This window comes from Lissotriton helveticus, chromosome 9 (assembly GCF_964261635.1).
Source record: "Lissotriton helveticus chromosome 9, aLisHel1.1, whole genome shotgun sequence".
Taxonomy (NCBI): Eukaryota; Metazoa; Chordata; class Amphibia; order Caudata; family Salamandridae; genus Lissotriton; species Lissotriton helveticus.
Window position 1 is genome coordinate 603,950,107 of NC_136070.1, and position 144,179 is coordinate 604,094,285.

At 45.7% G+C, this 144,179-nt stretch overlaps 1 protein-coding gene across 1 annotated transcript; it reads left to right on the forward strand.

Moving 5' to 3' along the window:
* Positions 1–67,353: 67,353 nt before the first annotated feature.
* On the forward strand, positions 67,354–105,080 carry C9H19orf33 (chromosome 9 C19orf33 homolog). Its single transcript, XM_078660629.1, has 4 exons — positions 67,354–67,658; positions 79,684–79,928; positions 86,712–86,780; positions 104,275–105,080. The coding sequence occupies exons 1-4, from the start codon at positions 67,637–67,639 to the stop codon at positions 104,398–104,400; spliced, it is 462 nt and encodes a 153-aa protein (XP_078516755.1). The 5' UTR covers positions 67,354–67,636; the 3' UTR covers positions 104,401–105,080.
* Positions 105,081–144,179: the final 39,099 nt, after the last annotated feature.

Sequence of the window (144,179 nt, forward strand, 5' to 3'; positions counted from 1 at the left end):
TTACCACCAAGTATTATTTGGTGGTAAATAATGAATTCCTAAGGGCCTGTGGCACTGTTTTCAGTGCCACCTACATCTGGATTTACAGAATCAGTAAATTTACCGATTCGGTATTTTACCAAATCGGTAAATATACCGAATCTGTAACTTTACCGATTCTGTAAAGTTAGGCCCTCTACATCTCAAACTCCAAATACCGGTCGGTAACGGCCGAAATCGGCCGTTACCGACCGGTATTTGGCGACCTACATCAGGCCCTTTGTCTTCTCAGAATAAGGGCCAAGTCCAAATACGCAAACTATTGTCAGAGGCTGGTTCAAATTAAGCAGAGCTTTTTTGGTATATATCAGCTAATGCTTTCTACCAAGAAGTGACTTATTGGCAGGACACCATCACCTGTATCATGAAAAGGTACACAAGTAAATGATCATTGTGCATGTTATGTGCACCTATGTTTGCACCAATCCACATCATACATTGTGATTTTGCCAATTATGTTTCTGATTTTCTAATGATGCATTTGTTTTTCCTAGGCTTGCACCCTTATGCTCTTATTCATATCACATTCTGGCAGTGGTCCTGTTCAATAATTACCCTATCAAAATCCATGTTGCACGTGCACACTCCTAAGTTCACTCCATACACAGACATTAATGTATCTTTTATTTTATGTTATGGAGGTTTATATAGCGCGTACTAGACCCGGAGGTATCAGAGCGCTTTACATGAGGACCAGTTGCATTACAGACTGACTTGCAAAGGTCAAAAACATTGTTCACGTCCATTTTAACCTCGAATAGCACTGGTGAACTTTAAGTGTGTGTGACTGTGTGCTTTGAAAAAGCAGATGCCTCATATTGAAAGTGCACATATCTGAAAATGGGGTTTTAATGGAGCTGCACAAACTCTCGCCAAGGTCAGTTTTGTACTTTTGTTAATTTGGCCTCAGAAGGTCCACTTGCACACTTTTCGTTAGTGAATGTGCTATGTCCATGGCAATGTTACTTTTCCACAAGTGCAATACCATTAACTGACTTTGCCCACTCACATAGCCAAATAAGACATGCGTTTGAAATAAATGTTGCAAAGGAAATTGTGAGCAGTTTGTCAATGGGCATAGTAGCTTAATACCTTTGACCATGTGGAAAATAACTACTCAGGACATAACACATATTCAATAAAAAAAAAAAGTGAACCTTCCCACACAATGTTGCAAAAGTGCAACCCGTGAATTTGAAGTAGGACCATCCGGCCACAGTACTACCAATATGTGAGAAGGGAAATACGTGAAGTCACATGTAAGGACTACCATGCACTTGTCCAATAGGCTATAGAGTACAGCGCCGTTTGAGTCCGCTTTTCTCTGCACCTCCTGCATCCCTATTTCCAGCACAACTACGGCCATTATGACGTGCCAGGAGTTTTCTTCTTGCATATGAGGGTCATGCCCTGCATTGTTGTCACTGGATTTCCCTGCCTGGAACTGTCTCCTCACTCAAAAAGGGCTGGATGATCATCAAAATAGCATGGCGGTGGATGTACCACTGGGTCATAGGTTTCCACCTACAGAACAGTCGAGTCTCCACCAGTGAAAGCCATGCTTTTCTCTCATCTTCAAAACTTAGCAGGAAATCACAATACTTGAAGACGCAATTTCTATCTTTTTGGTGGGTTCTCTCCATTTGCCAGCTTCTAAGTAACTCCCTGAAGCATGAGGACAGATTCCTGTTAGGTTAGCATCCAAAACTCATCCATGCTTCCCCAGCAGTCATGAGGGAACAGTTGACCAACAACACATACCAACAGAGGGGTCTAGAGATTGAGTCTTCCCTCACCCTCCAATGCAAACACTCAACCTCACAAACAAGGAAGGACTAAAGAAGTCCTAGCCCTCTGGGGGCTGCTACATGGGAAACAAATGGAGGAAAGGAGAAAACTAAAACATTACTGGGCAACTCATTGAGTTGTTAAGGCTGCCCTCACCCCCCAATGGTGGTATGCTTCATCATTGGGCAGCTACAACACCATGGCACAGACCAACGCTTATGGTGGAGGGAAATTCATGTTCCTCTCCAAAATCAATTCTTTCTTTAAAGGGATCCCTCATATGGAAAGAAAAGTGATTAAAACTGTCTAAGTTGGTACCCCCGTTATCTTTATTAATGGGCCCACTTGGCAGGATTAAAACGAAAGAGGGTATATCAGAGTATCTATGTCTCTTTTACTCAATTTGTATCAACATGTTTCAGCCAGTTCAATTGCCCCTGTGGGTCACACGGCCTTCTTCAGGATACAGATCCCTTACATTCAAGTTCTTCTTAATTACTTATTAAATGGAAGAAAACATATGGGAATACTCGCCCTCTGTAGACACACTCAGAGGCAAACCAGAGTTTCAATGTTAATTGTCCAAACACGCCAGCAGAGTAAGGATGTCGCTCTGTAGTCAAACTTTCATCAAGGTGCGGCACAGCCACAATCAGCCTCTCTGCGTCCTCCGATGGTGTAAAAATCATCAGAAGACCACTTAGACAGTTTTAATCACTTTTCCTTCAATATGAGGGATCCCTTTAGAGAAATAATCTGTTTTGGAGAGGAAAAATTTCACTCCACCATGAGCATTGGTTTGCACCATGGTGATGTAGTGGCCGAATGATTAACCATGCCACCAATAGTGGGTGAGGGCAATATTAACAACTCAAGTTGCCCAGTAATGTTTTATTTTCTCCTTTCCTCCTTCTGTTTCCCCTATAGCAGCCCCCAGAGGGCTGGGACTTCTTTAGTCCTTCCTTGTTTGTGAGGTTCAGGAACGAATATGACACGGTACAACCCGTACTAAGCAAACGTGTGGCATTACAAAGTCGGTGTTACTACGCGTTGTCATTTACCTCGACTTACCATTACATCGTATACTTTTACGACGAATATGTCTTTACCATGCATGCCATTACAACACAAAGGCATGCCTGGTAAAGATATACTCTTGGTAAAAGTATCTAAGGTAGGTTACACTACTCTGCCCGCTACCCTAAACCCTAATTTAGTATCCCTGCATGACCCTCCCCCAGTCCTCTCTCTACACTAAAACACTACTCTGCACGACCCCCTGACACTACCCTAAACCCTAAAACACTACCTTCTGCATGACCCTCCCCCAACCCACAGTCCTCTCCCTACCCTAAAACATTACCCTGCATGACCCCGACACTACCCTAAATCCTAAAACACTTACCCTAAACAACCCGACCCCAACTTCCAGTCCTCTTCCTACACTAAAACCCTAAAACACTACCCGTGCACGACCCTCCCCGACCCCCAATCTTCTCCCTACCCTAAAACACTACCCTGCATGACACCTTAAACCCTAAAACACTACCCCCTGCACGACCCCACAACACTACCCTAAACCCTAAAACACTACTCCCTGCAAGGCCCTCCCCTGACCACCAGTCCTGTCTCTACACTAACATACTATCCTGCACGACCCCTCGACATTACCCTAAACCCTGAATTACTACCCCCTGCATGACCTTTCCCTGACCCCAGTCCTCTTCCCACACTAAAACACTACACTGCATGACCCCCCTCGACCCTACCCTAAAACAGTACCCAGCACTACACACACACCCCACCCCACCCCCTTTTACCCTAAAAAAGTAAAACCTCTCCCCAGGCCCAATCCCCCTTACCTCTCTCCTCGTGGTTCCTTTCTCTCCTCCTGGTTCCTGCTGCATGTCGGGTCTGAGGGGCGGTGTCCTTGTGAGGATACGGAAGAACCTCTGTTTCCTCACAACGAGGTGGATCACCTACATTTTTGTACATCACATGTGCTTTTAACACACATGCCTTTACAACAAAAAGTCGTTGTAAAGGCATGCATGCTAAAAGCACATGCGATGTAAAAAAATGCGTAGTAATGACTACGCGTTGTTACATCGCATGCGTGGTAATGCTTCCAATGTAATGGTATCCGAGGAAACAGCCTCAATGTAATGGCTGTTTTCCTCAGGAACAGTTGACTAATCTGGTCTTTAGGAAACTGATCTGTTCAGATAATCCTATGACTGAGAATCGGTTCCCCAATCACAGCAAAGAGTAACGCTGGATGGTAGGATTCCTACTTTGGGAGCTGGTTATCAGCAGTGCTACCTACTACCTGAATGAGTGTCCCCTAAATATCGAAAACAGAGTATCAATGGGCCACAGTATCGAGGACAGAATATCGAAAATAAAATATCATCAGGTTAGTACATTTAAGATTTCCATATCAAACTCAACATATTTGTACTTACGCAGGTACATATACCTTCAAGGTACGTAGATGTTGAGTTAGGAATAGCAATTCTATTCTTCCTAATCTGCAATCACCTTACGATATTTTGTCCCTTGAAATCTTGTCCTCGATATTCTAGTAACACAGAGGCTTATTTACAAGCCCATTGTGCGACCCTTACGTCACTTTTCCCATGACGCAAAAGTGGTGCAAGGTGCATGCAAATCTGCCCCACAATATTTTTGGTGTTGATATTCAGTTGCACAACCCTACCTACAGTCCTTCTCCGCACCCCTATGAAAAATGTTCCTTTTATGTGAATATTGGTACAACTTCCAGTGAATTTATGGCTGAATGCAAATGTTTGTAAAATTCTCAGCCAGACCATAATAATCTCACACTTAGGGGCTGATTACGATGTAGGGCAGATCGCCACCGCCAGCATGGTGGTGGCGATCTGCCCTACATTTCCCTCCGCCCGCCACCCATTTCCCCCGCCATATTAGTATGGCGGGGGGACCCCGTCAGACGGTAAGACCGTCCGCCAGTTTTCCGCGGATTTTCTGCCGAAAAGGGGCTAGATATGGTGGCGGTGTCTGCTAGATACCGCCATCCATATTAGCATGGGTGCGGGAAGCAGCCTGACCATGGCAGCGATGCCGCCACGTAAATGCATGCATATTCTGCTGTTAGGGGCCAGTTGCAGGCCCCCAGGTTATTGGGGGGTGGAGGGTGCACATGGGGGGTACCTATGGTATCCCGCTACATTGTCATGGACAAGGTGGCAGGCACCGCGCGGTGCCTGTCACCTTGTGCATGACAATGCACACAGTGTATTCCGAGAATTGTGGCGGGCGGTGCTGTGAGCACCGCCAGCCACAATGTTGGGAATAGAGGATGCCACTGCCACAGTGGCGGTGGCATCCTAATTGCAGGTGTGGGACCGCCGCACCACTGGCGGCCGGTCCCAGCACCGGGCCCATCCTAATCGGCCCCTTAATACGTAATAATTCAACTTGACATATAAGCATTTCAACTATATGCCTGGGGCTCTTAAGTGGCTAAAATAAAAATAGGAATGGAAACTAAGCTGAGTTCTTTGTGCGTCAGCAGGGCATAAAGGCTTCAGCACAGCCCTTGAAATGCAATTCGAAATTGATCTGCCTCTTTTTAAAGTGGAAGGGCTGTTAGTCAGAATCAACCTTTGCTCCTGAATTTTCAAGCGTATCTACAACAAAAGATATGTATTCAGTATTTCCATGGGTAAGGCTGGAGCTTTTTTCCTTCGTGTGTTAAAAGTTAGGTTTCAGCCATATTTCAGGGCAAAGAATTCGAGTTTTGCTGCACCTTTTAAGGCAATGACATTGAACGTTAATGAAGCTTTTATTGGAAAGCAAAAGGCAAAATTACATTGTGGCGAAATTTCGAATTAAAATGGAGCAACACTTAAGTAAAGAGGAACCTTTTCTGAAATGCAGCACATAATAAATACAGTCGAGTGCACAAGGCTGTTTTGTAAAGTCCTCTAAAATAAAAGAAAATTGCAGATGTTGCAGAGAAAACAGAGCTGAAACTCAAAGGTATGTGCTGGTCTCTTGACCACTGTTGGGACGAAAGTGTCCATTGCATGGTAAACAGGATTGTTCCCCAGCCCTGAGTGCACAACTGCATATGAAACTGGTATTGTGACTTATTTTGGCTATGACGTCATGCTGATCTAGTGAGTGCACCGAGGCCTCGGCCTGTCTTTGAAAATAAGAGGTCCAGGATCTGTCTTGTAACCTGGCTGGAGGGGCACACCACATGTGCCCTCACCATGAGGAGTGACTACTGAGAATGTCCTTGGTTCATCATATAGAGTGGTGGTGGCAGCAACCTGTGGTTTGAATCTATAGTGTGATTAGACCCTTTTCATGTGTCAGTGTGAGTGCAGTCTTAGCAAAGGAATGCAAACTAGCTCTTCCAGGGCAATACCATTTGGTAGATGGGAGTGGTGTGGGACTGCAGTTTCTGTTGTCCAAGGTGAGGAATATTCTAAGCAGGCCTGTCTTTTGTCTGTCTCTGATTACTGTTTCAGGAAATAAAATGACAGCCAGGTGCAGAAAACTCACACTTCATTGTGCCTTCTTTTGGATACTCCTGCTTGGAGCCAGCCCACTGCTTGCTGCTATGAGAACCGTCTCCTTGCAGAAAGCCTGTCACAGGATAGCTGCCTGAAAATAACTTTTGAAAGGGAATCAACCAAAAATGTTTCTGAAGCCTTAGATAGTGGCCCCCATCCCTCTGTGAAAAAGCGTATAAAAGTGGGATCCAGGTAAAATAAGAGTCGCGCACAATGGTGGACATTTAGCCCCGGTGCACATCTACAGCACGCATAAAAATCCCTGGCCATAGGGGCTAAAAAAATTGTAGCAGAGTTAACCCAGGGAAATGGAGAAGTGGCAGCAGTGTGAGATCGGTAGTCTGGAGTACTGGAGATGGCTTAACAGACAGCAGGCCATTGTCACCTGGTGCTCTATGATGGCAGCTCTATAGTCTCAAGATGGCCTGAGTTGCTTGAAAAGTCCAAGACAGGTCTGGAGGTGGTCTCACTGAAGCGTGACGTAGCCTTAGCCAGCCTGATGCAGAGGCAGAAGGTGGGAGCAAGGTGTGATTGCGTCTACATCTTAGAGCACGTGGAGATCGGTGAAGCAGAGAAAAGATGGAACCAGAGACAGGGGGCTAGTTGTTGGAGGGAGCAGCTGCCTCAGCCAAGGAGAAGGCATGAAGTACTAGTCAAGGCCTCTGGGAGGATGCCATGGACCACATTGCATGGGAGGATGTCGTCCCCGTTCTCCTACTGCAGAGACAGATGTGATCTTCACAGAAGGGAGAGAGAGTGCCCCTGCACAAAAGCCTGTCCTGAAGAAGGTGCTTATATGTAAGTGTCCTCTTACTTGGGTGCCCCTGAGGAAAGAATCATACACTCAGAGCAGTGCTTCTGGAATGGAGTAGTTAGCAGCAGAGAGCCTGTGCACAAACTCCAAGGAACCCGTGGGGCAGTGAGATGCTTGAGGGGCCTGTAGATTTTTATGAGCTGGGGTGCAGGTAGACGGCCTGCACAAGAGGAGCACGTGTCGGGGACTGCAGAAGCAGAGGGAACAAAACAGACTGAGAAAGCGTGCCAGGCCCTGTCACAGGTATTTTGTTTCACGAAAATCGGGGCCTTGGTGGGGCCTCGACAGGGGTAGAGAGGGCCTCCCTGAGGGTATACCCTCCCGATGAATAACTAGTTTAACGAAAATATATCACTCCTGGAACCTGCCAAGGTCCCTAAGTGGCAAAGAGAGAAAACAGTTAAAATAGGGAGAAACAAACAGTGATAATGGAGGGGGTATTCTGAAGTGAGCAGAACACCTGAAAGAGTCCTCACCTACTGATTCAGTAATGTCCCTGAGTTGAAGGGTGAGGAGGGTATGGGAGTGTAACGTTAAGCTAAAAATACTCTCCCACTCCTAAAGTATCCTTTACTATTACAGTGGGAGAGAAGGTTAAAAATGACTATGGTAGGGTGGGAGGATAGGATGGTCCTATGACCCTAACTGAACACCAATATGTTTCAGCCATAATGCTGGCCTATTTATGGTCCCGGGCTTTCGTCAGGCTGGGATGCGAAGAGGTCACTTCCCCAGAGATGTGAGTGTAGAGTGGTCATGCAATTAACATGTAACACACTAGCACAGATATTATTATATTTTATGGGACAAGTCTAATACCTGCCACTGTTCAGCAAACAACTTATCACAAGATGGACAAACTAGGGAGAATGTGTATCTCTGGGAGAGGAAGAATAACTCTATACAGGGGCACAACTAGGCCCAAACTTCCACAATTGGGCAGGACAACCATTTCCAGAAATGGGGTCGGAGCTATCCTCATAGCCAGTTGGACAAGCTAATATAATGAACATGTTTTGTAGATTTTACACTGTTCCTAGGCTACTCACAGTGATCTTTGGAAAGCAGATAGACTGCAGTGACAACTAACTGAAAAACAACTTTCACAGATTTTAATCCAAAGCACATAGGACAGGCTTTCGCAAAGTTATTTAAAGACGACACCCTTTTTGCCCAGTCACTGATTACTTTTCTGGTAGGACAATTTGCATGTGAAATATTTATCAGTGCAAGTCCAGAAAAATGCTCCTGACCCATTGTTGACTCAAGGCACAATTTTAGGTTACCCAATGGGATGTTCCAGAATATTCATGGGTGAAGTTACCATTATTAACATGTCTCAAAATATTATTTTTAGTGTCAGTGCTGAATGTGAGCCGTTTGTTGCAGGTGGAGCACACTTGCACTCATTCCTGGGGGTCTAGCACTTAATTTTCTTCATCAGACTTTGTGGGAAAAGAGTAAGAGAAAGATGGAAAATTGCGGCAAATGGAGAAAGCAAACACGAAAAAGACCCCATAAGAGTGAGATAAAGGGGCAGGAAGCACCTGGTGGTGGATGAAAGTGGAACATGGTAAAATAATGTGCAGGCAGTCCAAGTATTCGTCCCTCCCGACATTTGAAATTGCCAGGCACGGGTTCCTGAGCAAAACTTTAGGCACCAACATTTATTGTTCTACAAATTAATGACTGCTTTATGGATTTCCATTTGTTAAGTTGGGGTGTTTGACTGGTAAATCACAGGCTGGGTCCAAACTGGGGTGGTATGGTGAGCACAAAACGATAGGCCTTATTTATGAAGGCCTTGCACCACCAGCGCGTCACTTTTAAAATGGCGAAAAGTGACGTACCGGTGGCACAAGGCCTTCATAAATAAGGACCTCTTGATTTAACGCATATAGGTGACTGGGGGCGAATGTTTGACAATGTTCAGCATTCCGCCCATCATCTTTATATGTTGGTAAATCATAGGTTCAATTCCCAAAATATAATTCCTTCTTCCTGAGATTAAATGTGTGCCAATGAGTTGGCAATTATGCTGCCTTTATCTGTACTGCCACAAATCAGTGCTAAACTAACTAAAAATCCAATAGTTATATTTAGTATTACACACTGAGCATTTCTCATATATGTAGCACACTGAGCCACAGCTATGCAGGAATGCAGCAGGCTGTTATTGAAGAGCTGGGGAAAAAAAGTTGCTGTATAGGAGAAGTGTGGCTCACCGGTTAGAGGAGGCAGACCCTGATGCAGAGGTCAGACCCGGGACCAGGGTTCAATTCCCGACGCGGCAGGGTCTTGAGCTCTTAATGTCCACGGACTCGATAATTCTCGCCTCGGTGCCTACTTGAATCGTGGGTTCACACTCTGCAACTCTGGGAAATGGCTTGCTTAATCTCCACTATGGCCCCACCGCGATGGGATGCCTGGTCTTCACCTTGGGGATGCCCAGTAGGGGTAATCTCGCAGGGAAAGGCCAGGACGGGTTCCCAAAGCAAGCGCCTTGAGACCTTACGGTGATAAGGCGCTATACAAGAGCGTATGATTATGATATTTTTTTTATGGGGAGTATAATGGGCAAAGGTTACAGCCTCGATGGTAGAGCTCTAGCTCAACTACAAATATAAAAGATATTATATAAGTCTGAGCTGAGATGAACAGAAACAAAGGCAAAGGAAAGGTACAAGTCCCTGTAGAGATGATTAGAAACAAAAGTAAGGGAGAGGTTAAGTAATAGGCCTGCCAGTACTCCTAGGTTACTTTCGTCGATGAATGTAGATATTTGTCTTAAAGCCGATCTCGTTGTCCTTTTGCCTAGAAACAGTTGATTGTTGGCTGAAATTTAGAAGGAGTCAGGGCTGGACTGGCCATAGCGGGCAATCCCCCGGTGCGCCACACGGGTGGGGGCCGGTTTGGACCCCTGGGGGCCGTTTTTGTTACAGGGATGCTTTTGCAGCATAGCTGCAAAATCGGCCCTGTACCAAAATCGGCCGAAAGCCGGCCCCGGCAAAGAGCTCAGCGGCCCCTCCAACCCCCCCCCAGGGGGGCCGGCTGAGTACTTTGCCGGGGCCGGTTGTGGTTCCCAGTCCGGCCCTGGAAGGAGTCCTTTGTTTGAATGCCCCTTTGTTTAACTGAGTTCTTTAGGGGAAAGGCCTTTATCCAAGGTGTTGATAGCTCTGGCTGGATTAGCTGCAGAGCTATTAATGAGGATATTTTTACATATATGAGTAGGACATGGGTCTGCCGGTGATCGTGCTGGCCTGCAAGCTTATTCAATTTTGGAAAAGGGGGGTGGTGATGGACAGAGTTTCTGAATGATGCAGAATACTCTTACCAAGTCAAGAGATCATGGTTTTAATCCATCACCGTTTTTAGCTCAATGCACCATCCCAGCTCAGAACCTGGCTATATGCAAATTAGTCTGTTCCTGTCCCAGTGCATGATGGGAACAGGGCAAACCAAACTACCAAGCCAATTCTTATACTGGGAAGGAAACAAGCTTCCGGGGACCGGTTTCTGGCATCACAGCCTTCTTCGGCCCGGCTTGCTTGAATCCTGATGGTGCAATGAGCAAGGGACTCACGTCTGAAGATACCCTCCCACACATAGTGTGGATAAAACCGATTTTGGAAAAGGGGGGGTGGTGATGGACAGAGTTTCTGAATGATGCAGAATACTCTTACCAAGTCAAGAGATCATGGTTTTAATCCCTCACCGTTTTTTAGCTCAATGCACCATCCCAGCTCAGAACCTGGCTATATGCAAATTAGTCTGTTCCTGTCCCAGTGCATGATGGGAACAGGGCAAACCAAACTACCAAGCCAATTCTTATAATGGGAAGGAAACAAGCTTCCGGGGACCGGTTTCTGGCATCACAGCCTTCTTCGGCCCGGCTTGCTTGAATCCTGATGGTGCAATGAGCAAGGGACTCACGTCTGAGCATACCCTCCCACACATAGTGTGGATAAAACCGATTTCGGAAAAGGGGGTGGTGATGGACAGAGTTTCTGAATGATGCAGAATACTCTTACCAAGTCAAGAGATCATGGTTTTAATCCATCACCGTTTTATAGCTTATTCAACCTTGATGAAGTCCTGTCTGTTCAGCTCAGGAGGTTAAAGGTGATTAACTTTGGCTGTTTTCATGATTTGTTTGATTTGTTTTTGAGTGAACTGCTTGCACTGCTGGAATTGTGACAGAGCAATGATTGAGCAATAGAGAGGGAAGCAAGGGTCTAAAATCGTTTGGAGGGTTGGAAGTAATGCAGGTGTGCCAGGCACACAGTAAAGGCAAGTGGTGAAGCTTTCAACTTTACTGCCAAGGGTAAGATGCCCTCATGTTTCGCCACTTCAGATACTGTGGTTGAGGTCCCTTGTTCCTGTGAACTCTTCTAGCCGGTTTGTTGTTTTTATTTATTTATTTATTTGAACGTTTTATAGAGCGCGAACAAGATCCTTGCGGATATCAGAGTGCTTTCCAGTATTCAGAGTTGCATAATACAAATTATCCCGGTATTAAAGGAGGGGTAACCTGAGCAAGGGACAATAGAACGAGTGCAAAGTACAAAACGTGGGGAAGGGAAACATGGGATAACATTAAAAACCAAGATCAGGATCAGTAGTAGAGAGCTTCACGTGAGTATCTCGGTTTCTTAAATCCCATGGCAGGGTATAGTGCTTAGGGAGAGCTCAAGTCAGTTTTCCCTGCTATCTACTCTTACGTTGTTCTTCAGAAAAAAAGAAAATGGAACATTCATGCTGCTCACCATTTAAACGGTACAAAAGGGGGTGGTGGTGATGGACGGAGCATCTGAACCAATCAAACACTCACACCCAGTCAACAAATCTGGGTTTAATCCATCACCGTTCTTTAGCCCACTCTGCCACCCCAGTGTAGACATGGCCATATGCTAATCAGTCTGACCCTGTGCCTCCTAGGAACAGTCCAGCCCGAACTGCCAAGCCATGCCTTCCCTGGACCGGAAACAAGCTTCCTAGGACCAAGGGACTCACGTATGAGCATACCCTGCCAACTTATGGCAAACAAAGCAGTACAAAAGGGGGTGGTGATGGACGGAGCATCTGAACCAATCAAACACTCACACCTAGTCAACAGATCTGGGTTTAATCCATCACCGTTCTTTAGCCCACTCTGCCACCCCAGTTCAGACATGACCATATGCTCACCATTTAAAGGCTGAGCATTGTCTATTACTGTAGATGTGTGGTGTGTAGGTGTTATGTTTGCTGTATCTTTAAGAGTCTCCTGGTTGATTACATCATTAATAGAATGATGACATTCCAATTGCTGAGAATTCAGTTGCTGTTACTATTGCTTGTTGATGGTTGTACATTAAAGCTACTCTACAACTTCTACAGATTGGAGTGCTTTTATCACTGGCGACGAGGGTCAAGGCCTGATTGGGGATAGGCACCTACAACCATCAATTCCCCTACACCTGGATTGCCCACTTGGACTTATTTTTGGCGAATTTGGATTGATCTGGACAGTTTGAGTCTACTTGTTCCGGATGTACCACTGTACATGGACACTGTACAGTCTTCTTATTGGATTGAATCATTTTACATCATTGGATTTCTATGTTTTTCTGAAGCCTGTACTCTCAACCTTTTAACTATTTTATTTTCTGAGTGTTGCTCTGCTTTCTCCTCATCGTGTTTCCTTGTGGGAGACCTCTGTCATTTGGCGATCTAAGAACACACACTACACTTGTGTGTAAGACTTCGGGAAAATCGTACATATTTAAACATTATCTATTTGGATTTGTGGGGCTGGCACACCGTGGTGTGCAACGTTCACTTACTTTGTTTGCTTTTGAATTTTCCTCACGTGGAGCATCGCGAGCAGTCTGGCAATCTCCACGCTCGGGCTCCGAGTTCGGTGCTGGTGTCTCCATTCTTCTCTGCGAGGAACCTTTCGTCCACACGCAGCGTCATTGCGTAGCCCACACGCAACGTCCAGTGTCATCACGCTGGCGGCCATTTTTCTGATTGCCATTACAACAGCTTCAACGCCGATGCGCACGGCTGTGCATCGGTAAATCTTCATTATTACTTCTGTTTTGGTACGATTTTCAGCGCCGATGCGCACGGCAGCGCTTTGAGTATTTCAACATTTGTTTACAAGCGGTACATTGGAAGAATTAATTACTTAATTACTTCATTACTTTCACGCTGATGCGCACGGCTGCGCATCAATTATTCACATTAACGCCGATGCACACGGCTGTGCATCAATTATTATTCTAATCTGATCATCACTTCCACGCTGATGTGCACAGCTGCACATCAACTTACTTTTAAGGTTTGGACCACTCATGCTACGCTGATGTGCACAGCTACACATTACTTAATTCATATTTTGTAATTCAAACATTAGTATCTTATGCTTTTGTGCACAGTTACTTTGAAAATTGAGTATTTCATAGATATTTACCACAGCTTATTAGCTTTCTTTTTATTATTCTGAGGTTATTGCATTTTCAAAGATACTCGTCATTTTAGTGTTTATTTTCTTATTCTTTACTTCATTATGGCTACAACATCTAGCATGTCACAACCACCACCTTTTCTTTCAGAGGAAGGTGAATCCATCCTTCCTTGGAAGAGATGGAGGAACTTGTTTGACCCATATTTGGTTGCAATTGGAGGAGAGAAATTTTCGGCTTTTAGAAAACAAGCCATTTTGTTACACAATTTGGGAGTTGAAGGCAGGCACACTTATGATAGTTTGGACAGTATACCTGTTGGTGGAGCTGATGGTGAACCTGCGGATGTTTTTGAAATGTCTATGACTTTGTTAGAACAATATTTTGGTCCAAGAATTAATGTTGTGTTGGAACGACATAGATTCTTTACTCATGTCCAAGGTTCTCGTGAACGTGTTGGGACATATGTTGCTGCTTTGAAAACTCTTTCTCGTACATGTGATTTTGGAGATTTATCTGAATCTCTTGTCAGAGATCAACTTGTTCGATGCACGAACAGTTCTAGGGTTCAAGAGAAGTTATTGTCTAAGAACCCCACTTTGAAAGAAGCTGTAGATATTGTAGAGGGCATGGAGAATACCTCTACATGGGTCAAGGAAATAAGAAAAAATAAAGAAGATGAAAGTCATACTGTTAGTGATAATAAAAAGAAAGCTCTTGACTCTGTACACATGTTAGAAGAAGAGGAATCTGCTGGTGAGTGTCATGAAGAAGTTGCTAAAGTCAGTGTTGGTTCTAAAAACAAACCGTTTCAAAAGACTCCAGTGTCTCAGAAAAACACCTTTGAAAGTCGTCCTTCTTCTTCTAAAGAATCTGCTTTGTCTAAAGAACGTGATTTCGTCAACAGCGTCCTTTTGGCAACCAGAAAATACGTTGTTTTAGATGTGGAAGCTTTTCCCACACTTCTAACTTTCCTAATTGTTTTGCAAAAGACAGTATTCGTAATAACTGTGGGATCAAAGGACATTATGCACGCGTGTGTAGGTCTGGTAAGAAGAGGGACACCAATGAACCTATTTCTGACATTGTACGTACAGTCGTGGTTTCTAATGTTAAAGATGAAATGGTTGACACAGAACATATTTTTATGCCATTCTGTGATATAAGAATTGACAAATTTGAATTTAAGCTCATGGCAGACTCAGGGTCTCCTTTTACCTTAATTGGAAACAAGATTTGGGATGAAGTTGTAGGTTTAGAAAATGTTCAACTTTTACCTGCTGACATTTCTCCTCTGAGCTATAATAAGTCAAAAATAGAGATTTTGGGATACACTGTAGCCAACATCTCTTTCAGGGGTAAGAGTATTAGTGGCAAGGTTTATGTTGCTGTCAGAGGTGACAACCTACTTGGATGGCGACATCAGCATGATTTAGGTATTATTCTTAATCCTGGAGCCGAAGATCCCAAGAACCAAGTCATGTTGATGAAAGATTTTCTTTCTAGTTTTCTTCCCACTCAGGTAGATTTTGTGAGTGGGTCTGACAAATATTTTGCTGATTATCCCAAAGTTTTTTCTGACACCTTGAGGTGTTTAAAGGGATTTGAACACAGAATCATTCTTAAGAAATCTGCCAAACCATGTGTACACAAAGTCAGGAAAGTACCTAACATGATGCTTGAGCCACTGAAGCATGAGATTGAGAGATTGTTGAATCTAAAGGTGATTGAAGAGATTGAATCCTCTGAATGGCTAAGTCCAGTGGTTTTAGCACCCAAGGATGGTGGGAAATCGATCAGAATGTGTGTGGATCTGCGTGGTTTGAATGAATGGATCTGGGTGGATCGACAACCATTGCCCAACATAGCGGAGAGCATTAGTATTTTGAAAGGAGCAAAGATTTTCAGTGTACTTGATCTCTCCTCAGCCCACCACCAAATCGTGTTACATAAAGATTCAAGGCATCTGACATCTTTTGTTACACCTTTGGGTGCTTACCAATTTCTAAGAATGCCATTTGGTTTAGCTTCGGCTGCTGCGTGTTTTCAAAGAGTAATGAAGTTAGTTCTTGGCAGTCTTTCCAACGTGATGTTTTTTCAAGACGATATCTTGGTTCATGGGGTGGATGAGGGTGAGCATGACAAAGTATTGAGATCAGTTTTAAACAAGTTAAATGATAGTGGACATACTGTCAAGAGAGAAAAATGCCGTATTGGTTTAAAGTCTGTCACGTATTTGGGACATGTTATTTCTGGGAGCGGAATTCAGCCCAAATTGGAATTGGCGGAGAGCATTGTGAACGCACCAACACCTGTGGATAAAGACCAAGTCAAGTCATTCTTAGGAATGGCGGAATTTTATTCCAAGTTTGTTAAGGGTTTTGCCAGTCTTGTTGAGCCCATAAGATCCCTTTTAAAGAAGGGTGTACATTTTTGTGGTCTGTTGACTGTGAGAAGGCTTTCGAATTGGTAAAAATGGAAATTGGTAAAATGCCTACTCTAGGTCATTTTGACGCCAAACTTAAGACTATTTTGACAACTGATGCCAGTCTTAAAGGTTTGGGTGCTGTACTTTCCCAAGTTGTGAATGGAGAAGAAGTTGTTATGGCTTTCGCTTCAAGAGCCTTAAAGGAAGCTGAGTTTAATTATTCGTGTATTGAGAGAGAGGCGTTGGCAGTATTTTGGTCCGTACTTCACTTTAAATTTTACTTGTGGGGGATACCGTTCATTGTTAAATCTGATCATCGTCCCTTGGTTCAAATTTTCTCTTGTCATCAGAGTGATCATATGACACCTAGATTAAAAAGATGGAGTGAAGGTTTGCAGGAGTTTAACTTCATAGTGCAGTATATTCCAGGACAGAATAATAAGCCTGCTGATTGTTTATCACGCCTTCCTATTGAAAGAGATTGTGTTGCTGATTGTGTCACTACATGTATAAATTGGGTATTGGAGTCTAGCATATCCAAGGAGGAATGGTTACAGTGTGTTGAAAGTGACGTCATTTTTCGTTTGTTAAAGAATGTCATCAGGAACGGGTGGCCAAATTATGATACTCTTGAGTGTGATTTGAAGCCTTATTGGACAGTGAAGGGTGATTTGTCTTTTTTCAAGGATCATTTGATGAGAGGTGACAGAATTGTGCCCCTAAGTGATTTAAGAGAAAGAGTTGTTAATCTTGCTCATGAAGGGCATTTGGGTAGGAATCTCACGAAGGCTCGGATTAGAGAAAGATACTGGTGGCCTGGTATGGATCGAATGGTGGAATCTGTAGTCAAGGATTGCCATTTATGTGCTGTCAATGACAAATCACGCATCACTAGTCAGGCTCCTCTTTCACCCTTTGAGGTTCCTGCTACTTTCTCGACCAAGTTGGGGTTGGATATTGTAGGTCCGTTTGAGCTTATGCCCTCACATGAGAGATTTGTTGTGTTGTTGGTGGATTATACTTCTAAATGGGTGATTTCCAAATGCATGAGTGTTGTTAATTCTAGGACTGTGATTGAATTTTTGAAAGAAGTGTTTGTGTCAGAAGGTGTGCCTAAGTTTTTGCTCACTGATAATGGGGTACAATTCACCTCCAGTGAGATGAGTAGTTTTTTGAGTAGCTCTTTACTCTCCTCAAGCGAATGGTCTCACGGAGAGGATGAATAGAGTTGTGAAGAGCTGTGCGCAGAGGGCCTTAGAGTCCAAAGTCTCTTTTACCAGTGTTTTTGAGGGAGACGTGGTGGGCACATCGCACGACTCCCAATGCTGTCATGCAGAGATCTCCTTTTGAAGCTTTGAGGGGGAGATTAGCTAGTTCTAAGCTCAACCCTACATGGCTTCCAGAGAGAGTTGGTGGTGACAGTGTTGAAAAGGAAGTGAGAAGGAGAGAAGTTTTGACAAATTATCAGCAGAAATATAAACAACGTTATGATGCTAAGATGGTTGTCAAATTTAGGAAATGGAATGTGGGTGACAGTGTTCTGGTGAAAAAAACAAAATTTGGTCACAAGGGTGTTTCGAACTTCACTGGTCCTTTCACCATTGTTCCCATTAAGAAAAATGCTGTCACCTTGGATAATGGTTGCACTTGGAATATGTCTAAATTATCCAAGTGCAATGATGTCAGGAATCACTTCAATAGTGGTTCCAGACTCTCCAGTAATCCTAGTGTTGCTCCTTCTACTAGTTACCAAAGAGATACTCCTAGGAGGTCTTTACAGCTTCCTAGGAAGTCCAGTAATGCGTTAATTTATTTTATTGCTTGTGTTCTTTTCATTGTTAATGTTCTACACTGTTTCTTCAAGCTTTATTTTTATTTCTTTTACTGTGTATAGGGGATGTGTTATGTTTGCTGTATCTTTAAGAGTCTCCTGGTTGATTACATCATTAATAGAATGATGACATTCCAATTGCTGAGAATTCAGTTGCTGTTACTATTGCTTGTTGATGGTTGTACATTAAAGCTACTCTACAACTTCTACAGATTGGAGTGCTTTTATCAGTAGGCACGGGCAATTATTGGAAAGAATATATATTTAGTTCAATGATTATACACTGAGACACAAATATGCATCCGTTTAGTATCAATGCAATGACACATCTAACAGAGTCCACTAAATGTTAGGATTCACGTCTAGTCCCCTTTCTATGGCCATGCACTACCCATCACATGACTTACCTGATTGGGAGATTTAAGCTGTGTACACCCCTTACTTCCTGCTTGGTATCTTTTCTAGTTTTGGTTCCAGGTCCTGGGTGTGTTTTTTCTGCGCTGTTCAGGAGAATTTGGTGCTTGTGGCCTCATAGGCACCTCTTATTCCGTTTCTCCCTGCTTCTAGTCCCTTGCCTTCCGTATTGCTGGTATTCCCTACACCCCCTGTCCTTTTATTCCTCATACGTTTTACTCGGTTTTGGCAATTACTTACATCGGGCCGGAACGTTGTACTTTGGGGGCTCTGGGGCTAGAGTCCCCTCAGAGGAAGCTTTGCTGTTGGAGGACTGCTGCTTCGAAGGAGTGTGGAGTCGCTTTTTGATTTGCCGAAGTAACGCACGGCTGTGCGTGTGTGCCTAGCGGTTCCGACTTCCGTAGTTCGTGCAGCCACTTGACCTCGTTGTGCCGATTTCGGGCGCTTTTGGCATCCGAGGAAATTGAACGGTGCAGAGAAGGTGTCCCGCTCCTCTTGTTCGGGAAGTTGGTCCTGTTACCCTCATATTTTAAGAGGCACGAATCTTTCATTCTAAATAGGTTTTTTTTTATGCCTTTATTAGACTTTTTCCCCCTAGTGCTCACCAGGAGAAGGGTTGGGTTTGTTTTTTGAATCGGATTTCCGGAATTGGAAGTACAGAGAGCAAGGTGAAAGAGGACCACGACCCCCACTGGAACTTCCTTGCATTTCGCTCTGGTAAGATAGTCAATGCTGTCGTGATGGGTATGGCATGGTCATTGGTGAAAGCGGGAGGGGTTTGATGCATGTTAGTATTGGTTAGTAATGTTGTGCCTTATTTCACAGGTGCAGTTACGTGGAGGGTCCAACTGAAGTGGTTCCCTTGTCTCTTTCCTTGTTTTCACTTTTTCGATCTCCCACCCTCTCCCGGTGTTCATCTGCTTTCTCATCGTGTACTGTTCGGTGAGCAGTATATGGGCAGGGGAAGCGGATTGGGCCATACGTCGTTCCTGCAGTGTGGTGGGCATCCTGAAGTGGAATCTAACACTAAACATGTACGGAGTGAACAAACAATAAAAAAAGCCCATATTAATTTAGGGAACATTTAATGTTGCATGAATATGCTATTTACTAGATAGAATAAATATTCCTACAGGATGACTGTGCACTTTGCAGTACCTAAGTCCATGTAGTCACTGTCATTCATTAACTATGATTTCATTTGGAGTCAAAGGCACAATAGGTGCAGATGAGAACTGTGCAAGATTATTGACAATAAATGCATGAAAGGAAATAAATAAAAACTGTGTGATTTTGAATAAAACTGAGAGTGTTATAAAACAACTGCTCTGCTTCTGGATAATGACCAATCATCTGTAACCCATGACATAACTCCATGTGTTAGACTGAGAAAGTTAAGACACTTGTAAAGTTTTGTGATGTCCTTTTTTAATGCACCATATTTTATAGATATGCTTCAGAACTTCTGGGATTCAGAGATTTACTTTTTAGCTTCACACCACAGCAGTCACCTGTCCTTATCTGATCAACAGAAGAAGAGTTTAAGAAGCATACCTGAGAGAAGAGCACTGTCTCTGCCTACATGTGAGTTACCTTGAGTACAGTATTTGATTGGGCAGAAGTTGTGTGCTACCATTCAGAAATAGTTCTTGTCTTACTTCTTGTGGCTCCAAAGAGGAGTTTATTCACCTAATAATGGTATGATGTGGCAGTTTGCATTGGGAGGATTCCCCTACCATGCTGTAATAGTATTAGCTAATAATAATATTGTGCTTTAATAATAATATTAAAGCACGAGGAACTGTCCACTGTGTGTGTTAACTATAGCATGGACCATGATTTTATTAATAGGTAATCCTATTGGTGAATGGAGCTTTTCAATAAGGAGGTTCCCTCATTCAAAATGACAGTGGCAGCCATCATATTGTTGCAAAGGTACCTGTCCCTGTTTATTTCTTCCCCCTTTACATGTGTGCTGTTCAGAATAGGAAGTTTGTTCTGCCCTCTCATTCCAGCACTGCCATGGACACACCAGTTGCTGCAGCCCCATCAGCCGGATGTATGACGTTACAACGCATGCTTTTACCACGCATGCTTTTACATCACGGTTTTTACAACGCATACCATTACAACGCATAGCGCTTTGGGGTGCTGGATAGTGAATAGTTTAATTTACTATTCCAACTCCAGTCCCCGTGGACACTAGGGAAGGTTATTGGATAGTAAATTAACCTATTCCCTATTCTAGAGCGCCCCCCAGCGCAATGCGTTGTAATGGTTTGAGTTGTAAAAGCTGCGATGTAAAAGCATTGCGTGGTAAAAGTTGCGTTGTAAGTGATGTTTCCCCATCAGCCTCATGCTATTCCTTCCTCATGCACCAACCAATGTCTCTGTTCATTCTGTACAACTGCAGCAGCACACACGGTCAGCTTCCTACTGCCATGGGAGCCAGATTCACAGATTTATTGGGCTAGCCTGGACCACATTACTCAATTTAGATAGGTGAGGGAAGAGATAAACAAGCGTAGCCACTTTTGAAATGTAAGTAATTATATCCATTTTATGATTAGACAATGCTGTTAGTTCATTGCCAAAGCCCTGCTCCTGGCCTTGTTGAAGACATAGTGCACACTCTGCTCTTAAACTGCCCCCACTGCACCCTGCCAGTTCTGATCACTAGTGCTGGCTAAAGATCTTTGTAATTGGCTTCTCCCCCAAGAACGGTTTTAAAATTTAGGGTCAATTTAGTTAAAATGCCATTGACCCTGAAAGGGCATTTATGAAATATTCCAGTACTTTAGTGGTGTACAATTAAAGCCTGGTCTTTCCTATGAGTAGATCACATTTTTCCAAATGCCTTCAGTCAGAAATTGCTTCTGCTATGCCAAGGTTGGCATTTTTTATTGGGTGAGCCCCTTATGCCAAAGATGACATGCAATATGCCAGTACCAGAATTTTGCCAAAAATACTCCATCCATAGTCATGGGTACCCCCAACAATTTCCACTGGTATACAAGGGTCTGCATGTTGCAATTGCAAATAACTATAAAACGACTACACTGTCTCTTATGACTAGAATTACCTCAAATGTCAGTTCCAATATTTTGCTATGGATGCACCTCATATGCTGAGAATTACATGCGACATGCCAGGGCCTGCATTGTGCCATTGTGAACAACAGCCATCCATATACCAAAAGTGTACTTGTCCATAAGGCAAGAATATCCTTCTGTATGCAAGACCAGCAGCACACGTGCATGCATAAGACACATACACTTGCACACAAACATGCACTCACACACAGAGAATCATTCTCTCACACTCAGTTTCGCACACTCTCCCACTTGTTCTCACTATATCTCTTGCATTCTTTCGTACATTTGCAATCTGTCACACTCACACACTGCCAGTCACACTCCCATTAGTCAAAACTGTTTGGATTGTGTTAGCTTTCTATGCTGCTTCCCCTGCTATACCAGTCTTGCCTTTGGGTGAAGCAATGTAAAATATTTTCTTTATACACTATTCAAAATCATAACAATTATTATTGTCAATGATTGCTCCAAGCATGATGTGATTGAATAAGTGCACTTCCTTAAAAAAGCTGTACAGTGCTTATATTTAGATTCACATGTGGATCAATCAGTTATAGTACTTAACTAATACACGTTCTGAAATGTATTATCATAGCATCCGTTTGTCCTTATGAAATGCTTGACTTCTTTGGCAAATATGGCTTTTTATCCAATAACACTTTGCATGCTGGGAATTTCAGAACCAATTTACAATGTACATAAACTACACATTCGAGAATGAAGTGTTGTGGTCAGTGGAATGCCAGGACTGGTTTAAGGTGTCCTACAAGACAATGGGTAACTATGTAAAGGGTTTTAAAACAAGTTTGTTTGTGACTTTTCTGGCAACAGTTTTGCAACAATCACATATTCATCAGTGAAGAGTTGAAAGGGCAAATACTGCATTTCATGTTCAGATGTTAGAATTCAAGTTATAACTGGCAAACATTGAAACACTTCTAAAACATTAAAGCTTCCTAAAACATGACTGCCTACCACAATGGCAGCCCTGAGGGGGCTGTAGTGCCAATGTTATAGCATTGCCTGCAATCCCCACCCCTCCTTTGGTCACTCGGTGTAGCAGCAGCAACTGAACAAGACTTAATTGAGAAGATGAACACAAATCCTCAATGCTCAATCAATCAATGAGGGAATTGTAAGCGCGCTACTCACCTGTGAGGGTCTCAATGCGCTGGTGGGGCGGGGCGCTTGGGGTGTTATCAGATCTGGCATCTGTGTTCCAGTGCAGAGCCCAGTCTTTGGTGTGCTTTAAGAGCAACAGCCTATCAGCTGTTGTATTGCTGGGGCTTGAGCCTGAGTGTCCTTCAGAAGCTGGTGCTCGTGCCCACTTTCTCAGGCAGCTCTCCACTGGGGTAACATGCCTCTGCAGAGCCCTACCAGCATGAAGATCAAAAGTGCCCAATTGCTGATCTACATTATGGCTTCAGAAACACTCAAAACAGCAGGTGCCTATGCAGTCCAATGACGGCAAGGTGCAGGATTAAAAAGTACCACTAGAGCCAGTGCTAATTCCTTCACCCACATAGCGCCATTGGCCTGAGATCCCACTCAATTCCCTCACCATCCCACAGCCCCTTCATTCTTAGCATGTTGAGCCTGCTTCTCCCTTCCACAACTGTAGCCTGCTTTTTTTCCTGTACCACATTACCACATTACCACTCAAATCCAGCTCACCCCCACAGCTTAAGACCAATCCTTGTGTGCAGCATAAGATGTGTGCTCATGTAAGTGCAAGGTAACGTTGAAAAGTGTGAGTGTGTGCAGGGTGAGTGGTGCAAGTGTAGGATGAAAGGAGTGCAGATGTGAGTGCAGTGTGAGCTGAATGAGTGCAAGGTGAGCAGCTGGCCCATGTGAGTGCTGGATGAGAGGAATGCATGCAGAGTGAGAGGAGTGAGTGTAGAGTGTGGTGTAACTGCACCGTGAATGGTGTGCCTGTGTGAGGGCTGGGTGGCCATTGGGCTTGTGTGAGTGCAGGGTGAGCAGTGAGAGTAAAGAGTGAGCTGCAGAAGTGACAGGTGAGCACATGGTGAGGGGAGTTAGCGAAGTGTAAGTGCTGTGTCCTTGTGAGTTGTGGCAGACTATTGTGCCTATGTGTAGGCATAGTGAGCTGTGTGAGCGATGGCTGAAAGGAGTGCCTGTGTGATTGCAGATCAAGCAGTGTGCCTGTGTGAGTGCATGGTGAGAAGAGGAAGTACAGGTTGAGTTGTGTAAATCCAGGGTGAGTGATGTGCCAGTTGGAGTGGTGTGAGTGCATGAGTGGTGTGCCCAAGTGAGTGAAGGGTGAGCTGTGGGCGATGGGAGCACCTATGTGAGTGCAGGATGAGTGATGAGCCTGTGTGAGTGTAGGGTGAAAGGAGTGAGTGCAGAGTGATTGATACACCCATTTGTGTTTCAGTGCAGGTGAAAGTGCACAGCAGTAGGAGTGAATGGATGGTGAGTGATATGCTTGTTTGAGATTGAGTGGAGGGAAAGCAGTGAGAGTAACATGTGAGTGGATTTGGATGTGAGTTCCAGGTAAGCAGTGTGCTCATGTGTGTGCAGGATGAGGGGAGAGTAACTGGCATGAGTACTGGGTGGACAAGGTGAGTGCATCGAGAGAGGAGTGAGTGCAGTGTGATTGTTGTGAGGGCAGGGAGAGATTGAAAGTTAAGGATGAGTTGTGAGAAAGAGGGGTCTGAATGCAGGATATATCACCAAACACTCTGAGTAACTCAGCACATTATTGATGGTTGACAAGTGGAGTTTCAGATATAATTTAAATTATTGCTATTGTGGTATCAATCAGGAATAGAGAGTGGAGGATATAAATGATTTGTTGATCTTGCAACAAACTTTCAGCCTCTTGACATGCTTAACTTTACTTTCCATGAAATGCATTCTCCCACTGTGGCGGCAAATTTGCAAAGGTAAGTAATAGGTAGAGTGGAGATGCAGGGGTATGGGAACAGGTGAAAAAAACAAAGCGTTGTTAACCAGTAAATGGTCTTTTAAAGAAGTGGGAAATATGCAGAAGATGCTGAGATAAGATGCCGGGCACTGCTTAGCCAAATCCAGAGCAGCTCAAGAACTGCATGTGTCCTGGGAGCTGCATCAGCCCAGGTTAAGACACATGCCAGGGGTGCTCAAGGAGGTATTTGGGCGGGGCTAAAACCCTTTCAGCCCTATGGGCATTGTGCACTAGACTCTATACGCAAGAGAGCATCGCTCCACACGTGGTTCAGCATTTTTAGCTCCCAAAGGAGGCCCTCTATAAAAGTGAAGGATGGCCAGTCACAGAAACAAAACAGTCTAGCATCAAAGAAAACTAAGGCAGGGAGCTCGTTGGAAGGCTGGGGTTACAAAAGGGGGAGCAAGCAAGGCAAAAGTAGAAGACTATCCTACTCTTCAGTGAGAAACAAGCCAGGCATCACTAATGATTTTCTAATGCAAGTCCTCCAGGAGATCAAAGGAGAGCTGAAAGCTGTTAAGGTTAAGCTGCAGCGTTACCTGAAGAAAATTAGGAGAGATGTTAGTGGTCTAGATGATAAGAGAACACCCTTAGAGGGAAACCTAGGTGCACAAATTGATTATTGCACCAAAGCATGCTCCAGTTGGAAGAGCAATTATTGCTCTGCAGGGGAGGTGTGAGGACTTGGAAAATTGCTCTAGCCGTAATAATATTCACATTAGAGGGATTCCCTGAGAAGCGGAAGAGGAAGACATCAACCAATATGTTGAGAACCTGTTCAATGTCCTACTGGAGAGAGCAAAAGGAGGTCCAACAAAGCTAGATTGAGGCCATAGAGCAGCCCTGAGATTGCCAAACAAAGAACGCTCTCCCGATGGTCTCGTAAGAGTATTATCGTAATTTAGCAAAGATTAGGTTGAGCATTAGCAGTAGACATCTTGTATTTAGAGACTACCTTGTCCATTTACGGAATCCATTTTGTATTTCTTTTGGCCATTTTGTATGCCATGGGCTCTGTCCTACCTTCCTGTCAACTGCTCTTGAAATCTGCCTAGAGACAAGATATGTTTAGTCTCCTCTGCTTTGCACATGCTCAGTTGAGCATACAGCTGTCTCCAACTTGTAACTGTCAAGATGTGCCCACCAGAATTAGCTGACTGTCAGCCCTTCCCACTTTTTGCTAGCACACTCTCTGTATGACCTTATATGTATTTGAAACCAGTACTCTATACCTTGTATCGCCTTCATTTCAGCCCCTGAGTGGGTATAAAAGAACCAAGCTCCTTCTAGTCAGTGTGCTACCTCATACTCTACCGAAGGGTGTTGTGTGAATGTAGTTCCACCTCATGAGGTTTAATAATCTCTGTTTTTTCTATTCCAGTTTCTGTGCCAACTTCTTGCTATTGGTCTAAGGCAGAGGTCTTCAAACTTTTGTCGGCCGAGCCACCCCATCTAAACCTTTTAACACGTCGAGCCCCCCAACGCTACCACCACGTGACAAAAAAGTTCTGGAAGCTGGCACTCTGCATCATTGATGGCATTACCTCCTGCAGAGCCCAGGTCATATAGGGCAAATAATATTAACTAAATGTAGAGTGTTTAGTAAACTGAAGTTTTGGTAGTCCATGTGCTTATTCTAAAGTTCAAATGAAAAGACTCCAAGAAAAAAATTAGCACAAAAAATTACATTGGTGCTTTATTTTTCACATAAAACACAAAATTTAGGATAGATTAGCAAAAACACTCCCAAAACACAGGTGTGGGAGTGCATGTTATTTTCCACAGAGACAATGTGTGGATGGATTCTTGCTTCTGCCATACTTAGGTTGAGCTCCAGTTCCAGTCTTGAGTAGTGCCTTGAAACAGGAGTGCTCACAAAATGTTGTAATATATTTTTTGCAGTTTTATATAGTGCGAACATGACCCAAAGGTATTGGAGCCCTTTACAGGAGCATCTTTTACATTACACAAGCACACATTCATTTTTTGTAAGCACAGGGAAATTAAGTGATTTGCCCAGAATCACAGGATGTTGAGCAGACACCAAGAATTGAACCTGTTTTCCCAGCTCTACAGTTATCAGCTCTGTTGTGCCACATCCTTGCCTCTAAACAAGATATCAGAAAAAGAAGTTCCACATAACATGCTTTCTGACACAATTGAAAAATTTATTTTTTGGTGTACGGCCAGGTGTTGCCATGCTTCCGGTTTTAGACGTCACATGGCTCGAGGAGAGCTCCCGTGGGCAGTCTCCCCTGTGAGCTGTCCCATTTCAATCTCTGCCCTTCTTGCAAGTTCCAACAGCAGCTAGGGCCGTGGGGTCTGATAGCATTGCTAAACACTGATAATCCGTAGTACCCCTTTGTCACACACCTCCATGCAGACATGGCTGAAGAGCATGGGTACATGAGGGAGGTCACAACAGTGAGATATGTTATGGACACAGATTTTATCAGAGAATTGACAGTATCTGAATTGGTGGCGGCAGCCATATCAAATGCCTTAAAAAACATACAGAACCTCCTGTCTGACCAGATTCGACTTGCAAAGGGTCACAGTTCAGACACACCCTGTGGGTGCAGGAGGGTCCCCAAAGTGTGGATCAGAGATAAGAGAAATCCGGAACAAAGGCATACTCTTTTGACAAGATTCAGTTGGAAAGACCAGAGGGATGAGGTAGCTGCTGGGCCCAGTGATTAATTTTGACCAGATAAGGGTGCCGCCCATAAAGGGGCTTCTGACTAAGACCTGATGGATACAAATGCCTTCACATCAGGTGTGCAATGCCCACAGGGCTCAAAGGGCTTTGTCATGTGTGTCAGCACGGTATGAGACAGCTTCCCAGGGCACACACACAGACAGTTTTGGAGCTGCCAGCCGCACCTGAGTATTTCACAGGTCTTTAAAAGACCATTTCGCGTTAACGAGGCTTTGGTTTTTTTCACCCCTTCTTAGAGCCCCTGAATGTCTACTCTTCCTATTGCTGGAAGAATTAGCCCCCCTCCCTAACTGTTGCGCCTCTGACCTCTGACCTATGACTCCAGACACTCTCAGCCTAGCCTAACTTGCGAAGGTGAAGTGGAGGGGTGAAGTGCGCGCCCCCGGAAGGGATGCTGCCCCTCCCAGGGTGGCGCGCCCCACAGTTTGAAGACCTATGTTCTATAGGAATTGCGGTGAGTGTTCCCACACAGCTCCCATGGTTTTTGACACATTCCAAGATTTACAAGGACTTCTAAACATGGTAATGAATAAAAAATATGCTCCCACAGAGAGGCGTAATGATGAGACCTCTTTCTATATGTGCTGAATTCTGCAGCACATATAGAAAAGGGAAAAAGCCTCTCAGTATTGTTTTTGTGCAGGAAGGTGCCCCTTCCTACACAAAAACAATTCTTACATGTGTTGGCATTAGGCTGACAAATTGGCACCAGCGCCACAGAAAAGGATAAAAATGCACCATGCTGGATAAATACTGCACATTCCTGCACTTTCCCAGTGACACAGGGCAGCGCAGCAAGGTGGCTTGCTGCATTGCCCTGCACCACTAATTTCATAAATATGCCCGGAAGTATGAAATTCGGTACAGAGGTCGCCCGAGAAACCTGCTTAATGTATTTTCCATATAGAATTTAAATTCACATGGTGAACATTACCAGCACAGAACATGTGGACCCAGCAGACATGCAGCTGCACACTTCTCGCATGACATTTTATGCTCAAAACAAGTATCCTACCATTGTAAATTGCGAGATCAGTGTAAGCATAGGAAAAACAGAAATTAGATAATATGCACTTGATAACTCAAGTTGCATAAAATTACAGTAGCGTTTATACTAATTTTGCACGGGCTGTTTAGATCTTGCTGTACCCTGCTAAGGCACATGCATGTACTGTTATCACACACTTTGTGAAGAACATGGCCCTATAGTAAGACTGACCCAAGGTCTGACAGAAAGCCATCTACTCAAGCTAAGCAAATAATTTAAAAGTCTCCATTTCAATAAATTCTGTACCCAACATCTACCTGTGCTAATTATTCTGGTCTGCTCCTATCCTTATCCGTCATGGTGCCCCTCATCTTGAGACAGTCTGTTAAAAGTATAAAACCAAAGTTTTACTCTGCTATTAAATTCTGCTCTGCCTTTGTGACTGGGATTTAAAGTCATGATCCAAAGGTGGACCAGAACCTAGATTGGGGCATGGCCTAATCTGAGAGGAGTGGTCTTCGTTGCATGCGGAAACATAAACGGCAAAAGCATTATTCACGGAAAATAAACTCCGAAATATGATACCCAAGTTTCGACCTTACTACAATTCCACCTACACAAATATCAACCGCAACCTACTTCACCAAGAAGCCCTTGCTTCCAAATTCACCAGGATCGAGTTACTGTAATAATTTAACACAGTCGTAAATTGCAATTTACATCTGTTCAATTGAATTTAGCATTTAAAAACAGCCGCACCCGAGAACTGCACAAGTCTTTAAAAGACCATTTCGCGTTAAGGAGGCTTTGTTTTTTTTCACCCCTTCTTAGAGCCCCTGAATGTCTACTCTTCCTATTGCTGGAAGAATTAGCCCCCTGTTGCGCCTCTGGCCTCTGACCTGTGACTCCAGACAATCTCAGCCAAGCCCCCAGTAGCTGGAGCTGTAGCAGCCTGGCTGAGACACCCGGCTCGCGAAGGTGAAGTGGTGGGAGGAAGTGCGCTCCCCCCCAGGGGGGCGCGCCCCACAGTTTGAAGACCTATGGTCTAAGGACTCTGTGTAGAGAAGGGCGAATCCCTTGCACTAGTAGGCCTGGCTGAGGCTTGCTACCACAGTATGTCTTCATGTCTTCATGGAAATGAGGTCATAATGGCTACGGCTAGGCAAGAAGGTCTAATATCCTAAAAGGGATCACAGATCCAGGACATTTTGGATCTTTCATTGGTCACACTCATGAAACTCAACATCTTCAGAATAATCCAAGACCTGTTTCAATCTAAAGGCATAAAGTCCTGGTAGGGTCACCCCTTTAAACTTACCTTCAATTGGGAGGGGCAGCAATGCTTCCTGATCTTTCTTAAAAGAAGCTCAGGCCAAAGAGGGAATCACTGTGGAGGGTGACTCAACCCATGTCATCGAGGTGAGCCAGGGATGACAGAAATATGAGAGAGACAATAGAGGATCTCCTGCCACACAGACAAAACTACCCCCACAAGAAGGAGATCACTGGTAGTAAGAAGGAGTAATGCAGCACCTTTATAAGTTGACAGGGACCTCTAATACTGGCACCCCAACCAATTGTGAGTAGAAAATAGAAAAAGGTTATTGCTGCACTCACATGTAATCTGATGTATTTACGAGTAAGACCCAAAGTCCAATAGGTGAAATTGTTTATAGGTACTCAGAGTGATCACTTCCTAGTCCAATTGAGGTGCTATTATCAAATGAAACAAGAAGCCTTCCTGAACAGGAAGGGCTAACTATGAGCACTCTTTGTGTGAATTGACGCGTATGTAAATTAGCATACAACTAAGAGAACAAGTTCAAGCGATGCTCGTGTTTATTCTTCATTTTGCTTAAATCATTGAATCAGAGTACATCATATTTCATCATATGATTAATGATTAGTTCCAATAGTAGGTATATAGATCCAATCAATCCAGCGAGGTAAATAAGGTCAACATTTCCAAAGCATACGAAGCGTATAACTGTCCCCTATGCATTTTGTGCGAACCGCACTTCTTCAGGGGGAATCTGTAATTAAAAAGTAAAAGGTTCTATCTATCAGGCTGACACAGGATAGCCCAGAAATCAAAAGTTGCACCCAGTGCTGTTAGTCTGAAAGCCATAAATTTCTCAATAAAATGAAACACCATGAAGAAATGAAGACCAAATTGTGACAAAAATAAGCCGGTAGTAAGCATGCTAATATAGCCTATTACTCTGAAGGATATTAATAAGTGTTAACTGAACGTTATAGGTAAAGGATGTGATGGTAGCTGTGCCGAAGGGACACACCCGAGGTGAAAAGGTAAATGTAATCAGCAAATTTAAAAGGGGTGAAGGACCGAACATTTCGTGAAAGTTAACAAACAGTGTCATTTTAGGTGAGGCATGCTTGCGGACTCGGGGTCATAAGAAAACTACGAAGGTGGCATGAAAAACTAGCGCTTACCCGTATGTTAAGAAACAACTCGAAAACGAGTGTAAGATGTGCCGCTGTTCTGTGATCCGGCGTACCCGGAAGACGCTAGATGATGTGCGCATGCACAGGTTAGTGAAGTGGTTAACATAAAAAACGGACAGTAAAGGACAGAAGGAAGTAAACTAAGGACACTAAAATAGGACTACAAAGCGGTGCAAAAGGTCAGGACTAGGTGCGGGAAGATCTAAGTGAAACAATCTAGTAGGGGTTCACAGGAGCTGAACGTGAAGGGTAAAAAGTATTTTAGAGAAAAGGATCCTGTGAAAAATGAAATGTGAAAACACTACGACAGTTGAAGACATTAATATAGAAGATAAAATATATATCAATGAATATATGAAGGAATAAAGAAAAGTAACAGCCGGTAGAAAGACAAACATACAATTAAAGGGAACTAGTATATTAAATAATGAGAGTGAAGGATGAAGAATAAAGCTCCAGACTACGAAGGGAATGAGGGTATGGAAAAGAAAAGAAAAGTGAACATGGATATCAAAGCACTAAAGTGTGGAATATATAAGAGCATATGATAGAAAAATATAAAAAAAATAAATAAATATATAATGGAAATATACTACAATACAAAAGGCCAACTGTAGTAAATAGCCAAGAAGAGAGAGCGTATTATGCAGATACTCAATGTAATTAAACATCGACAGGTTATAAGTAACAACTGAATTCCAATCTTTCATCAAGCCCTTTCGGCTGAAGGGCATTTAGGCGATGTATCCAGTAAAGTTCACGCTGTAGTAGGAATTTGTTGTTGTCCCTGTGTGGTAGTCTTTCTATCACTTCCAAAATTAGAAATCGAATTTGGCTCGGATTGTGGGCACTTTGGTTATAATGGGCTGCAACACATGATTTCAAATTTTTAGTTCGAATGTTGCTGCGATGCTCAGTGAGACTTGTCTTGATTTTTCATTCGGTTTTTCCCACATATGGGAATCCACATGGGCACTTCAAGAGATTAACCACATTGTTGGTATCGCCTGTTGCATTGACGTAGAGTGGTATTGGGGTACCTTGGGTAGGATGAGGTACAGTGTTTCCTTTTATTATACTGTTGCAGTGGCCACAGTTGGGGCATGGCTGAGTGCCTTTGAATTTACTGGAGACTGCATGTGACGATTTCTTCAAGAGTGCTTGAATATTCTTAGAGCGCTGGTATGCAAATATAGGGGGATTATCAAAGATTTTATTGAAATCTGTTTCCATTTGTAATAGTGGCCAGTGTTTACGAATCGTCTCTTTAATTTTGGGGCTGTGTGTTGAGTATTTAGACACGAACACCAGTCGTTCCTCCTGGTCGGTAGATTTGATTTTGAATTTCAGTAATTCATTCCTGTTTTTTTAGCTACTCCCCCCAACCAATTGAGCATGACCCCTCAGTTATGGCTCTATGGAGAAAAATGATGTGAGAGATGAGAAGCCCTGTTTTGGCAAAGCAAGACTTTCCTAGTTGTAATGGAGTGAGGGTTCCGGGGGCCAGGTGAAGGATATCTGAGCTGGAGCCGACAGAGCCAACCTCTCCCTCCTATTACTGATGGGTTTTAGGCCTCATTAACACATTCAGGCTAGATATATGTGAGGATTATTAATCAAGGCGATCTCCCTGCACCAACCGACCTTGAAAAGTCCTGCCTAATGCTGATGATAAACTCCTATGATTGGAGAACCCGCAGCAATCCCTACACAGCAAACCCTGAAACAAAATATCTACAAGAATGCCAGGTTGTGCCAGGGTTTCTGACAAACCTCGAAATATCAGAAGAACTTGTGCTGGGGGAAGGACATACCTGGTGGGGTTCTTGCAAACTAGAACCTCCTTTATATAGTCAACAAAAAGTATAAACTGTCTGAGTCTCCGGCAGGACCTACTGGAAACCCAAAGCAGCCCTGTGTGAAGCACAGCTGCTTTTGTTACTGGAGGCTGAAACTGCAGCACTGTTGCAAAACTGGTCCCCAGTAACAAAACCACCCCCACCACTGCAAAACAGGCCCCTCCCTTACTGCCGTGGAAACGCCCATTGCCCACTACAGCCAGCCGGCCCTGGTATCCGGCTCACCACAAAGCTGCATCTATGTGCCGTAGAGAATTTCACAGCCCTCCTTAGATTTCATACGATGGAAAGCCCATCAAATATTTTGGGTGGATCCACTTGCCACCCTCAAAATGATGAAGACCCTCCCTGAATTTTTGTATGTTTCTAACTGACCCCTTAACTACTATTTAACAACTCAGGGAGACCTGGGAGTATTCCCATGTTTTCAACTACTAATTGATGGAGCAAGGATTCGCACGTAAAGTGCCTTGCTTGTATTCATGAACCTCAAATAACATTAATTCAACTAATCAATATGTCTGTCTTATTAATTTGCCCTTTTTTCGACACTTGGGGGTGTCCGAGAGAAGCTTGCCTATGTTTTTACTAATCCTAATACGCTTGCCACTTAAAATGGCTGCTACTACCAGGGAATTTCTACTGCGCATGCGTCGGTCATACCCATGTGACGTGACGTACTCGCAGTTCTGGAGGGAATCTTCCTGCACTTGCGCATTAGAGCTAAGATGGCTGCTTTGTGTTCTCACATGCCTGAAGCTCGCAGTGCTGCTTTTGCTATGCTGTTCGTTCTGCATTAATCCTAATGCTATAGTTATTATAAAGTAATGGGTATAGAGTAGAAGTTCATGGTATACAGTGTATTCATTTTTTCCTGTGTTCTAAAACTGTTTCTATTTACTTTTCATGTTTTGTAATTCTTGGGCATGAGGGACGGGAATACTCCATTTTGAAAATCCTTTCTGCGCATGACAGCCCACAGCCAGAGGGTGAACTCTGTGTTCTTGAACGCCAGCCAGATAGAAGCACCAGCCAAGATGTGCCTGGGAACTTACGCTTAACACCACTAAGAAGAAGTCAAAAGACTACAATGTATTTATCAATAGACTGTCCATTGTTGCGCACATTGAAGACATCGTGAGAACCTGAAATTCGATGGGCAGGAAGGAAAATTCTAATGAGGGGCTTGAGAAAGCTCAAATCCTAGGTGGTGTGATGAACTGTCCTCTCTTTTGTCCAATCGAAATTGGGGATCCTGACACTTACAACATTTGGGGGGTGGAACACTGACCTGGAAAACAGTAGAACTAGCCTAGGTTTAGCTAGAGTAATTGTCCGACTTGTCCGAATAGGTGACCTGTCACTGACCCAACGCACTCAATAGCTGATCGAGGACAGAGGTGCTGCGGAGCACTCTGTCAGACAGACTCACAGACCCAATCGGGGTTTTGAGAACCTTAAGTGCTGGCGAAGCACTTTGCTGGGGAATTCGATAACCCAATCGGGGTGTTGACTGATAGCTGCAGAGTGGGTGTAGCGCAGGCATTGCAACTGAACTGCGGGTGCTGGTCTCAACTTTGGTGGTCTGGTTCTGACACAAATCTGTTTTTCCTGTCCTGGGTTTTCCTTACTGCACATGCTGGCCTACTAGCAACCATTTCCGTGGGGTTTCTCCTTCTGTCCTTGACTGACCCGTGGCCAGGGTTGGTCTCCACACCGCTCTAGGTAAATATAAATCTGTGAGGTAAACACTTTGCGTTCTTTTCTTACCCTTCCCTGAAATCTTGATAAAAGTTCTAATTGTATACGATCCTTTCTTTACCCTTCCCTTATGACAAAGTACCTAAAGTCGTATAAAGCTTTATTAGCATGTTCCATTTTTTCCCTTACCTTATAGTTGGATATTAAAGTACTGTCTCTGAACAAATAGTTGATCCCTTCTCTTACCCTTCCTTTAGCCGAATTAAGGTGGGTGATCTGAATTATTAGCGTGTTCCATTTCTTACTCTTCCTATAGTTACCTGGTAAACTCAGTTTCGTCATTTACGATTTATGTCCCTTCTTTTTCCCCTACCCTTTCTTTCTAATTAGAACTGTGACATTATTAGCATGTTCCTATTTTCCCCGTCCTTTAGAGACACCATTTAAAGTTTAACTTCTGAAAGTTTCTTATTAGCATGTTTCCTGTCTTTACCTTCCTTTAGATTTCTAAATGGTTGGAATCATTTATCTACTACATGGTTACACGCTTGTCATGATTTTGGTTATTGATAGTTTATTTACTATAAACCTTATGCTTTCTAAACTTGAAGAGAACTAGATAAAGGTTTTCAAAACTTCCAGAGTCTGTGGTTATTATAACGAGTGCAAATGTTAGAAATTGTATTTTAGGCTGCTTATCTTTTCAGCTAGCTACCTGATCCATTGTGATCATAGGCACCTAAAGGACAAGAATTGGTGAGCCTAAGGTGTAGGAATTAGTTAGTATCTGGATTGCTGGTAGTAGAGTGTAGGTTACCCGATTAAATAAATAATGGTGAATTTAATTTATGGGCCCAAGTGTGCATGTTGGTAAAAATTATAGTCGGGTGACCTGAACGCTCTATCAGTAATTTTCTGGTAGCAGGAGCATGGTTAGGGACTAGTTAAGATAGGTAGTTAGGTAAACTGCTGCTAAACTGTGAAAAATTAACATTGCTGCTAAAAGTATCGATCGATCAAATGAATTTTTTTTTAAATGTTCTGAAATGTTTTAAAATATTATTGATGTGCTGCTATATTGATTTATGTATTAACAAAACTCGTCTGTGATTGTTATACAGTTGTCTGGAATCCCCGGGGGCAGAATAGCGAGTGGTAAGTGGAAGCCACGTCACAGTGAGGTCAGTGGCTCGAGGAAAAGTTAGTGCAGGTTGGGCAGAACTGGAAGCACTAATTAGGGTTTTCTGTATGAATGCATGAATAAATGACAGCAAAGAGTTCGCTGGCAAAACTTTTATTGTGATATAATCTAGTAAGGGTCACACGGAAGGAGTAGCAGGTTCGTCTAAGCTTGGTTGTTAGCAAAGGGGTTCGTTGGTGAAACTTTTGACTTAGTATATATCCCAGAGTGGATGAGTCCGGAGGAGTAGCAGGTTCTCTAATGCTTGTGCGAAGAGTAGGCAGAAGGGATCTACTCGCAGTATATGAAAAGTAAACAGAAGGGATCTACTTGCAGTGAAACAAATCTTTTCTTTCTAGACACTCGAGTACAGTGGCGAATGTTTTGCGTTGTAAATTAAACAAAGCACTTGCACTTTAAAAGGTAGAAATTGAGTTTTTTATTACCTTGTGAAGGAGGGAGTCAGTCGCGGAGCTGCGCTGACGTCACTCAGTGCCGCGCTGGTATTGGTCGAGACAGCGAGCGTGTAGCATTGCAAAGGAGGGGTGAGCACAGGAGCGTGAGAACTCGTCTCATGAGAAACGCCGCGCACCCATTGGTTGAAATTGTTTGAAACCGCACATTTGGTTGGTTGCAGAAAAATAAAAGACGCGCTAGTATTGGAAGTGATTTTGTAAACAAAGTAATTTGCGAACAGGTATATGTGGTATCCAACTCATCCAGAGACTCAACCTGATCCAAGATATCAAGGGTTTGTGAGGGATCAGTGGAGAACAGCTAGAAATAACATTATGTACGGAAATAAGAGGAAAATGACATTTGTAGACAGTGTAAAGAATTATTTCAAGAAAGATAAGCCCATCAAAACTAGAGAAGGAGTTATTATTCCACCACCTAACACTCCTGTATCTTTTATGATGTTTGACAGAGGCTACCATGCTTCTGTATGGTTGGAGAATTGGGTGGAATACACTAAAGATGACGGAATTTTAGCATTTCCCTTAGAAGGTACATTTATTGGGAGAATTTTGTTCAACCTGAGAACCCGAATGAATGATTTACATCCCAGACCTGGACTGACGCAATATGAGGCCTTAGAAGAATGGGAAATAGAGGCTTTTGAGCGAGACAGACCCAGAATTGACAAAGGGTTCGCTAAATTTTATCTGAAAGTAAAGAAAGAGACCCGAGAAAAGAGAATGAAAGAATGGAGACAGAACATGATGGTAGAAGGACTGTACCCTGTATTGACAGTAGATGAGCCTACGGGAGGGAAAAGGACAGAGAAAACTAAACATTTAATGACCAGTGGTGATTCAGCCGATGATTATATGGAGGATTTGCTAATGAAGAATCCACCACCTTACAATGAAGGACCAAGATCCCTAAGTACAAGAAACCCATTCCTGAAACCCAATTATGGTGAGGGACCAAGTATGACAAATCCAAGTGCCCCGAGTTATAACCCTCCTTTAATTCCACAAATAGTACATGAAACCTCCATGGATAAGGTACTTCAGGATAGAGAGCGAGAGGCATTAGTCAAACAAAGAACTGAACTAATCCAGAAAATCTCCCAATTGAATACAAGTCCTGAAGCTCTGACAATTCCAGTAACTATTGGCCCAGTTGTTCCTTTGTATGGAGATAAGCAAGCTAGTCCAAAAGCTCCAGTTATAACCACATCTGTAGCGCAGCCGAGAAAAGAGCCATGATAGCAGATGACCATGCAAGTGAATATGAATCTGTGATTTCCCTAATGGACTTACCAATAAGGGAACCAGAAGGGAGTTCACAGAGAAAGAACACTCCTTTTAGTTCAAGAGAAGTTCAGATTGAGTCATCTTCTGGTAATAGAAGTGCCACGGTAGTGACTCCTGAAGAAATAGACCGATGGACCCGAGACCTCTACTGAACCAGTTACCATATCCTCCCTTGCCCCAGTCCTTTGGTCAGACCATTTTTTAGCCAATTTTCAGATTGCACACCTCACAGCGACCGCACGTGATGGTCAGTTGCGTGAGGTTCGCACTTCCAGAGCCTTTCACAAAATCTCCCCAGCCATGCTCACTCAGGCCTTAGAGACTTATCCGTGCGTTCTCACGGGCAAGCTGGATGACAATGTCAACCTCTTTCAGGACTGGCTTACTGCACGTTTCACAGCCCTGGCTCCGCCGCGGCAGGTTAGGCCACCTCCGGTAAAAGCTTCTGGCCCCTGGTTCTCTGCAGCCTTGGCGGGCAAAAGAAGGTATTGCAAGAAGCTCGAACGAGATTGGCGGAAGCAGTACGATTCAACCTCCAAGCAGATTTACAGAGCAGCTGTGAAAGAATATCATAGGGATATTACAGCAGAAAAGAAATCCTATCTAGCTAGAAGGATTGAGGAAGCAGATAGCTCCTGTAAAGAAATATTTAAGATCGTTAAAGAGTTTATTTCTCCCACCTGCTGTATTCCCACGTCTTCCTTTTCGGAACCATGGATAACTGAACTAGCAGAATTTTTTACCAACAAAATTCTCACGATCCAAGCGACCTTGAAGGAAACGGACAATATCTCTGATTCCAACTCCAATCCTGGTGATTCCCCCCTCCCCTGGTCACTCCTTTCCGACTCAGGCACAGCTACTACCGGTCCTATCCTGGACTGCTTTCCAGCTTTGAAGCTCCATATTTCGTTGGACCTCCTGGTTAAACTGAAATCAGGTTCTCCCTTAGATCCTTGCCCCGCTAAATTTCTTGCGACCTTGGCCCCCGTTCTTAATCCTAATATTAACCCCATTATTAATCTGTCTCTTAGCACAGGCGTGGTTCCCACTCCCTGGAAGCAGGCCCTCGTCCTTCCCCTTATTAAAAAGCCTAACATGGACCCGAAACTTCACTCTAATTATAGACCAATCTCATTGTTGCCTGCTTTGGCGAAAATAGCAGAGAAGCATGCACACACCACCCTATCCCACTTTTTAGAGTCTAACTCCTTACTTCATCAGTCACAGTCCGGGTTTAGATCTAACCTGAGTACTGAAACGGCGTTACTCGAGGTTACTGAGGCTGTGAAGGAAACTCTGGATAGGGGTGGAAAGGCCATGCTTATCATGCTCGTTCTGTCGGCGGCCTTTGACACCGTTCCCCATGACCTTCTCCTTACTAGACTTTGGGAGATAGATCTTAGGGGAACGGTGTTCAAATGGTTCCAATCCTTTTTGTCCGACCGAAGACAAACGATCTGGGCCCCCCCTTTCTCCGCCGTGATGCCGCAGCTTGAGGTAGGGGTCCCGCAGGGTTCTATACTCAGCCCCTCGCTCTTTAATATCTTCCTGACAGCCTTAGCTGCGCTAGCGGAGGAGCATGGGGCCCAGATCGTCTCCTATGCGGATGACACCCAGCTCTTGTTCACCTGCGACAAGGGCTGTGACTTCGACGGGGCTGCCATTCGGAGGTGTCTTGAGGCTGTGTTTGGTTGGTTTGGGAAGAGCGGCCTCAAGTGCAACTCGGACAAGTCCGAGATCCTTTTTTTTGGCTGTCCCGCCGACCTGAGATGGAAGGAACGGTGGCCTTCGGCCATGTTCCCGCCAGCCGTTGATTCTGTAACAGCAAAGAATCTGGGCATCCAGGTGGATAACACTCTCTCCTTTAAGGCTCAAGTAGCAGGACTTACGGGGAAGTGTTTTGCCATCTTAAGGATGCTGAGGAAGTTTTTGCCGTTCCTCTCCTTGGAGCACAGAAAGATCACGGTGCAGGCGCTGATAGGATCGCGCTTAGACTACTCTAACATCCTCTATCTAGGCCTCCCCGAGTATCTCCTGACCCGTCTTCAGGTTGTCCAGAATTCGGCAGCCAGGGCCATCTACGGCCTAACCAGAAGAGCTAGGGCCAGCGACCTTCTTAGAGCGTTGCACTGGCTGCCGGTTCGTAAACGCATCACTTTCAAGACCTTAATGATGGCGTTTAAAGCTCTACATAACATCGGAGCAAGGTATCTACAAAAAAGGGTCAACTTCTACTTTCCATCCAGACCGTTGAGGTCAGCTGCCTTGGCCAAGGCAATCGTGCCGGCAGTGCAACGTGCACGATGTGGAGGACGTTCCTTTAACTACCTTGCTCCACGTCTTTGGAACGAGTTACCTCTGACCTTACGCGCTAGCTCTAACCTGCTCGCATTTAGAAAGGAGCTGAAGACTTTTCTCTTTTCCCAATAATTCTTTTTCTTCTGAGCACTTTCCTTCGCCGGTGGTATTCTTTGTTGGTTGCTGGTGCTTGTTCTTGATCTGCAGCGCCGGGACGCTCTCCGGAGCAGCTGTGCGCTATATAAAACCCCCAGTAACATAACATAACATAACATAACATAACATAACATAACTAGAAAAACCAAATCACCAGCCAAAACCATTGGATATGTTTAAACTGAGAATAGAATTGGAGGAACTGATAGCTGGGAATGTGGGTTTAGACAGACTGTACACTCTTAGTGAAGATAAATTGTTATTCATTTGCAAAAGCCTTACCCGTAATACCAGAGTGTATCATGAACAATTAACGGACACCACAGCTAGTATGGGAATAGACATTAGCAGATCTAAAGTGTTGCAAGAACCATACAGAGCAGAATTCTCTGACAAGGATTTAGAAAACATGAATGTGTCAGGAAAAAAGGTGCAGATAAGAGAATTACTAAACCTGTTACAAAAATGGGAGATTTAGAAAAATGGAAAGCCAGGTGGGCTAAGAAAAAGGAAGATAGTAGATCAAAGCAAATGACCTCTGAATATGTTTTAAAAGAAGCAGAAAAGGTGGAAAAACTATATCCTATGCGTGAAGTGCCAGGTGGAGGATATGTACATGTTCCATGGTCCCAACAGGATATTGTGTCCTTTACAAATGACTTCCCAAAATTGCGAGAAAAACCTGTAGAATGGTACAGGCAGGTCGAGAGATTTGTGAAAGTTCAAAAATGCCTCCTGAAAGATCTAGATGGTTTCTTTGACATTGTGGTTCCCGTGGATTTATGGACAGAATGTAAAATTGCTGTTGATTGGCCTAGTGAAGAATACCCTAGAGACCCAAAGACAGGGGCTCCTTCAGGGGACGTTATGAGGAAGTACAATCAGGTGATGTTGTACTTGAAAGGAAAGGTGCCTGCAAAGGAAACTGATTGGACCCGAATAGATAGAACTACCCAGAATCGAGATGAAACTGTACATTGATACTATGAACGACTGTTACAGGTGTTCAAGACGTACAGTGGCCTGGATAATATAGAGATGAAGGACATGACCCACTTCATATATCGATTTGTGTTAGGGTTAAGGCCTGAGATTTCCCAGTGGATCAAAGACAATAAAATCTGCTGGCAAGCTAAACCAATTGACGAAGTCCTTAAATATGCTAAATACTGTGAAGATGAGCTGGAAAATAAACGAAAAGAGCTGAAAGAAAACGTCATGTGGGCACAGGTAAAATTAGCAGAGCACCAAGAACAGCAATTGAGCAAAATGACTAGTAATCAGAATCAGGGCTCCTGGAGTGGGGGAAAGCCGAGGATAAAAATGAGCCGAGAAGAGGCAAGGAAAAAGTTTCCCTGCCACGGGTGCGGAAAGGTGGGACACTGGAGGAACGAGTGTAAGGCTGTGCAGAGTGGTAATGTGCAAATTAATGATTTAAATCCACAGACGCAGAATGAGACACCACGGAAGACCCAGCAGCAGGTAAAACAGAATCAGTTGCCTCGTGCACCTAGGCCAAATTATAGGAGCAAAGCACAACAGGGTGAAGACCCCGAAATCTGGGAAGGAAGGGAGGATAGAAATGCAGCAACTTCACAATTTTTGTTAAATGACACATTCCTCTGTGACGATACCTACTGACGGTGCCTGAGGGGGGAGGACGAGAAGTGCGTGCTTGGCACCTCCTTGCCGGTGGACCAGTCAGGGCCATACATTGTAGGAAAGGTTGAAGGAAATTATGTCACCTTTCTGTTGGACACTGGTGCTACCCGTTCTACTGTGAGAACAGCAGACGTTCCAAACCTACCCCTCTCGGGAGAAGCGATCCAAGTAGTGGGCGTTTCTAATAAGCTAATTAGTACCCCAGTTACAGAACCTATGGAAATTAAAATAGGGAATTTTGAAATGCATAGATTTGTTTTCTGTGATTCCAGTCCTGTGAACCTGCTACGACGAGATTTGTTGTGCAAAATGAACTGCACCATCTTTTGCACTCCAAATGGTGTTGAAATTCAGACCTCAGACGAAGATGGAATTTACAAATTAATGTTAGCAAGACCCGACTCCGAAATTAAAAGCCTGACAATACAAGACTTACCTGAAGAACTCCAACAGACAGTGAAACCAGAGGTATGGGATTTTACTGGAAAAGATGTTGGATTAATGGCAAACGTTGACCCAATTAAAATAGCAATAAAAGAAGATGCAGTCTACCCGAATACTCGACAGTATAAAATGAGTGCAGAAGTGAAAGCAGGAGTTGCTATTGAAATCAAACGATTGCTAGAAGCAGGCATTTTGCAAGAAGTATTGAGCAGTCCTTGTAACTCACCGATAATTGGCATAAAGAAACCAAGTGGTAAGTACAGGGTAGTGCAGGACCTGTGCAAGGTTAATAAAATTGTTGTTCCTTGCTGTCCTGTTGTGCCAAATCCTGCAGTGATTCTATACCAAATACCATGGAATGCTGGATGGTTTACCGTCATTTACTTATGTCATGCATTTTTTTCAATTCCATTGGATCCAGATAGCAAATTTCTTTTCTCATTTGAATTCGACAGTCATGTATACGTTTGGAATCGTGTTCCTCAGGGGTACACGGAGAGTCCTTCAATTTTTAATCAAATCTTGAAAAAATGCCTTGAAACTCTGATATTGCCTGGAAAATCAGTCCTGGTGCAATATATAGACGACCTTTTGGTGGCGTCTAAAAGCTGGAAAGACTGTGTTATCGACACCATTGCCTTACTGAACCATTTAGGTGAAGGAGGACATAAAGTGTCACCAGAAAAACGACAGTTCTGTACCTCTTCAGTGAAATATCTGGGGCACCGGATAGAGAGAGGTGTCAGGAAAGTTACCACAGAAAGAATTAGAATAATCCGTAACATGGAATTGCCCAATACCCAGAAAGAAATCAGAATGTTTCTTGGAGTTGTAGGATACTGTAGGCAGTGGATTGTGGGATTTGCAGTCCTAGCAAGATCATTGATAAAGATGACAAAGAAAGGAGCAAAAGACCCAGTGGAGTGGGATGACGAAAGCATGACTGCTTTTGTAAAATTGTGAGAATGTCTGTGTACTGCTCCTGCATTAGGAATGCCTGACTATTCAAAAGATTTTGCATTGTTTTCTGACACACGAGACAATTGTGCACTTTCAGTCCTGACCCAAATTCATGGCTTGACCAGACGTCCAGTGGCATATTTTTCTTCCACATTGGACCCAGTAGCAGCTGGATTACCCGGATGTCTGAAAGCTGTAGCTGCAACTTGCATGAGTCTTGAACAGAGTGAATCCATTGGTATGGGACATCCAGTAACTGTGTATGTTCCACATTCTGTCGTGATTTTGCTGACCAGAACTAAAACTCAGTATCTCACACCAAGTCGGCTGACTAAGTATGAGAGGATCTTTGTAGGTGCAGGAAACGTGACTATTGCTAGATGTAACATTCTGAATCCAGCTACCTTACTGCCTAATTCATTCCAAGCAGAAGTGAGAGAAGAAGTTGAACATGACTGCATTGATTTGACCGAGTTTAGTACAAAATCACGCCCAGACATAAAGGAAGAGCCTTTGAATAATGAAGATTATGAGCTGTTTGTATGCGGCTCATGCATGAGACATGAGGAAGGAGGCCTAAGCGCCACCTACTCAGTGTGTACTTTGGGAGGTCCAGAGGAAGCATCCTACTTACATGGAGTCAAGTCTGCACAAGTAGCTGAATTGGTTGCATTGACAAAAGCTTGTAAATTTGGGAAGAACTCGAGAATAACCATATACACTGATAGCCAGTATGGTTATGGGGTTGTACATGACTTTGGCCAATTATGGATGCAAAGGGAGTTCCTGACTTCTTCAGGCACCCCTATCATAAATGAAAATTATGTGCAGGATTTACTGGAAGCAATCCAGTTACCAAAAGAATTGGCTGTGGTCAAGTGTGCTGCTCACAAATATGGCGATGACAAAGTGACAGCAGGTAATCGATATGCTGACCAGTTAGCCCAACATTGTGCAAAGTACCGGATAGCGATCAATATAAAGGTTGGGGGAAACGGAAACAGCTGCCAACTTTTGATGCTAGAAGGAATAAACACATGAGAGGAAGTGAGAGACTTACAGGATGCAGCAGAGGCAAAGGAAAAAGAGGGTTGGAGGAAATTTGGTTGTCAGAGAAGGAATGAAGATGGTGTCATTGTTTACCTGGATGGTATGCCTGTGTTGCCAGACTATCTGCTTGCTCCTATGGCTAGGTTGATACATGGAGACAGACATATAGGCAGAGACGCAATGATTCACATATTCAGACAGACTTGGTTCAACTCGAAATTCAGAAACATAGCAGAGGCACTCTGCCAAAGGTGTCTGATTTGTCAGCAATTTAACCCAGGAAAGAAAACTGTAGTGTTACCAGGAAGGATTGGAAAGGCAGAAGGCCCTTTTATTACACTACAACTTGACTTTATTCAGTTGCCCCCTTGTCGAGGAATGAAATACCTACTTGTAATTGTCTGCCTATTTTCAAAGTGGGTAGAAGCTTACCCCACATGCAGGAATGATAGCCTCACTGTAGCCAAGTTGTTACTTAGGGAACTTATACCGCGGTACGGTTTTCCAGTCACAATTGAAACAGACAGAGGAAAGCATTTCCATAACGAAGTGATAAAACAGATTTGTGAAGCATTTAAAATCACGCAAAAACTGCACTGTGAATATCGCCCAGAGGCTTCTGGAGTGGTAGAACAGCTGAATGGCACTATCAAATCAAGATTGGGAAAAATGTGTGAATTCACCCAAATGGAATGGCCAGATGCTTTGCCCCTTGTTTTGTTGGGACTTAGAAGTATTCCAGACCGGAACACGGGCTTGAGCCCCCATGAGATACTTATGGGAAGAGCAATGTGGCAAGCATGGGTGCCAGGATACAAACTGATAAGCATATCTGATGATTTGGTACTAGAATACTGCAAAGAACTGGCTGACCAAGTGTGTTCCATCTCTCACCAGGTTGGGGAAGACGCTGTCGCCAGACCAACGACTCCAGCACATGACCTGGATCCAGGTGATTGGGTCGTAATAAAGAAACATACTCGGAAAAATTTCCTTCTTCGAGGTGGGGAAAGCCACGACAAGTAATCCTGGTTACCACCACAGCTGTGAAGTGTGCAGGAGTACCTCGCTAGATCCATGCCAGCCATACGCATGAAAGTGACTGAACCTGAAGAAACTGAGGCTGAAGGTTGTGCAGCTGAGGGGTCCCAAGATATCAGTCCTGAAGTAGCTGAAGAGGAACAACCGAGCTCCAGTCAAGATGATTGGGTCCCAATAATCGACCTGACTGTAGATCCTATACGAACAAGAAGACAAACCTATTTAGATAAACAGTGGGATAGTGAGGACGAGACAGGTGTAGAGGAAGATACTCAGATCATCGAAATCCAAATCAAATCTGATTCTGAGGAGGACCAGATAGGGAAAGAACAGGTAACTGACACTCCTCCAAGAACTCCTGAGCCAGAAGAGGGACAGATAGAAATTAGGGCGGAGGTTCAAGCGGAAGAAAATCAAGAGTTCGAAGAGCTTGAACAGGACCAGATAGGACTAGACAATTTTGTTCAGGAAGAAGAAAATGATACAGAACAAAGCCAAATTCAGCATACACCTGAACAAGGCCAGTTTAGGGACCAGGCAGAAGAAACTGATGAAAGACCTGGACCTAGTCAGTTAGGGAGAAACACAGAAGACGATCTTGAAACAGATGTGCCACAACTGAACGAAAATAAAAGAGCATTTGAAGAAAGCCAAGACACAGTGCCAGTTAAAAGACTCAGAAAAGTAGACGCAGTACCTAGATTTGTAAAGAGACTGAGACTGCGACTAAAGACAATTGATGAAGAACCTGAGCAGATAAATGAAGTCTCAAGTCAAACTGATCCAGCTGTAATAAAACCAAAACGAAGAAGTGCTCGAATAAAAAGACTTAATAACAAGTATCAGAGTCCTGAGTGGACTTACTTTGTATTGGAAGAGTTCGAAAATCTGGACATAAGTGACGAAAGGGATGAAGAATTGATTACTGATCAGACTGATGAAGAAGCAAAACCAACCTGAAAGTTGCTCTGAGTAAGCAAGCTGTGCAAAGTTACAAAGAGGGGTTGAAGCTCCTTTTGAGTCAAAATGTCTGATTCCTCTGTGAATGGGAGACCGAGACGAGGTTGTTTAAAGACATGCTGCCAAGTATGTTTATGTAGTGTAGCAATAGTACTGATACTTTGGCTAGGACTAACAATCGCTATTCCTTCTTTGATGAGCAAAGACCCAAACCTGTACCCTACTAATCAATTACCGAAAAAGTCAGAAGAATTGCAAACTAGAAATGCACCACAAAGAGTAGATACACTGGAAAAGACACTTAGCCTTAAGCAAACAAAAGTAGATTTAGAAGCACCAGATGAGGAAGGATTACACTATAACAAAATCAAGAACAAAACCCATTTAAATGTATTTGCAAACCTGTTGGTACATTATGTAGAAGCTATGGAAATAGACGACTGTTGTGTCTGTATGAAGCTGCCTACCTTGGTAGCTGAAGGTGTGATGTATCACTATCTGCCACTAACCTATGGAATTTCCTGAGTATTATAACTAGTTTATTCTATAGAAGAGGACCTTTACAGTATTATTATTCAAACTTTGATGTGATCTTTTCTGAACTTCCTGTACGAAGAAACCTAAACCCTGTACATACAACTAGAGATGTAGCTAAATACATGAGTGAATGTTTTCTAACTGTAGGTAAAATAAATATAGATGACGCACACAAAGATAACCTGACCTGTTCTTTACACGAAAAAGAGAAAATGTTTCTGAATATAGTAGAGAAAAGAAGAGAACGTTTCCAAAAGAAAGCAAAGGACAAGAATCAGAAAATGTCGAAATGGGCTGAAAGCATAGGGAGCATCTCAAATGGTGGGGCTAATGCTGTTATGTGGCTGGATTTCGAAAAGAAAGGGAAACTCTGTCTTCAAAGAGAAAGAACTAGTTATTATAACAATATATTCATTGGTTCCAGTGAATGCGAACACAATTACAAGGTAATTGGGGGTTGGGGTTTCAAATATGGGTCAGAACCTGTTTTTCCTGGAATTTATTATATATGTGGAAACAAGGCTTATTTCAAATTGCCCGACCATTGGTACGGAAGCTGTTACTTTGGTATTGTCTTCCCAAAGTTATACCATGTGTGGAAAATCACTGGAAGCACTGAAAGAACTAATGAATTAGTACGTAGTAAAAGAGAAAGTGTTGGTGAAATAGTAGGTGATATTTTTAGTGCATTAATACCTACAGTGGGAGTGGCTCTGAATACACACAGAATTTGCAAATTGTCAACAGTAGTAGATCGGTTATCAACTAACACTGCTGGAGGTTTCCTGATGGTCAATACCGAAATGGTTGTGATCAGATCAATGGTTTTACAAAACCGACTTGCTCTTGATACATTATTGTCAAAAGAGGGCGGAGTCTGCAGAATGTTGAAAGCGCAACATCGTTGCACTTACATACCTGACAAAAGTGTGGAAAAAAAGGGTATGTAAGAAACATTACAAATTTGGAAAAAGAGCTTAAACTACTGGAGGTTGACAGTGCATGGAAGAGACTTACTGATGGTCTCATGACATCACATAGCAAGCACTATTTTTGGAGCCCTCTCCGCTGATCAGATACATGTTTTTAGAAGTACCTATTATCCGACACAGGTTATCGTTAAATACTATTATAATACAACCTAATGAGGACTGAAAGATACTCTATTAACTATATGCCCTGAGGAGGTCATTGGGTGATACCCCCAACACGAAACACATGTTGGCTACGTCTATGTGATGTCATGAACCATCTGTGAATCACCTGTATCAATTGGAAGTGATGACTTCTTGGTAATAAAGAGGAACATTTGGATTCAGACAAATATTGTCTTATGAACTTTTTCTGTTACTAATGACATTAGCTTGCTCAGGATTAAGACTTACCTCTGTACTATTTCCCTGTGGACTAGTGTACGCAGGAAATTTGGAAACAAGGGTGGTCATTTCCCCTTTTTCCTTAGAGCAATTTATGGAATTATATGATGCACTTGTCACTTTGATGGTAATGCGCAGACTCTAACCCAGCCCAATTTTACTGAAGGTTTGACTAAATTATGCTGCAAGAACAGGAAAATAATGTGCATAATACAGCACATTTTGCAATAGTAATACATCATTATTTTGACATTTTTACACCTGATAACAGTACGTGGGAAAATAGTTCACCTTATTAGTAGCAATGTAACACCCAAATAAAGCAATACGCAACTGAAAAATGAAAAGACAGTCTTTGTGAAATAGCCTTCCGATGCGCAAGAACCAGAGTTACCATATTTTTGTAGCTTTTGATCCATTTGAGCTAGAAACACTTAGCTGCAGATTATGCTGTAGATGATGGATAATGTGGAAAATGCGGCAAGTCCATAATTATGCAAAAATCGCCATAGAATAACATAATTCCAGTGGCTCTGCTTAAAGATCACTAGACATCTGAGCTTCATATGAGGCAGGGGTGAAAGACCGACAGACAAGTTGTCTGGGACTGGGAGTAGTCCCCTTAGAAGAGTGGGAGCCTCAGAAATAGATTATTTGCCAGAGAAGTCTGCTGTAACTGTAGTCAAGAGAGCACTTTGTTTTCTCTTCACATATTTAGGATGGGATAGGAAGGAGCATGGTCTACAATGAAGGCTTTCTTTTTACATGTATTGGCCACAGATACGCAATATTTGTAATCTCCCACCTGTCACAAAGGGCTGGCAAACAAGACGGGCCTTGAGCTGCCTTTCACCCTAGTTCTCTTTCTCCTACTTCTCTTCCTCACTCTCTCTCTTCGCAGTCTCTTACTTTCTCTCCTCCGCATTCCAATCTTTTCTTTTTTTTCTCTTAATCTTTTCAAGTCTATCTCCCTTCTCTGTTCTTCACTTTCTTTGTATTTCTCTCCCTCTTCCCTTATTTTTTAGGTCAAGCCTAGCGCAGCGCGCATGCACTGCTCTATGGGAGGCTTCATGTAATCAGTCCAAACTTCCCCGTGGAGGTCAGACTCCCCTCACTCATCTGATTGGCCTTTTCTTGTGTCTTTCTGTAACGAAAGCACGCAAATGGCCAGAGGCGGGTGCATGTCCCACTTCTTCTTCAAATGTTCACTCTCATGGCGTTTTTCTCTCAGGAGCTAGCAGGGCCACGCAGGTAGGCAGCTACATTCCTGTGCCCACCCCCACCATTTGACTTGAGCTGTTGTGTTTTTTATCCTCTTCGTCGCTTTGATGTAATTGAAAGGAGAGACACACTTCTCTGTGACACTTCCAAATCAGTAGATATCTGAGCTCGCAGATCTTTTGCCTCAAGTAAAAGTGCATGCATAGCTCGGTTTCTTACATTTGAGTGGACAGGTTTTTATGTTCTTTTAAAGGTACGTGGAGATTAACTGATTTACCCATATTCAGGGAATGGTGGTTCACACCAGACTCGAACCTAGTTCCTCTGTTGCAAAGTCAGCATTACCACATTGCCTCAGGCTTACAAGAAAATAGAACAATCTGCTGACTGTGCTTGGTTTTGAAAGGCCGGGAGGGCCAGGGCAATGACGGTCATGATTTCCACATAGGCCAGTTTCCCACTGCTCCGGACACACATCCAGGCCTAGCACCTCGGCCACTGTTTTACACTGAGCCTTCCAGTTGGCTATAAGAACTGATTTACCCATTTCACAGGATGGTGACGGACATTCACTCTCTCACTCTCTTATTGACTGACTCTCCGACTCTCTCTCTCTCTCGCTCACTGACTGACTCTATCACTATCTCACTGTCAGACTCTCTCTCTCTCTCTCTCTCACTGACTGACTCAGTTCAAAAGTGCTTTATTCGAGTATTACTCATAAAAGCAGACATACACACATGTAATAAAAAACAATTAAATTTACAAGTCAATTAGACATAAGCACATAGATGATGTTTAAAAAACGATACACATATAAAATATCAGGTGCAAGTTCATTATAAAAAAGTGCCTAGTTGATAATCACAAAAGGCAATTTGTAAAAAAATTCATATCATAAAATTTCATACCGATGATACATTAAATTAGTATGTTACATTAAGAGAGTAAAATAGACACAAGTCTAGCAGTCTCTGGCCAACTAATCAACATCTACAGAGAATAAACAATAGTCTAGCAGTCTCTGAATTTACATTGAATTGTTACAGAGAATAGACATGTATCTAACAATTACTGTCAGCTAAGCGATAAATAGTTATCCTGCCAGAAATCTCTGTCTTATAATCCAGGCCCACCCCAGGTACTTTGCAGTAGCAATTATAATCCAATTAACAGAAGTAGATCTTACAATCCGCAATGCTACCATACTATTTTTTGTACCTAGGTTCCTGCACATGGGAGCCAACCATGCTCGCCTTGGTGCAGAGTACATTGGACAAGAGAACAGAAAATGACCAAGAGTCTCGTTACCGACCCCACAGACTGGACAGATTGGTACACCCCCTGCTTTCCATTTAGATGTTAAGTTACAGAGGGGGAGGGAACCTACCCTCAATTGGAAGAGCAATTTCCTGTCCATGGGGTTTAATATGTAATCCCAATACATTTCATAAATTGGGTACAATTTGATCTCTAAGTAACTAGTGGTCATAGACCCACTGTTTGTGCTAAGCATACTCTTATTAACAACATGTTCCCAGTAGATGTTTTTTAGGGTGGACTTGGAAGGAAATAAAGCCCCAGCTGGATCAATCCATAGAGCATTAAGTCCTAATTCAAACAAAGCAATCTTTAATGATTTAAACCATTTTATTTTGTTATAGCAGTCGGCCTTGACAACATCTTTAAACCCATTCGCGTAGTGAGAGAGCTCTGGCGTGGTCCAAAGCCTGCGCCAGTATAAAATCGGGCGCAGTTTGGCTTTATCAGAGATCGCTCTCCTACCTAATTCGTATCTTAGGGGCAATAGCGGGCTGCTCTGAGGGGCACCTATCAGTGTCCTGTAAAATTTGTTTTCTGAGGTTTGGAGTTCCTGAAGGTTTTCATGCCCCCATAACTCCGCACCATACAAGGCAGACCCTATTGCTTTTGCCTCATAGATTATCAGTGGTGGTTTAATGGGCTTAGTGAGCGATTTCCTTTGCTCCTTAATAATTGTGCCAGCTAATTGCTTATGCCTTAAAGTAGCAATATTAAGATGTAGCTGCCACCTGTTGTCATTAGAGATATGGATCCCTAGATAAGTGAAGGATTTTACAACCTCCAGGGTTCGACCACTCAGGGAAATTTTAGGTTTAAAATTTCTGTGGGGATTGAAGGCCATGAGTTTTGTCTTGGACCCGTTTACCTCCAGTCCATGAACTACACAGAAATCATCAAATATTGCCAATGCTTTTAGCAACCCAGCTGGTGTTTTAGATAAAATTAAGGTATCATCGGCGAACATTAAAATTGGAACTTTTTCACCTGCAAGAGAGGGAGCATCCACTGCCTGAGATTGCATACAAGAAACCACACCATTAATAAAAAGGGTGAACAGAGTAGGGGCCATTGAACAACCCTGCCGAACCCCACGCTCAACTGGGAATTCGGCAGTGTCATTACCGTACCCACCCCAGCGAATTTTGGCGTAATTGCCCTCATGTAAACGCATAATTAAGGACAACAGTTCCTCAGGGACCCCAAGAGTCGCAAGAACTTCCCACAATTTTGCCCTCGGTACCAGGTCGAAGGCAGCCCGCAAATCAACAAATACTGCATACAGGCTGCCTCCGCCTAGCACCACGGTCCTCCACTGAATCAGTTGGAGACGGAAGACTTGGTCCACAGTACTGGTTGCCCTGCGAAAAACCAGCCTGATAGGGGGATAAGATGTTGTTATCCTCAGCCCAATCAAGCAACCTGTTAACGATTACTCGCCCCACTATTTTTTGGATAGTGTCGATCAAACTAATTGGGCGGTAATTACTAGGCTGAGCGCGGTCTCCTTTCTTATATATCGGGATGATAACAGCACCCCGCCATGTTTCTGGAATATCTACACCTCTGGCAATATGGTTTATTAACAGATGAATATATTTACACCATCTAGCAGTGTCGTTTAAAAAAACGTCTGCAGGAACTCCGTCAATGCCGGGGGCACGACCACTATGAACAGTTTTGAGTGCAATCAGTATTTCACACTGCATAAAAATGTCATCTTCTATCAAAGAAGAGGGTGGGCGTACACTATCTATGGACTGGTCACTAGAAGCGTATTGTTCGCGAAAGAATTTTACCCAGGCATCCTGGGGGACATTATTTGTAGTGGCATCTTCAAGCCTGTCATGACCCCATTTGACTATATGCCAGAATAACCTGGAATGATTTTGGTCACAAGCACTCTATAGCAAATTCCAATGGGCTTCATCCCAGTCTTTTTTCGCTTTTGCTATGGAACGTTTATATTGATTCCTAGCTATCCTAGTGGCCTCCTTATTTTTGTTCTTGATTGCATCACCCAAGCGGGCCCTGGCCCCCTTACAGTCCTGATTGTACCATTTAGCAGGCCTATAGACCCCGGGCTTCTTTTTATTTGCCGGTTTTAAGAAATGGCATTTTATTTCTTTGAAAAGATCATTATGGACCTTGGTAACATTATTTTGGGTAGGAGAATGCCCAGCCTCTCCTTCAAGGGTCAGTATAGCCTTATCAGCTGCCATACTTATTTTTTCTAAGACCAGCGGGTCAGTTCTAACACTAGTCCACCTCAGCCTGCGCATATCATTGGTGGGTACAGTCAACGGTGGAAGAGATTCAACACAAGTACTTGAAACAACATCAGACAGCCACCATTTATGGAAAACACATAAAGGATTATGGTCACTCTCGAGCCTTTCCAGCACAACCATATCAGTGACTGTTGGCCATAGGGGCATACTACATATAACGTAGTCAATACGGCTCTTATTTCTCCCATTATTGAATGTCATGGCTGGTACTCTGTCAGACTTTGTCCGACCGTTCAAGGCCCTTAACCCATGTTCGAGGCACATGGCGTTTAGGCCAAGAATATCCTCAGTCCAGCGTGTTATTGGGGTTGTATTAAGAGCGGGAATATCCCATAACATATCTTCCTCCGAGCCCAAATGTACATCACCAATGCCCAGAGGTTCGAAAGTGCGATTTAGGTCGCCAGCTATTAGTGTATTTTTCCCAGATGAGTGAGTTTCTAACAATTTATACAAAGACAAAAGGACCTCAGATTTTCTTACACTACCCCCTCTAGCATATACATTATAAATATCTATGGAGGTAGATGGGTTACCTTTTAGTCGTATGAGCTGGATGTCTTTTTGATAAAGCTCAATGTTTCTCACATCAAGCCTAAGAGACTGGCGCACCCATATAGTGAGTCCGCCCATCGGTCGCCCCTTTGGGCCCTTGGTGGCCGGAAGATAAAAGTTCAAATAGCCCAATGCAAATACAGGGTCACAGGCCCAGGTCTCTTGAAAAACACAAACATCATACAGGCTGACAAAACCAAACCATTCTCCACAATCCATTTTGGAACAAAGCCCAGCAATATTCCAAGATAATAAATTCCCGGTAGCATTTACCATTATTGGATAATTACTGTGAGCTGGCCCTGTTGGCGTTGAATCGACAATACCAATTTCATTTATATTTACTGCAGTTAATCCAGCTCTAGGTACATTAATAACTGTCACATTTTGTAAAAGTGTTGAACAACTAGACACCTCTATAGAACATGCAGCCGTAGGAATTTGCAGCAAGGTGGAGGGGATAGATGGTAGTCAATCGCATGCGTCTAGGTTGGAAAGAGCGGAAAATCTGTTTACCAAACCTAGACCCCACTCACCAGGATCAGGGTTCTTGCTGCCCCTCTTAGTTACAACGTTCCATTTTGTTCTTAGTGTGCTGCAATTAGGGCCTCTGCCTTTCCTAGGATAGAAGAAATCTAGGGTCAATGGGACAATTGGGGTAAATCTTTTCTGAGGTGGGTGAAGATTGGGCAGGATGTTTGGCAAAACCTCAGGGTCAGAGAAGTTAAGCACAACACAGTCCCCCTTGTATTTTTTTACCCTATTCCCAATCCACTCAACCCTTCTTGCATTCACCAGTTCTTCAGCTAATTGCTCTTTGCCCCAGGAAGTTATGGCCATGTTGTTGGTTAGCCATGATAAAGATTTGTTTAACAATGATGAAGTTGATTCAACATCACCTGGGGCTAGTGGGGGTACATTTGCAAGAACAAGGACTAATGGTGAAGCTTCCACAACAAGCTCCGATGATCCTTTCAGGGAGTTAGGTTCCCCGTGAAGTAAAGCAGATGGTACGTCACTGGAGGGCCTATCAGATAAGTTTGTCAATGAAGTCAATGGGGGGTTTGGTGCAACAACAGGAGTCGGTCCGTTAAATTTGCCACATTGGATTTCACTCATCAATGGCTGGACACTTGTTGTAATGACTTCTGGAAGTTTTCTCACTTCCCCCAGAGTTTTTCCTAATAGACCTTCCAGTTTGCTTACCTCAGCAGTTAATTTATCAATTTTACTAATCAGGGGTTTTACCATCCCTTTAATTTTTGTGTCCATCAGGCAACAAAGTTTCTGTAATAGATCATCGGAAAGAGTCACGTAGGTTTCCCCAGTCAAGTCTTCCTCGTCATCATCGGTAGATTTCCTTGGTGGCGTAGCAGCTTTATTTTTGGATGATCTTAAGCCTCCACGCTTTTGAATGGCTTTTTTTTTACCCCCTGAAACCCTTGGAGCGGGGATGGGGGGAACGATGGAGACGATAGAGTCGCTATTTGTAGAAAGCACAGTCAAAGCGTCAATGTCACTATTTTCTTCAGTGTTGGCTACTGTGCCACTGGGCTGAATGCTATTCATGTCCTGGAGGGAGTCCTGTGCCCCACCCAGGAGGCTATTATTTAGCAAAGCGAATGAATCCTCGTTCTCGATATCTACCAGTGGTGATTGTATAGGGGATTCTAATCCCAAAGAAGTCCTTCTATCAGTGTTAATTTTTGTCACAACTTGAACAAGATAGTTCTCCATTGTGTTTGAGACAGAGGTTAGCTTTTTAACAGGCATTGCTCAGCAAAAGTGCACTTGAAACAAAAAGTTAATAAACGCAGGAGAAATGAGATTTGTGTTTACCTGGAGTTCAGTGGGCCTGGTATGCTTTATCCAAGGGAGAGTGTGTAGTAGAAAAGGCAGAATCCCTGGCCCAACCCGACCTTGTCCGACCTCGGACGGCCTCAGACGGCCCGCCCTTTGCCCGGGCTTAGCCCCGGGCGTCCCGCTCGCGTTCCGCGACGCGGGTCACCTCCTCCCTTTATGCGGCTCTCTTTATGCGGCTCTCTGCGCTCTGCCGGCGCGTTCCTCGTCACTTTCACGCGCCGCCGCGATGCCTGCCGGGAGTTGTGGTCCTCCCGGAGCGGCGACGCGGTTTCACTGACTGACTCTCTGACTCTCTCTCACTGACTGAATCGCTGACTCTCTCTCTCACACTGACTGACTTACTGACTGACTCTCTCACCGACTGACTGACTGTCTGACTCTCTCACTGACTGACTCTCTCTCTCTTACTGACTGACTCTCTGACCCTCTCTCTCTCAGTCACTGACTAACTAACTCTCTCCCTCTTACTGACTCTCTCACTCTCTCTCACTGACTGACTCGTTCTCTCTCACTGACTGACTCTCTCTCTCACTGACTGACTCTCTCACTCTGTCTCACTGACTGACTAACTGACTGACTGACTGACTCACTGACTGACTGACTATCACTGACTGACTGACTCTCTCTCCTTCTCTTACTGACTGTCTCTCTCTCTCTCACTGACTGACTTGCTCACTCTCTCACTCACTAACAGACTGGCTATCTCACTCTTTCACTGACTGACTGACACTCTCAGTGACTGACTGACTCTCTCACTGGTGGACTGACTGACTTACTGACTGACAGGCACTCTCGCTGACTGACTGACTCTCTCACTCTCTCTCTCTCCCTGACTGACTGACTGACTCTCTCTTGCTCTCTTTCACTGACTGACTCTCTCGCTCTCTCTCTCACTGACTGACTGACTCTCTCACTGACTGCCTGACTCTCTCACTGACTGACTGACTTACTGACTGACTCTCTCACTCCCACTAACTGACTGACTGACTAAGTGACTGACTCTCCTACACTCTCTCTCACTGACTCTCACTCTCTCTCACTGATTGACTCACTCACTCTCTCACTGACTGACTGACACTCTCTCACTGACTGACTCTCTGACTGACTGACTCTCACTCTCTCTTTGACTGACTGACTGACTGACTCTCTCTGACATACCGACTGACTATCTCACTCTCCCTCTCACTCACTTACTGACTCTCTCTCTCTCTCTCTCTCTCTCACTGACTGACTGACTCTCTCTCTCACTGACTGACATACCGGCTGACTCTCTCCCTCTCCCTCTCATTGACTGACTGATTCTCTCACTGACTCTCTGACTGACTGGCTCCCTCACTCTCTCTCACTGACTAACTGGCTGACTCTCTCACTGACTGACAGACTGACTCTCTCACTGATTGACTCTCTCACTCTTTTACTAAATGACTGACTCTCACTCTCTCACTGACTGACTGACTGACTCTCACTCTCTCTCTCTCACTGACTGGCTGACTCACTCTCTCAATCTCTCTCTCACTGACTATCTCATTGACTGACTGACTCTCTGACTGACTCTCACTCGTTCTCTCTCTGACTGACTGACTCTCTCACTGACTGACTGACTGACTCTCACTGACTGGCTGACTCGCTCACTCTCACTGGCTGACTGGCTGATTCTCTCACTGACTGACTGACTCTCTCACTGCCTGACTGACTCACTGACTGACTGACTTCTCACTGACTCACTGTCTCTCTAACTCTCTCTCACTGACTGACTCTCTCACTGACTGACTGACTTACTGACTCTGTCACTGACTGACTGACTCACTCTCTCACGCTATCTCACTGACTGACTTGCTCACTCTCTCTCTCTCACTGACTGATTGACTCTCTCACTCTCTCATTGACTGACTCTCTCAATCTCTGACTGAATGACTCTCTCACTCTCTCACTCTCTCACTCACTGACTTATTGACTGACTAACTCTCACTGACTCTGACTGACAGACTGACTCTCTCACTCTCTCACTGACTGACTGACTGGCTCTCTCACTGACTGACTTACTGCCTGACTTGCTCTCTCACTGACTGACTTACTGACTGACTTGCTCTCTCACTGACTGACTCTCTCACTCTCTCACTGACTGACTGACTGATTCTATCTCGCTCTCTCTCATGACTGACTCTCTCACTCTCTCTCTCACTGACTGACTGACTCTCTCACTGGCTGACTGACTCTCTCACTGGCTGACTGACTGACTCTCTCACTGGATGACTGACTGACTCACTGACTGACTGACTCACTCACTGACTGACTGACTGACTCTCTCACTCCCACTGACTGACTGACTAAGTGGCTGACTCTCTTACACTCTCTCTCATTGACTGACTGACACTCTCTCTCGCACTGACTGACTGCCTCACTCTCTCTCACTGACTGACACTCTCTCACTGACTCACTGACTGACTCTCTCACTCCCACTAACTGACTGACTGACTAAGTGAATGACTCTCTTACACTCTCTCTCACTGACTGACTAACACTCACTCTCTCACTGACTGACTAACTGACTCTCACTCTCTCTCTTACTGACTGGCTGACTCACTCTCTCAATCTTTCTCTCACTGACTGACTTACTATCTCATTGACTGACTGACTCTCTGACTGACTGACTCTCACTCGCTCTCTCTCTGACTGACTGACTCTCTCACTGACTGACTGACTGACTCTCACTGACTGGCTGACTCTCTCACTCTCACTGGCTGACTGGCTGAATCTCTCACTGACTGACTGACTCTCTCCCTGCCTGACTGACTCACTGACTGACTGACTTCTCACTGACTCACTGTCTCTCTAACTCTCTCTCACTGACTGACTCTCTCACTGACTGACAGACTTACTGACTCTGTCACTGACTGACTGACTCACTCTCTCACTCTATCTCACTGACTGACTTGCTCACTCTCTCTCTCTCACTGACTGATTGACTCTCTCACTCTCACTGACTCACTGACTGACTCTCTCAATCTCTGACTGAATGACTCTCTTACTCTCTCACTCACTGACTTATTGACTGACTAACTCTCACTGACTCTGACTGACAGACTGACTCTCTCACTGACTGACTGACTGACTGACTCTCTCACTGACTGACTGACTCTCTCACTTACTGACTGACTGGCTCTCTCACTGACTGACTGACTCTCTCACTGACTGACTGACTGATTCTCTCTCGCTCTCTCTCATGACTGACTCTCTCACTCTCTCTCTCTCACTGACTGACTGACTCTCTCACTGGCTGACTCTCTCACTGGTTGACTGACTGACTCACTCACTGACTGACTGACTGACTCTCTCACTCCCACTGACTGACTGACAGTGGCTGACTCTCTTACACTCTCTCTCACTGACTGACTGACACTCTCTCTCTCACTGACTGACTGACTGACTCACTCTCTCTCACTGACTGACACTCTCACTGACTGACTGACTGACTGACTCTCTCACTAACTGACTGACTGACTAAGTGACTGACTCTCTTACACTCTCTCTCACTGACTGACTGACACTCACTCTCTCACTGATCGACTGACTGACTCTCACTCTCTCTCTCTCTCACTGACTGGCTGACTCACTCTCTCAATCTCTCTCTCACTGATTGACTGACTATCTCATTTACTGACTGACTCTCTGACTGACTGACTCTCACTTGCTCTCTCTCTGACTGACTCACTCTCTCACTCTATCTCACTGACTGACTTGCTCACTCTCTCTCTCTCACTGACTGATTGACTCTCTCACTCTCACTGACTCACTGAATGACTCTCTCAATCTCTGACTGAATGACTCTCTCACTCTCTCACTCACTGACTTATTGACTGACTAACTCTCACTGACTCTGACTGACAGACTGACTCTCTCACTCTCTCACTGACTGACTGACTGACTCTCTCACTGACTGACTGACTCTCTCACTGACTGACTTACTGACTGACTGGCTCTCTCACTGACTGACTGACTCTCTCACTGACTGACTGACTGATTCTCTCTCGCTCTCTCATGACTGACTCTCTCACTCTCTCTGACTGACTGACTCTCTCACTGGCTGACTGACTGACTCTCTCACTGGTTGACTGACTGACTCATTCACTGACTGACTGACTGACTCTCTCACTCCCACTGACTGACTGACTAAGTGGCTGACTCTCTTACACTCTCTCTCACTGACTGACTGACACTCTCTCTCTCACTGATTGACTGACTCACTCTCTCTCACTGACTGACACTCTCTCACTGACTCACTGACTGACTGACTCTCTCACTCTCACTAACTGACTGACTGACTAAGTGACTGACTCTCTTACACTCTCTCTCACTGACTGACTGACACTCACTCTCTCACTGACTGACTGACTGACTCTCACTCTCTCTCTCACTGACTGGCTGACTCACTCTCTCAATCTCTCTCTCACTGATTGACTGACTATCTCATTTACTGACTGACTCTCTGACTGACTGACTCTCACTTGCTCTCTCTCTCTGACTGACTGACTCTCTCACTGACTGACTGACTGACTCTCACTGACGGGCTGACTCTCTCGCTCTCACTGGCTGACTGGCTGATTCTCTCACTGACTGACTGACTCTCTCACTGCCTGGCTGACTCACTGACTGACTGACTTCTCACTGACTCACTGTCTCTCACTCTAACTCTCTCTCACTGACTGACTCTCTCACTGACTGATTGACTTACTGACTCTGTCACTGACTGACTGACTCACTCTCTCACTCTCTCTCCCTGACTGACTTGCTCACTCTCTCTCTCTCTCTCACTGACTGATTGACTCTCTCACTCTCTCTCACTGACTCACTGACGGACTCTCTCACTCCCACTGACTGACTGACTAAGTGGCTGACTCTCTTACACTCTCTCTCACTGACTGACTGACACTCTCTCTCTCACTGATTGACTGACTCACTCTCTCTCACTGACTGACACTCTCTCACTGACTCACTGACTGACTGACTCTCTCACTCTCACTAACTGACTGACTGACTAAGTGACTGACTCTCTTACACTCTCTCTCACTGACTGACTGACACTCACTCTCTCACTGACTGACTTACTGACTGAGTTGCTCTCTCACTGACTGACTGACTCTCTCACTCTCTCACTGACTGACTGACTGACTGATTCTATCTCGCTCTCTCTCATGACTGACTCTCTCACTCTCTCTCTCACTGACTGACTGACTCTCTCACTGGCTGACTGACTCTCTCACTGGCTGACTGACTGACTCTCTCACTGGTTGACTGACTGACTCACTGACTGACTGACTCACTCACTGACTGACTGACTGACTCTCTCACTCCCACTGACTGACTGACTAAGTGGCTGACTCTCTTACACTCTCTCTCACTGACTGACACTCTCTCTCGCACTGACTGACTGCCTCACTCTCTCTCACTGACTGACACTCTCTCACTGACTCACTGACTGACTGACTCTCTCACTCCCACTAACTGACTGACTGACTAAGTGAATGACTCTCTTACACTCTCTCTCACTGACTGACTAACACTCACTCTCTCACCGACTGACTAACTGACTCTCACTCTCTCTCTTACTGACTGGCTGACTCACTCTCTCAATCTTTCTCTCACTGACTGACTTACTATCTCATTGACTGACTGACTCTCTGACTGACTGACTCTCACTCGCTCTCTCTCTGACTGACTGACTCTCTCACTGACTGAGTGACTGACTCTCACTGACTGGCTGACTCTCTCACTCTCACTGGCTGACTGGCTGAATCTCTCACTGACTGACTGACTCTCTCCCTGCCTGACTGACTCACTGACTGACTGACTTCTCACTGACTCACTGTCTCTCTAACTCTCTCTCACTGACTGACTCTCTCACTGACTGACAGACTTACTGACTCTGTCACTGACTGACTGACTCACTCTCTCACTCTATCTCACTGACTGACTTGCTCACTCTCTCTCTCTCTCACTGACTGATTGACTCTCTCACTCTCACTGACTCACTGACTGACTCTCTCAATCTCTGACTGAATGACTCTCTTACTCTCTCACTCACTGACTTATTGACTGACTAACTCTCACTGACTCTGACTGACAGACTGACTCTCTCACTGACTGACTGACTGACTGACTCTCTCACTGACTGACTGACTCTCTCACTTACTGACTTACTGACTGACTGGCTCCCTCACTGACTGACTGACTCTCTCACTGACTGACTGACTGACTCTCTCGCTCTCTCTCATGACTGACTTTCTCACTCTCTCTCTCTCACTGACTGACTGACTCTCTCACTGGCTGACTGACTGACTCTCTCACTGGTTGACTGACTGACTCACTCACTGACTGACTGACTGACTCTCTCACTCCCACTGACTGACTGACAGTGGCTGACTCTCTTACACTCTCTCTCACTGACTGACTGACACTCTCTCTCTCACTGACTGACTGACTGACTCACTCTCTCTCACTGACTGACACTCTCACTGACTGACTGACTGACTGACTCTCTCACTAACTGACTGACTGACTAAGTGACTGACTCTCTTACACTCTCTCTCACTGACTGACTGACACTCACTCTCTCACTGATCGACTGACTGACTCTCACTCTCTCTCTCTCACTGACTTGCTGACTCACTCTCTCAATCTCTCTCTCACTGATTGACTGACTATCTCATTTACTGACTGACTCTCTGACTGACTGACTCTCACTTGCTCTCTCTCTGACTGACTCACTCTCTCACTCTATCTCACTGACTGACTTGCTCACTCTCTCTCTCTCTCACTGACTGATTGACTCTCTCACTCTCACTGACTCACTGAATGACTCTCTCAATCTCTGACTGAATGACTCTCTCACTCTCTCACTCACTGACTTATTGACTGACTAACTCTCACTGACTCTGACTGACAGACTGACTCTCTCACTCTCTCACTGACTGACTGACTGACTCTCTCACTGACTGACTGACTCTCTCACTGACTGACTTACTGACTGACTGGCTCTCTCACTGACTGACTGACTCTCTCACTGACTGACTGACTGATTCTCTCTCGCTCTCTCATGACTGACTCTCTCACTCTCTCTGACTGACTGACTCTCTCACTGGCTGACTGACTGACTCTCTCACTGGTTGACTGACTGACTCATTCACTGACTGACTGACTGACTCTCTCACTCCCACTGACTGACTGACTAAGTGGCTGACTCTCTTACACTCTCTCTCACTGACTGACTGACACTCTCTCTCTCACTGATTGACTGACTCACTCTCTCTCACTGACTGACACTCTCTCACTGACTCACTGACTGACTGACTCTCTCACTCTCACTAACTGACTGACTGACTAAGTGACTGACTCTCTTACACTCTCTCTCACTGACTGACTGACACTCACTCTCTCACTGACTGACTGACTGACTCTCACTCTCTCTCTCACTGACTGGCTGACTCACTCTCTCAATCTCTCTCTCACTGATTGACTGACTATCTCATTTACTGACTGACTCTCTGACTGACTGACTCTCACTTGCTCTCTCTCTCTGACTGACTGACTCTCTCACTGACTGACTGACTGACTCTCACTGACGGGCTGACTCTCTCGCTCTCACTGGCTGACTGGCTGATTCTCTCACTGACTGACTGACTCTCTCACTGCCTGGCTGACTCACTGACTGACTGACTTCTCACTGACTCACTGTCTCTCACTCTAACTCTCTCTCACTGACTGACTCTCTCACTGACTGATTGACTTACTGACTCTGTCACTGACTGACTGACTCACTCTCTCACTCTCTCTCCCTGACTGACTTGCTCACTCTCTCTCTCTCTCTCTCTCACTGACTGATTGACTCTCTCACTCTCTCTCACTGACTCACTGACTGACTCTCTCAATCTCTGACTGAATGACTCTCTCACTCACTGACTTATTGACTGACTAACTCTGACTGACTCTGACTGACAGACTGACTCTCTCACTCTCTCACTGACTGACTGACTGACTCTTCCACTGACTGACTGACTCTCCCACTGACTGACTTACTGTCTGACTGGCTGTCTCACTGACTGACTGACTCTCACTGACTGACTGACTGACTGATTCTCTCTCGCTCTCTCTCCCGACTGACTCTCTCACTCTCTCTCTCACTGACTGACTGACTCTCTGACTGACTGATTCTCTCAATCTTTCTCACTGACTCTCTCACTCTCTCACTGACTGACTGACTAACTGACTCTCACAGACTCTCTGACTGACTGACTTCCTCACTCTCTCTCACTTACTGACTGATTGACTGACTCTCACTCACTCACTCTCTATCTCACTGACTGACTGACTCTCTCACTGACTGACTCTCTCACTAACTTACTAACTGATTGACTGACTGACTGTCTCTCTCTCTCTCTGACTGACTAATTGACTCACTGACTCACTGACTGACTGACTTCTCACCGACTGACTCTCTCTTTCTAACTCTCTCTCACTGACTGACTCTCTCACTGACTGACTGACTCTCTCTTTCACTGACTCACTGACTCCCTCACTGTCTGACTCACTGACTGACTCTTTAACTGACTGACTGTTTCACTCTCTCTCTCACTGACTACCTTATTCTCTCACTCTCTCTCTCACTGACTGATTGACTGACACTCACTCACTCACTCTCTCTCTCACTGACTGACTGACTCTCTCACTGACTGACTGTCTCTTTCACTGACTCACTGACTCCCTCACTGACTAACTCACTGACCGACTCTCTAACTAACTGACTGACTGATTAACTGACTGACTCTCTCACTCTCTCTCTCACTGACTGACTTATTCTCTCACTCTCTCTCACTAACTGACTGATTGACTGATTCACTCACTCACTCAATCTCTCTCTCTCGTTGACTGACTGACTCTCTCACTGACTGACTGACTCTCTCACTAACTTACTAACTGATTGACTGACTGACTGTCTCACTCTCTGACTGATTGACTCACTGACTGACTTCTCACTGACTGACTCTCTCTCTCTAACTCTCTCTCACCTACTGACTCTCTCGCTGACTGACTGACTCTCTCTTTCACTGACTCCCTCACTGACTGACTCACTGACTGACTCTCTCACTCACTGACTTATTGACTGACTAACTCTCACTGACTCTGACTGACAGACTGACTCTCTCACTCTCTCACTGACTGACTGACTGACTCTCTCACTGACTGACTGACTCTCTCACTGACTGACTTACTGACTGACTGGCTCTCTCACTGACTGACTGACTCTCTCACTGACTGACTGACTGATTCTCTCTCGCTCTCTCATGACTGACTCTCTCACTCTCTCTGACTGACTGACTCTCTCACTGGCTGACTGACTGACTCTCTCACTGGTTGACTGACTGACTCATTCACTGACTGGCTGACTGACTCTCTCACTCCCACTGACTGACTGACTAAGTGGCTGACTCTCTTACACTCTCTCTCACTGACTGACTGACACTCTCTCTCTCACTGATTGACTGACTCACTCTCTCTCACTGACTGACACTCTCTCACTGACTCACTGACTGACTGACTCTCTCACTCTCACTAACTGACTGACTGACTAAGTGACTGACTCTCTTACACTCTCTCTCACTGACTGACTGACACTCACTCTCTCACTGACTGACTGACTGACTCTCACTCTCTCTCTCACTGACTGGCTGACTCACTCTCTCAATCTCTCTCTCACTGATTGACTGACTATCTCATTTACTGACTGACTCTCTGACTGACTGACTCTCACTTGCTCTCTCTCTCTGACTGACTGACTCTCTCACTGACTGACTGACTGACTCTCACTGACGGGCTGACTCTCTCGCTCTCACTGGCTGACTGGCTGATTCTCTCACTGACTGACTGACTCTCTCACTGCCTGGCTGACTCACTGACTGACTGACTTCTCACTGACTCACTGTCTCTCACTCTAACTCTCTCTCACTGACTGACTCTCTCACTGACTGATTGACTTACTGACTCTGTCACTGACTGACTGACTCACTCTCTCACTCTCTCTCCCTGACTGACTTGCTCACTCTCTCTCTCTCTCTCACTGACTGATTGACTCTCTCACTCTCTCTCACTGACTCACTGACTGACTCTCTCAATCTCTGACTGAATGACTCTCTCACTCACTGACTTATTGACTGACTAACTCTGACTGACTCTGACTGACAGACTGACTCTCTCACTCTCTCACTGACTGACTGACTGACTCTTCCACTGACTGACTGACTCTCCCACTGACTGACTTACTGTCTGACTGGCTGTCTCACTGACTGACTGACTCTCACTGACTGACTGACTGATTCTCTCTCGCTCTCTCTCCCGACTGACTCTCTCACTCTCTCTCTCACTGACTGACTGACTGACTGACTCTCTCACTGGCTGACTGACTGACTCTCTCTAACTGGCTGGCTGACTGACTGAATAAGTGACTGACTCTCTTACACTCTCTCTCATTGACTGACACTTTCTCTCTCACTGACTGACTCACTCTCTCTCACTGACTGACACTCTCTCACTGACTGACTGACTCTCTGACTGACTGATTCTCTCAATCTTTCTCACTGACTCTCTCACTCTCTCACTGACTGACTGACTAACTGACTCTCACAGACTCTCTGACTGACTGACTTCCTCACTCTCTCTCACTTACTGACTGATTGACTGACTCTCACTCACTCACTCTCTATCTCACTGACTGACTGACTCTCTCACTGACTGACTCTCTCACTAACTTACTAACTGATTGACTGACTGACTGTCTCTCTCTCTCTCTGACTGACTAATTGACTCACTGACTCACTGACTGACTGACTTCTCACCGACTGACTCTCTCTTTCTAACTCTCTCTCACTGACTGACTCTCTCACTGACTGACTGACTCTCTCTTTCACTGACTCACTGACTCCCTCACTGTCTGACTCACTGACTGACTCTTTAACTGACTGACTGTTTCACTCTCTCTCTCACTGACTACCTTCTCTCACTCTCTCTCTCACTGACTGATTGACTGACACTCACTCACTCACTCTCTCTCTCACTGACTGACTGACTCTCTCACTGACTGACTGTCTCTTTCACTGACTCACTGACTCCCTCACTGACTAACTCACTGACCGACTCTCTAACTAACTGACTGACTGATTAACTGACTGACTCTCTCACTCTCTCTCTCACTGACTGACTTATTCTCTCACTCTCTCTCACTAACTGACTGATTGACTGACTCACTCACTCACTCAATCTCTCTCTCTCGTTGACTGACTGACTCTCTCACTGACTGACTGACTCTCTCACTAACTTACTAACTGATTGACTGACTGACTGTCTCACTCTCTGACTGATTGACTCACTGACTGACTTCTCACTGACTGACTCTCTCTCTCTAACTCTCTCTCACCTACTGACTCTCTCGCTGACTGACTGACTCTCTCTTTCACTGACTCCCTCACTGACTGACTCACTGACTGACTCTCTCACTCTCTCACTAACTGACTGACTGCTTAACTGCCTGACTCTCTCACTCTCTCTCTTACTGACTGACTCTCACTTTCTCAATCTCTCTCTCACTGACTGACTTTCTCACTCTCTCACTGACTGACTGACTCTCTCACTGACTGACTGACTCTCTCACTCTCTTTCTCACTGACTGACTGACTGATTCTCACTCTCTCACTGACCAACTGACTTACTCTCTCAATCTCTCTCACTAACACTGTCTCAATCTCTCACTGACTGGCTGACTCTCAAAAGTGCCTCCTAGGTACTTCTCGGCACGAGGCCCCGCCTCACACTGATATGGCTCTTCCAGTTAGCAGGTATATTGCCTACGCACGAACGATTGAAACAGTGATGAAGGCCGAAGCATCTAAGCATAGCAAGCCCCTGTTGAAAGGGACTCCTGGCCACACTATGCGCCACCAGTATGGACAGGGAACATTCAAGTATTTAAAAGAGTAAGTAATACTAACAAGGATGGAAAGAAGTCCTTTTCGGACCATGGTATATTTGATGTACAAAAATTATGGGACTTGCAAAAGAAACTCTACTAAAGAGAAACGCTTCCCCGTGTAAAAGAAATGCCGTTTTTTAATTTTTAAGCGAATTTATCATATTTCTACATGATGTATTTTGCACGATGTAAATACCAAGCATAATAATGTATCGCATTGTGCAACTTTAGAGCCAAGGCAGGGGAAGGGGGCTCGGCTCTCCCTATTCATTAGTTGGCTCACCCGGCTCAATAATGAAATGTTTGGACCTTGATGCTGAGGAGGAGATGTTCTTCTATAGCAAATAAGGCTTCGATAACCTGAGGGACTTGGCAGCTACGCCTATTGTCTTGTTGTTGCTAATATTTGCACTGTCACCGTGAGCAACACTCCCACGGGAGCGTGTGCAGATGTTCTCGTCATGTGAGGTGCGCGCGAGCCGCGCTCCATGGCGGCCAAATGAAGGCCTTATCTGCGCGCGTCAGCGCCTGTCACTCCCCTGCTGCCTCCCTGGCGAGCCTCGCCCGCCGCGCACCTGGGCAGGGCGGAGGCCTCACGCCCTCAGGCCCTCTCAGCCGCATACCTGGCACTGACAGTACAAGGGCACCGCCCACCCTCGCGGTCACGAGTAAACCCCGCCCTGGGAAGGCTCCGCCGTGGCTATATGAGGGGAACAGGCCACGCCCAGCACGCACCCTCATCCCTCATCCAGGAACGGAGAGTACGGAAACCGCAGGGTTTACAGACTCCCAGCCGCAGCCCACATCTGCAGCCGCCACCGAGGGCCCTACGCCATGGACTTCAATTTAGCAGCAGGTACGATGCATGCAAGATCCGTGAGCAAACCCGCAGGCTGGGTAACGTAAATTGGTGTAAATAAACATCGTTAAGTTTCAACTAGTCAAAATGTAGAGCGGCCTGGAAAGTTTGCATTTTCAGGCACTATTTTTTTTTCAGGCACCACTAACACAGCGTTTAAAGTTTTTTGCGCGTAAGATATTTCCATTTCACTCGCTGGCTGCCGCTCCAAAACTTCCCTACTATGTCAAAAAGTGGGTTTATTTCGCTGGCAGCCGGATGAATAGACGCTACTTTAATTTGTCATGCCGTGCTTCTTTCAGAGCAGCCTTACACATCTTGCCATTGCCTGTAAAGCTTTTAAGTAGTGCAGTGAGTGTTTGGGGGGCTCCTGTGTTAATCCCCAGCAGGCCCCTCGTCACAGGCCCAGAGCTGCGCACTCAGGGAGGTGAAGGAGGGCGGTCACTCTAGGAGGGCGTTTCTTTCCTCTCTCTACTTTAACCCCTTTAGGGACACAAACAGGTTAGTGATTTTTGAGGAAGTTGAGTATAAATAGTTTGACAGGCGATACAAATATGTTGAATAACTATGCAGAACAGCAGTGCGTAATTTATAAAAGAATAAGTGCTAGCTACCCTGTCAGGAGTCCACTGCAGTCTGCACCACCCTTTGCCCCTGTCTTCGTGCCAGTGACACTACCAACCCCTCCACTAACTATCACACGCCTTACAAGTGTGACAATCCAGACTCTTCCAGGACACACACACCGTAGCAATGCCGCGGGTGGCTGATATTAGTCATTTTTAATGTATATTGAATTAATAGACAGCTGTTGCTGTGCTCATCTCTCAATTAGACAAACAGCGCCACCATGTGGCATTGGTCCCGGTGGTTACAATTGGGTGCCAAGCACCAGAAGTTACTGGCTCAAATTAAGCAGCGAGTACGGTGTATTTTGGCCTTGTGATGTCTACCAGTGCTTTCGTCCCACTGTGGTAAGATAGAGCCCTGGGTGTGGGCAGAGAGGAATTTAGCGCCCTTGCTGATAGTAGTGCATTAAATGAGGCAGCAGGGGGTCCTGCCTGAACAGGGACTGGCCCCTGAACACAAACTTCCCCGGACCTCCCCCAGCTCACCTAAATCACCGGTAGCTTATCTTCCTCATTGCAGATGACGGTTTTGTTGATGTGTGTTAGCAGGGGTCAGAGGGTGAAGGGAGGGCTAGGAAGGGGGCTAAAACGGTTTTAAAAAACCTTTTCCCGCCATATGATAATGAAGGACTAAACCGTGTTAAACTGGCAAATCAGACAGAAGCCAACAGGCAGGGACAAGAACAAGGCTGGGGCAAAATGAGAAGGGCGCTGTTGGCATAACCAGGGCACACGTCCTAAAAAAAGAAGTGGGGGGATTCTGTCACCGGAAGTGACGTCATGACAGGAAGTGGCGTCACGAAAGGTGGCTTGCACCATCGGACTCATTGCCTCCCCTCGCTCACTCATCAGATGCGATTGCATCTGAGAAGTCCGCGCGTGAGCAGCATGCTGTGAGCTCCGAGCTCCTCGTCCCAGAGAGGCCAAAGAGTGAAGTCCAGCCGTTTGGCTGGGGGACCGTGTCCACCTGGTAAAATAAGTGGGGGGACGCTGTGCACCCGTGTGGTACCCCGACTCGAGCCCTGGGCATAACCTTAATGCACACAGCTCCCTGCACCATCAGAATATTGGCGCCCCGGGCCCAGCACCCCCATGCTAAAGACCAGACCTGCCTGTGCACCACGAGTCTCTGTGTGCTCTCACCAGTGAGCTTGTTGATAGACTTGTCCCGAAACTAGCTATGCTCCTCACAATGTGTTTATGAGGAGGCATGGGATTCGAGCAAGATGAGTCAGATTGAGCGGTCATCTGGAGAGCTGACATGGGGACACATGATATCTTTTGCATGAGACGTTGTCAAGTGGTTAACCTGCCCAATTGGAACATAGGTATCTGGGTTCAAATTTCATTCACAGGCCCTGTACTTGACTAAATGTGTGATCTTGTGCAAATATATTTACATCTGTAAAGCGAGTAAATGTAATTGTGAGATTGAAAGGTGTGAAGCTGTACTTAATGCACTTAATCTCGTATTTTCTTCCAACAGCCCCCATAATGTGCATTGGTTACTGTCTAGTTTTATGGAATGTAAAAAGTACAGTGAATACATACATACATACATACATACATACATACATAAATGTATAGGCCCAGAGGGCTGGACTAGATGAATGGCTGAAGGCTGCACACGAGCTTATTCCAGGGCACAGGAACAGTTGGCGGCCCTTGAGGGTGCCACATAAGCAGACATAAGATTTCCTGTTTCAAGGTACAGTTATCTGCATGCCGGGGAAGACCCAGCATGTGTCTTTGCCTAGCATGGCAAAATACAGATCCTGCAAACAGACCAGCATACCATAAATGACGAGTGAGATGCTTCTGAAATTTAGTTTTTTGCACTGAAGTACTACTCTGAAGTGATTTACCAAGGTCCTGGAGTATTTTCATTAGTCAAACGCCATTTTCCTATACTCCCTGTGTGACCCTTCCTGTGTAACAGGAACTTGAGGTCTGGGACGTGGGGTCTCCTTCAAGTACTAGGTAGAAGGCTGTGTCGTTCTGGAGGGAAAGCATTCTCGTATCTAGCACCAAGATACTGGAATCAGCTACCAGTTCCCCTTCGTAAAATTGACAATCATGGCATATTTAGAAAACAGCTAAAAGCCTTTCTTTTCGAATTCCTTCTGTCTCCTTTCAATCTCAGGAATAGTCCTTGGCAGCGCCGAGATGCCCCTGGGTGAGTCGAGCGCTATAAAAGATCACTTGACTAACTAACCCCGCATGTCTTGCCTGCAGCTGCTGCATAGGCCTGTACAGTACCAATATATGAAATCTGCATGGTTTTCCAGATAGGCGTGCAGGTCAAGCTTTTCCTGTCTTCGGAGACACTGTCATTTTAACTCCTTAAGGGGAACAGTTGATCGTGAGGTCTGTGTGCCCCAAATCCACTTACAGATGGAAGCAGGACAATAAGAGTAGGTTCCAGCCATGGGCTCAGGCCCTACCAAGTACTGGAGTGAAGCAAGGCATTTATATAGCCCTCTGACTTGCATTAGAGTGAGGATTTTTTTTTTAGGCGATTGAAAGGAATAATATTTGAAATCTAACCATTTTCCATCTAAAAAAGATTCAGCACATCTTCTGAACAGGGAATGGAGACACGTATGCATAATGTCTTGCTCCCAGACTGCCCACTAAGCAGAAGGAGCTGGTTTTGCTCTCAGTACATAGGGGAATGCACTGTCTTTTCTAAAGGTGCGGTGTATTGGTTCCCAATAGCAGTAACAATACCATAAAAGGTATTGTGGTGTTTTATAGAAAGTTTGCAAGGGCAAGCCAGTTGAAAATGGACTTTGCATCGTTTGCAGCGTGAAAGATAACGAATGGGCGAGCCATTCTTGTAAATGAATATGCCACATTCTCTCCTCCAGAGGGATGGGTGGTCAACCACCCCTTTTATTGCAGGTTTGCCCTTCACTTTGGTGGCCTGCATGTCTCCCTGCATTCAGATTGTGCAGGGCGCCAAATGTCCCCCTTTTTACTGCCCACAACGTGCTGCCTAATGGGATACTCAAAACTCCTGGCAAGGTGTTCACATCTTGCAAAAGAGGTGTCTGTAGGACGGTAGAGATTTTGTGCAATGCATCTTCATGAACACACTGTCGACTTTGGGGAAGCTAATAGGGAATGTAGAGCCAGGTCTATGAAGGTTAGAAATAGCGACTACCTCATTGCGATTTTCTGTGAATCACAATAAGGAAATCTCTATTCCTAATGTATGAAACTCTTTTCAATTTCATTGGCGAATCCTAATGGGTCGCAAATAGACCCAACTCATGCATATTAATGAGGCAGGTCCCAATTGCGAGCCACTAGGATTTGCTGTCATCATAGGGATGGAGGCCTGCTGGGGTCTGCAGAACACCATGTCTGCGATTGCTTTTAAATGAAGCAATCTTCTTCTTTTTTTTTTTTTTTTTTACCGGACGTTTTTCTTGAAAGAAAACTGGATGCGTTTAAAAAGACAAAAATAAGAAATGTTTTTTTAAGAGTAGGCAGTGGTCTGCGGGACAACTGCCTGCTTTTAAAAAATATTTTTTCAACATTCTCAAAGGGGAAGGGTTCTCAAAGGGAGGTAAAGTATTACTGTTTCGGACCGGAATTCGATCGCAAAGCAGTAATACATACCATACCGACTCGATACTTAGAAGGCATGCCCAAAACACGCCCTTTCCAAATACCGAATGGCAATTACAAACTGCGAATCGTTAACAAGTTATTTAATTAAATTTTGTACATCAGAATAAGCATTTTTCCGGTCACAAACAGCCCAATTCTGTGAATTGGGCGGTTTGTGACCAGAAAAATGCTTTGTACATCTGGCCCATAGACATTTGCAGTTAAGTCCATGGAGGATACTGTTGTCTACCATTGGTGTTTCAAGTCTTAAGGCTGTTACTTTTCTTTTAGATTACATAGTTATTCATTTTGTAAACTTGTTTCTCCAAAGGTACCCTGGTGAGCAGCCAAGGCCTGCTCCAAGAGGTGGCAAACCGGTTGGGTCTCAAATGCAGTACGACACAGGAATCGGACTTGATAAGCTCAATATCCAGCCAAATAATCTTTTAAAATGTCCTGATGTAGAGGAGGGTTTTCTGGAATAAAACCCCAAAATTGAGGGCAGTGACTAAAAGTCCCTTTTGCTCTCCAACTATAGTCGTCTGTCTCAAAGTGTGCTCAATGTCTCCATGCATGTTAATTTCTTGGCACACACATGAGCAAAATGTAAAGCGTTAATGGAAATTTGGCATAGCTTTCCAGGAATGCCTGTTCCACTTCCAAGGAGGGCATTTTGTCTACCTCTTACTAGTATCTTGTTATACCAGTGGGGCATGGGACTGATATTACGGGCTCCATGTTTTTAATACATTTTTTAAGACGTGGGTGTTGAGAGATAGTTTGGGGGAGTCTAAGTGCCTTCAGTGACGAGTGATTGTTTTGCAGTTTCTTAGGCAAAAGCAGTTTTTTCCCTAAAGGTGGCATTTTAGGGATGTTAGACCGGGCATCATTGGCGTAAGTCTCCCTTCTATTTTTGACGGATTGCCTCCTCTGTTTTGATATGTTTTTGCAGGATTTGTGCTTGGGGCACTGTGCCACTGCTAATCAGTGCCACAGTGCAAGTGCTTCCTATGTTAAATTAATGTATTAATTGGTTATTCCATGATTGGGTTAGTTTTATCAGTCAGCCCCTAGTACAGTGCACCATGTGTGCCCAGGGCTTGTAAATCAAATGCTGCTGGTGGGCTTGCAGCACTGGTTGTGCCACCCACAGAAGCAGCTTGTAAAGTGTGTCTCAGGCCTGCCATTGCAAGGCCTGTGTGCAGTCTAGCACTGCCATATCCACTTGGCCAAGTGCACCCACTTGCCAGTTCCTAAACCTTCCCTTTGCTTCATATTAGACACCCCTATTGTAAGCCCAAGGGCAGGGTGCATTGTAAGTATAATGTAGGACATGCTCTCATGTGTGTAGCATGTTCTAATAGTGAATTACAGCCATTTTCGTTTTTCACTATTGAAGGCTACCTGCTCTCGTAGGCCAGAATGGGCAGTAAGATTATTACATTCGTATAATTCTAACTGACTCAGGGAACATGGTAGAAATTCGAATGTAGTATGCCTGAACTCAGAATAATAAAATACATCTTTTAGTAAAGTTGTTTTTAATATTCTCTTTGAAAATACCACTTTTAGAAAGTAGGTATTTTCTTGCCTAACTATCCAGGCCTGCCTCTGCTGGGTTGTGTATTCCTTGTCTGGGTTTGTGAGTGACAGGGCTGGGGGATTCCAGGAGACGGGCTGGGGCAGCCCAGTGGTGAATAGAGAGATCTGCATCTAAATGAGAGGGAGGAATTGCACCTGGGGCCTGAATAGGACTGGGCTTTCCCTCTACAATGCTGGCTCCCCCTCCTGTGGCTTGTCTGATGTGTCTGCCCTGCACTGTGAAAGAAGAGGAGGAACCATGTCAACAGAGTGCTCCAGAGCTGAATCTTCCCTCCCCTGTGCTGGCTCCACCTCATGCGGGGCAGCTAATGTCTCTGCCCTGCACAGTGAAAGGAAGATGAGTCATGTAAACAAAGTGCTCAGGAACTGGTTTAGACTAGGCAGAGGCCCCTCTGCCTTCAGAGAACAAAGGATTTGGGGGTATAAATATTGGGACCCTGATCCCAAGAAATTAGAAAACTTCTGGACAAGAAACCTTTCTGCCAAAGAGAAGAACCAAGGAAGCTGCAGGGATTTGGACTGCCCCTCTGCCAGTGCATTGTTTGCTGGGTTGGCCTGCAGTGGTTACTTCATTGCCAAGGGAAAGGAGAAGGAACTTTGTAAGGACTTTCATCTACAGAATATTCTTCAAGGCCTTGAACTGTTCTTGCCTCCTGCCGAAGTCTCAGGGACAAAAGACTTCACCTCCAGCTCCAGCCTGAATTTCCTTGCTGGGAATTCTGACTCCAGTCACTTGTGTGCCGCTGGGAGCTGGAAGCGCAACTCATCGAGAATAAGCATGTCGCCGCCGCAGCTGAAATCGTCGCAGGGCCGGAGAAGCGAGCCTTCACCGCATCTCCTTGGAAGCGTGCGTTCATCAAAGCTGCCTGCCCTCGCATCACAGGAGAATCGTGACGCCATTGTGTGAGTCGCCATCGCATCACCGGAGAAGCGTGTCGCGGGGCCTGTCGCGGCTCCAAGTACAGAGTCGTCGCAAGGCTGCCAGGGCGTCATCGCATCGTCATCGCCGCATCAAAGGCGTCATCTTCTCGCATCGCGACCGGATCATCGCATCGTATTAAGGCGCCATCTTGCGCACCGCAGCGGGCCTGCAGGCCAAGAATCTACACATCACCTCCGCACAGGTAAGGCTCACGACGAGTCCCCTACTCTGCGCAAGCATTGAGGCAGGACGCAACCAGTCCCCCGGATCACAAAACCGACGCATCTCCCCTTTTGCGAGCCTTTTGTTTACTTTGCGTTATGCATCCAGGTACTTAGTTGAGAACTTTGTCGCATTTACCGACAACATGAACTAAGCAACTTGAATCATCTTTTAAGTAGTCTTATGTGTAGTATTGTGGATTTTTGCCATTTGTGGTCTTGTGTTAAGTCTATATAAAGAATACTTATTTTTCTAAAACCTGTGTTGTGTCCATCTGTAGTGTTTTCACTGTATTACTGTGTATATTCACAAATGCTTAACACACTGCCTCTGAGATAAGCCTGTCTGCTCGTGCCAACCTGCCAAGGGGGTGAGCAGGGGTTAAGGATTATAATCCCCTTACCCTGATTTAGAAGTAAGGGTCCCTATTTGGGCAAAGGTGAATACCATTGCCAACTAGAGACCCCCAGATCTAACAGGGACTTCACCATGTGATTTGTGTCTTTAAAAGAGTTCTTCCTTAAACAAATCAGGTTTCCAGATGCTTTGTATCACATCTGACGTGCACACTTTAGAAAGTATTGGTTGAAACTGCACTGCTTTGGGAACCTTTCTATAAAGCATTGTGGGTACTTTTGTTTGGAAGTTTATTTCGGACTGTCTCGAATGACTTCTGTATTGCAGTTGTCGGTGTCGGAACGCACATAATAGGAGTCTCTGGTCCTCACATTACATCTTCAGAACAGCATGACCACGACCGGTCTTTGCAGCTGAGCGGTCTATTTCCGATGTGCACGTCCCAATTATGTCTGACACAAAACAGACCTGATTTATGTATAAGCAGCGTGTAAAGTAATCTGCCCTAAAAAAAAGCGGATCAAATGAACCGGTCATGCCTCTTGTGCATAGACGAGCCACGAGTCCTAGTGGTGAAAGGTGATACCATGGGATGGTGTATCTCTCCAGCTGGTTGCTAGGCAGGCCCTCTTGTTGCATTGTGAGGACAGGTGGGCCTATTCATTTTGCTTTCTTTGTTTACTGTTTGTCTCCGGGGTAATTCTTCATGGAAGATTGGGGCATATTATCAAGGGGGTTTATCTCCGCTTTTTTGGCTTTAAAAGCCAAGACAGCGGAGATAAAATTATCTCCCTATTACCTAGCAGTCGCTAACACCAGTTAGCGACAGCTAGTAGGAGATAGCGACCATCTTGGGCCCCACTTTGCATGTCAGTGATATTTATCACTAATGACATGCAAAGTGGGCGTGCCAAGATGTTAGCGACTGGAAACAGTCGCTAACATCGCTATCTCCTATTACCAACTTTTGGAGATATTCGCGCTAAGCGCGAATATCTCCAAAAGCTAACACCTGCCCTGAGCAGTTCTTAGCCATGTTATCCAATGGGAGGTGGATAACCTTGCTAAGAGCATTAGCTCGGTAATGCATCAATATCGCTGACTTTTCAGCGATATTCATGCATTGCGGCCGATTTTTATGGCATTTGCGATAAACCTTGGTAATACCAAGGTTTATCTGCGATAAAAATCGCCGCAGCTCAGCTGTAAATTTTTGTCTCTAACCAAGCAATAGCGATAATTATCGCTATTGCTTGGTAATATGCCCCTTAATTCGCTAGAGCCATTTAAAAATCACAATGTAGATAACGCCTTTTTACTGTAAGGATAAACATGGCTGCTCCCATCCTCACATTCGCCACAACACCACATGATTAGGGTTGCAACACTGGGTGCACTCTATTCGAAGCATGTCTCCGAAAACTCATGCATTTCAACTAACATCTCCCACACGGACCACTCTGTACCCAGCACCCTCACAAACATGACTGCGAAATGGGGCTGATGCATATAGGGGCGCTTCAAGGCCCTGTCAGGGATAAGAAGCGCTACGCAAATGTGATAGTGCACCACAAGCACCCATTTCGTTTTAGAACCTCCGATTTAGGCCTGTCCTTATGTGCATTCATAGCTGACGTGTGCTGTCTTGTTGTAAAATGCCAAAAATGTACCGTTACCGGGGCTAACCTTTGCCCCGGAGCTGAAATTCATTCAGCTTGCAAAACTTGTTTGTCTGGCCTTCTAGTCTTTGCCGCTGTGAGTCTCTTAGTATTTCAAAGGGAAGCTGAACAAGCAGATCAAAGATGTCAGCCAAATGCCCTTCGGGGATTATAAATGTCAAATGTGTTCAAAATAAAAACAGATTGAACGTGAAATATAGTTTGTATGGTGAAATTGGGCAACAACTAAAATCGTGGTATTTTGAAACGAAGGCATTACGTGTGGCTTACTCCGGAACATCATGAGCAAGTCGCTTCTAAGCCAGAAGTAAGAGGCAGCTACTCACAAAATTTCGTTTTAGACTAGAAGTGAGTTTGAGCTATTAGTATATGAAAGGCCCCAGCCCATGACTCCATGACATGGCTGTTAATCAAAGAAGTGGATTCTGCAGCCTGCGAACCCACTGAGTCATAACATCACATCATGTGTCACATTTTGTCAGGCGTTGTCATGTGTCATGATTTAAGTCAACAGATCACTCGATGCTGCTTTGCAGAGAGCGCTCTTGTTTCTTTTTTCAACATCTGGCAGTGTGCTGCCCATGAGGAAACACTAAAGAGGAAGCTTTGAAAAGATATGCTGCAGTTGGACAAGAAATCAAAAGGGCTATGAGGCTTGAAAATGATCTGTTTAGGACGTACTGATCAAATCACACACTTTGTAGGAAGTTAATGCGTTTTATAAAGGGAAGGTTTAAGATGACCAGATTGAACCTGCTGGTGAAATCTTTGTGAATGTATGTCACGGCAAATAATTAACACTTATCCTATTACAGTTTTTATATTTAATTTGACAAATTTAAGATTACCTGTCACTAGACTTGAAAGCAATCGGTTATTAGTTACTGCTTTAAAAAAAGTACTACTACTAATTACTGTTGCATGGTTGGGAAGACTCGTTTGAATTTGAGAACAAGTGCTAATGTTTTCTTGTTATACACAGAATTTAATTCCAGATTTTAAACGGCAAAAAGAAGTGAAGATGCGTTTTGTGGTGCTTTACTCTATGCGGTGATTACTCTGTCCATATTTTTATTAAGGAAGTAAAGCCAACCTGCAATTGATTAAAGGGAATGTAATCTATTTGCAAATTTCAAACAATCACTTCCTGTAAGCACATAATTAGTTAACCATGGTTAATATTACTCAAAAGCAATTGTTATAAATTATATGTTTGGAAGTTGCAACATTTACATATGGTCCTCACAGTCACAGCCATGATGCGATTTTTTTTTTTGTAGGCAATGTTGTTGTCCATCAAGAGATTGAGATAAAACATTTGCTGATACATCTTGAGCTAATGTTTTTAAACCACAGGAATAGTCCCCAGGAGGATTTCCATTCCATTACTTTGCAGCTTGCCTCTTTCATTTGAGCACGGGGTCAGCCCTTGTCCAGAGAGAGCAGTCATGGCCTAACTGTTTGCACGAGACAGTAAGCATCTCCAGTGATATTCGTCAGTGATGTGAAGGTTGATGCATTGGGTACATTGAGAAAGGAGTTGATACATCGACATCGCCACTCCGGATCGCCACTCCGGTTTAAGAGACTCATCTGAGCTCAATCAATGATGGAAATGCTGTCCTAAAGTACTCTGGTGCTTGAGGATTGTTGGTGCAAACATTTAAATCACATATTTTGTTCCGAGTCTCCCAAACAACATTTGGTTCATTGGGATGTGGAACCGGAGCCCAGAGTTTCGATTTACACCTCACTGACCAGGCCACGATTTGGGGTGTCTGGTGTTGCTTGTTGTCCTGTGAAAAGTTTACAGGGCCGATCAGTTCAGTTCTGAATGATCTCTTTGGGGGTAAGTTGGGCTCATTTGGTAAGTTTGGTTGCTTGTAATGGTATGTATGATCTAACAAGGGGTTTCCATATTGCTACACGAATGCTGGATTCCTACTGCATTTTGAGGATAACCACTGAGTATGCAGGATATTTCTTTTTAGATTAATTCTATATAAATTTTTCCCATGTGGATATTCTGAATTACATGTGGGTCAGCCCTCCTAGGCCATATTGATGACTCTTCTCTAAAAAGTGGAGTCTGTGCTTTCCAGAGTATTGGCAAGTTGTTTAGAAGCTCCAGATCAAGCTTTTTCATGGCATTTACAGAAAGATCACAATCTTCTCTATTGTAGACTACATTGAAAAAAGGTATGTGCTTGTCTTTGGCTGAAGATTGAAAACATGATTTCCGTGGATAAATCTTTGCTGAAACCATCTTTTTGAGAAGAATATGATCAGTGCTCACTCTTTACATGGGGTTGTAAATTGTGAGGCTATCCTGGAAGCTGTATTGTATTTCTTCAGCCAAGAAGTGGGAGGACAGACACAAACCAACAGCTTATTCATTTGACCTGCATGTCATTTACCTTATGGACACTCATGCTGATTTATGGAGGATTCACTTGATGTTTTTTTTTACCGTTTTCAACTAAGAAAATCAGCAGATCCGACAAATAGACCCACAAAAGGAGTTGCTTCCCTGTGACTAACAGCTGAATGGAGGACATAGCTGCGAAATTACCAAAAATAGTCTTGGAGATTAAAGTATGGTGAAAAGTGCTAAAGTTTGCTCTGGGGTTAGCTTGATGAGCAGACAAGCGACAGCTGTAAATTATAGCATCTGTAATAGTAAAAAAAAAAATACACAAGCAACCAAGATACAGCTGTATTCCAAAGGATCTGTTAACCCCAAATAGCAGGTGAAACAAGGTTCACAATTCAGGAAAAATCTACAGAGAACTGTTTTACTGTTTGGTAATACTGCTTTTTCTGTTATTCCCCATTCCACATGTGAAAATTCATAATGGAGCATTAAAGGCATGGTAATGCTGCTTGTTATGAGTAATACCTACCATGTGCAGTATTATTATGCTGTATCACTGGGTCATTTGTAATCAGTCACAAAATATGAATTATTCACTTGTACAATTTCCCCACTGCAGCTGTAGACCCAGAGCCGAAGAAAGGTGAATGTGCAGTCAAAAAAGATGAAAAGGGCGAGCTGAAGAAAGACTGCCATGATAAGGGCGAGCTGAAGAAAGACTGCCATGATAAGGGCGAGCTGAAGAAAGGCTGCCATGATAAGTCCGGACACAAGCATCATGAACATGGGCCTGGACACCATGGGCACAGTCATGAGCATGGTCATGGACATGGCCATGGGCATGACCACGGCAAATCCCACAAGGTAAGTTTGGCATCCAATGAGCCCATGATACTATCAAGGTGTTTCACACCGCTCAAGTTGTGGAAATTGATGAGTGGCCTGATTCACAAAGCCATTTATGGCCATAAACATAATACCTGGATGTAATTGGCATAACTTCTCCACAAAAGGATTGCTACCAAGGAAAACGGGTTTTATCACTGCATAATTCTACACCATGTATATGTAGAATTGAGCAGTACTAAAGTCAGGTTAGCAGTGGGAAGTGGAAGAAACAAGGAGTGGTTTTCCTTGTACGTTTGTAAACATGTAAGTCTGTAGACACTCACAACTCCAATCTGACCATTTTCAATCCTTGATACAGCCAGAATTCTACTCCTTATCCAAGGTAGGAAGGGTAATGGGTCTTCTTCACATCCAATGGTAGTGTAGTGGAAGGAATTTATCCACACGATAGATGTTCCCCATTGAGAACACAACAAACAAATGCATTTGCACATCAGATTGACTTTCAATAGTGAGTAACCACCAGAATTTGCTACAATTACCTAGTTTATTATTTGTTACTTTGTTGACCTGAATAGAGGAAGGTTTGGGTTTGAACTTGGACTGTAGTTCATATGCAATCATAAGCGAATACCTAACTGGCTAAGCCATTTTCCTCGTCTGTGGTTGTGCTTAAAGTGAGATTTGACTTAATTTATGGCCCAGGGAGGCACCGTGCTTAATTTTAGCCAGTGGTTGCAAGTGGAGCCCAGTGGCGTTCAATTTTGGGGAATGACATTTGTATTTCAACGGCAGTTTGGGCTCGACTATTCCTATGAGGAGCAGAGTTAAGACTGATTTGCATATGGGTGGGTCTAAATTGGGGTGGCATAGTAAAGAAAGGAAGGATGGATTTTATCCATATCTCTTGACTGGGGTGACTGTTTGATTTGTTAGCAATCCATCCATCATTTCGGTGTCTTTTGCTTTCTCACCCAAAGTGCGCCAGGTATGCCCAGACGTGGGTGCCACTGGGTTCAAACTAGCCTGGCTGATGAGGGGTGATACCCCGAGAGCGGTCCCAGGATGCTTGGTCTGGTCCAGGGAGAACTTGGCTTGGCAGTTCGGGCTGGACTGTCACCACGAGGAGCAGGGTCAAAAAATGATGTGCATATGGCCGCGTCTAAACTGGGATGGCATGGTGAGCAAAAGGATGAATTTAACCTAGATCTCTTGACTCGGGTGAATATTTGATTTGTTCCTCATTCCATCTATTATGTGTCTCTTTTGTATTTCCCCATCAGACTTTCACCCAGAGCAAGAGATACACATAAAAGGTGAAAAGGAGGAAGAAGAGAAATACAGAAAACAATAACAGAGAGAGAGCAGGGATACAAAGAATCTTTAAGTGTCAGATGAAGAGGTAGGGAGTGTCTGGTGGTGGAATAAAGAGGCATGATCTGGAATCAAGATTATGCAGTCTCGGTATTCGGTATCCCACCCTTAAATAGCACCACCTGCAGGTTTCTGAGCAAAACCATGGGGCACACCTCTTATTCTTTTACAAATTAAGCACTAGGGAGGCAGTCTGCACTCCAAGGATATGCTTTCAAGGCAAATTGCGCTGGAAACCCTCAGCCCATCTAGGTCTGAAAGCAATCTTCCGTCCCTCAGCCAACTGAGGGTTTTCTGCGGCCCTTCTGGTTCATTAAGTCACAGTTTGGGCTTGGCCTTGCATTAATTATTCCTTCATAACTTTAGATATACTTTAACTAAGGTTTAGCTGTGGATGCATTTAAATTAGAACGAATCACCCTTTCAACATTTTACATCTGAATAAGTGAGTTGCTGAAACGAACCACCTCATTGGCAGAACTCCAGTAAGACTGATGTAACTGCAAACACTCTACGACATTGTGTTACCACGTGTTTTGACAGTCTGCAGATTTAATCTCCGAGGCCCTAATTCTAAGGGCCATGTAATTTGTAAACTCTGTTTCTGTCTGGAAGTCTGGTGGAAATACTGTACTCCAGCTGTTTATACCCTCCCCGAACATTCCAGACTAAAAGCTAGTCAAGTCTTCAGGTGGGAGGCTGGACGAAAATGGGGAGCCACTGAAGTAATCCGCCACGGTGATCCAAATTCCAGTGGTAATTCCCCTTTCTTCAAAGGTATCTCAGCGACAATGTCAGAATACCTCTGTATTTCCACTTGGCAAAATTACTGATCCTAGTAGTAACTGTAATTTCTGCGCCCTTGGTCTGAGTGCATGATAGTGTAACGGCTACATTCATGAAACACTCTTCGTTGCTTTACCCCGACCTGCAGGTGTAGGGTGGACACTTGCATAATTAACGTGATAAACTTGAAAACGCAACTTATTTCCCATATTTTCCACCATTCACTTGCATCCTTTGGCTATAACATGTCTGTTGCAGGTCACAACTACTTGATATGGGCCAATGAGATCTTTCAATAAATTATGCCACCTTAATTGTACTGTATTGAATACAAACCAAGTGACATAAAGTTAACCACTTTAATTGTGTTGAGTTCTCAGATTTTAGTAATCAGGAACGTTTTGTTTTTAACTTAAATAACTTAAAAGCCAGAAAAATTAAGCCTATGAATCTATTTTTTTAAATGCTATAATAGTCTACCTATCTAGAACAAACACCTCAAATGGGTAGATAGTAGAAAGAGGCAGACTGAGTAGAAAACAACTGGAAAAAGGAGGCTACCTAGGAAGGAAACAGGTAGAAAAGTTCAAGCCAAATTTTTGGGGAAATACTAGTCACCATGACTTTGGCCTGTTAAGGAAGTCCGAATCTTGTGGTTCACATATTGTCCAAATATTTTCTTATGTGTGTGCGAACAGTGCAGCACTCAGTAGATTCAGAATACAGTTTTAAATCATATGAAAAACGTAGACGAGAAGGCCAGGAGGACCTAATGAAAATTATCAAATGCAAATACCCTTTTTTATTATAAAAGAAAGGCGTTTTGTTACATTTTTATTACTAGACATTTTCTTATTATTTGTGACTTGTTGATACACACATCCGTGTGTATACACTTTAGAAGTTCATTTTGTGGGCTTTCCTGCCCAAAACAGGCACCAGTTCGCTTTGCACGAGTTACCAGTGCATTTATGAATGTTATTGCTAACTTAATGTAAAATTTGGTATGTAAAGCACTTTGCATGAAATCTTTATATAAATGACACATTTGTATTTTTCACTCTGATTGTTGTACCCCACCTCCTACTCACACTCTCTCCAGCTCCCCTGAGCTCCAAACCTGCCATCAAAGTTGCACTACGAAGAGGAAAAGCTGTAATGGTAGGCACATTGCACTAATGGTGGTCGTGTATACATGTTGTCCTTATAAGGGAAGTGGGTGTGTTATATCATTGTTCTATGTGGACTGTAACACAGCTCACCAGTGACTGCAAGGCACTCTGGGGAAGCAAAAACAGTTATTTGTGGTGCTGGTTTGAGGCAAACAAATAGCTCTCGGCAACAAATAACTATTAAAAGCTGAAGAAGATAGGGTGCTCTGCTGTAACCACACCTGTTTCCTAAGGCGATCATGCTAGATAGCCATGCATCAGCAAGCTTGAGGAATTATGCTCGGTCTAAGCAACGAGACAGGTCATAGCATGAGTGTTCTAACCAACCCTTTAGCTTTGTAATTCCTGGATATTGTTCTGACTTGCATCATCATTTCTAGGTAGGACCTTAATCTTTGTACTTTAACCTCAGGTGATTATATTTCATGCGATGCCCCCGCGTTACCTATTATCTTGTATCGGCCTATGCCAAGTTCTCCTTACCCTGCCTCTCATTGCTATTTGCCAGGCAGATCAAAGTGTCTAATCAAGAGTTAATTTACCGTGACCTGTCATCAAAATGATTCGATTTAATTCCTTATCTGCAAAGGTTCAGGGTGCATACAGGACAAGAAAGTAGGCACCAACTCACCCGAGGTCATGTCATATAGTTCCTAGTAGCAGTATATGGTATATGATCTTGAACAAATCAACTTAGCTGATGGTATCTGTAGATGGTGTTCTGTGAAGTGAAAGTACACGGAAAGTCAACCCAGGACTGTTGTTCAGTATGTTTAGATGTACCCGTCCTCTCTAACCTTCAATCTCCTGATCCATTATCCCAAACACATCTATCCATAGATTTTATTTACTCCCTTTTACCTTGCTTACCTTTCTCACTATCCAATACCCCCATCCTGCCAATCACATGTCATGGATTGTTTCAGTCACTGGAATGTGTTGCTCTTAGTAGTGGAAGGGAGCTCAAAGTAGTGCAGAAAGGAGTGGGCTACTTTCATTGGATACCTCTGACCAGTTGAAATTTTAAATTTCACAAACTTAATGATGCGTTGTAAGGTCCAACAAAATACAATATCCCAACAGGTGATATTCAAAAGACAAATGGGCAGATTTACAAGCCCCTTGCGCCATGTTTACGCCGCTGTTGCGTCACGCAAGGTGGCGTAAACGTGGCGCATCCCTACGAGGCATTTACAACGTGACGCATCTATGGAGATGCGTCACGGTGTAAGGCCCTGCGCCACATGAAACCTGCGTCAGGTTTCATGTAGGCGTTCTGGTGCAGGGGGGGGGTTCCATCGCAGGAACGCCCCTGAAAAGTGACTCAGTGAAACCTACAAGATTTCACTGAGTCACTTTCCCAACGCTGATGCGTCAAAACCCTGCGCCTGCTTGAAGCAGGCGTAAGGCTTGACGCACCACGTAAAAGATAGGGCAAGTTGGAAAAGTGCTGGAGTTACGTGCCGCACGCAACACAACTTCAGCACTGCGCCAACTTTACGCCCAAGATGCGACACGCATCTGTTCATTCCTGCGCCATGGTGTGCCGCATTGTAAATGCGGCGCATCATGGGTGGCGCAAGGATGAACTTGCGTGCCGTATCTTTCCTGGCGCATCTCTGCCGATTTGCAGAGATGCGTCAGGCAACGTAAATCTGCCTCTCATAATTTTGTATGCACAAGGCATTACACGAACATGAGTAAAGGAGACAATTATTCAAATCACATGGTTATTGAAATTATTCTTGTAATTCAAAAAAGATGAAGGACAAGGTCATATTTATAGATTTGGGGCAGCACAGCAAGAAAAAATTCAATTGACAACCAGATATAAACTTGGTGCTCAAATATGTACAAGTAGTCAGTGGCGACACAAGTGGTATAGTGAACAGCGTGAACGGTGCAGGTGCGTGAAGTGAACAATATATACAGTGGGTGACTCGGTGTGTGACAAAGTTGGAGTGACTTTACACTTATAATCACAATTTAAACAGAGCCACAGTAAAAGATCCATCTGGAGACTCCTTTTTCTACTTGGTCCAGACCCCTTTGAGGAAGACTCGACACTTGCAGAAGATCGGATCTTTCTGACCGATCGCTGTTTTCGTATCAGCACCTTTATTGAGGCAACCATGTCCTGAGGATGGTCCCGAACAATTGAGGACCGAAACGTCGTCGACACCGCAGCGCAATTGCAGGTGCATCTTCTACTGTGGCTCTGTTTAAATTGTGATTATAAGTGTAAAGTCACTCCAACTTTGTCATGCACTGAGTCACCCACTGTATATATTGTTCACTTCACGCACCTGCGCCGTTCACGCTGTTCACTATACCACTTGTGTCGCCACTGACTACTTGTACATATTTGAGCACCAAGTTTATATCTGGTTGTCAATTGATTTTTTTCTTGCTGTGCTGCCCCAATTCTATAAATATGACCTTGTCCTTCATCTTTTTTGAATTACAAGAATAATTTCAATAACCATGTGATTTGAATAATTGTCTCCTTTACTCATGTTCGTGTAATGCCTTGTGCATACAAAATTATTTGTCTTTTGAATATCACCTGTTGGAATATTGTATTTTGTTATACCTTTGAACCCTAATCCCGACTAGGTTTACGGGTCACACTCCTGTTACCCCTTACAAGCGTTGTAAGGTCCAGCAGTGAAGGTATCAAGCAGCCTAATTTCTCAAACCTGTATGAGTCATGATCACACTGAGGGAGAACTGAATGGTAAACCTAGAGACCAACATCCAATACATCTGCTGGTTTATAAATTGTTACGTTGCCTTTTGTTTATTTCCTCGATTAGTCGGGCACAGCCTGTGCATGTCAGGGCATTAGGGCGGGATGGGGTTCACATATATATCGATGAAGGAAAATTAAATATAAAAAAGCGACCTATGGTTTTCTTTTCGTTTGTATCCCCATGTTGAATTCCCCGCCCCTCTGCCCCACCGCTCTTACCTGCACGGACCGCGCATGCGAATAGGGCGTAAGGCTATTAACATGACCACTGTTACTAGATATTTTCGACTTGGTAGAAGACACTCCTTTGGGCAGTGGGGAAGGGGGAGGGCGTGTCCGTATTGAACAAATAAGCTAAATACCCTCCTCTGAATACCCCGTAGACAAATAATGTTTCTCAAAATGACACCATATTATAGGAGGCCTTAATGGGCTAAATCTTTTACCACTACTAAAACTCTACTAATACACATCTGGTCGCCCTCTACAGGCCACCAACTGTCATTTTCAAGTTATTCCGGCAGCACATTACTGGACACAGAAACAACTCTAATGTCTGCATGAAGTAGTCCACAGTCCCGCTCTTAACTGGGATTCAGGCCTAGACTGGTAATCGCAGCCCATGGCTTGGATGGATCTGATGGCTTTTGTGTGAACAAGTACAAGTCCTGTACTAGTTGGTAGGATAACACGCTGGCTTCTCTCTTGTTGCAGAAGGGATGCGGACATTCCAGTGACTCCAGCAGCAGCAGCAGTTCCAGTTGCAGTGAAGGTGAAGGAAAGGTGAGTCCTGCCTGATTAATATACCATAACAACCAGAGGTGCAATGACTCCACCACGTTGATCCCTCCCAGTAGAATATGCCTCAAAGCCTCCAACATGCTCAGCTTTCCAGTGTACTGCTATCCGTGTCTGTGAGTTGTAAACAAGTAAGAAATCTGCACCCATTCGAGGAGTACTAGTACAGGTACAGATATGCTACTTGTTTGTGACTCCGGTCATGAAAGTGTAATTAAGTTAAGGCTCTAACTGCATTCATAGCCACAGCTGATGTTTCTGCAGTGATGTCACCCTAACTGGGGCTTCATCAGTGGTGTCTAAGACAAATACGCACACCTTTTCTATTTCATTTCTTAGTTTTAGGATACCACTGTTGACGCTCCAGTCCTAGATCTGTGATCTGGGTTACTGATTGGGCCACTTTTATTACTTTATTGTTCTCGACCCTAGTTTTACTTAGCAGTCTCTTTGCTTTATTCGTTCCTTCTTTTTCTTCCTACTCCCATCCTTTGCATCCTCCCTTCCATTTTTAGGTCGAGTTTTCAACCTCTTCTATATACTTTAGTATATACTTCTGTGTGGGCATAAACTTCACCCACTGCTTTTCATTCGCTTGTTTCATTGTCCTTAAAAAATCATTGCTTGCTAGTGATCAGTCCTGCCTCTTTGTCCCCTCTTTTGTCATTGTTTCCTCCCAGCAGAGCATGGACTAAGTATGGCATCTTTATGCTTTGGTTGCTTATCTGTCATTTCGGGGACTATTTTCTTCTTTGATTCCTGTTACTGCTTGCAGTAGAGTTCTCTTATCTCCCAGTGCTCTCTGCAGACTGAGGAATGCAGCAACTGGATCACTGCTGTAGGCTTCCCCCATAAAAAGGTTTGTAACGAATGATTGTTCTTTTCTACTCACATTTGCCCAAGGGCGCCCAGCGTATTTTCCATCCAGACTTGTTCCAGGCAGGGCGATTTATTTTCTTTCCAAATGCTTCGCCTGTGGCCTCCCCCTTCAGCATGAGAGCGGGGGGGGGGGGGGGGGGCGGGGAGAGAACAGGGAGTGCTGTGAGAGACAGGAAGACAACTAACATTGTGTCTGCTTTCACACTTTCTAGTTTGTGGGCAGGAGCCACCGGTTAGAGTTTTGCCGTTTTTGGAGATGACCTTGTATGTTTTTTTTTTTATGTAGAGTTGATTTTGGGAACTGACGCCTGTAGCTGCTTGTTTCCGGTATTGATGGTTGTAACGCTCCAACAGCAGCCCTTTCTCCTTATTGGGGATTTAGATTTTGTGGCTCTAATGTTTGCAGGTTCTTTAGAAACAATTCCACAGAAGAGATGCGCCACTCATTGTACTGGCTTTTTCAAGGCCAGGCAGCTCTGCCCTGTAGTCGTCACAGAATACCGTAATCTCTTTGTACAATGATCGCTGCTGTTCTGGTAAACAAGTTACTAAAACTTGTGCTCAAACAGGTTCCCAATTCTGAGACGACTGGCAGAGCATTTCTACTGCAAAAGGAGGCTGTGTGGAGGCCCAGCCGGCGGTGGGCACATTAGAAAGTATGCAAATCCCCCGTTTGATATAAGACTCCAAGGAATTCCTGAAGGGATTTTTTAAAGTCTGGTTGTACTGTTTGTTAATCTACATCAGTCGTTGTGTGTAATAAATTGCATTTCTGTGACTGCACATCGAACACCCTCATGTTTGCAGTCAGGAAAATGACAGACTTTTTTTTTGTTGCGGTGAGTTTACATCCGTAACAGAATTACTCTTCATCATCTGCTTGTCCTGTTGTTGATGAAGGAGAGGGTGTGTTGTAATGGTTAGAGCAGCCGACTTCGTAACTGAAGTTCCAGGTTCGAGTCTGTGTTGGATGAACATACTGTGATTTGAGCTCCTAGAGAGTCCCGTAGTTAATTCCCAAAAAGAATTCTTCAATTCGATTAGATTTTTTACATTTTATTTGGGCAGTAGAGTTTGAATGTTGGAGCCAAGGCGACCCCAGGATGCTGTGTGACCCTGTTCTGCACCAAGCTCCTTGCAGGAATTCATTGCTTTACAGAGTGAAGCTGGATCCTTTCTCCACTTTGTGCTATGAGTTTAAAGGTTTTTTCTTAAGAAGGTTCTTTTATTAGCGCTTCAGACAAATCGTACATTACAAAGTCCTATTTCTCATGAGACCGCATATAATAAACCATTGAACGTCTCTATAAATGTTTGCTCTAAGGTGTAGCAAGACTCATCCATGCTTCATTGGGCCATTGCCATCCACACCCACTACCCCTGACCTAAGTAAAAGCGCGCACTTTCCAGCCACTAGCATCGCTCACCATCACTGGTTACATAAAACTAGTAGAGCCCAGATAAGATTGCCCACGCGCTAATGTGATTAGTTCTAAGAACCTGAATCAGTCCAAACAAATCTAGGGGTGTTAAAACATAATCTGACCGGAGCCAAGGTGTTTCGGGCCTGCAGTGGCACGCTGGGTGTGGGTTGCCTTCCAAGAGTCTGGTTCAGTCAATTGTAAATTTTTGTCATAGAGCTGAAAGGTTGGTTCTAAAACCACAAAGCAGTAGTTATAAAGATCAGTATTTTTTCTGTGAATATGCCACCATGATCTCTTCCTTGAAAGAGACATGAATGGTTGTATGAGAAGAGTTGACAGATTTTCACTTTTTTTTCCCGGCTTTAAAGAAACAATAAATGAATGAGGATCTTCAGCTTTCCAAGTATGAAAGTGTCATTTTGTGCATTATAAGTGTAGCTCGAGGGTTGATGTACTCAATCTCCATCGTATTCCTAGGTTTTTTAAATGTTTGTTCTCTCCTTTTGCTCTGTTTGTACAGTTTACCGGAGGGTTCTCTCAGCACGAGGCATGGAGACTTATATAAACAAAGTGTTTGAGAGTTCTGCACTAGTTCATCTGTACTAAGATCATTTTTTGCAGTGCATTAGCAAGTAAACTGGTGTGCCTATCGTCATCTTTTTTCATTGACTATAAATCAATGATGAATATTTAAATTTTTAAGCAGCCGGTTTGGTAGGTCTTGCCTTGTTCTTTTAAAGGATTTGGAGGTAGTAAGCAAGGATGTGCAGACTGGGTCCCATTATTTGCTTTAGGCATTGTATTTCCATCAGTATGATGGTGTTTTTTTCATGCATATTAGTGCAATGAATTAATAATAAAGGGCCACTTGCCTTCGATGTCATAATAACAATATTTTCTCATTTGATGCAGAGCAGTTTGTTCTTCCATTATTCGCTTTCACAGGCTGCCATCCTAGAGAACGGTTTGTTTTTAGTGTTGAGCCTATGATAGCATGCACAAGTGTAGCCCGCTCCAAAACAATCTGCCCCACTCCAATCCAAAACCAATCTACACCACTCCAATCCACCCCACTCCATCCTTCCCGCCTCTAATCTGCCACACTACCGTTCACCTACTCCATCCTGCCCCACTCCAATGCAAAACAATCTGCCCCACCCCAATTCAATCCACTTCACTACATCCCAATTCACCCCCTCCAATCTAATACACCCCAACCAATCCAATCCAGCTGAATCCACCTCACCTCACCCCACTCCACTCCAAACTGCCCCTCTCCGATCTGGCCTACTGGAATCCAAAGCAATCTGCCCCAATAAAAAAAAAGCCATCTGCCCCCCTCTAATACAGAACAATCTGTCCCACTCCAATCCAAAGCAATCTGCCCGACTCCAAACCAGAACAATCTGCCCCACTCCAATCTGCTCCACAATTTTTAGTGTATGTTCATAACCCTAGGTTCGCCAACATGCTTTGTTGGCTTTGATCAGTGAGTTTTGCTCACATTTGTCCCACTATAATCACTGTATCCTATATTTTAGACCTGTAAAATTGCTTGCGTGTGAATGTATTCCCTGAAAAGACCAAAGAAAGTTGCAATCTTATTTTTTTTATAACTTTTTTTTTAATTATTTGTTTTAGAATAATGTTTCGTTATTTAATTTACTTCCTGAAATGCACCTATTGCATATTGCACATTTTCTACATGTTTTGTTGCCCCCGTTTTGACTGGACTTGAGAGCACGCTCTGTCTTTGCTTGTCTGTGGTGATACATTCTGCACATACACTCTCGCTTGAACCTCAGTATAATTGGCTGAGGGAAACCCAAATGCCCCTATTAAAGTCTCATGGAAATATAAAAGGAGATCATATGGTCTTGGGTTTCCCTCTTGACCAACAATTTTAGCTCTGGATCCTCGTATTGTAGGTAAATAGGTTTACTTTCCTGTGACAAGTTACCCTAACATTTAGTACTTAGTAGTAGGGTACACTTGCATGTGTTTACTATTCTGCGATGTATTTTACGATTTCTTTAACACTAGTTTTTTGTTTTGCAGATTTAGAGTTGAGGACTCGTAAGACAGTATTCTTGTTTTGATTTTGGTAGAGGGTGCTGTACTAGCACTTTCAGTGCTACAAATTCTCATACCCTATTTATGGTCATTCCTTCACAAGAGGCCAGACTGGGCCTTCTGTACGAACAGGTTACTGGTTCACTGGCCTAATTAAATATTTGCTAGATAGTGCCTCTCACACTGGAGACAGTCAGTACACTATGCAAGCAGCTGGACTAGCCCTTTTAGATACCCCCACTGTGGCCATGGCTGGCTACATGCTAAGCTAAACTTCCCTTGCTCCACTACATGTCCTAGTTCACTGGTCCCAAAATCTGCTGTAGAAGAGACCAGCTGTTACAATGATAGAAGGGTCCAGAGGTTGTAGTTTCAAGTAAGTATTTATTGTAATATAAGTTTACAGAGGTGTGATGTTGAAGCCAGGATATAAAGCAAGGCAGTAAGTATCTCTGTAAATACGCCCCACCAGGAGCTGTCCTCCTGGCAGCTCAGCCTTCAGACACCAACTGAATCAGTTCACCCATCCAACATTTTATGACATGTACAACATTCCACACAGACTGGCCAGAGAGCAGGGGAAGTAAGAAGATCGAGAAATACCCATACAAGATATCCCCCTTCTTTACACTTAAAACAAAAACAAAAGAAGAATCAAAGAATGAATAAAATATGCTAAATGTAATGAACAGTATACAAATGAAAGCAGAAATGTAAACAGAACAGAATAGAATAATGAGAAGAAAATCAAATGAAAGAACTATGAAGCTCGAATATAAGAGAGCACACATCTTCTCCCTTTAATGGTAAAAGAACGAGTAAAACACTTACAAGAAATAGAGAAAAATAAGAAATGAAGGAAAGTTAATGAAGAGTTATCGGACACAACAACACACACCAGTTGGCCGGACCAGGGTGAAGAGTAACCAACGAACAAAAGCACTAAGAAGAGGAAAAAATAAGAGAAGTACTCCCAACAGGAGAATTCAAGAGAAAACTCCATTACAAAGTGAGAAAAGAGAAGAGAATATGTACATTGAACAGGAGTACGACTAAGCAATACAAAAACATGAATTAAATTTGCCAGTAATAAGAAATCAAACGCATAAAGAATGAAAATCTGGCATCAACTTTAAATACAGGGTTCCGTGCACTGAACCACAGAGAATGAAAAACTCAGGAAATGTACAGGAAACTTTTGCACAAAAGGAAGAGAAAAATATCATTAGAGCTCTAAAATAACTATCATAAAACAGTACTGATTTCAAAGAATGACGTAAAAAAAATATATATATTTAAACCGGTAAACGTAGACAAATAATGTCCACTCAAAGCATGCATAAATTTGAATTACTTAAATATCATTTATATCATTTTAAACCGGTAACCGTAGACAAATAATGTCCACTCATAAAGCATGCATAAGTTTGAATTACTTAAATATCATTTATATCATTTTAAACCGGTAACCGTAGACAAATAATGTCCACTCATAAAGCATGCATAAGTTTGAATTACTTAAATATCATTTATATCATTTTAAACCGGTAACCATAGACAAATAATGTCCACTCATAAAGCATGCATACATTTGAATACTTAAAAAACCACTATCAATCATAACTGCATCATGCATCGTCAAATGAAAATTGCACTTAGAATGTGTCATTACAAATTTAACTAGAATAACATAAGAACTGGTACCATTTATCTCTAGAACACATGGTACTCTTGTGGATAATCCTAAAAGGAAATAATCATCGCTGTATTATAAATGAAATTGTACTCACATATTAAACCATATTAATAGTAATACCTGCTGCAATCTAAAATTAAATTGCATTAAAATTGTAAAAGGCATACATGTAATGTACATCATCAACAAATATTATTATTATTATTATTATTACAAGCAATAATAAAACAACTAACTAAAATAAGTAAAGTTGTCACCGCTGTCATTGCAATTAAAAGGCAGAAACAGCAGGCTAATATTAATCCATGACTTGCAGCAGGAAAAACACGCTGTTACTTTAAATACTGAAATGAATGGTGTGCAAAGTACCCGAAAGCTGGAAGACATGCTTGGCGTTGTAGTTCAGGTATAGTTGAAACACGAAGTGTAAAAATATGAAAACAGTACCTGCACCGAAATCAAAAGATCATAAGAGACATCTCGTGAACTTTTTTTTTTAGTATCTCGTGAAGCAAATCTGTGAAAAAGAAGTGCTGCATTGAAATACGAAGATCATATCAGGCACCCTCTAACTTTTATTTATTCTTGAAAAAAAAATTGTAACTCCGAAGATTGAAGCAGAGGCAACATCCAGAAGAGATGGAAAATCGTGCAGACTAGTTAAAAACACTTAAAAGAAGTGTGCCCAACAAAGATGGCAGCACGTTTTATTACGTTGTGCCGGGTGGTTGAAGGCACGCAAATGCTCCCCAAAGCTACTGCGCAATGAATTGGCATCATTACCCACGAAGACAAGAGAGAACATCCGGCTACTGTGAGGCTGCACGCGCTTTATGAATGCGCTGACTGCACACTCGAGCCGCATTTGAGTGGAATCATGACGGTTAAACTGCCGAGTCAGAAAGGCAAGTATGAGAAATATAAATATAGTGTAAAAGTCATTAAACACCCATTTCCTGACTAAACTCATTTTAAAACGGAAATGCTTGAATGATGTCGAATAGAGTAAAACGGGGTCAGTAATTTCCATCAGGGTTAAAAGTCTCTTGTGTAACGCTGTATAAAGGAAGCAGGGAACCATGAAACACGGGTAAAATGTTAGTTTTTTCTTGGAAGCGAAGCGGACGTTACTTGACAAGTAGAATGAATCTGGGTCCAGAGGTGGTACTGCTCTACAATAATAAAATAAAGACTCTGCTCACATAAAAACGCTAAAAAAAATGCCACTTATCTTGTAGACTTGAAGAAAACAAACGGTTTGCGATGTTGAAAGTCACTGACTCTGTTATAAATTACATAGAAAAATACAGAAGGGTTATCAGGCCAACTGTAACTGTGAAAAGTATGACTGAAAAGAAAAGGTATCATAAGGCAGAGCACTTGATGAGCAAGAAATCGGCTAACATACAGCAGTCATTTGTTTAAAAAAAAATAGTAAAGCCAAGACCGACACGAATATCTAAGAGAACTCCCCAAGCTTGTGTAGAAAATTGGCATGCCCGAGTTGAGGCTGACGGTGTCTTTGTCACTGGCGGGGCTGGGGCTGCCAACGGATATTGCTGAGTAAGTACAAGCTTGAGTTCTTTGAAGCAGTTGCAGTCTTTTAAAAATAAATAATTGCTGTAGAAGTAAGTCCTTTGAAATAGGATCCACGCAGGTTTTGTAATCCAAATCGTCGCCAATGTTACAATGATAGAAGGGTCCAGAGGTTGTAGTTTCAAGTAAGTATTTATTGTAATATAAGTTTACAGAGGTATGATGTTGAAGCCAGGATGTAAAGTAAGGCAGTAAGTATCTCTGTAAATACGCCCCACCAGGAGCTGTCCTCCTGGCAGCTCAGCCTTCAGTCACCAACTGCATCAGTTCACCCATCCAACATTCTATGACATGTACAACATTCCACACAGACTGACCAGAGAGCAGGGGAAGTAAGAAGATAGAGAAATAACCATACAACGCCAGCCTTATCTTTAGGGACTCATTCTAACTGGATTGGACCACCATGAAAGAATCTAAACTAGTCCCTGCACAGGTACATGTCCTACTTCCCTAAATAAATTACTATTGCACAAGCGGGTAGCTAGACTGGCCTATTTCCCAGTTACATGGTCCATTGGTGAATTCACTCTTTCACAAAAGGTAAAGTGCAGATTCTCTCAGAAGCTCCCCATTTACCAGTTTTGGTCATTGAAAAACAAGTATCCTCAATTCATTTATAGATATACACAGAGTCCAAATTAAACAAATATGGCCAAATATGGGTACATGTATTACATCAAACTATCAGTCGCTTCTTAGCAGTGAAAGGTAGTTGGAGCAATTGTGTGTGTCACAGCAGTATTTTTTTTGTATGGCTCCTCCCAGCAAATCTAACAGCTGTGGTGGTGAGGCCCATGGGGAATGGTAGGACTAGGCAAATCTGTGCTATTAAACTAAATATATTCATGCATCTGCTAGGAGATGTAAAATGTATGATTAGCTTTGATTCCTTCAGCTCCCTTTTCAAAAATGTAACAGTGTGGTGAGCTGACACACTTACAGGGTACATAAGATTGTGCAAAGATTCCTTTCTTGCATGTGTCTTCCTGCTGAAATTAGGCAAATCCTCCATCTTCAAAAGTCATTCCACATGGCTGATTATATTGTAAAGCCACTCAGCTAAGCTTATTGGAAAGTCACTACACTGGAAATGAGCAACTCTGACAAGCTGTCTATGTTGACTTTAAATCAAAGGGAATATGTAGTACAAAAATGTTTTACAGCCATTCACAAACTAGGTCATTCCATCCGCAGACACTGTGTTGCAGGCACTGTGGTTCAGTCAAAGAGCCAGGTCTTGAGGTCTTTTCTAAATTGGGGCAGTGACAGTGATTGCCTTCGGTGGAGAGGCAGGGTGTTCCAGGTCTTTGCTTTGAGCTAGTAGAAGGATCTTCCCCTGGCCGTGGTCTTGCCCATACGTGGGATGGTAGCCAGGGCCAGATGGGTGAAGCGGAGGCCTTTGGTGGGTGCGTGGAATGTGAGGCGGTGGTTGAGGTATGCAGGTCTTGTGCTGTGTAGTGCTTTGTAGGCATGTGTAAGGAGCTTGAAGGTGATTATTTTGTTGACGGGGAGCCATTGGATGTCTCTCGGGCGTCTGATGATGTGGCTGTGGCGGGGATATTGAGGATGAGTCTTGCAGAGGCGTTCTGGATGCTTTGCAGTTTCTTTAGGAGTTTCTGGGTGATGCTGATGTGGAGTGTGTTGCCCTAGTAGTCTGCTGAAGAGTGTGTGGGTGACCGTCTCTCTGGACTTGGTTGGGATCCACTTGAAGATCTTTCAGATCGGGTGTAGCGTGTGGAAGCAGTATGATGAGACGGCATTGATCTGACAGTTCATGGTGAGCAAGGAGTCCAAGATGATGCTGAGATTGTTTGTGGTCTGTGGGTGTGTGTGTGGGGGGGGGGAGGGAAGTGCAAGATCTGTGGGTTACCATGAACCATCCTAGGCAGAGAGGGTGGAGCCCAGGATGAGGACTTCAATCTTCTTTAAGTTTAGCTTGAGGCAGCTGTCCTTCATCCAGGTAGCGACAGCCCTCATCCAGTCATGGAAGTTGTTCTTGGCGACTGTGGGTTCATTGGTGAGGGAGAGTATCAGCTGGGTTTTGACGGCATAGGAGACTATGTTGAGTCTGTGGTTCCTGACAATGGCTGCGAGCAGGGCCATGTAGATGTTGAATAGCGTTGGGCTCAGGGATGAGCCCTGAGGCACTCCGCAGCTGACTTCTGTGGGTTCCAAGTGGAGCGGTGGAAGCCGGACTCTGTGTTCGGTGGGTGATGATGGATCATATCCATTCCAGGGCTTTTTTGCAGCTGCAGGCGTAGTGGAGTCTTTTGCATAGGGTGTGGTGGGAGACACTATTAACAGTGGTTGAGAGGTCCAGGAGGATGTCTACTGTTTTGCCTCGGTCGAGGAGGGTGTGGATGTCTTCTGTAACTGTGAGGGCATTCTCCGTACTATGATTGCTTCAGAAGCCAGATTTGGAGAGGTCCAGGATGTGGTTCGCGTTGATGAACTCTTAAAGTTGGGCATTTAATTGCCTTCTTGATTACCTTGGCTGGAAAGGGGAGCAGAGAGATGAATCTGGAGTTCTTGAGGTCCTTCGGGTCAGCAGAGGTTTTCTTCAGCAAGGGGTTGATCTCTACTTGTTTCCAGTCTTCTGGGAATGTGGCAGAGTTGATGGAGCAGTTGATGGAGCTGTGTGGTGGCAGTCAAATGTGCAGCAGAAGTATCGGCAGGAAAAAGAGCCCTGCGTGTCATTCGGCGACGCCTGGTGGCAGGCAGTGTGTTGTCTGGTGTTGAGGGCATGGAGGCAGTGGATGGTCCGAGGATCAGGGTCCATAGTTCTGGGGGCAGTACTGGTGCCTTCAGAGCCTCAATGGAATGCAGGCATTTTGCGGCACTTCATGCTCATGTGCAGTGAAACCACCAGTGGCAGCTGGTCAGCGTTCAGTCCGCTCCACTCGGCGCTGCTCTACTCTGACACACTACGCCACTCGACTCTGACATTCCAATCCACTATATAACATGGCAAAAACACATTGGCAAAGCCAATAGCTCGTTGTTATTTGCAAGGATGCTTAAAGTATTTCTTTTTCAATCTGATATCTTGATTACCTTAAACACACACGCACACTGTCTTGTGCAGCAACATATACTGGCATCAATAAAGATACAGAGGCATCCCGGGGTAAATTCCACTATTTTATTTCACATCACATAAATATGATAACAATGAGACTTGCTGCATGTCCTTTCTTATTGGGCGTGTGTTGTAACTTGTCTAATGGTTTCTCCCATCCTGCCATTTCCCCCCTCCTTTTCCCCTGCCCATGGTTTGACCCCTGCTGTCCCCTGAAGGCAGCAATAGAATGTTGGGTTAACAGAGAGCCGTCAAGCTGGGAGCACCTGTGTATTTCGAACCTATTAACCGAGCTGGAATTTACATATGTGTAGAGAGTCTTTACTACACTTTTGGCGATGTAGGACAAGGAGCTGAGCCAGGGTCAGCGTGGTGCATCCCTCCTGGAGTTGTTGGTGCTTGGACGGAGAAAAAGAGAATTGTCAATTGACTTACCCCTGCGGGCCAACTCTCTGCTGTACTTGCGGAAGCTTGATGAGGTAGCAGCTCGTTGTGGTGGCCTCCTGTTGAGCAGCATCAGCGTGGTTTGCCGCTTGGTGATCGGAGATCCGGTGCTGTGTGGAGGAGAAGACCCGAGGCGTCGGGCAACTTGTGGTGAGCTGTGTCGGCGTTCCTTCTTGACGGTATTCCTGAGGCGCGCTCCGCCATTGAGTGCGCTGGGGGTTTCGAGGAGCAGGGGAGCTGGTGTGGTTGCTGACGACGTGTGAAGGAGTGTTCGGGAGAAGTGCCTGGGTGTGAGACGCAGCGCTGGATATCTGGAGACTCCGTTTCGCCCAGTTCGTCGAGCGTGAACTGTGTGGCAAGACTGCCTTGTTCTTTTCCTCTTGTCGGCGGATTGAGTGCACGGCGTGTGAGGCGTCGGACTATTGTGAGGAAGTCAACGAGGTCGGAGAGTCTCTGACGAAGCGTCGACGCGCTCCACAGGAAGTTCCCGCCCAGAGCTATTGTCTGAGGAAAACGCAATGAAAAAGAAAGAGGACTCCTTAAGTCTCTTCAGCCTTAGTCCCTTCTAGTTTAATGTATATTGAAAAGTATTTGAAATAAGTTTTATTTCGTTTTATCGCAAGGGGAAAGCACAGGTATTTTTTTTAGTCACTTTTCACATGAAGGGAAAATCAGTTAAGGGAAAATAAAAAAATATATAAATAACATAGCATATAACTTGCTTTGTTTCTGGGAAAGCTTTTGGGGATTGTCATCAGAGTCGTTCAGAGGGATCCTTAGTCTATGGCCATGGCAGGGGCAGGAATGAGCCAGGCTCCACCCTTTTTAAATGAACTTGGTGAGCCGGACATTCCCTGGAAAAGATGGGAAGGTATATTCAAGTCCTACCTCATAGCTATTGGAGGAGGCAATTACAACAACGTGAGGAAGCAACATATTCTACTACATAATTTGGGTATTCATGGAAGGAAAGTGTTTGAGGACGTAACTGGCAGGCTGGTAGATGATGAACAAGAAGAGGTAGAAGGGGTCAATGTGTATGAGTATACTTTAATGAAATTGGAGGAACACTTTAAAATTAAACTGAATGTGGTACTTGAAAGGCACAAATTTTACAAAAGGGCGCAGAAGAAAGATGAAAAGGTCACGAATTACGTAGCTGTACTGAGGGGCCTATCTGCCACTTGTGAATTTGGGGCATTGACTGACTCAATGATAAGAGACCAGATTGTTAGGTGCACCAATGACCCAAGGATACAGGAGGAACTCCTTACTAGGAATCCTGACCTGCAGGAGGCTCTGAGTATAACTAAAGGGTTTAGAGCACACAGCGTGTGCATGAAAGAGATGAAAATACATGATCGGGCAACAAGAGAGAAAAATGAGAGCAGAGGGGCACTTGAAGGGGAGACTGTTTGTAAAGTGGGGGAGAAGGCAAGGGTCGGTCTGCGTAGCAATCCTCAAGCGTTATTATGCTACAAATGTGGGAGTTCTAATCACCTGGCAAACAACTGGAAGTGTCCTGCAAGAGATGTATTATGTAGGAAATGTAACAAAAGGGGGCATTTTTCTAAAGTATGTAAGAATTTCAATCCCAAAGTACACATGGTGGAAAATGTTGAAATTGAGGAAGGGGGAGAGAAAACCTTTATATTTCAGGTGGGAGATGATGAAGGCAATGAAGGTAATGAATATCCCAAATGTGAGATTACTTTGGATGGAGAGAGAATAGAAGTTTTTGCAGATTCTTGCTCCCCTTATACGCCAATAGACAATGGGGTGTTTGAAGAAAAAGTTGCCAAACATGGGGTGGAACTAGAGAAGGCAGACATAAATCCTGTTGGGTACTTCAAGGAACGAATACCATTAGAGGGAATGGCTGAAATGAGGATAACCTTTAAGGATAGGCACACGGTGGGAAAAGTGTATGTCACCATGAGAGGTTCTAATCTTCTGGGGTGGAAGCATCAAAAGGAACTAGGGATTAAGTTAGATCCCAACAACAGGGAGCAAGTGCTTTTAGTAGAACCGCCCAGTTTTGCTAAAAACCTGACCCAAGAATTTAAGGAGGTATTTAATGAAAAGCTGGGGGTGTTAAAGAACTATATGCACAAAATAACACTCAAAGAAGGTGCAATACCAGTAGTGCATAAAACTCGCTCCATTCCCCTGCGTATGAAAGAGCCTTTGAAAAACGAGTTGGACAAATTGGTCAGCCAAGGAGTTATCAAGGAGATAGAGACGTCAGCATGGCTGGCTCCGGTCGTTATCACGACCAAGGATGGAGGAAAGAACATTAGGCTGTGTGTAGACCTGAGAGACCTGAACGCTAACATTCAGATAGACCGATACCCCCTCCCGAGAATCGGGGAGATGTTGAGCACAATTCAAGGGGCCAGATTCTTTAGCGTGTTGGATTTGTCCTCGGCCTACTATCAGATAGAGCTACATCCGGAGTCACAGTCTCTGACGGCTTTCACAACTCCTTTTGGAAATTTCAAATTTCTACGGATGCCTTTTGGGTTGGCGTCGGCGGCTGCGGCCTTCCAGCGTGTGATGCAGCACATTCTCAAAGAATGCAGAAAAACAATGTGCTTCCAGGATGACATCCCGATTTTTGGCTCAAATGAAGTGGAACACAGTGAGAACATAAAAGGAGTGCTAAGGAGGTTGAAGGAGGTAGGGTTCACCACCAGAGTGAGCAAGTGCAAATTGGGGGTGAGCTCTGTGGATTACTTGGGCCACACAATTTCAGAAGAAGGTATCAAACCTAAATGTGACCTAGTCAACGCCGTTAGTGATGCTCCAACACCGAGAAGCAGAGAGGAGGTGGTGTCATTTCTTGGTCTGGCGAAGTACATGGCGAAATTCATTAAAGATTTTGCCACCAGATCTTATTCTTTGAGGGAATTGGTGAAGAAGGACAGTATTTTCAACTGGGGACAAAAACAAGAGACGGCGTTCAGAGATATAAAAAATGCAATCATACAGGCACCCTTTATTGGAAAATTTGATCCTGACAGAGTCATAATAATTACCACAGATGCGAGCAACCGTGGAATTGGCGCAACTTAATCACAAAGAGTGGAGAAGCAAGTAAAGGTGGTTGCTTTCGCCTCAAGAACCCTCACATCTCCGGAAGCAAACTATTCCACGGTGGAGAAGGAGGCTCTAGCTGTTTATTGGGCAATCAAACACTTCAAATTCTACGTTTGGGGAGTACAATTCGAAGTTCATATGGACCACAAGCCTCTGGTTCCCTTGTTCACCAAGAAAAACATGGAGGAAATGACCCAGCGCATAGCAAAGTGGGTGTTGGGCCTGCAAGGATATAATTTCAGAGCTGTATACATACCGGGCCAACAAAACAGAGTGGCGGATTTTCTTTCAAAGTCTCCCATCCGCTGTGAGTCGGAAGAAGAAAAGGTCGAAGACGCTGTTCTGGAAATAGGTGTAGCAGCAGTGGCAAAAGAAGAGTGGGAAAAGCAAATGCAAAAAGATGAGACGTTGAAGAAGGTAAATAAGTACATTGTGTCGGGGTGGCCCCAGAAGTGCAAGGAGCTGAGTAATGAAATTCAACCGTATTGGAATGTAAAAGATGACCTTTCGGTGGATGCGAATTTCATCATGAAGTCAGGAAAACTTGTTCCGCCAGAAGGAATAAGGCAGCAAGTGATCACCTTGGCCCATGAAGGTCATTTGGGCAGAAGCTTGTGCAAGTCAAGATTAAGAGCAGACTACTGGTTCCCGGAGATGGATCGAGAGATGGAGGAGAAGGTACGAGATTGCTACGGGTGTAGCATAAGCGACAAATCCAGAGTATCTAAGCATTCTCCTTTGATTCCAGTGGAAGTACCAATGGCGCCTTGGAAAAAACTGGGTTTTGACATAACAGGACCTATTCACGGAAGGGGCTCACAGGATTGGTACCTATTGGTAATGATAGACTATTACTCCAACTGGATAACTCACAAGGTTGTAGTTAATATCAACACAAAGTCATTGATACGATTTCTCAGAGAAGTGTTCTCTAAAGAGGGTTTTCCCTCAACGATGATAACGGATAACGGGGTCCAATTGATCTCGGATGAAATGAAAGAATTTCTAAAAGACTGCTCGATAACTCATATCCGCACTCCGTTGTATTGTCCCAAGGCAAACGGCAAAGTGGAAAGGGCGAACCGCTTGTTGAAGGAATGTATCAATCTTGCCAGTAAGTCGGGGAAAAATGTGGAGGACGCCATAATGGAAACTCTGTGGGCCTATCATACCACCCCCAACTCCACTACTGGACACACAACGTTTGAGCTGATGAGAGGAAGAAAGGCTGGTTCAAAGCTGTTCCCGCAGTGGATGGGAAAAGGGGATCTTCTGGAGGTAGATCAGGAGGTCATGAGAAAGAGAATTGAGGACAAGCAAAGCAAATACAAAGATTGGTACGACAGAAAGTGGGGTGCAAAGGAGAAGAACCTCAAAGAAGGACAGATGGTGTACATCAGAAAGCCGGACAGAATGGGGAAAAAAGAGGACAGATTCTACGCCCCAGGGAAAATAAAGGAAGTCAAGAGCAATGTGGTAGTCATGCAGGATGGAAAAATGTGGAGTCAAGACCAAGTTGTCCCTGTTACCATTAAGGGAGATCTGATAGGTGAGGGGATTTCAGAGTCAGGAGACAGATGGCAGGAAAGGGGGCAGAGAAGGGAAAGTCTCAGGAGAAGAACCACCCCGTCCTGGCATAGGCAGTATAGCATGAGGTAAAGGTTTCGGTAGTCACCCAGATAAGGGGGTGCATGTGAACTTTGCATCGGTTAATCTAGGCTTAGACCTAGGATAGAGTCTTCTGCGCAGGACTCAGTGTTATGGTTTTGTTTCCTTTCACCTTGTTCTTCCCACCCCTGCTTTTCTCCTCTGGTTGCCTTTAGACTCTCTCTCCCTCCTTCTCCCTAGCCCACTTTCTTTCTTCCTTGCTTCACTGTTCCGCTCTTCCTCTCCTCTTTGCCCTCACTTCTTCTCCCGTTTATCCCCGCTTTCTCCAGCTCCCTGGAAGCCTCCCTAGGGAGGATGATGAGTTGTAACTTGTCTAATGGTTTCTCCCATCCTGCCATTTCCCCTGCCCATGGTTTGACCCCTGCTGTCACCTGAAGGCAGCAATAGAATGTTGGGTTAACTGAGAGCCGTCAAGCTGGGAGCACCTGTGTATTTCGAACCTATTAAACGAGCTGGAATTTACATGTGTAGAGCGTCTTTACTACAGCGTGGTATTCATTAGACCTTCTTCCGGTTGTCTGGGCAGCATTCCTGGTACTGTTGTAATGATGGTCATTTTCAAGGCAGCAGAGCTTGGTGACATCCATTTGAAACGACTCAGGGCTCAAAGATGCTGTTTGGAAGGAGAAATCCCCTAGAAGACCTTTCTGCCCGTTAGCTGCCAAAATGTTCAAACTCATTAAGTAGGAGAGGAAGCAGGATCATCCTGTAAATGATGACAAGAACCGCTCAAAGCCATGTTGAGCAGGACACACAAAGGACATGGTCTTACAAAGTTGTATATTTCAACCAATTGATAAAGGTATTCCATGCAAAGGAGGTTTTCATCCACGCTGAAGCATAGTCCAGGCTGTCCTAACATCAGCATACTAGCACAGGCCTATCAGTGCTATAGAGGTATACTATTAGATACACATCTGGGGGGTCTGGTTCTGTATTACAATATTGACGTAAATAATATCCAGTGGCACATGGATAAACTCCACAGTATCGACTTCCTGCAAATCATCATGGTAAGCAGGTGTAAGGAAGTACACTCTTCTTAACTCGGCGTCTACTTACCTTGACAGTCCATCTTGAGTCGATATTGGAACAGGCCGAACTGAGAACTTCGATATTGTGGTCGAACTTTGCACTTAGCGAGAAACTTGGATTTAGGTGCCCAACCATTGCTGTTTTTGTGCATAAATATTGGCACATTCTGAAGTGGTGCTTCAAAGTGGCATCTTACAAAAAATACAAACAACTGCCTTCATGCCTGAACATAGATAGTGCTTTAGGGTCTACGAGTATATTAATGCCTACATAGCAAAACAGTAATTCCTATATAACTGCGATGGGATAATTCTGAATTGAAATCTTGTTGAAATCTAGCCAAAGTTCCGACCCTACCTTTCTTTCTTGTAAAATAAGAAAACCTCTGTTATTATGCATGAAAAATAAAGAAAATATGTTCCTATATTAGTGTCAACTATAATAAATTTCCAGTTGAATTAAGATGTGCTTTATCTTGAACAGGAGCACCATGGTGAAGGGCACGAGCACAAGAAGAAAAAAGAAAAGAAGCTGAACAAGGAGAAGAAGCCCAAGGACAAGAAAGAGAAAAAAGAGAAGAAGGATAAAAAAGATAAAGACAAGAAATAAAAAAGGACAAAACTAAATGAAGCATTTTCAAAAACATCACTATAATAGACGTTTCGGGTCATTTGGGCAACTAGATTTATTATACTCTGCTTTATTCTTTCTGCTTACTATATTTTTTCTTCAAGTCCGCATCAGTACGAGGAAATCCTGCCATCGTTTGGAGTAATTTAAATCATTGCTCATTTCTGGTGTGGATATTTACCCCATACATGGACAATAAAGGTCTGAAGACCGCATTATGAGTGAGCTGTGTTTGGTGTGATGTCCATGGCACCAGATAAATAATCATACCATGGGGACTGTTATTGATAGGGTGCCATAAATAGGCCCTATCACAAGTTTCTCCCCATGAATGGAGAATAACGTGGATTTTGTTGCTTACGGCATTAAAATCTACATGCCCAGGTAATCCCGGGTTTTTTTTTCACATGTTAAATTCCAGCAGGTTTGACCATAACCTTTATTACACCTGGTAATTACTGGGTGCAATTAACATTACCCCTCCTAAAATTACGATACTTGCGCAAACGTGTGTGAATAGGTATCGCAGTTTAACAGGATACTCATAATGACGGTCCAAATGGCCAACAAATGATGGCACTAAATACGCAACATTTCATGATTTTCAGAAAAAAAGTGTAGTTCATATTTAAATAAAAAAAACTTGTGAACATGTCCAATTATTTGTTTGTGTACCATAACATCCCAAGTTACATCTGTGCAGAGAATGCTTCAGCTTTCAGAGAACGTGAAGTGGAAGCCACCAGACGCCTCAATAAATTCTTAGATCCGCTCAGAGTTCAGTATGTGTGGTAACCTTTTACACAAGTTTTGTTTGGTCTTTAAATGAGTAGTATAACCGAACTACACATTCTGGTTGTACCACAGTACAGTATGAGAAAGTCATTACCATTTGCACCAACAAAAGATCATAACTTTAGAAGCTTTAGAGTATAGCCTCATCCATTCTGTCCCTCTACCCAAAATATGAACCAAAAAAGACCGACGTATCTTATATAGATGTGTCTGTAGTACAAACCTTTAATTTTCTGCCAGAACATGAGGAGACCCACAGATTAAGCCGCCCTGCTCCACCAAGGCCTAATTCTTGCAAGAAATGTAGCCTGTTTTCCAAACATTGGATAAAGTTGCTTCCTATCATGCAAATATTGCATTTTTGTGCTGCTATAAGTAGCTGCAAAGTCGGTCTCCCGTTCTTGGAGTATTATGGGACCGTCCTTCCGGAAGCCAGAGCAAGGCCATTTTGGGATATGTTGCAGTGCAGTGGCACATATTTCTTAGCTGTTTCCCAGATCATCCACCAAAAGTATCGTACAATTCCAGAACACATGGGTAAAAGATTTATCTCCCTACGTTCCCCAGCATCAGTCAGATGACGCCCTGCTTGCAAGTACTCCAGTGTGGGAGTATAAATCTTCATCATAGCTTGTAAAATCCAAATACCCGGAGTTCAGAATTTAACAGGTGTGATGAATATAACCTACTACAAGATTTACCCACCAAAATGGGAAGTGCATGCTGATTTTGGTGCCTCTAGAAAAAAAAAGCACATTGGCCACATTTAGAGGGTGCTTTCGATGAATTGATATATATTAGAAGTTGTGATCTGCTTATATGTACGTGAGGAAAATTGCAGGAGTGCGGACTTTATTGCAACTCGGTTTGCACAGGGGTTGTAATTACCAAGCCTAATTTTAGGCAGTTAGGCAGGAGCGTAGTGATAGCGACACTTACTGCCCTATTTCTGAGCCAAGCTATCTAGCAGTCTCATTATCAGTATAAAGATCGTCGCCCCAGTTCTGTTTTCCTTCCTTGCTATACACAATGCCATCAGACATTCCATAGCACAGCACATTCAGGTCCTACAATAATATAACCACACCAGCCCATTCTGATGGAATTCTACTGGTTGCCGTTATGGCCTGCACCATCGTCAAAACCAGTGATATCATCTAGAAAGCCATCATGACAAGCGCTCCTGCCTATCTGTCTAACAAACTCACAACTGGATGGAATTAGAGGAACCATCTGGCTGACATGATTGGGAAGGTTCACAAGAACCTTGATGTGAGGTGTCGGACAGTTTGAATGATAAGACCGCACAGGTCACATGTCCCACATACACTTACATGTAAAAAGAAGGCTTGGCTGTTCGGTTACATATACACAAAAAAAAGGGCTTGAGGAGATTTGGAAGACCAATTAGGGCAAACTCCCCAATCAAGTAACTCAATACACACAGGGCCCTCAGGTCTGGTGAGGTGCAGAACCGCAAAAAACATTCCTGAGCTCCTCCCTCGCAGCGAGGGGGTTGTAGCCCGCACCTTGACTAGGCTTCATGGTGCAAAGAGGATTCCCAATGATGAAGCATGCCACCTTTGGTGGGTGAGGGAAACTGTCCTTAAAAGAGATACCCCCCCCCCCTTTAAGGTAATCCAAGTTTTTTGCAGTTCCGCACCTCACCAGACCCGAGGGCCCTGTGTGTATTGATTTGGCTGTAAGGTTGACTGGAAGCTGTGGAAGACTGGTCAATAGAACCTAAAGTGAGGAACAGTGTGAGATCTCTGCACCTGGATCATCCACATACCTGAATCAGTAATTGGAGACCAAATAAAGGCACGCCCTGGCTAGAAACGTGCTCACCTTGAACAATGTAAGCTGTAGTCTCACCCCTACCATCTACAAAAAAGGCAGCGCTCACAAAGCACTAATCAGCACTCCTTTGCTAGCAATGCCCTCAGTGAATTCTAGGCCTAGCCATGTCTCCATCCGTCTTCATGTTCATCATAGGCTAGGCTAAGGGGGGGGACCTCCAGAGTGAGTTTGGAGAGACCTCAGGCCAGGCATCTCTTTGGAGCAGTAGATGTAGAATGGGGAGCCTCAGAACAAGGAAAGTAGAATGGGCAGCTGCAGGAATTTGCTAATGGCTCACTAAGCCACTGGAGTTAAGCTATCCTGGCTGAAGACTGCTGATAGCCAGAAACTGGTCCTAGGATGCTTGATTCCGGTCCAGGAATGACATGGCTTGGCAGTTCGGGCTGGACTGTTCCCATGAGGCACAGGGTCAAGACTAATTTGCATATGGCCATGTCTGAACTGGGGTGGCTTGGTGAGCAAAATAACGATGGATTAAACCCAGATCTGTGACTAGGGGTGAATGTTCTGCCATTGTACAACATTCCGTCCATCATCTTGTGTGTTTTGCTGTTCACCCTATGTGGGAAGGGTATGCCCAGACGTGGGTCCCTTGCTCACTAAGCCACTGGAGTCAAGCTATCCTGGCTGAAGACGGCTGATAGCCAGAAACCGGTCCTAGGATGCTTAATTCCGGTCCAGGAAAGACACGGCTTGGCAGTTCGGGCTGGACTGTTCCCATGAGGCACAGGGTCAAGACTGATTTGCATATGGCCATGTTTGAACTGGGGTGGCTTGGTGAGCAAAATAACGATGGATTAAACCCCGATCTGTGACTAGGGGTGAATGTTTTGCCATTGTGGAACATTCCGTCCATCTTGTGTGTTCAACTCTCTAGGAGACCATCATAAAGGTGGCTGTGGCACAAAAACACGGGGATAACAAGAAAGGAAAAGGCATGTATAGGATGGGTGATGCAGGAAAAAAGATAGACTTGAACTGCACAGTGAGGTGTGTACCACGAATATGTGACGTTACAACGCGGTTGTTACATCACGGTACGTTACATCGCAGTTATTACAATGCAAGTTGTTACAACGACTTGCGCTAGAGACGCTGGATTTAGGAATAGTATAATTTACTATTCCAACTCAAGCCTATGTAACAGTAGGGAAGGTGTTGGAATAGTGAATCATACTATTTCTTAGTGTATAGTGCCATCCAGTGCAAGTCGTTGGAACAACTTGCTTTTTAATGACCGCGAAGTAAATGTATCGCAGTGTAACAACCGCATTGTAAAGGTTGTTGGCCGTGCACCGCTCTGTATGGACAGAGCACAGCACTTTCTCAAAAAGTACAGGGGCAAGAGTTAATGCAACACTCACCAAAGAAAGAGTTAGGGGTCCTGGAGCCTGGAAGAAGTTGCTTCCCTTCGAAGACAGACACATTGCAGAGACAAGGGGGGCATATTTACAACAGAATGGAGAAGCTTGGCATTAAGCAAACATTGCTAATGCCATGCTTCTCCATTCTGAAAATGCAGGGATGCGCCATATTCACAAGAATGCAGCGCACCCCTGCTTTTCCCCTAGTGCTGGCGTCTAGCGCCAAAGCAGCCACCCTTGCACCATAGTGCAAGGGTGTCTATGTTGGGGGAAACTATTGTTTATGTGCAGGAAGGTCTCTCTTCCTGCACATAAAGAATCAATGGCAATTTGCTGTTTCTCTGTGTGCTACACAGGGAAGCACACATGGAAACTGCAAAAACTAGAGATATAAAGCATTTCTCCTCATTTTGCCTGTCTAAGACTAGGTATTCTCTGGTCTTAATTTTGGCGCTACCTCCTATTTACACCACCCTTGTAAATAGGGGGCAGCATTAAAATCAAAAGGGGTTGCGGTGATACACCCACCGCAAAACTCATTGCCCTCCCCTTTCACGCTAAGTATTGTATTGTAATTGCATTTATATAGCGCTTACTACCCCTGACGAGGCGTTGTAGCACTTTTTTGGCGAGAGGGAAAAATGTTTGCATTTATATAGCGCTTGTTACCCCTGATGGGGTGTTGAAGCGCTTTTTTCCGCAAGTAGCACACTACTCTGGGACACATAGAGGACTAGTGGTGAATTAGTATAGTGAAATATGAAAGCAATTTGAGTGGTGGCTATTAGTCAGTTATTTGGATTGAGAAGGATAGCGAAGGGATAAAAGCGGGAAGAAAGGTTTGCATTTATACAGCGCTTGTTACCCCTAATGGGGTGTTGAAGCACTTTCTTGGCGAGCAGCACGCTACTCCAGAGCCCATACGGATTAGTGGTGAATTAGTATAGTGAAATATGAAAGTAATAAGTATAGTGTGAAAGGGTGCCTTATTTACAAGGCAGCATAAGGCCACGTCAAGTGGCTTAACGCTGCTTTGAAAATAAGGCGAAGCACCGATCGCCAACACAACGTCCCTAAAAGTGACGTGGTGGCGATGGGGGCTTGTAAATATGCCCCTAGAGGCTGTAAAGGCTAAAGACATGGAAGCACAGCGAGGGAGCAGTAGAAAGGTAGAGAGGTATGGGCACATAGTGACGGCATCAGAAGGAAGTAGAGGGACTCACTGGCACATGCTGGAAGCATCAGAATACTGGCGTAATGAAACTCGAGGGGGCCTCCCTGCAAAGCACGTGCAGGGGCCCCCTCCAGGCTCAATCAGGAGCTCTGCAGCCCGAGTGCTGTGCTGAGGGCCCCCCCACACCATAGGGGCTGCGGTGGCCTGTGTTACGCCGCTGCATCAGAAGAGAGTGCAGTGGTGGGTGCAAGGTCAAAGAGCTGCAGATGAGTAGATGGTTGAGCATGAATTGGCAGAAGCAGGAACAACTAATTGGGAGATGGGTAAAACAGTTTTTTGCAGTTTTATATGGCGCAAACTCGACCCGAAGGTATCAGAGCATTTAACTTGAGGACCAGTTGCATTACAGACGGACACATTTATTTTTAGACATGGGGAGATTAAATTATTTGGCCAGAATCTCAGGATGTTCGAGCCTCCAACCTGGTTCCCCACCTTCAGAGTTGGCCGCCCCAGCCATTAAGCCATACCCACTTCATGGTGAGAGAGCAGATGAAGGGAGTAGAGTGAAAAGCACATGGAGACTACTGAAGAAGGCAGAGGAGGGAACAGCATATGCAGAGAGCAAGTAGAAGAAAGGAGTGGAGGGAATTGCACATGGTGACAACAGTAGAAGGCAGATGAGGTCACAGAATACAAAGATAGAGAGAACAGAAGGGATTAGAGGAATGGACATTTAGTGACAGAAGTAGCAAGATAGGTATTAGCACACAGTGGCAGATAATGTCTGAAGGGACTAGAGGGCTGTGCATATGATGATATTTTCACATAGTTTCCCCTCCTTCTAAGGCATATTCGGAGATTGGTGTGAACACTCAAGAGTGACAGAAGTGTAGCTGAGTGCATGGCGGCATATCTGCAACATACTACCAGTGCAATGCATTAGCCGTACCCTCAAACCCAGCAGAAATCCTTTTCTGCTATGCCCTCATAAGGTCTGTTTTTCATCCACCATAGGACGGCTGTCTGTGGGCCCGCCCTATGGAAAGAAGCTCGGATTTGGCCGACAGAAGTCAATTGGCGTGGAGAGGCAGCCACTGGAGCTCCCTCTGTAGTCAGGTCAGTGTTGAGTCTGCTTTTTACGCCTGTCACAGGACAGGAAAAAACAACACCACAGGCAATACTACCATGTGACTTTGGGCCTGATTTAGAGTTCAGCGATAGGTAACTCTGTTGCAAACTGCAGCATTACAAGTGCATTATATCCAATGGCACTTGTAATATGGCAGACTGGATATCCGTCACATTTGTGACGAAGTAACCTGTCCTCTGAACTCTAAAACAGTACAGTGGCGTAACAAAACCTTACGGGGCCCCCATGCAAGATCCTGTAATAGTGCCCCACACATACAATTATCATGACATCTGTTGTGTTCAGTTTGTTCATCCTACAACCCACACCAGCATTAGACGTTTCAGTGGTACAATAAACTTCAATAATACCAACCTGTTTCAGTGGTACAATAAACTTCAATAATACCAACCTGTTTCAGTGGTACAATAAACTTCAATAATACCAACCTGCGCAGCAGTCATGGTGACTCCTGGAGATACGATCATTTGATTTGAAAAATGGTGGATGAGGGACTGACTTTGTCTGTCGCTGACCATACAAAAACTTTGATCAAACCAGCCTCTAAGAATAGGGACTTCATGGGGTTGCATTTTGAAGGACAGGCATATGTAAATTATATCCATCTACAACATAATGAAGACCAAATTGTTACCACTTTAACCTTCACTCCTCGATTAAAAACTATCTTCCTTCATTTTTGTGTGCAGTTCTGACGTTTACTATTTTTATAGAACCATAGTCCACCTGGGGTAGTGCCACTCATCTAGTACTGGTTAGGAAACACTGTCTCATTTGAGTGGGTATTGCCTAGGTTAGCCAGTAGCCGTGGGGTGCAGGCGAACTCAACACCTCCATTCATTAAATTATGTGATCTTAAGCAAGTCACTAAACATCCAGAACTAGGAGTTCCTAGAAGTGATTTAGTTTGCAGCTAAGGCATAAACCTGACCCATGTATTGCAAAGAGTTGGCAATCTTAGGGGCATATTTACAAGCCATTATCGCCTCCACAACGTCACTTTCTGTGGCGTTGTGATGGTGATAGGGGTCTCACCTTATTTACAAGGCAGCGTTAAGCCACTTAAGGTAATACATATAGCTGGGTCTGAAGACTTATGTGGCGAAGTGAGCTAAAGAAGGATGATAGATTCAACCCAGATCTGTTACTGGGGGTGAGTGTCTGAAAAGATTTAGCGCTTGGTCCATTATGTCCTTTTGTTTGCTATGTTGGCCCTAAGTTGGCAGGGTATGCCCAGACGTGTGTCCCTTGCTCACTGTGCCACTGGATTCAAGCTAGCCTGGCCGATGAGGGGTGTTACCCTGAAACGGGTCCCAGGATGCTTGTTTCCGGGTCAGGGAAGACCTGGCTTGGCAGTTTGGTCTGGGTTGGTCCCATAAGGCACAGGGTCAAGACTGATTTGCATATACCTGGGTCTGAAATGAGGTGACGAAGTGAGCTAAAGAACAATGATGGATTCAACCCAGATCTGTGAGCTGGGGGTGAGTGTCTGTAAGGTTTTAGTGCTCCATCCATCCTCTCCTTGTGTTTGCCTTGCAAATAAGGAACCCTTTCATGCTGTATTTAACGTGAAAGGGGAGGGTAATGGGTTTTGCGGTGGGCGTTCCACCGCAACACCCACTGATTTTGACGCTGCCCCCTATGGCAGTGTAGATAGGAGGCAGCGCCAAAATTAAGACCAGGGCAAACCTGGTCTTAAACAGGCGAAACGAGGAGCGATGCTTTATTTCTTCTAGTTTTTGCTGTTTCCATGTGTGCTGATTTGGGCGTCAGACATAGAAACAGCAAAACGCCAATAATTGTTTATGTGCAGGATGGTCCCCCTTCCTCCACATAAACTATCTTTAAAAAAAATGCTGTTTAGCAACTTCTTTGTGTGCTGCATTAAGAAGTTACAAAACTGCATTGAAAGATTGTTTATGTGCTTGAAGGGGGACCTTCCTGCACATAAACAATCTTCCCCTCAACACAGACACCTTTGCACTATGCTTTAAGGGGCGCTGCATTGGCGCTAGGCTGCTAAGTGTATCACCAGCGTAGGGGGAAATGCAGGGCTGCACCCTACGTGTCTAAAGTGACGAAGCGTACCATTAGCCTTCTTGGCTTAACAACATGCTTCACCACTTTTTCAAAAATATGCCCCTTAGGTTTTCCAAGAGGTGTGAAAAGGAGGTTTCTTCTGCCTCATGACAATTTGTGCCCCCACTGCCCTAGACCCGGCTGCTGTGTCACTGCACACCAAAATGGTGGACAGTGACACAAGATATCCGGCATTATAGTCCCTCAAACCCAAAACCAGCCCAAAGATAGCCCAACGTCCCTCTCCCCAGCCCAACAAGCCCAAAAACCTTCCCGCTGTACCTGGAGCCCCCCTCCCCCCTACGGCCCCAAAATTTCCCGTGGGGCCAAGCCTCCCGTTGGTCGGCTGCCCCCCCAAATTCCCATTGGGGCCCACCAGTAGGGGGGGGCACTGACAACAGACACAGGAATTGTGTGATAAAGGCCGCTTTATTGGAATCAGGTGCACCCTGCAGATTCCCAGCCTTGGCCTGTGCCACACAAAACTAGGCCTAACTAAATAAATGAATGCCTAACAACCCCCCACCCCCACCCCTAACTGGATCCCCAACATTGCAAACATCAAACAACATCCTGTCTGTAACATACCCCCCTGCCTACCAACTGTAACTGACCTCAGTGTCCGTCACCACCTACCGAAACAGCCCAGGTCTCCTCAAATACCCCCCTTCCTTAACTAGGAGAAGCGCCACTCGAAAGCCGCTTAACGATTTTCGACCCCCCATAGGACTCCAACCCCCTTGGATACCTGCGCACCCCCAAAGCCACATCCAGCGTCTCCTTCAACTGAACGACGTATAACTCCATCCCATATCGTGAGAGGTGAACCCCATCCTCCCTAAAGAAGTACACCGCCACATAGCTAAGCTCGGGATGCTCCATCCTACCTATCCCTTCCCTGGCACAGAAATCCCTCATCTCCCTTTTGATCTTCCGCCTTGTCCTATCAATTGCCCCTGGGCGCTCAGATCCCCTCCAACACCGTCTGGGAATAAAATCTGACCAAATCACATGACAACCTGACCATTTTCCCCTAATCTCCAACAGATCTCTCTTCATCTGCTTGACCAGCGCCAAGTCCTTACATTGCACCAGGTAATTTTCGCCCAAATGGATAACCACCACATCCGGGCACACACCCCCCCTGTCCACATTATTCAGCAAGGGCATCAACTCGTGCCAACGCATTCCCCCCTTTCCCCGCCAGTGACATCTAAAACAATCTGTCATCCAATTCTAAGTTGAGATTCCGATGTCTGTCCCATTCAGCCCTCACTGCCCTCTTCACAAATGAGTGTCCCACAATGTAAATGTCCAGACGCGCCGCCTCTGGCCCCGCCACAGCACCTGAAAAGACACACATGTAAGAGGGCGAACAGTGAAACTCAAAGCGCCCCATCTACCCCCCGCATCCTGACATATGACCTGTAGCAGTCCGACTTCCACCGCCCCAACTGCTTGATTTCCTCCGTCCCCCACCCACACCGTGCTGCCTCTGTCGCAGCCCCGATTCGAAAGGAATGCGTCCCAAAAGCCTTCGGGTCCTCACCCATACTCCGCAGGGCATGCCGCAGAACCCACAAAGCCTGAGCCGCCGTCACCCTGCCACCTTCCCGTCGACCAAAGACCTCGCCGTCCAATGCACGCCGCCCAGCCGCCAACCGCCGGCCCCATGCCGCTGGACACACCCCCTCTCGTCCCCCGGGGCCCAACACCACCCACGTCCCCACCCCCTGTTGTAATTGTAATTGTAATTGTAGGCATACTTATAGAGCGCAACTGTCACCCAAAGGGTATCCTGGCGCTTTGACCACAAACATTCCTACAGATGTCCATTAAACTGCCCTCGGAAAAACGTAAGTTTTGAGATCCTTTTTAAAGGCCAGAAGATCCTGCTTGCACCTTAGGGACAGAGGTAGGGAGTTCCAAAGCTTGGCGGCCGTAAAGCTGAAAGAGCGGCCGCCCATCCTCACCCTTTTTATCTTGGGAACTGTCACCAAAAAGGCCGATGAGGATCTCAATGGTCTGGCAGCAGAGTACCAGGAAAATAGATCGCGCAGCATCACTGGGCCCAGCCCATGCAAGGCTCTAAAGACCAAGCAGGCAGATTTGAAACAAATCCGTTTTTGGACCGGTAGCCAGGGTAAATCCAAAAGCGCAAGAGAAGACGAAGCGGACCATGGCCGCGAGAGAGCCAGTTTAGCTGCCATGTTCTGCACTCGCTGTAGCTTCATGACCAAGGTGTTGGGGGCCCCTAGAAGCAGTGCGTTGCAGTAGTATAATCTACTGAGGATGATACTACGCACTGCTTCCGTCCTTGCAGAGTGGGGGAGTAGCGGAAGAATCTTCCGCAGCATACGTAACAGCAGCATGCAAGTCGCCGTGGTTTTATTGATGAATGCATCTAGCTGGAGACTAGGCCCGAGCAGGACACCTAGGTTGCGGACAGAATCTGCCGCTACTACTGTGCCTAAGGTGAAAGAAGGCCAGAGCCCCTCTGGCAGAGGACGGGGCATACGGTCTACTGAACAGTAGAGGACTTCCGTCTTTGCTCCATCGAACTGTAGCGAGTTCTGACGCAGCCAATCCGCTGCTGCCGTCATGCATTGGTGAAAAGATTCCATCGAGACCGCATCCCTGCCCTCGATGGAAAAAATAAGTTGAGTGTCATCGGCATAATTGATGACAGACATGCCGAATGACTTGATCAAACTTATTAGAGGGCGAAGGTATAGATTAAAGAGGATCGGGCTAATTGCAGAGCCCTGCGGCGCTCCCTGTTTGACATCTCTTACCGCTGATCGAAAAGGCGGCAAAGCCACAGATTGCTGCCTGTTACAGAGGTACGAGGCCAGCCAGTCCAAGGCTAAGCCGGTCACCCCAGATTCCCGGAGCCTGCCGAGTAAAACCGCATGGTCTACCGTGTCGAACGCGGCCGACATGTCGAGCAGCACCAAGAACGCTGCTCCCCCCATGTCGACACGCGTTTGCAGGTCGTCCAAAACGGTCACCAAGGCAGACTCCGTACCGTGGGCCGGCCAAAAGCCGAATTGGGCCACGTCCAAAAGGTCATTAGATTCAAGGTAGCTGGACAGGACCCTAGTGACCAATTTCTCTAAGATTTTTACAGAGAAAGGCAGAAGTGAAATAGGCCTGTAATTGGTCGGACATAAAGGGTCCAAGGTGGCCTTTTTTAGCAGTGGGGTAATCACTGCCCGTTTCCAGCTATCCGGGACCATGGCCGTGGTCAAGGACTGGCAGCAGATGGAAAGGAGCGGTGGAAAAAGCTCCCCCTGGAACAGCTTCCAGAACTTATGTGGCAAAGGGTCCAGCGGGGAACCGGATGACACGCCATTAGCCAGCAGACAGTATTCCTCCAGGGAAGGAGTGGGAAAGCAGGTCAGCCGAGGCTGTACTGCTTCCTCCACAGACACCTCCCGAGTAGCTCCACTAGCCAGTTCAAAGGAGCAAGAAGCGGGAAAGCTAATTAGATTGGGGGCAGAGAGTCCATTCAAGATGGTATTAATTTTTTCCTCAAAAGCTGAGGCTAATGAGTCGCATAGTTCCTGAGAGGCCGGAATGGCAGGTGTAGCGCAGGTTGGGTTTGAAAGGTTTTTAACCAATTTAAACAAGGTTTGCGACTTGTTACCTGCTTTAGCCAATGTGTCCTCAAGAAACTTAGCTTTGGCCAACCTAATCTGAACTTTATACTCCTGAAGGTTTTTTTTATAAAGCGATTTATCTGTTTCTGAATAGTGTCTTCTCCAGACCCGCTCCGCCTGTTTACAACTAAGTCTCTGCTGGAGAAGGTCGCTAGAGAACCAGGGGATGGCTTTTTGCGACTTATCTTTCACTTTACGCATTGGAATCACCTTATCCAGCGTCCCCACCCCCTGTTGATCATCCGTCTTGTAGCATCGCAAGCGCACCGCCACCTCCCGGGCCCGCATCTCCACGTCCTCCACAGGAACCCCCGCCCCCCTTTCGTGCCCACCAACTCCGACACCCGAAACGCTCCAAAAAACAGCCAGGACAGGAGCGTGGAAAACAAGACCGTCTCGCTTCCGTTTCGGTACACCGACGGCAACACATCAATCAAACCCCCGAGCAATGCCCCCGTGATCGGCCGACGCTGTCTCACTCTCACTCCCCTCTCCCTCGCCCAACCTTCCAGCAATCGAGCCCCCAACTCACCCGCCGACGGGGGGTACCCCCACCACATCTTCCCCATGAACGCCACCGCCGCCAACTTGCCCGCAATCATCACCTGTGACAAACCTCTGTCCATCAAACTCAACATGAACCGCACCACCTGCTCTTCTCGCTGCCAGCGATCCCCCTGCCTTACCGCACCAGAGTGCCGAAATTCCTCCCATGCCTGCACATACGCCTTCCACATGGACGAGGCCACGGACGCCCTCACCAGCTGAACGACCCGGCATCTCCTACCGACCAGAGCTCCCTCGGGACCGGCGTCTTGACTGTCTCCGCTGCCGTGGCTAGCCCATGGAACCTCTGCCACTGTGAACGAGACAAAGCATCCGCAATGTCATTGTCCACTCCCGGAACGTGGCGCACATGAAACAAAATGTCATTCTCCAAACAACGCAGCACAAACACTCTTATCAGCTTCAACACCTGCGGGTCCCGCGCTGACTGCCTGTTCACCACGTGTACCACCAACATGTTGTCCACCCGGAACAACACCCTCTTGTGCGCCAGCTCGGTCGCCCACACAGTGACCGCCACCACCAACGGACACAATTCCAGGAAAGCAATGCTACGCCCCCCGCCTGCCAATGCGGCGGCCATTGCTCTGCGCACCATTTCCCGTCCCAATACAGACCAAAACCTCCAACACCCGCCGCATCTGAGTACAGCGTAACATCCCTCTCCCAGTCCTCTGACGGCGCCATGGGCACACCATTGAACCGTTCCAGGAACGCCTGCCACATCCGCAAATCCTCCTTCACCCCTGCCGAAAGACGCACATGGTGATGGGGAAGGGTCAAACCTGACAACGCCAAACCCAACCTCCGGCAGAAAGTACGGCCCGCACGCACCACGCGACAAGCAAAGTTAAGATGCCCCAAAAGGACCTGGACCTCCCGCACCAACACCTTCTGTTTGTCCAGCATGTCGCCCACCAAAGATAACATGACCGACCTCTTGTCCTCCGGCAGGCGTGCTTCCATGGCCACTGAGTCGAGCTCTATGCCGAGAAAGGACAACAACGCATTGGGACCGTGCGTCTTCTCTGGCGCCAGGGGAACCCCAAATTCCCCCATCATCCCGGCCAAACTGTCCAGCTGCTGCTGGCAGTCCGTTGAACCGGGGCGCCCCACCTGAAAGAAGTCATCCAGGTAGTGCATCACCGTCTCAGAGCCTGTGCGCCTGGAAAAAGCCCACTGCAGAAAGGAACTGAAACGCTCAAACAACGCGCAGGATATGGAGCACCCCATCGGCAGTGCCTTGTCCACAAAAATGCCACAGTCGAACTGGATCCCCAGCAACTGGTGATCCTCCGGGTGTACCGGGAGCAAGCGGAACTCTGACTTAATGTCACACTTCGCTATCATAGCGCCCTCACCCTTCCCCCGACACGAGCCTCCGCGCCACATCCACCGACGAGTAAGACACCGACGCCATGTCCGCCGAAATGAAATCGTTTACCGACCTTCCTTTTGGCCACGACAGGTGCTGTATCAGCCGGAATTGCCCCGGCTCCTTTTTGGGCACCACCCCGATCGGGGAGATGATCAAACCCGGCAGCGGCGGCTCCCCGAAGGGGCCCAACATCCGTCCTTCCTTGACCTCCTTGAACAGCTTCTCCCTCACAATACCTTTGTGTGCATTCAGCGACTTCAGATTGTCCGCCCAGCGCGCAATCCGCGGGCCCTCATAGCCCAACCGAAAACCCTCCCGGAAGCCTTGACGCAACACGGCCGCATCGTCCGCCCGCGGATACGCCGCCAGCCAGGGTTCCATCTGCTCTAGTCTAACCGGCGTACGAGCCTTTGCCCAAAGTTCCGGCCCCCCGACCGCCTCCCCCTCCCCGACTCTGTGACCCCCCCGCCCTGTGCTCCTCCCTCTGCGGGCTGCTGTCCCGGCAGCCCCACGAGACCCCAGCAGCGGATCACTGGGTGCCGCCGCCCGCATTTGGAGCACTCGTACCCGAAGCGGCACACTTGTCGGCCAAACGCCCCCTTATTGAAATCCCAGCAAGCCCCGACCGTGCTCTGACCGGCGGACTCACTCTGCCCCACCCCCCGGGGGTGGTCCAGGCCGAAAAGGGGGTCGGCACGAGCGGCAGACCGCTGGCCGTATAGATGGTGCGCCCAAACTTGGCCCCGCCCATCGTCTGCTGGTAGAGGTCAGAATCCAGCTCCCCCCACTTTGCATCCGGGTCGGCCGCCATACGCGCCCGGAACTCCTCATCATAGTGGAACCGGGCATACCCCCCGTAAGTCACCTGCGCCCTCCGCACCACTTCCATGTACTTAAATAGCGCGATGGACCGATCCGGAAACTTTTCGCAATATACGCTGGCGTATATTAGAAAGGCCGCTGACCAATTGTCAATCGTCAAGGGCACTTTTGGGTGCTTTGCTAACTCCTGCTCCTCCTCCTTAGACCCTTCCTTCGAAGTCAGATCACTATGCAATAGATTCAAAATGTCAATGTACTCCCCCTTCCAGATCTTCTCCTTCGTCGCCAATGACAGGTGCGCCCCCAGCGGCTTGGTCATCCCCATGTACGGGAGCTTGCGCACCGGGACCACACAACTCTCCTTCCCCCCGGCCGCAGCCTCCCCCGTCTTCGCGCCCCCCGTCGCTGTCTCCCCGCCCGAGCCCGATCCGACCTTGCTCGCCCGTGCCCCGCCGTCTGTGCCCACCCCTGTGTCTTTCACGTCACGGCCTTTAACCAGCCACCCCCCATCATCCCCTCCAGTATCCGTCCCCACCGACTACCTGCACACAGCGCCGCTTGCCCGCACCACTCCCCACTCCGTCTCCAACCTTACCTGGCGTCAAGGTCGGCGTCTTAGCCGGATCCCGCCGCCTAACCAGTGGAGCTGAGGGGGCCGTCACTCTGGGCGCGTCCTGCTGCGACCGTACCTGTAACACACTGCCAACAAAGTTACTCGATCCCCCCTCCATCTCCTCCTCAGACTCCCCCGCTCCAACATCCCGCAGCCCCCGGCCGTCCCCTAGGGACTCCAGCCGGCTCAACCCCGCCTTCTCCCTGCAGACTCGCATCAAATCCACAAGGTCCATACACTCTCCCCCTCCCTCCGCTGCACTCGCACCAACCACTGAAGTGACTGTAGCTGCAGGTACCCCCCTACCCCCGGCGGCCCGCGTAACCTTCGGGGGGGCTGGCAGTGAGGTTTCCCGTCTCCGCCCAAAGTTGTCCCATGCCATGTCCCACATTGGAGCGCGACCGCCCGTACAAGGCAGAGCCGGCCCATCCCCTCGGTGGAGCGGAGCCGCATGCTGCTCACCCGAGTGCCGCGCCAACAGGTCCTGCCAAAGAAAAAAGGTGGAGTCCAGCATGCTGGGGAAAAATCGCCCATCCTCCCCCTTCACGCGCTGCCCCCGCCCCAACCCCGCTATGCCCTCCGACCCCACCCCACAGAGTGACCTCTGCGCCGGGCGCCTCGGGCCCCCACTCGCTCCCCCCACCCCTCCCCCCACTCTGACCACCATGGCCCCATCCCTCCCCCCCACCCCCCGTACTCCCCACCCGGCCCCACCCCCCCCACCCTGCATCCCCCCGCTCCCCACCGCCTCCCCCCCGGCCGCTGCCCGATTCCCCCTGCCACGCCTGTGCCCCAGCTCACCCCTCTCTGCGCCCCGCTCCCCCCCCCCCCCCCCCGCGTACTCCCCGGCGACGGCGACCAGCTCGGGCCCACCATGCTCGCCCCCTCCCCTGAAGAAGACCCCCAATCCAGCTCGCTCTCCCTGCCTCCTTGACCCCCCTCACCTCCCCACCCCCCTCCTCCTCCATGTCTGACTCCTCAAGTAACAGGGGTGACCCCGCCCCCCCCGCATCCCGCCCGTCCCCTACAACTCTCCCGTCCCCCCAACCCCCAGCTCCTGCAACCCCTCCGCATTCCCCAATTGGCCCCCCGTCCCTTGCCACCACGCCATCACCCCCTACCCCCGGCACCCCTGCAGCGCTTCCCTCCGTTTCCCCCGCCCCCCTGCCAGGGCCCCCGGAGCCTTCGCCACCCGCCCCCTCCAACCCCCCGGCCCCGCCTACAAAGGACAGTTCAGGGCGCCCCCTCCTCCCCTTGCTCCCCCCCCTCGCTCCCCTCCGTGCACCATGCCGCCTCGCGGCCCTGCCTCGCCGGCCGCCCTCCCCCGCCCCCTTCCCCTCTCCCGCCTCCCGAGGCCTTCCGCGGCCGAGACCGCGGAGGCCCACACGCCAGAACCGCTGCCGCAGCGTCACTAGCAGCGTGCCGCCGCGGCCTTACCTGGAGGTCGGGCCACACCAAGTCCATGCGGCCCGCTTCCCCCAGCAGCCGCAACACCTCCTGGACACGAGGATCCCCCAACGCTGCCATTCTCCGCCAAACCACGCACAAGGAACCACACCAAATCGGCAATCCTCACAGCCAGACACCGCACACCGCTCAAGACGCCGCAACGCAACAGCAGGCCTAAAAGCTCCTAAAAAATTGAGCCCCCACTGCCCTAGACCCGGCTGCTGTGTCACTGCACACCAAAATGGTGGGCAGTGACACAAGATGTCCGGCATTATAGTCCCCCAAGCCCAAAACCAGCCTAAAGATAGCCCAACGTCCCTCCCCCAGCCCAACAAGCCCAAAAACCTTCCAGCTGTACCTGGAGCCCCTCCTCCCCCCTACGGCCCCAAACTTTCCCGTGGGGGCAAGCCTCCCGTTGGTCGGCTGCCCCCCAAATCCCCATTTGCGTTAATTTTGGCAACTTTCCAGCGTTGGAAAGGTTTTGCCCTGGAAAGTTAATAGTTTATCAAGACTATGCACCAGTTTGTGATACTTTTCCTTGACTCTGCTCTGGTGCAAAGCCTTGATAAATGAATCTCTGTTATTTTTTACAACATGATGTAAACAAGAAAGAAGCTAGTCATTATGTCTCACGGATTGTATTAAAAGGGAGCTTAAGGAACATTTTAGTCCTTGAGGGTCTGCCAGAAGCATTATGTCTCTGCACAAGTAAATCGTGTAAGTGCTTTTCAGATAATTGTGTGCTTGATAAAAGCACTTGATGTACTAAATACCTGTGCCACAGTAAGCTCAATACCTAATACTGTGCACCTGTTACAATTTGCCCGCAAGTTAGTACGAGATGAAAATGAAAGTAAAGAAACAAATCTAGGATTTTATTTTATAGTTTTATAATAATAATTGCTCCTATGTAGCACTTCATACCACACTTCTGTAATTTCTAAGCACTGTAAATGGCAGATATTATTGTTGCCTATTTTAAATTGCTCAATTTCATTACCTAAGCATGATATAAGGCTGAGCCTGCCTTACTGGGATTCAAACTCTTGACAATCAGATCACTACATTTGTCAGTGCAAATCTTCTATTCTTTGAACCACCCTCATTGGTATAATAGTAACCAAAGTATTTTTTCTTCTTCTTGTAGACAAAATAATACATAAGCGAGCCGCCATCATACTATGAACTTCTCGCAATAAATGTGCATGGTACTTGAATATTCAGTGTGCTGCTCAATGTGCCAAACAGCCTGCCAGCGGTGCTGAATAGTTAAGAAACAGATGCTCAAGAGGAATAAATATGTTTGGGCTGCTTCAGTGCCCTGGTCTGTTTGGGATTCCAATGCTCGTGTACAGGTCTCGCGAGGACAGGCATCATTTACTTCCAGTGGCGGCTGGTGACATTTGAAAATGGTGAGGTGTAAAAGTTGTGGATAAGCGTTATGTTACAAGCGAGCAGGCTGATGGACAAAGGGGCTGTTTAAGAGGGTTCTCCACCCATGAAAAGTTTGAATGAACGAGTAGCATATGGTGCATTTTAAACGAAATTTGAGAAAGCAAAGATGTTTATAAAGCAATTGAGAACGTGTTGTCTTGAAATATTTGAACAGTTAGTGTGGTGTGTAAAAAGAGGATTTAACTCTCACTGATTCTGAAAGTGTCTTGTTCCTGCTTCCAGCCCTGACATCCATTTACCCTGCCTAGACTAGAAGAAACCCCCAGCCGTCAGGAGCCTTTCACAGCTCAGCCTCACTGCGGCTTAACTGCACTTCAGGATGGAAATGAAATGCATGTTTTCTGGGCAGTGCAAATCTTACACAACTAACTTCAAATGTGGCTTAATGACTAGACCGGCTGACTTTGAAGCTGTGGAACCAGGTTGGAGTCTGAACGAAGGCTCAGTGATTCTGGGCAAATCACTTAATCTCCCTGTGCCTAAAATGAATGTGTCCCTCTGTAATGAAACTGGTCCTCTTTATAGCACTCTGATATCATCGGGTTGTGTTTGCTCTGCTGGTTCTCGGCTCTAGTGGTGATTATCTGTTGCTGCCGCATCTCTCCAGGTCTCTGATCACCCCTGGTGGGACGAGGATCCCAGGGGCTACGCCGCACCAGCCGCCACCTGTGCCACCTTAAAGTCTTCACACTCTGGGGCGGACTTAAGTCCCCTGAGTGCACCACTGCGATTCACACTTGCCGTGAGTGAGGGGGAGGCAGGGCCAACACGCTCATAGCACAGCCTCTCCCCCCTGGGCGCGGGTGCTCTGCTCTGCTGGTTCTCGGCTCCAGTGGTGATTATCTGTTGCTGCCGCATCGCTCCAGGTCTCCGATCACCCCTGGTGGGACGAGGGTCCCAGGGGCTACGCCGCAACAGCCGCCACCTGTGCCACCTTAAAGTGTGCACTGCTGCACTTCACACCTGCCGTGAGTGAGCGGGAGGCGAGGCCAACACGCTCACAGCGCCGCCTCTCCCTCCGCGACGCGGGACGAAACCCGGACCAAGGGCAGGCCCGTCTGAGCCCCTCGGAGACTGAACGAGGCTGGGCCACCCCCCTATTATTTCGGTGCATGTGAGTGACATTGTTCAAAGATTGTACAACAGTGAATCCAGAGTGCTGTTTAACCTGGGTGAGCTTGTGGGGACCCTAAAGATTAAAGTCCATGGACTGAGGTACTTGAAGTCTAGTGGGGAGCACGCTCGCTGTATTTAACGGAATAGTTCTAGATAATTGTGTATAGGATTGGGGAGTCCTAGTTATTAAATAAGTATGGGGAAGAGCACTCCACCGCCCAAAAGGTCAACTACTAGGCAAAAAGCCCCAGTGCTAACCCCCACTGCCAAACCCATAGCCATTGATAAAATGCTACAACAGGCAATAGGAGCTGTGTCCAGTGAAATAGCACGCACTGAGAGATGTCTCTCTATAACACCAACAATCCCAAGAACCCCACAAACTTTGGAGCCAGTAGCACTCCCATCTTTCCAAACACCTGATCTCCTGACCACCCCAGACCCACTGCCTAGACAACAAAGTGTAGCTCTTGAAAATTCTAGTAAACTTGTGATAGTAGGAGCCAAAATGAAAGGAGCACTCCGGAAACAAAAAGAACATAAGGGAGGAAACCATGTGAATCATACCCCCGAGGTGGTGCTAAATTAACGACCCGTGGGACATGTAGCTGGTGAAAGTAGCTCAGAACAAAGGGAGTCACCGATATGGGCAACATATATGGTAGAAGAGCTTAAAACCTATTTTGAACACCTCATAAAATCTGAGTTAGAAGTTGTAACAAGACGGATTGAAAAGTTGACCTCAGTAGTAGATTCCTGGGGGGAGCAAAATTAATACAATTTTGCAAATTACTGAATCCGTTAATACTTTGGTTCAGACCACTGCTACCCAACATAATCAAGTGACTCCACCTGTCCTTACCGTGCTACCTGTCCCTCAAAGGCAAAACCCACAAGTACTAACAAAAGCCATAATTAGAACTATCCCCCTAACCCAACAAACCCAGGCCCCAGCCACTCCCTCACACAGGGTGAACAATGCTGTAGACAATGCGAATGGCTTTAGGGACATGGCAACCAACCACACCTCGCCCGGTAGTGGAACGCCTCTTACCGAACAATTGTAAAGGAGATAATAGGACTACACATCAAATGAACCTAAGGGAAAGAATTTCCAAATTGCAATGTATAAACTTGCCCCCAGCCTCTTCTCCCTATGTGTTTATAGTAGCTGGAGTCCCAGAGCTGGAGAGAGGTCGTGAGGAGTCATACCCCGATTTAAAAAACAAAACCATTCACTGGCTAAACAACCATAGACCCTTCCCCCATCGTATCCATAGTGAAATTTTATTTGCACACAGGGTTAGCTGGTTGGGACAGAGGCAGAAAGAAATTCCGGGTGACTGTGTCCTGATTAACTTTAGGGACAGTAGGGTGGTCCAACACATTCTCGAATTGAGATCGCCTAGGGAGACAAGGGTATCCATACACTTCACCTAGGTTATTTTTATACTCCCAGCCCTTTTATAGAGAGAATGGAAAGCGTGTACAAAAAGTGGGAAATGAGACCACAGAATAATAATCTAGTAAACCCATGTTGGGGTCCTGGAACCATCCCGCCATTCAATATCCCTGTCAGCAATAGCTTTACCCCCCTAGACCTGGTTGATTGACTAAACCTTTATACTAATCACCAGGATTGCACGAACAACCAGCTAGTTAAGCCCCCAAAATGTGAAAGTCTGGTGCTCCCAGAACAACCTCTTAAGGAAAATGATGAGGCTACATTGGTAGGTAGAACCTGTGGCACTCCTGCCAAAACACCTGGGGATTATTACCATACATAACAGGAACGGGCGAGGATTTTGCACCAAGTGCTACAACAGGAGGGGGCCCCTACGCACATGAAGACTGGGATAGTAGAAGAACCACAAAACATTAAGATTTTATCGTGGAGCATAGCTGGTCTCTCCTCTAAAATGGAACTTCCGGATTGGGGAGACTATATAAATTCCCATGAGCTATGTCTGTTCCAGGAAACATGGTCAACAATAGCATTGTATAGAGTAGGATACGTTGCATACTGCATCCCAGCCGTCCAGGGGTCTAGGGGGAGACCCTCTGCATCTGGGCAGGTATACACCTAGGTTGTACAGTTAAGATGGTAGACACCTCCTCCCGGATATCTTGTGTATTCTCCTTTCTTTTGACAACTCTCCAAAGATGGCTATCATTAACATCTATTCTCGCCCTGTGAGGCAGGGACAAACCTCTGTTATGTTATGTTAATTTTTTATTTATAGAGCGCTCGTACGCCCGCAGGCTTCATGGCGCTATCGAACTTTTGAACACAACACAGCTTTGGGTACTTGAGCAGGAGTAAATCATGTCTTGATTTAGTTGCAATAAGCTTGTCTGAAAAGCAAAGTTTTAAATGCCTGTCTAAAAACGAGGAGATCCCCACTTTGTTTCAGGGTCAGTGGCAGGGTCAGTGGCAGAGAGTTCCATAAGGAAGAGGCAAGATAGACTTTAGATTGCTTGGCCGCCTTCCTTTACACTTTACCTGGGTCTGCGCATGTAATTATTGGAGGGGATTGTAATTGTCACTTCGAACTCCTCAATGGCATAACTACGACCATCACTAGCGAGGAAGAGGCGGTCTGGGCTATACCAGAATGTAATACTTACCCAATAAGGGGGTGGTCCCCCCTTGTTCATCAAATGAATTCTTTTACATTCAGTCATTTGCTTAAGGCGTGTAATGGCCATTTTCCCTCCGACAGTCCGGGTAATCCTACTTTTAATAAACTGGGACAGGCATCTATAACTGATTATATCTTGGTAGAGGTTGAGTTATGGCATAGAATTTTGGACTTCTCGGTCCAGCCACGATGTGAGAGTGATCACAACCCATTGGTACTAAATATAGTTTGCTCCCAGCACAAGGTTCACCAGGGCAGGGTATCACATCCTTTCCAAAATGTAATTGCAACTGAAGGAGGCAAGAGAGTACAATGGCGAATATTTGCACAACCATTAGAAAAAATGTCCTCCCTCTACCAGCAAATTCTCCCATTTCTAGAAAACGCATTTGATGTCTCAGAAAACAGCCGAGGTTATGAATCACTGCTAGCGATAGGTAAGAATCACCAGGATTGGTTTTCAAATTTGTTGGAGTTTTTCTGCAACGGGAAAAATAACAAATCTGACCCCAAACCAAAACATCCGTGGTATAACAAACCATATAAGGATGCAAAATGTGCTTTGTTATCAGGGATTAAGGATAAGGACAACCTATGCATCAAAGAAACCAGGGCGCACTATAAAAAAAAACCCTTGCTGAAGCTAAAGCAGAGTGGGAGATTGCGAAATGGGAAGCTATTAAGAAAGCTTTAGACAACAGAGATATGAGAGGCTTTTGGAATCTAGTAAAAACTGGTAAATCCAAAGGCAACTCCGCAATCAAACCAAATCTGAGGGAAGAAGCTTGGAGATCCCATTTCAAACTTTTATATTCAAGGCCTTTAGTTGGAGACGTAGTTACAAGGGTATCTGATACTGAACAAACTCCCCTAAACACTTCTCCACCTCTCTGCACATTGGCAGAGGTTTTTTTGGCATTGGCAAAATTGTTTCCAAATAAGGCACGAGGGTTGTATAGAATCCCTGGTGATCTGTTTAGGAACAAACAAACAGTATGGGCACCATACTTACAGATCTTATGTAATGCCATCCTTCAAGGTATGGCACCCCCACCAACTTGGGCTGGCGCAGAAATCATTCCTATTTACAAAAAAGGTTCCCCTCTCAACCCGGCAAATTATCGTCCAAGAAGCCTCACCCAAAATATATTTGCCCGGATTCTTTTAGGCCGATTGCAATCATGGATGGAGGAGATGAACATCCTAACTCCCTTACAAGCTGGCTTTAGGTAAAAAACTTCGACCATTGACCAGATTTCCAGATTGCAACTGATACACTGGAAATCTGTAATCCTGGAAGGTGGCAGTCTCTACCTAACCTTTGTGGATCTCAAATCTGCATTTGATATGGTGAATCGCGATCAGTTATGGGGCTTACTCCTTGATATGGGAGTACCTGTATACCTTTGTCAACAGCTGAAGTGCCTACATGATGGTACTTATGCGAGGATTAGACATGGCAAGAAAGGGGAATTGACAGCTCCTTTCCTAGTAGAGAAAGGGGTGAGACAGGGATGCATCTAGCGCCGACTCTGTTCTCCCTCTTTCTAAATGGTCTAATTGAAAATCTCCTGGCAACGAAGGACATAGATTCACCAAGGTTAGCGAACCGCAAAATAACTGCTCAATTGTTTGCGGACGATACGCTGCTTCAGTTCAAATCACCTATGGGTATGCAGCAGGTATTGGAAGAGTTTACCCAATTCTATAGGAAGAGGGATCTGGAGATAAATCTCCAGAAAACAAAATATATGGTCTTCCACGCCAATACAAGGAACTGCCCTCACCCCAAATGGAAGGTAGTTCTTTAGAGAGGGTGTCCATTTTTGATTATCTGGGCCTCATATTGAATGACAAGATGGACTGGGGGCCCCAAATAAAGAAAGCCAACCTTAAATTAACTCAGTTCACAGGGGGACATTTTAAAAGTACTTAAAAATTGCACCCAAAGGGTGGTGGGCCCTCCAGCTGAAATCTATAAGACCCAAGCAAGGGGAGCTTCAACCTATGGAGCAGAACGTTGGGGACATTGTCCATCTAATAATATTTTATATGTAACAGAGAACACCTTCATCAGGAAGCTGATGGGTCTACCCAAAAGCACCCCCTTAACCCCATTAAGGATGGATCTGGGCATTTGTCCCATCACTGACCTAATTGCCTCTCGCCCACTTCTATTCTGGCATCATCTATGGAGTACGCCTGAGTTAGAAACATATAGAGAGGAATTAAGGGATGTAATGTTTATGCTGGGAACCTACCTTGGTTGTCCTATATTAGGAGCACATGTTACGTGATGGGGTGGTCAAATGTATGGCTAACACCAGAAAATACCTGTCCCTCTGTCTCTAAAAAATCACTACCCCTTGCCTTTAAAGAATACAAACTTGCCCACTTGTCCCAGAGTATGAATTCTTGCTGTCTGACCTCCAGGTTTCTGGATTCCAAACAACATTACAAGTTGAAGATGGCCCTTGACACTATCCAACCCTTCATGGCAAAGAAATAGTATTTACAATTTAGACACAGGATGCTCCCATTGCATGCATCCACAAATAAATGGAAGGGAGCAATTAAATTAGATTGTCCTGGGTGCACTCAGACAGAAGAAACAGAACTCCATGTCATACGCTTCTGTCCTGCATATAGAAGGTCAAGGTTTAAGTGGATCATCCAACTTTGTAGAAACCTGGGGGCATATTATCAAGGGGGTTTATCTCTGCTTTTTTGGCTTTAAAAGCCAAGAAAGCGGAGATAAAATTATCTCCCTATTACCTAGCTGTCGCTAACACCTGTTAGCGACATCTAGCAGGAGATAGCGACCATCTTGGGCCCCGCTTTGCATGTCAGTGAAATTTATCACTAATGACATGCAAAGTGGGCGTGCCAAGATGTTAGCGACTGGAAACAGTCGCTAACATCGCTATCTCCTATTACCAACTTTTGGAGATATTCGCGCTAAGCGCGAATATCTCCAAAAGCTAACACCTGCCCCTGAGCAGTTCTTAGCCATGTTATCCAATGGTAGGTGGATAACATGGCTAAGAGCATTAGCTCGGTAATGCATGAATATCGCTGACTTTTCAGCGATATTCATGCATTTCGGCCGATTTTTATCGCTTAGGAGATAAACCTTGATAATAGCAAGGTTCCTAAGCGATAAAAATCGCCACAGCACGGCGATAAAAATATTGCCGCTAAGCCAACATAGCGATAATTATCGCTAGTTGTTGGTAATATGCCCCCTGGGGTTTAGAAATGACATTGAGGTTTTTAGGCTACTGAAATATGAGACACACTCATTATTTGTAGTCGCAATCTCGAAATTTCTATTGGCAATGTGGTGCATACGCAGAGGCATTCTAAAGGGTAAAGAGTTGGGTAACATGTAATAGTGTCCCCCTACTAACTGCCAGTGATTTGTACCTGCAGATATTTTTAACTAGGGAAATCGTCTTGATATCGTTGCCTTTTCTGTTAATCAATTTTAATGTTTTACTTTTAAATTCTCTTTTTAAATAGAAATATTTTTATTTATATTTCATTGTTTTAGATGCTCCTTATACCACTGTTTACAGGATAATCTAGTACAAGCTGATGTTTAGGATGGTCAATTAAGGTTTGGAGTAGTAGTGGGGTGAGGAAATTATGTTATAAAACTGTAGTACATTTCTTAAGGCTTCAGTGGTTTTGGGGGCGTGGCTTGGACGCCGATCGGGATGGCGGCGTGAGCTCGTAGCTCCGCGCAGAATCCCGTTAATTCTCCTGTTTTCGGAACCCTAGGCGGCCCGGAGACGGCGCTCCTGCCCTCTGAAGTGTGAGGGGACAGCTGGACACTATTGGTGAGCCGCTGGGGGACTGCAGGCCCCGAGGAGACCGAGTCGAAGAAGCGGCTGAGGTGTTGCCGAGGGTGCGAAGAAAATGGCGGCGTGGAGTTCGGCGGGCCCCGAACTTCAGCTCTGAGCCGAGTTGTCGCCGACTGGCAAGGGATACTGGCGGGAGATCCTGCATTCAGCTGATCGAGGCACTGGGGTCGGCGGTGCTATGCCTTGGGGCCGAGTGACGCTGCCTTGACTCGCCAGGAGCTTGGGGACCCTGACTGGATGCCGCCCGGAGACTCATCCTTTCCCCCTCAGGCTCCCGAGGGGGGAGGCGGAGCGGAGTGTACCTAGCTGGTCGTTGCTCCTGTGAGTTTCAGTGAAGACATTGCTCTGCCCGGTGCCCGACGACCGGCACTAGCCTACGGGCGCTGACGACAGCGGGCTCCAGGACCTGTGACGCAGCACCCTGGAATGGCGGCGACTGGAGGGCCGATGGCCGGGAGATGCACTGAGGAGGGCTCGGCGACATCGACTCGGCTGGGCGAGGGTCCCTCCCCGGAGCTTGACCGAGAACAGCGGCTGAACCGGCGATTGGATGCCATACTTGATGCGATCGCCTCGACTAAGGACGCGTTGCACCAAGACATCGCCCAAGTGGCCACGGGCCTAGGGCTGCTCCGCGCGGATCATGCGAAGCTAGCGGACAGAGTTAAGGACCATGACCAACTGTTGCTGGACCTGAAACCATCGGTGGTGGCCGCGGAGCATAGGATTGCGGACATGTTGGCCCGGCTGGACTCGCTGGAGCGGAGGGCGGAGGATGCCGAAGGCCGCAATAGGCGGAACAACGTGCGGGTCGTCGGCCTTCCGGAACGAATTGAGGGGGAGGATGCAGTGGCCTATATGGAGACCTGGTTCCGCACGGGCCCACCGGGTACCTGCTCGCCCGCCGGGGATTGGCCGCCCCCCCCGACCGATGGTGGTGAGGCTCCTCCACTACAAGGACCGAGATCTCCTCATTCAGCGGGCCAGGATGTCGGGCCCTTATGAGGTGGAGAACAGTAGGGTTACGATCTTCCCGGACTACACCCAAGCGGTCCAGAAAAACCGGGCATCATTCTTGGCGGTGAAGAAAGAACTCAGGGAGGAAGGCGTTCAGTATTCCTTGCTCTACCCGGCTAAGTTGCGGATCATCATGGATGGGGCTACGCACTTTTTTCAGACTCCGGACGAGGTTTGGCATTGGCTGGAGTCGTATAGAGCGGGGAGGGACAGATCGCATAAAAGCAGACGAGATGAACCCAAGCGGCCCCGGGTGAGGCAATCGCAACGCATCAGATCCCGCAACAGGCGCCAGCGGGAGAAACGGGAGGCTCAAATGGCGGCGGAGAAGAGGGATGCACTCGCAGCGACGGCGGCCATTACAGGGTCGCAACAGAACAGTGAACGGGCAGAAACGGACTCGGGAGGGGAAGGCAGCAAGACGGGCGAGGAACTCTCGGATGCGGAAAGCTCGAAGGGGCCGACGGTGACCCCACAGACTTCAGATGGTATCTTTTGCGGCTGAGATTGGACTGGGCTAGTTCGAGACTTCATGGTAGGGTGGTATCCTGCTGTTGGAGGACGGGATGCCGGGAGGGGAGGCTGTGTGCTTCGGGAGGGATGGAGGCGCGGGGTGCGGGCTCCGCTTGCTGGGGTCGGCGGCGACTCACCCCTTGGGCCCTTAAGGCCGACTGTGGTGGAGACCACAGGGTAAGAGTGTGTGAAGTTGGTTCAAGGTTTGGATGGGGGCGGACATTGGGTTCGTGTGCTCTGTCCTGGGGAGTGGGGTTTGGGGAGTTTTTCTGTTTTGGGGGTGTTCGGGGGGGGCAACTGCATTGGGGGGGCTGTGAACATTCGTTATTTGATTTGGACTGTACGAAGTTGGAATGGGGACGTTACCTAATCTGAAATGCCTGACGTGGAATGTCCGGGGGCTGCGAACTATGGTGAAACGTCATAAGGTCCATGCATATCTAGTACGCAGGGGGGTTCAGATTGCCATGCTCCAGGAGACTCATCTCACTAAGAAAGAGTGTACTGCCTTGCAGAAACGATGGAGGGGCCAGGTGTTTGGCACCACTTACTCAGCGTATGCCAGGGGGGTGCTGATCTGGGTGAGGGCGGGGATACCCTTTCAATTACTGAATCAAGTTGTGGATCCGGATGGCAGGTTTGTGGCGGTGGAGGGGAGGTTATATGGACGGGATGTGGTTTTCTGCTGTGTGTATGCGCCGAACACTGATCAAGCTCGATATTTTGATAGCCTCTCGGGGTCTTTGGCCTCTTTCCTGGCGGCCCCAATAGTGCTAGGGGGGGACTTTAACTCGATCACGGATGTGGCTCTGGATAGGTCCCATCCCCCCCTGGTGGACTCCCCGGTGCGCAGGTTAGCCGCGCACAGGAAGGACTGGCAGGATAGATGGGGGTTGCTGGATGTCTGGAGGGAGCGGCACAGGGAAACCAGGGATTATTCCTTTTACTCTGCTCTTCATGACCTGCATGTCAGGATTGATTCGGTGCTCTGCAGTGGATCCCTAGCCCCGCTGATCTCCCATGCGGAGTACTTGGCTAGGACGATCTCAGATCATAACCCCCTATTGGTGCACATTCAGTGGCAGAGAGAGCGCTCAGTAATTCCAACGTGGCGGCTTCGGCCGGAAACGCTTGAAGATCCTGTGTTCACTGATGCGGTTCGACAAGGCATTGATAGCTATTTCGGAGTGAATGAGGGCACGGCCACGAGTAGGTCCACTGAATGGGATGCAATGAAAGTGGTGGTGAGAGGAGTGTGTTTGGGTAGGTTTTCGAATGCTCGCACGGCTGTGTTGACTGACCTCATGAAAGCGGAAGAAAGGTTGAGGGATTTGGAGCGCCGCAGGCCAGCTAGGCCGGACTTACAGGCCCAGCTCTTAGAAGCGAAAGAAGTGGTCGCTACCGAGACGGAACGTTTACGATGCTATGATCACAGGCAATATATCATCAGGGCGCATGCGGAAAGAGACAAGGTGGGTACCCTCTTGGCCAGACTGGCTAATCCGGAACTTAGGGGCTCCCCGATCCTCGGCATTCGTACTGTGCAGGGAGAGATGGTATACACCCAAGCAGCGGTATTGGAATGTTTTAGGGGGTACTATGAGGAACTGTATCAGGGCCAGCTGGGAGTGGGGGTCCAGGACATTGCGGAATACTTGGGGGCGAGGCAGCTTCCGGTCCTAGATGAGGAGGATGCGAAGGAACTGGGCGGCCCGATCACGCTCTCAGAAATGCGGGCGGCCATTAAGCATATGGCCCACAACAAAACGCCCGGGATGGACGGATTACCAATTGAATTTTATCAGCGGTATGCGGACAGTTTGGCGCCCAGGCTGCTGGCGGTGTACGCTGAAGCCTTCGAGGCTGGGGTATTGCCTGGGTCCATGCGGGAGGCCTTGATTGTGCCGCTCCTAAAGCCTGGCCGGGATGCTGCGGATGTGAGGTCTTACCGCCCGCTATCCATGCTGACGGTGGATTATAAGATTCTGAGCCGAATACTGGCCACCAGGCTGGCCCCATATATGACGGGCCTGGTACATAGGGACCAGGCCGGGTTCATACCCACGAGGAGCACGGCGCTGAATATTCGCCGCCTGGTGGGGATAATGGACGCCATCTTGGACGAGGAGGGAGCCCCGGCGGTCCTATCCGTGGACATCGAGAAAGCCTTTGATAGCTTGGAATGGCCGTTCCTGGACGGAGTTTTGGAGAGGTTTGGCATGGGCGAGGGGTTCCGCAGGTGGACAAGGGTCTTGTATGCTTCGGCGGCGGCGAGGGTGCGTTTGGGCGGCCTGGTGTCTGCGGCGTACCCGGTGGGCAGGGGCACGCGGCAAGGATGCTCTCTGTCCCCCCTGTTGTTTGCTCTGGCGATGGAACCTTTGGCGGTCCATGCGAGGTCGGGTGTCAGATACGCGGGGATAGCGAGAGGCGGGCAGTGGCATTATATATCGCTGTATGCGGATGACTTGCTCCTGTACCTGGCTGACACCTCGCGGGCGTTGGCCGGTGCGATGGAGCTGTTGTCGGAGTTCGGCCGGCTGTCGGGCCTTAAGGTCAATTGGGCGAAGACTTGTGTGTTCCCGCTGCGAGCGGGCTCGCCCGTTCCTGGTGGCGACTTGGGCGTGGTGTGGGAGCCATCTTGTTTCACCTATCTGGGTGTTCGCATCTACCACGCGACTGCGGACCTCTTGGAGGGCAACATTGGTCGCTGTGTCCGGGCACTGAGGGGCAGCTTGTCTTTCTGGTCGACCCTCCCGCTGACGGTTCTGGGTAGGATTGCGCTTTTGAAGATGGTGGCGCTCCCCCGCTTCCTCTATTATTTCCGAACGCTGCCTGTCTGGATTCCCCAAGGGGTCTTCAGAGACCTGAGATCGATGATTATTGGCTTCTTATGGGGACACGGCCGCCGTAGAGTGGCCCTGAGTACGCTCCTTCGCCCTAAGGTTGAAGGGGGCATGGCTGTGCCTGACTTCGAGCTGTATTATCTAGCGGCACAGCTGCAGGTTCTTACACAGAACGTAGCTAGGGTGTTCCGGGGTCCAGAGGAGGACCGGGACCGAGGGATACGACGCCACGTGCTGTCTTATATTGTCATGCAGCAGAGGCTTGAGTTGCGGGCCCTCACTATGGAGGAAAGGACGCTCCGGCTGTGTTGGCAGAGGAGCCTTCGGAGAGCGAGGGCTTCGCGGCCTTATGCGCCGGAGATCCCGATCGGCATGCTGACGGCCTTGCCGCACGGGGGAGATTGGTCCCCGTTGCTGGATTGGGAGGAGGCGGGACTACAGGTGGTAGGCGACTTGTACATAGATGGGGCTTTGGCACCGTTCGAGGCGCTCCGGGACCAGTTCGGGCTGCCCGACGGGGGGTTCCTCCTGCACGCGGCAGTGGTGGCTGCCATACAGAAGCACTGGAAAGGGGGGCTCGTAGAACCCACGACGACTATGGCGTGCCAATATGTGGTGATGGCAGCAGGCACGGTCAAAGCTGTGACGTGCCTCCATAATAGGATGCTGAATGAGGGACTGCAGCCACTCCTGGGGCTCAAGGCTAAATGGGAGGAGAGTGTGGGCCGGCACATACCGGATACGGCTTGGGGACACATCCTGCGGCGCACGTGGAAGGGCACGAGAAATGCGCGCTTTCAGCAAGTGCATTTCTATGTGCTTCATAGGGCCTATTTAACTCCAGAGAAATTACAGCGGTACTTCCAGGTGCCGGATGCCCGATGCCCACGGTGTTCGTCTCTGGGAGCGGACATGATCACTTGTTCTGGAAGTGCCCGCAATTGGGGACCTATTGGGCGGAGGTAGGGGGACTCCTGAATGCAGTGACAGATAGGGAGGTGGAATTCGATATGGCGGCGTGCCTGCTGCTCTGGTTCCCGCACACTAAACGCACCAAGGTGACGAGCAAGTTCCTTGATCTGGGTCTGATATTGGCGCAGAGGGAGATATCGTGGCATTGGAAGTCCAGGGGGGGGCCCTCGCTGCGTAGATGGAAGAATGAATTGCTGCGGTGGTCTGCCTGCGAGAGTGTGCTCCGGATGCCGCAGGCTGTTAAGATGGGGAATGAGAAGGTTTTGGATGCGGCGCGTGCATGGGAGCTAGTGGTGCAGGCCTTGCGTGATTCTTTTGTGGACGACGAGGATGGGGAGAACTAAGCCAGTGGACACCACGGGGCGAACACAGAAGTGCTATATTCCGCACTGTGGTGGTTCCATCTAACTCGACAGGACGAGGCGTACGCCCAGCAGTTGCCGGGGGGGGGGGGCCTTGGGGGGGACTGGTTAATGGGGGTTCGGGGTGGGACGGAAGCCACTGGATGGTAGCCGCCTGGGTGCCTTGACTCTACTAGGATGGTTGGCACAGTGTGGAGTATGAAAGGGCTGGAGGGAGCAGCCAGGCGAGATAGAACGATAGCACCTAGGGTAGGCCCCGATATGTCACTGCTTTACCTCTGGGATGGCTGACGGAGATGTTGTTGTGGGTGGGGGGGATAAAAGCAGATACGTACAACGACTTTTCGACCATGGTCCCCGTGGGACGTGCACCGTGCTTTTCCTATTGAATGCAATAACATGCCGCCCGGCCCCCGGGATGCGGGCTGAATGGCTGTGTACAGTTTGGACTTCTTAGTGGACGAGGGGATGTCACGAGTGCACTGGTTGATTGATTGTATCCTGTGGTTTCTACTTCTGCAATAAAAATATATTTGAAAAAAAAAAAAGGCTTCAGTGGTTTTTGCACTATTATTTTAATATTCAATTGTCGGTCATATGAAATTTGTAATGTATGTATTGTTATAATTTTGCACTTTTATGGCTGTATAGCCAAAATAAAGTTTTTTGACTGACTGGCTATATAAAATGTGCACATTATATTGTTAAATGAACGCATTACGCAGGCACTGTCAGATAGAGTTAATTTTCACAGTACTTACATGATGATGCCATAATTATTCTTTATTTCTTATTGCTGCAGATGTACAGAGAGCAGCACTGAACCGGGGTCATCCTTACTATGATTGGACCAGGAACCCCGAGGGACTTTAGGGGTGCTACGTCAAAAACCCTAATGGCTTTCCATCTTGCTAATATGCACTCTTGCTCGACTCCCCGAGGTTTGCACACTTTCTTAATGCATGAGAAACTGTTTATAAAGGAGGTTGTTGCCAGACTGGTAAAATATGGCATGTTTAGATTTTCCATAACTACAAGCCCGAGGTGTTTAATAGCACAAAACTAGCCTCTGTTGTCCTTGTCACAGCTCGCTCCTTTAAAATCAGTGGTTAAACTCCAGGGCCAGTGTTTAATTTGAGCTGGGGGTTCTGGTGCTCGGCACCAGCATTTAATTGTCATCACCGGCGCTTGTGAAAGTCTGCCATAAGGTGGCGCTGTCTGGCTACATTTGAGTTCACCCCAACAACAGGTAATCATAATTCAATATATATTAAAAATGACTATTACCTGCCGCCCAGGCCTTTTCTTATAGTGTTGGGGGGCCTGGAACAACCTGAACTGTCACACTTGTAGGGGTGTGGTGGTTCGTGGTTGTGTTGTTACTATCATTGGCAGCATCGCAGGGGCAATGAGTGCTGTAAGCTGCAGTGGCCTCCTGACGAGAGCCCTGGCTCTTATTTGTTTACAAATTAAACACTGTCCAGGGCACTAGCTTGGTCATCGGGATCCATTCAATATATTAGAAAAATATCACTTGTTAAGACCTGTTACAGTCTCTCATTGACTCCAACAGAGAAGAGCTTACAGCCTGAATTATATTAGAGCTCCCTCTGACCCGTGAGAGCCAGGCCTCTCATTGATGCATCTGTGATAAATAACTCAGAGGCACATGGTGCACCAAATAGAGATCAACTGTCTGCCTGAAGCCAGATCACAGGGCATTTCCTTTATATCTCTGCAAGTTAAGAAAGACAAATGCTAGAATTATTTTCCTGCTAGGCCACAGTCTCTATGGGCGTGTGCTTTATTTTCATTCAGCAATTAATTTACCCCGTTGAAAGTGATACGTCGAGAGTTCCCATTGTGATATGGGAGGCATAACAAGAGTTTATATGTGCACCACGAAGGGGAAATTATTTTTTTCTTTTAAAAAAAAAATATATTTTTATTAAAATGTTTCTTTTATATTTAAACATGTTCCAACAAGTGTTACAGCACAGTCAAATCATATATAGCATAACATTCTTTTACCCTATACATCCTGTATTCATACTTTTTCGCATACACTTTCTATTTCCTGAAACCCTAAAACGAGAAGGACAAAGAAAAAGAAAAAAGAAGACTAAACAGTATTATTTACAGAGTAATTTACCCTACATTTAACCTAGGTCCAAATTAATCATGTATAGTAAGAGCTATACCCCGTAATGGCTTCCCTATCCAAGACTACTAAACAGTCTGCATAAATGCTTCTCCAGACGCAACACCTGTGACCAGCCCTTTTTCCCATTGTTCTATAGGTCTCCATATTTTCCCACCCCGTACTCTAGCTCTACGGCCTTTCCTGTCGTATATTGCTTTGTCCAGATTATAAGTAGAAAGTAGCCTACCAATCCAAATTTGAAAAGTAGGCGGAGCTCTATCAAGCCACGCCTTCGCTGTACAAATTCGATAGACTGCCATGGCCATGAACAGAAATTCCGTAGGGTGGCCCTCTGCCTCCCCCGGCACCCCAAGCACACTGATGCTGCAGCATCTGGGAGGAGGGGAGAGTAGTGGGCACTGCTAAGTGCGCATGACCGTTTGGCCGGCCCTCTGTGCCAAAACGTCAAGCGCAATTAGCCTTTCTCCTACCCGAGCAGTGTTGTACAGCCGGTGGAGAACAAACACAGATTCCAAGTCCATGTCTGAATGCCAAACCAGGGCCCTCGGACCAATCCCATTATATATTATTCCCAGCATGAGAGCAGCGCTGGGTTTGGCATCTGGGAGTCTGTGCAGTTTGCAGCAGTTCCTTGATGTCTGAGATGTGAGGCTCGGGAGCAAGGCGGCTGCTGTTGGAGCAGGTAAGTGCAATTTTATATATTTATAACTGTCTTTTATATTCCACCTCTCCCCGCCCCACCACTTTGCAATATGAGCGACCACTACTGCCATTAACCGAGCTATTATCCACTGCTTCACAAATTCAGTTTTCTTCATAATCGTTACTCCTGCGCACAGAAAAAATTACCCAAATGAGATGAACGTCAACTGAACTACATACTAACTTATGCATTTAGGTCTCTTGTGATCGGAACCGCATGACATGGAGTGGATAGATATGATCCTAAATTACTCTGTCTGGCGGTGGCCTCCCCTCATCTTTTCCTTTGCCTTATGTACTGTTCACTGGGCATGATGATGAGGGAATAGTAGAGACTGCAAGGCAAGCCAGCAAGGGACAGAAAATGTAAATCACGGCACAACCACATATTTAGCCAAACAGTGATTGACTATGTTCTTTTGAAAACCCTAACCTCCCACCCAAGCTGCCTTCTAGACTTGGCCTACTCGCTTCTCTTGAGCCAATCCAGACGCTGCTCCCTTGCTGTTTATATTAGCAAACAGCATAGGAACAGCACCAGGATTGGCTGAAGCAGGCAAAACCAGTGCTCGACCTCGGACCTGGGGATCTGGGTTAGAGTCTTGGTAACGACGCTAAACATCCTGTGATTCTGGGCAAATCACTTAATCTCCCCGTGCCTAACGAAAATGAATGTGTGTCCTCATGTAACGTAACTGGTGCTATGTAAAGCGATCTGATACCTGATTCAGTTCGGGTCAAGTTTGCGCTATATAAAACTCTGCAAAAATAAGAGAAGCCACAAGTGCGCATGTTGGGTTGGTGGTAGAAAGACACCCGTCCAACTCGACATGCACATTGAGACTTCACTTAAGTGCAGACCCCTTCATACTGCCTGCTGTTAATAATTAGGCCCGTCCTTACCCACTCATGATTGACAGCCCAGACATCCACTTGCATTGTGCGCACAACCTGTGCGCAGCTGAAATAAAAGCACCACCGCAGCCGGGAAAAAAACATTCAAATAATCTTAATATTATGTTTTAATATTTTTAATATGGGGGTTGGGGCAACTCATACAGGGGAGCAATGCCCTAACGCCCCCATAGAGAAACCACATCTGCTTATTTCCCTACGTTAAAGTTACTGCCATAATGCAATTTTGAATAATACCCCAATATATCACATATTGCATGCAAGCTACTACTATATCACAGTATTTTCAACTTGGATAAAAGCAGGAGCAGAGGTAAACATTTGAATGGCTAACAGCCAGACACAAAACAGAGCTGCTAAGAGTTAATGTACAAACTCCCCAATTCTATTTATCTGCATACTTCACAAAACATGACTCTTTGAAGAGGTCAGTCGATTCTATCTACCCACATACTGTTTATTTTTCTAAGATCCTTGCCTGACTTTTCAAAGAAAATTTAAAAAGAGGTATAACCAGCACCATATGTTGTTGAGAATTGACTTATATCTTTATAAGTGCTTGAGAGGAGCAATCTTCGATGCAATGTAAGTAACTCAGGACACAGACACAACACTTCTGGGGAAAGAAGCTCCCCAGAAGTGGGACTGAGACGGTTGTCAGCCTCTGCCAGCTCACTCCCTCACTGTCCTGCCTGCCAGCGAATGCTATTTTTTGGCATTACAGAGGGTCCTATTCCACAGTCTACCACAGACTTTTTGGGGAAGAGATACCCGCAAAACATTTCAAGCCCACCCCAGGCCTTAACTTTGATCATGAGGAAGTAGTTACTACGCTGTTAGCATCCAAATGTGGAAAAGCCCCAGGCCCCGATGGGGTTCCAGTGGACTTCTTCAAATACAATTTAGAACTTTGGGCCCCAATTCTTACTAGGGGTTTTTGAAGCAGCCATCAAAATAGGCCCAATCAAGTCATGGACAACCTCCATTCTGCTCCCCATCTTCAAGAAAGGTGACCGCAACAATCCTGCCTGCTATAGACCCATCTCCCTACTAGATGCGGTAGGAAAGGTGGCGGGTCGTCTAGTCCTCCAAAGACTCCAAAACTGGGCTGCAAGCAATCAAATAATCTCTGAATTGCAGTACGGTTTTCTGGGGACCGTGGAGCAGGCACTAAACCTTTCATTGCTAACAGGAAAATATGTTGGGGCGAAAAAAGGGAGGTTGCATCTAGCTTATGTCGACCTGTCGGCAGCGTTCGACTGTGTCTCCCATAGCAAATTATGGAAAATTCTTCTGACTATGGGTGTTGACCCGCCTCTAGTGAACCTTATGCAAGACCTTTATTCAGGCGCTTCAGCCAAAGTAAGGTACGGTCTAGGGGTGGAACTCACAACGTCATTCGCTGTGGTTAAGGGAGTCAGGCAGGGTTGTGTACTGGCTCCCTTCCTATTCAATCTCTACACGAATGGTTTGGAGGCCTCTATGTTAGAAGGGAGCCAGGACCTGCCCATGATAGATCGCCGTCCAATTCCCGTGTTGCTTTACGCAGACGACGCGGTCATCATGGCCAGAACGCCCCGCCAATTGCAAACTCTTCTTAATAGATATTGACATTTTATGGCGAGTATAGATCTAAATGTTAACATCAAGAAAACCTATGTTATGCACTTAGGGAAACGTCTAAAGCAACCAGGAGGTATTTTTATTGATAACACCAAGTTGGAACGTGCAAACTCCTACCCCTACCTAGGAATCCTGATAGACGATAAGTCCAGCTGGCGTCCAGCCATTCAAGCCAGAAAAATGGCGTTTATAAGAGCCACTACAGCTCTGGTAATGTTTGCACTAAAACTGGGTCAGCGCCCCACGCGGGAGTTGCTCCAGATCTACAGTGCAAAATGCTGTTCAGTGGCTACTTACGGGGCGGGGGTTTGGGGTTTTGTTACCACTGATGTCATCCAAAAAATAGAAAATGGGTTCATACGATACCTCCTGGCTGTTCCTAAAAGCTCCCCGATATACGGATGTCATTTGGAGTTAGGTTTGGAGCATATATCTGACATCATTGCTGTCCAACCAATACTGCTATGGCACCGTATCTGGCAAACAAGTAAATGTAAATTGACTCGCTTGTTATTCACTGACTGTCTTGCCTTAGAAAACTGGAAAAACATTCCCTGGTTGGCATATGTTCACAATTTTTTGATGGATGCAAACCTAGAGTCTTTCTTTAAGACCCCCGAGGCCATAGTCGAAGTACCCCGGAAACACCTGAAAACTCTGTGCTTATCACACCTGCGTGAGCTCCGATTAACTAAGGAGATTTCCAAGCCCTCAAATCTTCATCTCCTGACAGTGCAAGCTTCACTTGGGATCCAGCCTTACTTATTGTTTATCATCAATGATTATGAAAACGATTTACGACACGGTTCCGGTTTAACATTTACCATCGGCTACTAACATTTCCGAAGATAAATGACTGGTCTTCAAACCTTATTCCTTGCCCTTGTGATGGGCACTCTGACCAATCACTTTTGCACATAGTTTTTTTCTGTAGCCGCTATGATTACCACCGTAGGCAGTGGATTATTCCCTTGATAAAATACATGGGCCTCGACCGCTAACGCCCAGCACTTCTGGCCTTACAATGTTTAGACACCGAGTACAGTGTTAACCCGATAGTCTGTTTTTTAAAAGCATGCATTAAATATCGTAAATATTACGACTGATATCCTAAAAAGACTAATTACTGTTGGGTGGTCTATCTTACAGTTGTTGTTTCATGAGTGTGCCCCTACAACATTTGTATATTATGGTGGTAGTAAATTGCTTCTGATTGTCCTGTATTTATTCCTGCTGCTATTGGACAGAAAACTCTTTGCACTAGGCTTTTAACAATATTGTATCACCTATTTTCTTTTTACCATGTATGTATTAGTGTATAAAAATTCTCTTTTTCGATGTACACTATGCATTTTTATAATATTTTGAAATTCTTTTTATTAAGAAAAACGTACATTTTATTGATATTTGTGTACTTTTATGGATATAATTTTTGTATCCGAATAAAGTTTTATTGAATTGAATAATACCCCAATATATCACATATTGTATGCAAGCTACTACTATATCACAGTATGTTCAACTTGGATAAAAGCAGGAGCAGAGGTAAACATGTGAATGACTAACAGCCAGACACAAAACAGAGCTGCTAAGAGTTAATGTACAAACACCCCAATTCTATTTATCTGCATACTTCACAAAACATGACTCTTTGAAGAGGTCAGCCGATTCTATCTACCCACATACTGTTTATTTTTCTAAGATCCTTGCCTGACTTTTCAAAGAAAATTTAAAGAGGTATAACCAGCACCATATGTTGTTGAGAATTGACTTATATCTTTATAAGTGCTTGAGAGGAGCAATCTTTGATGCAATGTAAGTAACTCAGGACACAGACACAACACTTCTGGGGAAAGAAGCTCCCCAGAAGTGGGACTGAGACCGTTGTCAGCCTCTGCCAGCTCACTCCCTCACTGTCCTGCCTGCCAGCGAATGCTAAGGTGCACAGGCAACCCAGAAGCTATAGTTTGGCCTGACACCACGTCTCCTCTCCATCCGCCACTGAGCTTCTTCCCTGCCCTTTCTTGCCTTCCCTTTTATGCAAATACGGTGAGTCGATGACTGGTAAGGGAAAAACACCACTGAAGCTATGGCAGCCTGCCTCTAGCAGCCAATCAGCCCATTCCTTCTTTTCCACCGTCTGAAACTGCCACTCCAAAGGTTTCTCTTGTCTGATAGTGCATGGTAAATGGCACTCAAGGGCAAGAGTAGTTCCTGAGTCCTAGGACTTAATTATTCCAAAATAGCTTTTTGTCCTCGCCATTGCTTCCATCTTACTGAAATGCCATACAGGGCTTTATATTCTTGCTTTTACTTATTGCATAACCTAAAGACAAAGATTTGAATCTGTACACATTCCCTTAATAAGGGACCACTACTGCCCTTCCTTTAACCGCATGCGTACGGCGGCTTTTCCCGCTGTATGCGGCATTTTTTAAATTACTGCGATACATGACGAGCTGAGCTCGTCATCAGCACACGGCAGGTAACGCTGATGACGAGCTGAGCTCGTCATCAGCATGGAAGGGGTTAAGAGCCTCCGTCAGATAACCCTCTGCCCTTGCAAAGCTGACAGTCCTGATTAAACATGGCAGAAGCTACTAAATTTGGCTTCAAACAAAAAGTGTAGGGCTCACTTAACTCCGTCATCAT

Bases quoted from the DNA above. Each gene is read 5' to 3' on its own strand.
- C9H19orf33 (XM_078660629.1), top strand. From the start codon at position 67,637: ATGGACTTCAATTTAGCAGCAG. The intron at 67,659-79,683 runs GTACGATGCATG...TCCCCACTGCAG, and splicing joins GGACTTCAATTTAGCAGCAG to CTGTAGACCCAGAGCCGAAG. The intron at 79,929-86,711 runs GTAAGTTTGGCA...CTCTTGTTGCAG, and splicing joins ACCACGGCAAATCCCACAAG to AAGGGATGCGGACATTCCAG.